The sequence below is a fragment of the Scyliorhinus torazame genome, chromosome 6 (genome assembly GCF_047496885.1).
Source record: "Scyliorhinus torazame isolate Kashiwa2021f chromosome 6, sScyTor2.1, whole genome shotgun sequence".
Lineage (NCBI taxonomy): Eukaryota > Metazoa > Chordata > Chondrichthyes > Carcharhiniformes > Scyliorhinidae > Scyliorhinus > Scyliorhinus torazame.
Window position 1 is genome coordinate 147,715,816 of NC_092712.1, and position 144,179 is coordinate 147,859,994.

The 144,179-nt window shown below is 46.0% G+C and overlaps 1 protein-coding gene across 2 annotated transcripts; it reads left to right on the plus strand.

Moving 5' to 3' along the window:
* Positions 1–1,978: 1,978 nt before the first annotated feature.
* Positions 1,979–112,239, plus strand: znf830 (zinc finger protein 830). 2 transcript variants are annotated; one of them, XM_072508874.1, is made up of 11 exons: positions 1,979–2,123; positions 8,852–8,951; positions 11,095–11,218; positions 30,986–31,019; positions 48,535–48,761; positions 78,779–78,866; positions 79,306–79,369; positions 79,585–79,665; positions 79,990–80,066; positions 91,417–91,544; positions 111,842–112,024. In XM_072508874.1, exons 1-11 carry the CDS (start codon positions 2,005–2,007, stop codon positions 111,859–111,861), a joined length of 1,062 nt encoding a protein of 353 aa, XP_072364975.1. In that variant the 5' UTR covers positions 1,979–2,004; the 3' UTR covers positions 111,862–112,024. The 2 variants fall into 2 exon arrangements, with proteins under 2 accessions (XP_072364975.1, XP_072364974.1); XM_072508873.1 differs by lacking the exon at positions 91,417–91,544 and having other exon boundaries at positions 111,842–112,239.
* Positions 112,240–144,179: the final 31,940 nt, after the last annotated feature.

Genomic DNA, 144,179 nt, shown 5'->3' on the forward strand with positions numbered 1-144,179 from the left:
CTCACTGGTGCGCACAACACAGCCGTCCCGGTACAGCAGGTGGAGGTAGGAGCAGCAGAGGGGCCGGGCGGTCGGAGGGCAGCCCAGCCCAAGCGAACATCTGCCGCCCAGATGGATCCCGGCTTCCTGGAGTTTCCACACCCACACATAGATCCGATGCAACCACCGACCCGGAGACGAGCGAAGAGGGTGACGGCCGGCTTGCGGCGGCTGCAGTCGCAGGTGGAGGAGTCCACCCGCGTCCAGGAGCTGGAAGTGGTGCCGGTCATGCGTGCCACCCAGGCCGACACCGCACGGGTGGCGTCCGCGGTGGAGGCAATGGGTGCGACGGTGTCAGACATGTGGAATGGTTTGCGAGGCCTGGGGCTTTCCGTGCAGGCAGCGTCTGTGGCCCAGGACATGGCTGCCCTCTCACAGGAGGCCATGAGCCAGTGCCAGCGCCAGATGGCAGAGGCGCTCAACACCATAGCCCAGTCTCAGCAGGCCATGGCCCAGTCTCTGCAGGCCATGGCCCAGTCTCTGCAAGCCATCGCTGAGGGCATCGGCGCCAGTGGCCATGTGCGAGCCAGCGTCGCACTGTCACAGACAGGGTTTGCCAACCCCCTGGGCTCCATGGCTGCAAACCTGCAGACCCCTGTCGATACCAGCACGGGCCTCCAGGACTGGCAGCGCCAGATGCCGGGGGGGCGTCGGATGGCCAGTCCGTTCGCATCCCCCACCCATGTAGAGGCCTGGGGGCCATCGGGCACCCCGAGGGAGGAGGAGGTGGTGTGGTCCGTCCCGGCTCCCCCTGTAGGGGAGGTCCCGGAACACCACGACACCTCGGACTCCCCCCCCTTCCGTCCCAGGTGCATCGGGTGGGCAACGGGCAGGACAGGCTGGCAGCTCGCCATCCCAGTCGCCGGGGCCGCAGCCTGGCCCATCTAGGCCAGGACGCCCCAGGAAACGGCCGCCAAAGGGATCCTGTGTCAGAGGGCAGGAATCGCAGGAGTCGCAGGAGTCCACCTCCAGTTCTGCTGTACCGTCTGGGGAACCACGTAGACGTAGTCAAAGGGCCCGTAAGGCCAAACAATTAGACACTGAGTAAGTTGGCACGGGTGCAGGGCACAGATGAGTTTTAGGGGCTAGGGCACGTGCATGAACTCGTTTGGTTATTAAAGTCAATGTTACACCTACAGAAGCTGCCTTTGTGCTCTGTCCAAAGCGTGCGGGGGTGTCATGTACGTTGAGCGCAAGTGTGTGTGTGAGGGGTGGTCTTACCTCAGCCCCAGGTGAGTCTGCCCCCTTCCCCCTGGGCCGCCATCAACAGCAAGCCACTCAGACATTCACCATGTGCTGAGTGCCTCTCCAAGATAGTGTTAGGGCTGGGTCCACAGGTTAAAGGGTAATGAACGAACCACAGTTACAAGTTTACAGATTTTGTTATTGATAGTAATAAAACAGAGTTGTACCATCTGCAACCGTGTTGGTTCGTCGGTGTAGCAGAGCACCCAACACGACAGTGAGTTCAGATATTATGGTGTTTCCAATTGGGAGATCTTCCGAACAGAACTATGGGTGTAACACCACATGCACCATCGCGGTTCACGATAGGCCATAATTCCTGGCCTAGCCAACAACCCCACATTGCATGAATGAGAATTTTTACTAATCTGAACACAAAGTTGCATACATTTTGTGGGAAGGGTAGTTGCGAAATTGGGCAATAAATTGGAAAGTACAGAATAGTTATGAAAAAGACCCAGATATACTCAGTAAGTGGGGAATGTACACCAGGGCACTTAATTTCATTTCAGGAACTTGAGCACTCTTTTTAGAAATTAAAATGTTCATATATAATCTACGCTAAATTAACTTCCATAGGAAATAATATTCCTTGTTCTAATTGTGTAGAATGAGACAATACCATATTTGTAATGCACTGACACCTTCACCTCGTACTGAACCCAGGGGGAGTACTTCCGGCTCCACACCGGAAGTTATTCTGGTCCTGTCGCTGTCTCGATGGCGGCTCCCTCGAAGAAGGAGAAGAAAGCTGTCAACCAGCAAGAGTTGCGGCGGTTAATGAGGGAGAAGCAGCGAGCGGCAGCGGGCAGCAAGAGGATTGAGTCACCGCTCGCTAAATATCCTTTTTTAGTTCGGTTCCCTTGCCTCCGGAGCTAATAAACAAACAGCAGCAGAGGACAGGCCAGGAAATGGGCGATTCTTTCACACCCAGAATTAGCCACTCTTGTCAGATTTGGGCTGCAGATCACATTTCCTGACTTGAGACCTCAAGAGGACAGGGATCTTTAATTAAGCCGAGTGACACTGACCACAGTCTCCAATGCATAGCTCGCATTTATATAGCGTCTTATCGCACCGTTATGACACTTCCAAGTACTTGTATCTCCGGGATTGTCAGAATAACAAAGAACAAAGAAATGTACAGCACAGGAACAGGCCCTTCGGCCCTCCAAGCCCGTGCCGACCATACTGCCCGACTAAACTACAAACTTCTAAACTTCCTGGGTCCGTATCCTTCTATTCCCATCCTATTCATATATTTGTCAAGATGCCCCTTAAATGTCCCTATCGTCCCTGCTTCCACTACCTCCTCCGGTAGTGAGTTCCAGGCACCCACTACCCTCTGCGTAAAAAACTTGCCTCGTACATCTACTCTAAACCTTGCCCCTCTCACCTTAAACCTATGCCCCCTAGTAATTGACCCCTCTACCCTGGGGAAAAGCCTCTGACTATCCACTCTGTCTATGCCCCTCATAATTTTGTATACCTCTATCAGGTCGCCCCTCAACCTCCTTCGTTCCAGTGATAACAAACCGAGTTTATTCAATCGCTCCTCATAGCTTATGCCCTCCATACCAGGCAACATTCTGGTAAATCTCTTCTGCACCCTCTCTAAAGCCTCCACATCCTTCTGGTAGTGTGGCGACCAGAATTGAACACTATACTCCAAGTGTGGCCTAACTAAGGTTCTATACAGCTGCAACATGACTTGCCAATTCTTATACTCAATGCCCCGGCCAATGAAGGCAAGCATGCTGTATGCCTTCTTGACTACCTTCTCCACCTGTGTTGCCCTTTTCAATGACCTGTGGACCTGTACTCCTAGATCTCTTTGACTTTCAATACTCTTGAGGGTTCTACCATTCACTGTATATTCCCTACCTGCATTAGCCCTTCCAAAATGCATTACCTCACATTTGTCCGGATTAAACTCCATCTGCCATCTCTCCGCCCAAGTCTCCAGACAATCTAAATCCTGCTGTATCCTCAGACAGTCCTCATCGCTATCCGCAATTCCACCAACCTTTGTGTCGTCTGCAAACTTACTAATCAGACCAGTTACATTTTCCTCCAAATCATTTATATATACTACAAAGAGCAAAGGTCCCAGCACTGATCCCTGTGGAACAGCACTGGTCACAGCCCTCCAATTAGAAAAGCATCCCTCCATTGCTACCCTCTGCCTTCTATGGCCTAGCCAGTTCTGTATCCACCTTGCCAGTTCACCCCTGATCCCGTGTGACTTCACCTTTTGTACTAGTCTACCATGAGGGACCTTGTCAAAGGCCTTACTGAAGTCCATATAGACAACATCTACTGCCCTACCTGCATCAATCATCTTAGTGACCTCCTCGAAAAACTCTATCAAGTTAGTGAGACACGACCTCCCCTTCACAAAACCGTGCTGCCTCTCACTAATACTATAAGTTGAAGGGAGATTCAAGTGGCCCAATTGGGATGATGAGAAGAGAGGAACATTGTAAAGATCGGCAAGGATTCCCAGACATAAGCAGTTACTTTGTAAGGCGTTCAGCTCCTGCTAAAATTGTGAGACGTTTTAAACCTTAAAGAATTAACGTTAATTTATGTTGCCCATTGTCATGTTTGAAGAATTACTGACATTATTTATAAGGACAAGGCATCTGCTCTGTAGTTCAAAAGTGTTCCTTCAAAAATCATTTGAGACCTTTTAGAAATTATAGCACAGTTAATTATTTATAAAGCACTATATATATATATATATATATATAATATATGCTGTATTTTGTGTGTTAAAACTTGGATTCACTTGATTGTCAGGCTTTGTTTGAGTCACACATTTGTGTCATGCCTATTGAAATCCTTGTCTGAGATTTTCCATTTATAATCAAACATTTATAATTAGAAAATCTTACCCAATCATCTAGCAGTTTTATATGCATTTGTCTGATTAATTGGCAATATTAGTTTCTTAAACCTTTGCTTCAATGTGGTCTTCCATTTATTCTTCCATGTGGGTAAGGTTTTAACTTTTTATTTTAGAAACTAAATTGTCAGAACTGCAAAATGACTATTGAGGCTGTATTTGTTTTTCTTGGACTGGCTACTTACCTCCTAGCCTTGTAACTGATTCTAGGTTGAATGTCCTTATACTAGGCTGGCTTTTCTCAGCCCACAGACAAAAGAGCTTCTAAACTTAACACATCCCTACTGTCTAGTTGTGTTCCTTTTTTCCTGATCTGTAGTTTTCTAACTCCTGTAACTGCATCAACACCCTTTGAATGTTGCCTTTCCCTAGCCTACTGTCCCATTACCACTAAATAGATTGCCATTTTGTCAGCAAAGACTGGCTGAAGTAAAAAATAGAATAGGGCAGACCAGAAGCGGGACTGCAAATGGGCAGGCAGGAGAACATGGTGCTAGGCTGAGTAGAACTCATTCCTGTTAACCATTCACCAGGTTGGGGGAACCACTGGCTTTGTTTGCATCTTTCCATCTACACGAGATGATGGACAGAAAACAAGTCAAAGCCATTGGGTTAGAGTATCTACACATGGCACACTTTTCTGATCGCTGAATTGACCAATCTGTGCAAAGCAGGTTGTGCCGAAAGTGTTGCATATGAAGTGGTTATTGAGTATTGTTCTGAGTCATTTCAGTATCATGATGGTGGTGCACTCCAGCCTACAGTTATGTTGCATTGTTGAAGCAGAGCTTTGGGCATCCTATTGGTCTTTGCCATATAGAAAATTCTTGGATATATGTTCGGCATGCATATGTGCCCAAGCCAGTGAAGTCATCTCTGCTTCATGAGTGCCAACATACTTGCAAGATTTGCCTTTGAGAGGGCTGCCATATTTGTGTGTTTGTCGTTTTGTGCGATGCCCATAAAGCACTGCAAACAGAAAAGATAAAAGGTGTTGAATTTCCTTTCTTGGTAGCTGTATGTGATCCATGTTTCCCAGCTATAAATCAACGTTCTGAAAACACTGGCCACAAACCAGCAGCTTGGTCCCAAGAATCAGCTGATGTTATCCCAAACTTGTTTGAGTTTGCCAAAGGTGGTGGCTGTTTTCCCTATGCATGCATCGAGCTCTGCATCAAAAAACATTCTGGCAAAGTTTAAGAACCACTATAGCAGGTTGTTGTTAGAGTGATCAAACGTGGAGATATGACATCCTGCCCCATAACTACTATTCTCTTGACACCTCAGTCAGGGAGAGCCAGTTACAGACACGGGAGAGACAATCCATGAGACTGTGTACTGAGTTCCATGTGAATAGAGGAGTTATCCAATCAAAATATGCTTATTTTTGTTTGTTTTCAGTCTGAACAGACTATAGAGATTGTTGTCTGACCTAGTAAGCAGGTAAATCTCCTAAATCTGCAAGGAAGGCAAAGATCATGAACAAGGAGAAAACATAGCAAAAACTAGGAGCTAGGACTGTTTCATTCCATTGTTCACACAGAAACTGTCCGAGGTGATGTCTCAAACTGTACAGTACAATGCTTGTTGTCTGATGGAGACACATTGCTGGCAGGGCCAGCATTTATTTCCCATCCCTAATTGCCCAGAGTAGAGGGTGGTGATGTTACTCATGCAAGTGGGGAGCACTAAGACCGTGACCCAGTAATAACAAAGGAATGATAATAAATTTCCAAAGGTTACTTGTGGGTGAACTTGGGAAGGGATGGTGTTCCTAAACATGCCCCACCTTGTCCTTTTTAAGTGGTAAAGGCTGAGAGTGTGGGAGGTGTTGTCTAAGATGCCTTATGTTGCTGCAGTGCATCGAGTAAATAGTATGCATTCCAGGCAGGGTGAGCTAGTGGTGAAGGGAGTGCTGTTTAAGGTGGTGAATGGTGAGCTGGTCTGTGGACTGTTTTGTCCTAGATGATGTTTATCTTCATGAGTAACATTGAAGCTGCACTCATCCAGACAAATAGCGTGTATGTGTACCTTGTAGATGGTGCACAGGCTTTGGGGAGTCAGCAGTGAGTCACTTGCTATATAATGCCCAGTCTCTGACCTGCTCTCGTAGCTACATTATTCATTTGACTAATCCAGGTATGTTTTGATCAATACTGATGCTCAGGATGTTAATTGTGGGAGATTCAGGCATTTTATTCCTGTTTAATGACAAGGGAAGGTTCTTCATCTTTTGTTTGAGATGGTCATTGCCTGGCATTTGAGTGGCACAAATGATACGTGCCATTCCTCAACCCAAACATCAATGTTGTCAGGTCTTGCTGTATGCAGACATGTGCTACTTTAATACTTGAGGAGTGAGGAATAGAACTGTGATGATTGGGCTGTGCACTGTCCTGTCCTGCAACATTCTCCTAGAGCTGAGATGATTTGACTTCAACAAACAGAACCATCTACCTTTGTGCTGGTTATGACTCCACTCAATGGAAAGTATTCCTTCTATACTGAACGGATCATCATTTGGGAGTTCATTTCCATCTTGGATCTCATGTGTCACTCTTCATCTCCTCTGTTGACCTAACGCTCGAAGGAAATTCTTCAATCAATATTCCAAATCTCCCCATGATGTTCCCTTCATTTATTCTTGTGATCTCAATCACAAACTATGATATCTACCACCACTTTGTGCTAACTACATCTTTGTGTAACCACTTCTAACCCCACTTATTTGTGTTTACAATCCAAGTTGCCTACAATTGCACCTTGAATCCTTCACCCAATAGCCAATGATCCTCCTTCACCAGGATGCTTCTGCAGCTGCAGAACCACTCCCTGTACTTTTTGTTGACCAAAACAAAAATGTCCTTCACTAAAGGACATTATTGAACTGGATCGGTTTTTACAATTGATAGTTTCATGGTTACTGTTACTGAGACTACCTTTATATTCCAGATTTATTGAAATTAAACTCCATTAGCTGCTGCAGTGAGATTCAAACCCCAGGGAGCTAGTCTGGGTCTCTGGATTACTAGTTTAGTGATATTGATCACTTCACTATGCCACCTCTATCCTCTGGTTGTCAAAGTTGTCTGTAGATCATGATATATACTGAAATCTATCTTTCAGCAGTTTATTATAGAGCAATGAGTTTGCATCAATAACACTAAGCATAGAAATAACATTAGATTGAGAAAGATTTAAAAAAAAAGACAAAGGAAAAGTAAGAATTTTTTAAAAAAATACTGTATCCTAAAATAATTAACAGCCTGAAGCCATGTCACACTTTTCTGGGGCAGCAAGATTGATTAGGGGTCATTAGCAATGATCTTGCTAAATGGATTCACTTTCTGTGCAAGTTTAGTGGGTAGTTGCATTTTGCTCCTTTTCTACATGAAACAAATGGGGAGGTAAGGGGTGAGGTGCAATTTTTGCAAAGCTAGCAGTGAAGCAGTGCAAATGATCCAACAACTTACCATGACTTGCTATTCAGGGGATATCTCTTCCTCACTACAAGTTGTTTGCCAATTTCTGCTTTAATAATGGAAAAAATCTTGCCCACTATCTTTTAGCAAAATGAATTATTGCCTAATTTCAAAACAAACTGCATGTCACAGTTTTACTAGATAAACTGCATTCCCATTTGCATTTTCCAACTGTTATGGGTTAATTTTGTAATTTTAAAATAGCTTTCCTTATGATACAAATTGGTTTGTACCCAGGGGAGATGGTGGCCCCATGGTAATGTCACTGAACTGGTAACGTCGAGGTAAAAACAGAAAATCCTGGGTGAAAAAACTCAACACTATTCCAAAGAGTCACATTGGACTCAAAATGTTTACTCTGTTTCACACCGCAGATGTTGCCAGACATGCTGAGTTTTATTTCTGTTATTTCAGATTTTCATAATGCATGGTATTTTGTTTTTATTATAGTAGTCCAGAAGCCCAGGCTAATGCTCTGGGGGATATGGTTTCAAATATCAGTATAGCAGCTGGTGAAATTTGAATTCAATTAATAAATATGGGATATGGAACTAGTCTCAATGATGGTTACCATGACAACTATCATCAACTGTTGCAAAAACCCATCAGGTCATTCATGTTCTTTAGGGAGAGAAATCTGCCATCCTTACCTGGTCTGGCCTACATGCAAGTCCAGACCCGCAAAAATGTGGTTGACACTTAACTGCCTCTTGAAATGGTGCAGCAAGCCACTCCATTGAAGGACAATTAAAGTTGGGCAACAAATGCTGGTCTTGCCATCAATGCCCACTTCCCAGGAAAGAATGGAAATAAATGGTTGTTGAGCTTTATTTTGTGAATGTAACTTTGTTAAGGAAAATGTAATGCACAAATTTGTTATCGTTTGTTATAATTTTGAAATGTTACCTTAGAAAGTTACTAGACAGTGGAATTTGTATTTTGGTAGTGAAATGTCGAAGTTGTCTGCATACCTCACCAGCTAGCATTTGTTACTTAAACAAGGGTTGTGAATCAAATTTGTACGTTTCCTTTCCTTTATCTCTCAAATCTGTGGCATATTTTCACTTTCACTTATAGTTTAAATGGCTTTCTAATAAATTTTCTCTTGTGAAATTCATATACCTTCTCGAAACATTTCTTCAGTTTTCCAGCTTGTTTTACCTTAATCCCATTGAACATACAACAGCTTGGGTCACCTCAGCTGTGTGCTTTGCAGTACTCCAATAAAAAATGAGCTATTATGGCAGACGCACGTATTAGGGAAACAACATAAAGAGGTAAGAGTATAGTTACTTTGTCTCAATTGCAAAAATCCTATTATATAAACGTGGGATATTTTTACATTGTAATTTTATTTTCGTTTCGCACAATGACTAGTTTTCATATCGCAGCCTCTTGTTTAGGATTTCTGGCAGTTATGATAAGTCTTAAGCTGAGAGAAACAAGGTTAGATTATGCCTTGTGGAGGGGCGAGGCAGGGATAAATGAGAGGGTCGAGAAATAACTTCACACATGCTTACACTTTGTACTTGCGATCATTGATCAATTGCAGCCATATGTTGCTGTCCTGAATATCTCTTGGTTGGAGGTGAAAACTCTGGACAGATTTGACATCCGTATGCCAAGAAAAATTGGGTCATTCCCATGATCATTATCAGGTTGCAATGTATGTGATGCTCATTGCAAATTTATCACATTTGTAATACCATTCTATTTAAATTTTAAAAAGCTTTTTTTTAATGAGAATAAATTCACGTGTCGCCAATAGTCCACCTTTTCAAAGCCATTTCTCAACTGGGAGCAAGATATTCTAATTTGTTGCTCGTTGATAGCCTTCAATGCAAACTAGATCTGGCTACAGAAAGGAACTCCAGCTTCCTTTTACTCATTCCAAAGTGATATTCTAGCAAATGAATAATGACATTTACTTGAAAGGAAAAGATATGATAAAAGCTTTAAATTCATCTGCACTTGAAGAAACTTTCATCAGAGTTACTGTAGGAACCAGTTGCAATGAAGCTAAAATGAAAGGAATTGGTGCGAATTTGTTTTGTTTTTTAAAATATGTTCATCCAGGGGTGTGGGTGTTGCTGGCAAGGCTAGCATTTATTTCCCATCTCTAATTATCCTTGAGAAGGTAAAGGTGAGCTGCCTTCTGAAACAATATAGTGTGTGGGGTGTCTGTTAAATGGAGTGTCCCAAGATTGTGACAACTGGACGGTTTGGATTTGTCATGCTTTTAATGACGGGACATAACCTGGGCAATTTTCCGCAACTTGCATTCCAGAGTTATGCTGTACTGCAATGGCTCACTAGTTCTTCAGGTCTTCAGTTCTATTGCTAAAATATTATTTGGGCTGTAGTATTTTCTTTATCTCGTACTTAACTATTGTTTGATGTCACTTGAATATGGGGTGATGGTGGTCTAGTGGCAATGTTAATGGGCTTGTAATCCAGAGACCCGGGTTAATGTTCTGTGTTCAAGAGTTCAAATTAAACCGTTGTCTATTGGTGTTTAAAACCCATCTGGTTCACTAATGTCCTTTAGGGAAGGAAACCTGCCACCTTACCTGGTCTGGCTTACATGTGACGACAGGCCAACGGCAATGTGATTGACTCTTACCTGCCCCCTGAAATGGTAGAGCAAGCCACTCCGTTCAAGTGTAGGTAGGGATGGGCAACAAATGCTGACCCATCCAGTAATACCCACATCCCATGAAAGCATAAACAAATTGAATTGGCTGAAAACTGAAAACTGGCACTTGGGATGATTGTTAGAAGCACTTCAACCTTGCCATTGTACTTAGCTGCTGGGCTACAACATTGTTGATGATGGAAGTTTAATTTTTAATTGGACATCACCATTCACGATGAATGTGGCAGGACTGCAGTGCTTTGACATAGAATCCCTACAGTGCAGAAGGAGACCATTTGGCCCATGGTGTCTGCATCGACCCTTGGAAAGAACACCCTACCTAGGCCCACGCTCTCACCCCATCCCCAGCAACCCCACCTAACCTGCACGTTTTTGGACTGGGAGGAAACCAGAGCACCCCGAGGAAGCCCACGCCGACATTGGGAGAAAGTGCAAACTCCACACAGTCACCTGAGGCTAGAATTGAACCCGGGTCCTGGCGCTGTGAGACAACAGTGCTAACCACTATGCCAACATGAAGATGTTATTTTGCGGCATTGCTAGCTCTGTCAATAGTATACTGGTTCTGTTTAGCATGAGTGTACTGAACTGTATCTTCAAAAGTTTGACACTTCATTTCTCCATACACGAGGTACCATTCCTGGCACGTATCATCAAATATCTGAATCTAGCAGAATTGCTGCCCTATTCTTTTCCATTAAAATTACATTCTTAAAGGTAGTACTTTTTAGGTTAAGTGCATGAATTTATTTGGTTCCCTGCAGAACCTTGAGAAGCAAAAAGCTACAAGACAAACGACAGGGCCATCAATTGTTCATACAACAACAGTTCCTGTCGGGAAAAGGAAAGTTACAGATGCAGAATCCCAAGCAACGAAGAAAGTCAAAGGTAATGACCAATTTGATATTCTAAGAATGCTATGTCATGCCTGGGAGAATATTTACCATTTGTGAAATGCTGTCCACTTGGTAAAAGAAAACTTTGATATTGGGCTAATAGTAATTTCTTTTCTCTTTGTGGCTTTTAATTGAACCGGGCAGCCTTTAGTGCACATTTTCTAGGCCGAGCAGTTATCTCCTTCACTGTTACATAGTGCTGCAATGAGTGGAGCTACTGAAGAATATATATATCCACAGCAATAAACAAAAATGTTAAACCAAAACCCCATCTTGTCTGTCTTCTCAGGTGAGTATAAACAATCCCTTAATAATAATTAATTTTTTTGAAAAATGCAAATGAGTCCAAATAGAAGAGCTCTAATATTTATCCCTCAACTGTACTGGTAAAAAAAAGATTATGTGGTTATATAATTTGTGGAATGATACTAACCAGTTGTGCAAATATTTATAATGGGATTTTCTGAACAAATATTTTCCCTTATCCTTTATTAGTGAAGGAAGCAAAACTTTCAAAATATTTACTTTATAAAAATGTTAAAATGATGTGCCATTTTTTCTCTGAAATTTCAATTGTTCAACATTAGGTTTTTAAACAATATTTAAAACGTGCATATTTGCATGATTACATTTGTTCACAGTTATCTTTTGTGATTTTTAATTTCCTCATTAAATTTCTTAATTAAAGCTAGAGTCTCAGCTTTGCTGTAGTATTTTACCCTGAGCTATGACTATAAGCAGATTCTTAAGTCTGAATATGTGCACAGTTTTCTTGCTCAGTTGCTGTGAGGTGACTGGTTGGTTTTCCAAATTGTTTGAAAAACGACGATCAAATCTTTGTATAAAAGAAGAATTTTTGAAGGGTTTGTGTACAGTAAACTTGAGAAAGCATGTGAAGCTGAAAGACTAGAAATACATGAGGATCAGGAAAGCGGCACTTTAAGTTTATTGAAAAATACAAATGAGCACCCATGGAGGAGCTTGAATTATCGCAGGAATCTTTTATAGCTATTAACTAACAGCTTTGAAGCAGAGAGAGAAATACATGGATACAAATGAGACCAGGAACCAATCACATTCAATTGTTGTGGAGATTTTGTAGAAAGTTATAAACTAATGCCTCTGAAGTCCAAAATCTTCACCTAATACTGGCAAAATCAAGGGCTTTCCACTTATTCTATCAAAGCTTAAAGCTACCCCAGCCTTGAAGCTGAGGACTGTTGCCAGTGCAGCTAAATGCTGATACTAGCACCCAGTATTGCTAACTTCAGATAATGGGCATGATAGCACAGTGGTTAGCACTGTTGTTTCGCAGCACCGGGGTCCCAGGTTCGATTCCCGTTTGGGTCACTGTCTGTGCAGAGTCTGAACGTTCTCCCCGTGTCTGCGTGGGTTTCTTCCGGGTGCACGGGTTTCCTCCCACAGGTCCCGACAGACATGCTGGTTAAGTGAATTGGACATTCTGAATTCTCTCTGTGTACCCGAACATGCGTGTAGTGTGGCGACTCGGGGCTTTTCACAGTAACTTCATTGCAGTGTAAATGTAGTAACTTCATTGCAGTGTAAATGTAAGCCTACGTGTGACACTTCTAAAGATTATTATTATATCTAACTCCATCAGTGGGATTTTCCAGCCTTGCTACGCCGAAACCAGAAACTCCCATCCAACGTAAATGGACCTTTAAGTGGTCCATCAAAAATGGTCGATCCCACTCGCGATGATTCACCTGGTGGGCGGGACAGGAAAATCTACCCCCAATTGTTACACCATATGTACCATCCTGCTGTATATTTGCAGCTTTGATAATGGTAAGGGATAAAGAGTTTCTTATAATCTGTATGTACCTCATAAGGATCATTCAATCATGGCTTTTAAAGACCAATTTACAGTGCAACAGATATCAAGCCTAAAAGCACCAGTTGGAAATCTCAGGGTAGCATGAACAAAACTGAATTTTGATTTCAGTTAATGTAAATTAGTGATGCTGTGCAGCAGTAATAGCTCAACAACTGTAAAACATTGCTCACATTGATTTATATAGTACAACACAGGAGCTCTGCAAATAGTATAATGAAAATAGCCTGCCACACACAATGTGCCTTACTTTTAAATGAGTCATTAAGTGTAGATAATTTGGAAAGTTAGGCTTGTGATCTGCACCATGAATAGTAGTGTAAATTCTGAATGAACTCTGCATAAGAGGTGCTGTCTCCACTTATCATAATTCACTCCACTGATTCTTTTCGCTCTGGTTCTCTTCCTGTGCTATGATATAAAGTGGGTAAAACCATTATTATTTCTAAAATTAAATGTAAATAGGTTTAGAAATGGAAATCAAAGATAAAAATGGCCTCAGTACTTCCTACATCAGGTGACTATGGATGTTTTTGTGTTTGTAAATCTGCAATTTGAAGAGACCCATTGGAAAAATTGCAATAGTAGGAAATTTGCATTTGAAACTTTCGGGGATGGGTTCTGGTGCGATTATAGCCGTGTGTGTAGGTTGAGAGATCAATAGCTCCGCCCAAAACGCTGTTCAGGCTAGATCAGTTGAAAATGTCAAACCTACGGTATGGAACCAAGGCAGGTGAATGAAACCAAGATACAGGTCAGTCATGATCTGATTGAATCGAGGAACAGAACTTAAAACATACAGTGCAGAAGGAGGCCATTTGGCCCATCAAGTCTGTACCGACCCACTTAAGCCCTCACTTCCACCCTATCCCTGTAAACCAATAACCCCTCCTACCCTTTTTGGTTACTAAGGGCAATTTATCATGGCCAATCCACCTAACCTGCACGTCTTTGGACTATGGGAGGAAACCGGAGCACCCGGAGGAAACCCACTCAGACACTGGGAAAGCGTGCAGACTCTGCATAGACAGCGGGGAATCGAACCTGGGACCCTAGCGCTGTTAAGCCACAGTGCTATTCACTTGTGCTACCATGCTGCCCAGACTTGGGGATGAATGGACTACTACTGTTACATTCCTAGACGCACAATATCAAAGATTTGGGCGCATTGCACATATACACAGCACTTGTACCCAAAATCCATGCACTTCATTTATGCCACAGTTGCGTGCATCTCTTTTCTTTGCAAAACAATGTATCTTCAGATTTACTATCACAAATACTATCTTATAAAAATGGTGTGTCATCCAACTTGTAAGTGCATGGAAAATACACTTGAGTATATTTTTAAAGAAACATTATCAAATATTTCTGACAACTTATTTTATTACAGTCTTAAAATGCTTCTAAACAGTAGCTGAAATTGTTGAACAGATTCAAATTTGTGAATTTCCCTGACCACAATTAAACTACTCTGTATTCAATAATTATTATTTTGTGACCATAAAGGACTATAGATTAATATTAGCAGAAAAGTAATGTACATTGCAAGTTATAACAGTTACCTGTGCTACTATAGAAGATCTGCCAATTTGTATATATTTTATTTGGAATCCATTAAAAGTCCTGCTTCGAAAATCTAATTAAACGTCACAGTTGTTTTCCATTGCATCTATTTCCATCATATCTGTCTTCAATGACCAGACTTGGCTCTTTATTTTGCTCAGTTCTGATTGTGTTATCCAAACTAGATATCAGAACATAAGAACCAGGAGCACAAATAGGCAATTCAGCCCCTCGAGCCTACTCCGCCATTCAATATGATCATGGCTGATCTCCTCTTGGCCGCAGCTCCACTTTCCTGCTGTTCTCCATAACCCTTCAACCCATTACTAATTAAAAATCTGTGTATCTTCTTAAATTTACTCCTGTCACCCACCGCACTCTGGGGTGGTGACTCCCACAGATTCATGACCCTTGGAGAGAAGTAATTTCTCCTCCTCTCTGTTTTAAATCTCCTACCCCTTATCCTAAAACTATGACCTCTTGTTCTAGATTGCCCCACAAGAGGAAGCATCCACTCTATGTCTACTTTGTCATTATCTTTTATCGTGTAAACCTCAATTAGATATCCAAAGTGCATAGTGGTGATAACCTTCTGGAGGTCATAGCTCTGTCTCTAATTGAGGCATTCCTTCTGTCCACTTCAGTTGGAGCTCATAAAATTGGACCTGTGACTTTGATGCTGCTTTCTTCTGCATCCTATTTCTGCAACCCCTCCCCTTCCTACTTTCACCTTTAAAGGCCTTTGCCAACCACACTCACTCCTTAACTACAAATATGCAAATTAGGAGCAGGAATAGATCACTCCGCCCTTGCAGCTTGCTCGGCCATTCAATTAGATAATGGTTAATTTAATTGTAAGCTTAACTCCACATTCCTGCCTACCTCCGATATACCTTTCACCTCGTTGCTTATCAAGGACCTATCTAGTTCCGCCTTAAAATATCTAAAAACTCTGTTTCCACCAACTTTTGAGGAAGAGATTTCCAAAGATTCTATCTACCCTGTTGAGACAAAAAAACTTCCCATCTCTGTCCTAAATGGGAGGCCCCTTATTTTTAAACAGTGACGCTTATTTTTATATTCTCCCACATGAGGAAACTCCCTCTCCTTCGATCCTATCACGACCCCCAGGATCTTCTATGTTTCAATCAAGTCGCCTCTTACTCTCCAGTGAATACAAGCCTTGCCTGTCCAACGTTTCCTGATAAGACAACCTGTCCAATCCAAGTATTAGTTTAGTAAACCTTCTCTGAACTTTTTCCATTGCATTTACATCATTCCTAAATGAGATCAATACTGTCTCTAGATGTGGTTGCACCAATACACTGTACAACTGAAGCATAATCTCCTTTTGTATTCTATTTCCCTCATAAATGAGAAATTCTATTAGCTTTTCTAATTACTTGCTGCACCTGCATGCCAGCGTTTTGTGACTCATGCACTAGGATCACCAGATTCTCTGCATCTCCGAGCTCTGCAATCCCTCACCATTTAGATAATATGATTATTTTTAATTTTTCCTGCTAAAAGTACCAGTTTTGCAGTTCCCCGCATTGTACTCCATTTTCCAGGTCTTTGCCCATTCTTTTAACCTATCTATATCCCTTTGTAGCCTCCTTGTGTCCTCTTCACATTTTACTTTCCTATTTATCTTTGTTTCACTAGCAAATTTAGCAACTATACCTTTGGTTCCTTTATCCAAGTATCAAATTGTAAAAAGTTAATTCATCATATTTTGCCAACTGAGAAAAGACCCAGTATGCCTACTCTGTTTCCTGTTAATAATAATAATAATATTTTTATTGTCACAAGTAGGATTACATTAGCTTGCCAATCTTCTGTTCATGTCAGTATGTTACCCCCTGCACCATGAGCTTTCTTTTTTCCCCAATAACCGTTGATATGGCACTTTATTAAATGCCTTATGGAATTCTAAACACAACGCATCCATCTTTATTCAAACCATATGTTACTTTTCAAAGAACTCCAATAAAACATGATTAAACATGATTTCTCTTTCAGAAAACCATGTTGACTCTGCCTGATTACCTTGAATGAAAGAATGAATTGCATTTAAACAGCCTTTTGCATTAACACTCGGTGTCTCAAAACACTTTACAGCCAGGGAAGTACTTTTTTGAAGTTCAGTCACTGTTGTAATGTGGGAAATGTGGCAGTTCATTTTCACTCAACAAATTCACACGAACAGTAATGTGATCATCTGGATTTTGGGGGCGGATGTTTGAGGGTAAATCAACATCTGACATGTGGGAGGCTTTCAAATGTCAGTTGAAAGGAATTCAGGACCGGCATGCTCCTGTGAGGAAGGAGGAAAAATATGGCACATTTCAGGAACCTTAGACCATAAGACATGGGAGCAGAATTAGGCCACTTGGCCCATCGAGTCTGCTCCGCCATTCAATCATGGCTGATATTTTCTCATCCCCATTCTCCTGCCTTCTCCCCATAAACCCTGATCCCCTTATTGATCAAGAACCTATCTATCTCTGTCTTAACGACACTCAGTGAATTGGCCTCCACAGCTTTCTGCGGCAAAGAGTTCCACAGATTCACCACCCTCTGGCTGAAGAAATTCCTTCTCATCTCTGTTTTAAGGGATCGTCCCTTTAGTCTGAGATTGTGTCCTCTGGTTCTAGTTTTTCCTACAAGTAGAAACATCCTACCCACGTCCACTCTATCCAGGCATCGCAGTATCTTGTAAGTTTAAATAAGATCCCCTCTCATCCTTCTAAACTCCAACGAGTACAGACCCAGAGTCCTCAAATGTTCCTCATACAACAGGTTCTTCATTCCAGGGATCATTCTTTTGAACCTCCTCTGGACCCTTTCCAAGGCCAGCACATCCTTCCTTAGATATGGGGCCCAAAACTGCTCACAATACTCCAAATGGGATCTGACCAGAGCCTTATACAGCCTCAGAAGTACATCCCTGGTCTTGTATTCTAGCCCTCTTTACATGAATGCTAACATTGCATTTGCCTTCTTAACTGCCGTCTGAACCTGCACATTAACCTTAAGAGAATCGTGACCAAGGACTCCCAAGTCCCTTTGTGCTCCTGCTTTCTGAAGCATTTCCCCATTTAGAAAATAGTCTATGCCTAAATTCCTCCTTCCAAAGTGCATAACCTCACACTTTTCCACATTGTATATCATTTGCCACTTCATTGCCCATTCTCCTAGCTTGTCCAAGTCTTTCTGCAGCCCCCTTGCTTCTTCAATACTACCTGTCCCTCTACAGATCTTTGTATCATTTGCAAACTTAGCAACAGTGCCTTCAGTACCTTCTTCCAGATCATTAATGTATATTGTAAAAAGTTGTGGTCCCAGCACAGACCCCTGAGGCACACCACTAGTCACCGGCTGCCATCCTGAAAAAGACCCCTTTATCCCCACTCTCTGCCTTCTGCCAGTCAGCCAATCCTCTATCCGTGCCAGGATCTTACCCTGAACACCATGAGCTCTAAACTTATTCAACAGTCTCCTATGTGGCACCTTGTCAAAGGCCTCCTGGAAATCTAAATAAATCGTGTCCACTGGTTCTCCTTCTTTACTTTTTTGCGTGTTACCTCCTCAAAGAACAAAGAAATGTACAGCACAGGAACAGGCCCTTCGGCCCTCCAAGCCCGTGCCGACCATGCTGCCCGACTAAACTACAATCTTCTACACTTCCTGGGTCCATATCCCTCTATTCCCATCCTATTCATGTATTTGTCAAGATGCCCCTTAAATGTCACTATCGTCCCTGCTTCCACCACCTCCTCCGGTAGCGAGTTCCAGGCACCCACTACCCTCTGCGTAAAAAACTTCCCTCGTACATCTACTCTAAACCTTGCCCCTCTCACCTTAAACCTATGCCCCCTAGTAATTGACCCCTCTACCCTGAGGAAAAGCCTCTGACTATCCACTCTGTCTATGCCCCTCATAATTTTGTAGACCTCTATCAGGTCTCCCCTCAACCTCCTTCATTCCAGTGAGAACAAACCGAGTTTATTCAACCGCACCTCATAGCTAATGCCCTCCATACCAGGCAACATTCTGGTAAATCTCTTCTGCACCCTCTCTAAAGCCTCCACATCCTTCTGGTAGTGTGGCGACCAGAATTAAACACTATACTCCAAGTGTGGCCTAACTAAGGTTCTATACAGCTGCAACATGACTTGCCAATTCTTATACTCAATGCCCCGGCCAATGAAGGCAAGCATGCTGTATGCCTTCTTGACTACCTTCTCCACCTGTGTTGCCCCTTTCAATGACCTGTGGACCTGTACTCCTAGACCTCTTTGACTTTCAATACTCTTGAGGGTTCTACCATTCACTGTATATTCCCTACCTGCATTAGACCTTCCAAAATGCATTACCTCACATTTGTCCGGATTAAACTCCATCTGCCATCTCTCCGCCCAAGTCTCCATACAATCTAAATCCTGCTGTATCCTCTGACAGTCCTCATCGCTATCCACAATTCCACCAACCTTTGTGTCGTCTGCAAACTTACTAATCAGACCAGTTACATTTTCCTCCAAATCATTTATATATACTACAAACAGCAAAGGTCCCAGCACTGATCCCTGTGGAACACCACTGGTCACAGCCCTCCAATTAGAAAAGCATCCTTCCATTGCTACTCTCTGCCTTCTATGACCTAGCCAGTTCTGTATCCACCTTGCCAGCTCACCCCTGATCCCGTGTGACTTCACCTTTTGTACTAGTCTACCATGAGGGACCTTGTCAAAGGCCTTACTGAAGCCCATATAGACAACATCCACTGCCCTACCTGCATCAATCATCTTAGTGACCTCCTCGAAAAACTCTTATCAAGTTAGTGAGACACGACCTCCCCTTCACAAAACCATGCTGCCTCTCACTAATACGTCCATTTGCGTACCTCCCTTTGACAAAGCCGTGCTGACTCAGTCCTATTTTTACCATGGACATCCAAGTGCTTTGCGATCTCATGTTTAATAACAGACTCTAAAATCTTACCAATGACTGAAGTCAGGCTAACCGGCCTATAATTTCCCTTCTTCTGCCTCCCTCCCTTCTTAAACAGGGATGTTACATTAGCCACGTTCCAGTCCTCTGGGACCCTTCCTGCCTCCAGTGATTCCTGAAAGATCATCACTAATGCCTCCACAATTTCCTCAGCTATCTCTTTTAGGACCCTGGGTGACTTATCCACCTTCAGACTTTTCAGTTTCCCCAGAACCTTCTCCTTGTAATGGTCACTGCACTCACCTCTGCCCCCTGGTTCTCCTGGAGCTCTGGCATCCACTGGTGTCTTCCACCGTGAAGACTGATGCAAAGTAACTATTCAGTTCGTCTGCCATTTCTTTGTTTCCTATTATTACTTCTACAGCCACATTTTCTAGTGGTCCAATGTCTATTTTTGCCTCTCTCTTACCTTTTATATGTTGAAAAAATCTCTTCCTACCTTCCTTTGTATTACTAGCTAGCTTGCGCTCATACTACTTCTTCTCCCCCCTTATTGTTGTTTTAGTTGCCTCTGCTCGCTTTTAAAAGCTTCCCAATCCTCTGGTTTCCCACTAATCCTCGCCACTTTGTATGCTTTTTCTTTAGCCTTTATGCTGTCCTTGACATCCCTCGTCAGCCATGGATGCCTTGTCCTCTGTTGTGCCTCCCTAATAACCTCCCAAAACTCCTGCCATTGCTGTTCCACTGTCTACCCTGCTAGGCTCCTTTTCCAATCAACTCTGGCCAGCTCCTCCCTCATGTCTTTGCAGTTACCCTTATTTAATTGTAATACCGTTACATCTGATTGCAGCTTCTCCCTCTCAAACTGCAGGGTAAATTCTATCATATTGTGGTCACTGCTCCCTAAGGGTTCCTTCACCTTGTGTTGGGCATCTTGAAAAATATTAAAGTGGATAAGTCCCCAGGGCCTGATGGGATCTACCCCAGAATACTGAAGGAGGCAAGAGAGGAAATTGCTGAGGTCTTGACAAAAATCTTTGAATCCTCACTGTCTTCAGGTGATGTCCCGGAGGACTGGAGAATAGCCAATGTTGTTCCTTTGTTTAAGAAGGATAGTAAGGATAATCTAGGGAACTACAGGCCGGTGAGCCTTACGTCAGAGGTAGGGAAATTACTGGAGAAAATTCTTCGAGACAGGATCTACTCCCATTTGGAAACAAGTGGACGTATTAGCGAGAGGTAGCACGGTTTTGTGAATAGGAGGTCGTGCCTCACTAACTTGATTGAGTATTTCAAGAAGGTCACATAGATGGTTGATGCAGGTAGGGCAGTGGATGTTGTCTATATGGACGTGGACTTCAGTAAGGCCTTTGACAAGGTCCCTCATGGCAGACTGGGACAAAAGGTGAAGTCACACGGGATCAGAGGTGAGCTGGCAAGATGGATACAGAACTGGCTGGGTCACAGAAGGCAGAGGGTAGCATTGGAAGGGTGCTTTTCTGATTGGAGGGCTGTGACTAGTGGTGGTCCGCAGGGGTCAGTGCTGGGCCTTTTGCTGTTCATAGTATATATAAATGATTTTGAGGAAAATGTAACTGGTCTGATTAGTAAGTGTGCGGATGACACAAAGGTTGGTGGAATTGCAGATAGCGATGAGGACTGTCAGAGGATTCAGCAGGATTTAGATCATTTGGAGACTTGGGCGGAGAGATGGCAGATGGATTTTAATCCGGACAAATGTGAGGTAATGCATTTTGGAAGGTCTAATACAGGTAGGGAATGTACAGTGAGTGGTCGAACCCTCAAGAGTATTTGACAGTCAGAGAGATCTAGGTGTACAGGTCCACAGGTCACTGAAAGTGGCAACACGGGTGGAGAAGGTCGTCAAGAAGGCATATGGCATGCTTGCCTTCGTTGGCCGAGGCACTGAGTATAAAAATTGGCAAGTCATGTTACAACTGTATAGAACCGTAGTTAGGCCACTAGTATATTCTGGTCACCACATTACCAGAAGAATGTGGAGACTTTGGAGAGGGTGCAGAAGAGATTTACCAGGATATTGCCTGGTATGGAGGGCATTAGCTATGAGGAGAGGTTGAATGAACTCGGTTTGTTCTCACTGGAATGACTGAGGTTGAGGGACGACCTGATGGGGGTCTACAAAATTATGAGGGGCATAGACAGAGTGGATAGTCAGAGGCTTTTCCCCAGGGTAGAGGGGACAATTACTAGGGGGCATAGGTTTAAGGTGAGAGGGGCAAGGTTTAGAGTAGATGTACGAGGCAAGTTTTTTTACACCGAGGGTAGTGGGTGCCTGGAACTCGCTACCGGAGGAGGTGGTGGAAGCAGGGATGATAGTGACATTTAAGGGGCATCTTGACAAATACATGAATAGGATGGGAATAGAGGGATACGGACCCAGGAAGTGTAGAAGTGTTTAGTTTAGCCGGGCAGCATGGTCGGCGCAGGCTTGGAGGGCCGAAGAGCCTGTTCCTGTGCTGTCCATTTCTTGGTTCTTTGTTCTTATGACCTGTTTTTAATGATGTTGATTGAGGGATGAATATTCACTGGGACACTGGGAATCTCTCCCCTCCCCTTGTTCAAAATAGTGCAATGGAATCTTTTACATTTGCACGAGCAGGCAGATGGGCCTTGGTTTAACATCTCATTCAAAGGCAACATTTTTAACTTTGCTGTGCTCCTTGATTACTGCAATGATTTTTGTGCTCAAGCCCTGGAGTGGGACTTGAACCTAGAATTCTGTTAACTAAGCAGTTGTGCTACCAACTGAGCCACAGCCGACACTCAGATGCATCTAAAGATTCTGATGGAATGAAAGTCTAAATTGTGGAGGTGCTAGCAATAATCTTTCAATCTGCCTTAGATGGAGGGGTGATGCCAGAGGCGGATTGTAAATGTTGCACACTTGTTCAAGAAAGGGTTTCAAGATTTAACCCAGTAATAACAGGCCAGTTAATTTAAGCTGGTGGTGGGCAGGCTTTTAGAAATGATAAATTGGAACAAAATTAACACTTGCTTGGACAAATGTTAATTCATTAAGAAAAACCAAGCATGGGTTTAGTGAGGGCAAATCACTGACTTGCTTGAGTTTTTGATGAGGGAGCAGTGTGTGAATAAGGGTAATGCGGCTGATGTGGTATAATTGGACTTCAGAAAAGTATTTGACAATGTCACATGACAGTCTTATTAGCAAATTGGTGCCTATCAAATAAAATAGACAGTAGCAACATGAATATGGGGCTGTTTAGCACAGGGCTAAATCGCTGGCTTTGAAAGCAGGCCAGCAGCACGGTTCGATTACCGTAACAGCCTCCCCGAACCGGTGCCGGAATGTGGCGACTAGGGGCTTTTCACAGTAACTTCATTTGAAGCCTACTTGTGACAATAAGCGATTTTCATTTCATTTCATTTTCATATGAAGGAGGGCACAGTAGCACAGTTGCTTCACAGTTCCAGGGTCTCAGGTTTGATTCCCAGCTTGGGTCACTGTCTCTGAGGAGTTTGCACTTTCTCCCTGTGTCTGCGTGGGTTTCCTCCGGGTGCTCCGGTTTCTTCTCACATCCAAAGATGCGCAGGTTAGGTGGATTGGCCATGATAAATTGCCCTTAGTTCTAAAAAGGTTGGGTTGGATTACAGGGATAGGGTGGAAATGTGGGCTTATGTAGGGTGCTCTTTCCAAGAGCCAGTGCAGACTCGATGGGCCGAATGGCCTCCTATTGCACAAAATTCTTTTAAAAAATATATTTTTATTCTCCTTTTTCACATTTTCTCCCAAATTTAACCCCGCCAAATAAACAATAATCAGTAACAAATATGTAAATCCCCATATCAATAACCACAATCCCATCCTCCCACCAAACCCCAAACATTAGCCTGCATGTTCACACAAACAAATGACAAAAAGGAATTAGGGATCACCCATAGTCGCCATTAACACACTCAGCCCCCCTCCCCCCAACATCCCCCCTCCCCAACTAATGTTCGATGTTATCCAGTTCTTGAAAATGCATAATGAATAATGCCCATGAATTGTATAACCCGTCCATCCTTCCCCTCAGTTCAAAATTAACCTTCTCAAGAGCCAAGAATTCCAACAGGTCCCCCCTGCCACGCCAGGGCACAGGGTAGAGAGGTTGCTCTCCATCCCATCAGGATCCGCCTTTGGGCGATCAACGAGGTGAAGGCTACAACATCTGCCTCCGCACCCGTTTCCAACCCTGGCTGGTCCGACACCCCGAATATGGCCTCCCGGGGGGCTGGGTCCAGTTTCACGTACACCACTTTAGAAATTACCCTAAAATCCTCCTTCCAGTAATCCTCCAGCTTTGGACATACGATCGTGATTAGCCCCCCCCCGCCCGGCAACGTTCACACACATCTTCTACTCCTTCAAAGAATCGGCTCACCCTCGCCCTCGTGAGGTGTGCTCTGTATACCACCTTCAGCTGTATCAGCCCCAACCTTGTGCACGAGGTGGAGGCGTTCACTCTCCGGAGCACCTCACACCAGAACCCCTCCTCCATATCCTCTCCCAACTCTTCCTCCCACTTCGCTATGATCCCTTCCAGTGGTGCCTTTTCCTCTTCCAAAATAGCTCTGTAAACAGCCGACATTACTCCCTTCTCCAGTCCCCCTGTCGTCAGCACCTCCTCCAGCAATGTGGAGGCTGGCTCCACTGGGAAGCTCTGTATCTCCTTTCTGGCAAAATCTCGAACCTGCATGTATCTAAACATTTCCCCCCTGCTCCAGCCCATATTGCGCTTTCCTTCAATCCTGGAAACCGACCCCTAAGAAACAAATCTTTTAGTGTCTTAATCCCCTTCTCCTCCCATTTTCGAAAATTTCCATCCCACTTCCGTGGCTCAAATCTGTCATTCCCCCGAATCGGCATTTCCCTTGACCCTGCCCCCAACCCGAAGTGTTGGCGAAACTGCCTCCAATTTCTCAATGAAGCTATTATTACCGGACTCCCTGAGTATTTCCCCGGGGCCATCGGGAGCGGCGCTGTTGCTAATACTTTCTATCCCGACCCCCTGCACAAACTATCCTCCATTCTGACCCACTGGGAATCGACCCCTCTGACCCAGCTCCGCACCTTCTCCACATTCGCCGCCCAGTAGTAATACATCAGGTTCGGAAGACCCAAACCCCCTGCCTGCCTTCCCCTCTGTAGCAGCACCTTTCTCATTCTGGCCATCTTCCCTCCCCATATGAACGACGTAATCCTTCCCTCAATCTCTCTGAAAAAAGCCTTTGGCAGGAAAATCGGCAGGCATTGAAAAATAAACCGAAATCGCGGCAACACATTCATTTTAACTGCCTGCACCCGACCCGCCAGTGACAGCGGGAGACCATCCCACCTTGCCAGATCAGCTTTCACTCTCCCCACCAAACTAGAAATGTTGTACCTGCGGAGGCCCCCCCCCACTCCGGGCAACCTGCACCCCCAGGTACCTAAAGTGAGTCCCTGCTCTACGGAATGGCAGTGCCCCCACCCCCGGCCGAGGCACCACAAAATACTCACTCTTGTCCAGATTTAGTTTGTACCCCGAGAAAGACCCAAACACTCGAAGCAGCTCCAATATTCCCCCTATCGACGCACTCAGTTCTGACAAGTATAACAGCAAGTCATCGGCATATAAGGACACCCTATGCTCTATCCCCCCCCCCCCCCCCGCACTATTCCTTTCCATACCCCTGAACTTCTTAATGTGATGGCCAGCGGCTCCATCTCGAGTGCAAACAGCAGGGGAGACATAGGACATCCCTGCCTAGTCCCACGATGGAGAGAAAAGTATCTTGAGCTGATGTTGTTTGTGCGGACACTCGCCCTCGGCTCCTTGTATAGTAGCTTTACCCAGTTCACAATTCTTGGTCCAATCCCAAACCACTCCAGAACTGCCATCAAGTACCTCCATTCTACCCGGTCAAACGCCTTCTCGGCGTCCAATGCCACAACCACCTCCGTTTCCTTCCCTCCGCCGGTGCCATAACCACGTTCAATACCCTTCTAACGTTTGAAAAGAGCTGCCTCCCTCTCATGAACCCCGTCTGGTCTTCGCCAATCAACTTCGGGAGGCACTCCTCCAGCCTACCCGCAAGTACCTTCGCCAATACTTTTGCGTCCACATTCAAAAGTGATATGGGCCTATATGTCGGGTCCTTACCGTTTTTTAGCACCAGGGAAATCGATGCCTGTCCCAAAGTTTGTGGCAACACCCCCTTCCCTATTGCCTCTTCAAACATCCCCACCATCAGGGGTGCCAGCTTACCTTGAATTTTTACAAATATTCCCCTGGAAACCCATCCGGCCCTGCCACCTTCCCCGACTGCATCCTCCCAAGTGCATCTTTTATTTCCTGCTCCACTATCGCTCCTTCCAATGCAGCCCTGACCCATCCCCTAACCGAGAGTACTCCAACCCATCTAGAAATTCCTGCATCTCCCGGTCTCCTCCAGGTGGCTCTGACCTGTCCAACCTCTCATAAAATTCCTCAAAGACCTTGTTAATCAGATCCGGAGCCACCAGCAACTTCCCTGCCCTCTCCCTCACCTGAACAATTTCCCTTACCGCTGCCTCCCTCCGGAGCTGCCCTGCTAACATACCTGCCTTATCTCCATGCTCGTAAACTGCACCCCTTGCTCGCCTCAGTTGGCGCACCGCCTTCCTGGTAGATAGTCGGTCAAAGCTCGCCTGTAGTTCCTTCCTCTTTTCCAACTTCGCTGGGTCCCCATCTTCTGCATAACTCCTATCTACCTCCAACATCTCATCTATTACCCTCTGCCGCTCAACCTCTCCTCTTTGTCCACCCTGGCCTTAAACAAGATCACCTCACCCCTCACCACCGCCTTTAGAGCCTCCCAGACAACTGCCTTCGACACCTCGCCCGTACAGTTGAAACCTACATATTCCTTAATTACCTTTTCAATTTTCTCACCGAACACTTGGTTCCCCAAAAGTCCCACATCTAATTTCCACCCCGGCCTTTGCGCTACCCCCTTCTCCAGTACCATATCCACCCAATGCGGAGCATGATCTGATACTGCAAATTGCCGAGTATTACGACACCTTAACCCCAGCCAGCAAAGCCTTCCCCACCACAAAAAAGTCGATCCGCGAGTATACCTTATGGACTGCTGAGAAAAACGAGTACTCCCGTTCCCTCGGGTGCAGAAACCTCCCAGGGTCCACCCCTCCCATTTCCACCATTTGCCCAGCCAGCGCCTTCGCACCCCCCTGATGGGACCAGCGAGCGCGGCCATGATCTGTCCAACCTTGGCTCCTGCACCAAGTTCCAGGTCCCCCCCACTATCAGTCGTGTGTGTCCAAGTCGGGGATGGCCCCAAACACCACCTTTGCGAATCCCACATCGTCCCAATTGGGACCGTATACACTTAGCAGCGTCAGTAACCTCCCCTCCAGCGCTCCTGTCACAGTCACATATCTACCCCCCTGATCTGCCACCACAGTCTCCATCTGGAAACGTACTCTTTTGCTGACCATTACCGCTACCCTTCGAGCCCTTCTGTCAAATCCAGAGTGAAACACCTGACTAACCCAGCCCTTTTTAAGTCTCACCTGGTCCTTCACCCTCAAGTGAATCTCCCGCAGCATTGCTACATCGGCTTTCAAACTTTTAAGATGCGCAAGCACCCTTGACCTCTTGACCGGACCTCCTAACCCCCTCACATTCCACGTGACTATCCTAACTGGGGATCTCTCACCACCCCCCACCCTTCTTATCCACCATCATCATACCACCGGGCCCTGCCCCATGAGCCTGACCCGCTCCTATCCATTATTAACATCGAACCCCCCCACATTTCCTCTTGTAAAAACATCTCCCAGCATCCATCCCATCCCCTCCCTTGCTTGCCTCGTAGGCCCATCAAAACCTGCTAACCAGGCTCCAATGTCCGCAGCCCTCCTCTCACCTCACCTCCGTTCACTAGCCGATTTTATTTAGCTAGCGCGGGTGCCCCCCCCCCTCCCCCCAAGGTATACCGTCCCCTCCCACCCAGTCCCAGAGAAAAAAGCAAAGACAACAATCCAACCCATACAATTAACTAAAATAAGATATAACTGTCGCAACACAGAATGTCAATCTACCCAACCAATAACTTGAACTCTGTAACAATGTGAAGTAAAGTAAATTACAATACACATCAATGAAAAGAAAGTTATAACATTTATACATTTTCCAGCTCCCCAATCACAGTCCACAGTCTCTCTTCCAGCTCCGCTCCTCATGTCTGTCCCAAGCCTTCTGCCCTCACGAACGCCTCAGCCGCCTCCACTGTTTCAAAATAAAAGTCTTTGCCGTTATACGTCACCCTCAGCTTCGCCGGGTATACCATACCAAATCGCACCCCCTTGTTGTACAGTGCCACCTTCACTTGCCCGAACGCCGCTCGTCTTTTTGCCAACTCCACCGTCCAGTCCTGGTAAATCCGAACTCTAGCACCATCCCACTGCACCTCGCGCTTCTGCTTCGCCCAGCTTAACATCTTCTCCTTCATGCATTACTTATGGAAGCAGATAATTACTGCTCTTGGTGGCTCATTCACTTTGGGCTTCGGCCTTAATGACCGATGAGCTTGGTCCAGCTCGTACCGGGGAGGGGTTCTCACCTTCCCCCATCAACTCCACCAACCTCTCAGCAAAGTACTCTGTTGGCCTTGGGCCCTCTGTTCCTTCGGGCAAGCCCACAATTCTCAGATTGTGCTGCCTCGAGCGGTTCTCCAAGTCCTCGAGCATTGCTCGGAGTCTTCTGTTGACCTCCACCACCCTCCGAACCTCGTCCCCCATTGAGGTGAGCTGGTCGCTGTGCTGCAACACGACCTTCTCCACTTCCTTCATCTTCTCGCCCAGCTCTCTCACCTCGGCTGATGTCTTTGGCACAGCTACCCTCACCGGGGTGATTGCCTCCTCCACCAATGACTTCAATGCGACCGCCATCCCCTTCCTCGAAACCTCCATGGGCCTCGCAAACTGCTTTTCCAGCTCTACAGCCATCACCTCGGTCATCTTTTCCAGTGTAAGCAGTGCGGCCCCACCATGCGTTCCGGCAATCTTGTCAGCGCTTTTGCTGGTCCTCTCATTCAACGTCGAGCCCGCGCTTCCTCCCTTCTTCGACGCTGCTTTTCACTGTAACAACTTATTATTTTTCCTTTTTTTCCCCCTTTCCTTCTTCAAACTTTTTTTTTTTAAAGAAAAACAAAAAATTCTTCCTTCAAGAAAAAGAAGAAAAAAAATTTCACAAACTTACTTTAAAACTTCTTTCTCTTCTTTTTTGTATTCCTCAAGAATTTCCCTGGGACCGGACTTCAGTCGCCTTAAAACATTCTAGACGGGTGCCACCCGATGTGAAACATCTCACCTACATCGCGCCCTGGCTTCGGGCCTGCCACCTTGTCCTCTGTTTGGCTCCACCCCCGCTGCTCCGACCGCCGCGCGTGCTGGGCCTGACGCCTGAGCTCCAGCTGCCCGACACCCGTGCGGGGTTCCTCACCAGATTTCAAACCGGCCCCGCTTGATGCCCGGGGCGGCCCCAAAGGCCGACAACAATCGGGGGGGGGGGGGGGGGGGGGGGGGGGCGCGGGCGCGAAGAATCGGGGAAACTCCTGAAAGTGCCGCAAATAGTGGCCACCAGTGGGAGCTCCTCTCGATGCAGCCGACCCGCTCGCAAACGCCACCGAAGTCCCCTGCACTGTTAATTCTATGATGATATGAAATTGGCTCAATGACCAGAAACAGAGGACCACAGTCAAGGGTGTTTTTCGGAGATCTAGTGTGGTTGCATAGGAATGATGATCTAGGTTGGAATTTTCCGGCTGTTCTCGGAAGATCCTTCTGGCAGCGAACCCCCACAGTGGGCCTCCAGGTGTGGGGGGTACAAAGAACAAAGAAACCCTGTGACAGTGGTGGGATCAGAAGATTCCACCGGTGGCCTTGACGGGCTATCTCCGCCACTACAAATCACGCCGCGTGGGTGGGGAGCGCGGAAAACCCCGCCCCTAGATTTCCGTGTGCAGGGCATCATTTCACAATTTTTGAATGACGCAAAATTTGGAAGTATTGTGAACTATGAGGAGGATAATAATAAAGCCACACCCAGGCTGGTTGAATGGGCATCAAATGTTAGCTGAAATTTAATGCAGAGAAGTGTGAAGTGATTAATTTTGGTAAGACTAGCACTAAGACCCAATATAAAATACAGGTTACAATTTTAGAGGGGTGCAGAGGACATGGGATATATGTAGAAATCATTGAAGGTAGCAAGGCAGGCTGAGAAAGCAGTTTGTAAAACGTAAGGGACCCTAGTATTTATCAAAAGGGCATAACGTATAGAGCAAGGATGTTATGATAAACCTGTATAAAACCACTGGTTCAGCCTCAACTGGTATACTGCATCCATATCTGGGCACCACACTTTAGGAAGGATGTGAAAACATTAGAGAGGGTCCATAAAACATTCATGAGAATGGTTCCAAGGTTGGGGTGTATCAGTTATGTGAATAGATTGGAGAAATTGGGACTGTTCTCCTTGGAGAAGAGATGTTCAAAATATTGAGGGTCTTAACATTTTAGATAGGGAAATGATTTCTGTTGACAAAAGAACCAAAAGGTTCTTTAAGGTGATTGACAAAAGAAGCAATGGCAACATGAGGAGTAACCTTTTTATGCAGCATGTGATTAGCATCTGGAATTGACTGCCTGAGGGTTGTGGAGGCAGATTTAATCAGGACAAGCAAAAGGGCATTGAACAATTATTTGAAGAGAAAATCAAAATGCAGGGCCACAGGAAAAATGCAGGAAGTGGGATTAGATGAGTTACTCTGGCATCTGAGTGGCCACTTTCTGTTCTGTGAACACATCATTCAATGACCATTCCCAAATGTTGGGAGATTAGATTTGAACTCAGTTAGAGACTGTCACTATTATGTTTATTTGTGATTTTTCGTGTCTGGATGAACTTGAGCATTTTATAGGATGCAGTTTAATATTTTATGTACAAAATAATTTATTTTTCATTTATATTTATATACTTTTTACTGCCTTTGACATTTTCCCCAATGTCTTGCTTATCTTCAGATCTGCCACCAGCAGGTAGTGAGGGAGTGTTTCTTTTGCATGCACTGTATTTAACTGTCTCCCCCTCCCTCTATTCTGTCCCCCTTAGTCCATCCCCGTTTCATACATACATAAAAATATATAACAAGTTCAGTAAAAAATTGCCCTGCAAGTACATTGCATGCTGTTTAAAACAGTGTAGCTAATTTTATGTTGAGACCCTGATTAATATTTCTTCCAACTGTAATAAGTATTCCTTGGTTAGTAACTGTTTGGTTTACCTTTTACAGTATTTGGTGAATCCAAAACATCTGCAGCTTCTCGGTGAGTAGTTTTGTCAGCAAAGATTGCTTATATCACAGTTTGATTTCCCTTTAACAGTACATTTGGACAAAAGCTTAAAATAAATTTGTTCCTACTTATTTCACACATTGATTCTTACTGCTGTCCTTTTTCTGTTTTTCTGGCCCAAATATTCCAAAGAGTTGATGTTACTGTTGGATTGCCACTCTTATCTATTTACTTAACGTGCACTAGAGTGCCACTTTCTTGCGCAATCTTCAAACCAGACGTCCTCAGAAATGTGGAATGCCCTGGTTCTGGAGACCTTCCTTCAGAATGCAGGAGGGTCAGGGGAAAGCTAAATAATGCTGGTTTTTTTGTCATTCACTGTCATATACCGGTAAGTTTAAATGTCACAAAGCTATTTTGATAAGTTAAGAAGAGAAGTTAAGCCTTTGAGATAAGTGTGTAAGGAGAGATAGGGTGGCAGACGGTAGTCATGTTGGGAAGGTAGTCGGGTGCGGGGGGGGGGGGTTGCGCGGGCGTTAAGTCATTTTTTGCAGGGTGGTCCGGGGCTGTGAAGATGTGAAGATGTGAAGTCATGTGGTTAGTTGTGTTGCGAGTGTCGGGCTGGGGCAGTCAGGTTTGAGGGGCTTTTTGTGGGACAGTACTTGGGGCAGTGGTGTATTCGGGTGTTGCAGGATTGTTGGAGAGATAGGTGTTTAAATAGTCACGGTGGGGGAGGGAGGTGGTTAGAGGTAGTCAAATCAGCATCTGCAGTCGGCAGCATCTAGGAGTGTGAGCAAAGTGTGAAGGTAGGACTGGGAGGCAGATAGCACCACATAGAAGAGCTAATTCAATCCAGTTCCACTCACTCTGGGCTCCAGAATGGAACAGCCACATTCAGAGAGAAATAAAAGTGTAACATCACAGGAAAGTAGATAAGTGATTGCTTGCTGAATATTTTGCTCGTTTATTGTCAAAACCCATGTAATTTATTAGAAATTGTAATTTTTTTTTTAGTTGTAGTAAGGTTTACAGCAGTCGTAAATGTTATTGTGGGTAACCGATTTTATTAATTATAAATTAGTTTTTTAAAAATTAACAGGCGATGATGTTGGCAGGGCAAATGATGTGTTGCAAGTGCAGAATGTAGGCGCTCCAGGTTGCCAGCGTGATCTAGGCAAGTACATCTGCAATAAGCTTGAGGAGCTTCGATCAGAATCATTAAGCTGGAAGCTGATCTGCAGTCACTGCTTTGCATCTGGGAATGGTGATGTTACCTGGGCACTTTTGTACCAGGCAGAAGTCACGCCCGTTCGGGATAGGTCTTCTGGTTGGGAGTTGAATCAGATGAAGATCGTGATGCAACAGCATTGGTTCAATGGTCAGGGACAGGAGACTGTGATTTCAAGTGAGGCAGTTACAGGGACCCAAAAGGTAGAAGTGAAGGAGCCTCAGCCTCTAATTGTCCAGCAAATTTGAGGTTCTTGCAAACTGCATGAATGAAATTGGTGGCTGGAGAGTGGAGGAGCAAAACTGACCATGACATCATGGTACAGGAAGCAATTTTAACTAGGGGAGTGTTAATAGGAATATAGTAGTAGTAACGGACAGTATAGTAAGAGGAGGTATAATCACGGTTCTCTGCAGTGAGAGTGGGAATCCAGACAACTGTGTTGCCTGCCTGCTGCCAGGATTTGGGACACCTGCTTTGGGCTAGAGAGGAATTTGCAGTGAGACGGGGAGGATCCAGTGGTCTTGCACCATGTAGTTACCAGTGACTGTAAAACTAGGGAAGAATTTCTGCTGAGGAAATATGAGCAGCTACGGGCTAAATTAAAAAGCAGAATCTCCAAAGATTGTAATATCTGGATCACTACATGAGCCACAAGAAAATTAGTACAGAATAAATCGGATGGTTCAAAAATTGGTGTGGGAGAAAATTGTTTGTTTCGTGGGGTACTAGCACCAACAGTAGGGAAGGGTGCACTGTATCATTGGAATGGACATCACCTGAACCATGCTGTGATGAGTGTTGCGGCAACTCGTATAACTACTGCAGTACAGAGGGTTTTAAATTGAATAAATAATAGGAGTGATGGATCTGGTTTGAGAAGATATGATAAATTAAATAGAGACGGCAAGGCACCCAGATGACTCGACCCAGCAGGACTCCTCCAACAACCCGACCCTGACATCAAGCTGGAAGTGGATGAGTCCCAACCTGGAAGTCTGACCCGACCCGAGAGGCCCGCCCAGCGCCCCGACTTACCGGAGGATGGAGGAAAGAAGAATCCACATGGAGGCCCGACCAGGCATACTCCATGGCTCATTTCCAGGAGCACCCACCCAGACCACCAACACTGGAACTGAACACAGGACCCGGCCCAACCTGACCCAGGAAGCCCCTGCCTGCGACACAAACCAAGACTAAAGACCCCTGAAATGGCAGAGACCCCAGATAAGGATCCAAAACCGCCGAAAGGTAGACCCATACTCGCGGATCCCCGGGGCCCGACTGGATCGCAAATAATTCCCCCCTCCCCTGGCAACCCCAAAATCGCAACCAGCGCCTAGGACCCTGCCAGATGTGACCCTGAAAACAAAGAAAGTACCTCGGCCTCTGCCAAACACAACGACCCATCTTCCAGAAGGTCAGACTTCTCCCATTAGATCCCGGGACCATCCAAAAGCAGCCCCCGACCGAGGAAGCGAGGGAAATACGGCGGTCTGCAGGTGAGACTAAAACAACACGGTTTCAAGTCTCCTCTCCCCAGCATACTCCTGGCAAACGTCCAAGCGATCGAAAACAAGTTGGACGAGCTTAACGCTAGACTTGCCTCTCAGAGGGAAGTAAGAGACTGCTGTGTGCTCTGTTTCATGGAGGCATGGCTCACCCCTGCCTCACCGGACTGTGCCATACAACCTGAAGGTTTCTCAATACACTGGATGGACCGCACGGCGTCATCGGGCAAAGCGAAGGGTGGAGGGGTTTGCCTCCTCTTTTACTCCTCCTGGTGCCCGGATGTGGCGACCTAATGCTCCCCCAGACCTGGAATACCTGACTGGAGTGCTGCCCGTAGTGCCTTCCACGGGAGTTCACTTCTATTATGGCGGTCCACATCCTACCCCAGGTGCAAGTGCAGAAAGTGCTTGCCAAATTGTACACACCTATAATTTTTTTAAAAAAAATTTAGAGTACCCAATTCATCTTTTCTCCAATATAGGGACAACTTAAGGTGGCCAATCCACCTAGCCTGCACATCTGTGGGTTGTGGGGGTGAAACCCACGCAAACACTGGGAGAATGTGCAAATTCCACATGGACAGTGACCCAGAGCCGGGATCAAACCTGGGACCTCGGTGCCGTGAGGCAGCCAGGGCTAACCCACCGTGCTGTCCGTACACAGCTATAATTAACAATGAAAGAGAATACCCAGAGGCCTTGTTCATCGTGACCAGGGACTTCAACCAGGCCAGCCTTCCAAAATTCAACCAACGCATCTGGCCCACCAGGCACACCACCACTCTCGACCACTGCGACACAAAAACCAAGGGCACCTCCCGATCCATCCCCCGACTGTACTTCAAGAAATCGGACCATAAGACGGTGCTCCCTCTCCTGACATACATGGAGAACCTTAAGTGGGAGAATCAAGGTCATGCAGTGCTGGTCTGAGGGAACAGAACAGCTCCTGCTTGGAGTCCGTGGACTGATCCATATTTAAGAAATCAGTGTACAACCAAACAAGTATGACACCACCGTCACCGACTTCACCGTGGAATGCCCTACCTGCAACAGTAGTGAACTCGCCAACATTGAGGGCATTTAAAAGTTTATTGGATAAGCATATGGATGATAATGGCATAGTGTAGGTTAGATGGCTTTTGTTTCGGTGCAACATCGTGGGCCGAAGGGCCTGTACTGCGCTGTATCGTTCTATGTTCTATGTTCATCAGAAAATGTGTAGGAGACTGCGTGCCAAAGAAGGTAGTACGTAAGTTCCCCAACCGGAAACCATGGCTTAATCAGGAGACTGACTCCCAACAAAAGCCAGGCGACCCTGACTTATAGAAGAAATCCAGGTACGAAATCCGTGAAGTCATCAGGGATGCCAAGAGACAATATCAGATGAAGCTAATAATAATAATCTTTATTATTATCACAAATAGGCCTACATTAACACTGCAATGAAGTTACTGTGAAAATCCCCTAGTCGCCACATTTCGGCGCCTGTTCGGGTACGCCGAGGGAGAATTCAGAATGTTTTATTCACCTAACAAACACATCTTTGGACTATGGGAGGAAACCGGAGCACCAGGAGGAAACCCATGCAGGCACGGGGAGAACGTGCAGACTCCGCACAGACAGTGACCCAAGCTGACTGTCACCAGTCAGCCTGTAATGTTGATTTAATGACAGTGCTGTTATTCTGGAGCATTAGGTCCAGCTATGTCATGGAAATCATAATAAGGACAAATTTCTCGAGGTTCGATTTAAGGAAATTTATTTACACAAATATATTTACGGAGAGGGCGTGTTCCAGCTGCAAAGCCAGGGCACCGCACTCTGAGTTATACAGCCGAAAACCATTATATTTATTGCGTGAAATAAACAACTTTGAAGAGATAAAGCTTGGGAACATACGCAAGAGGAAATATGAATGTTTTGCCCTTGGTTTAAAAACAATTCGAGCACGCATTTTGTTGTCCTTCGGAAGAACAATTTATTATAATAAGGCCAAGTACAAAATATTAAGCACTATTTAGTTAACATTACTTGACCTACTTATTTTCGCTCAAAAGCAGTGTTAAAATATAGTCAATATTCCCAGCATGCTTCTAAATTGGTAACTCATTAATTTCCCTTCCACAAGCTAAGACCCTCTCCTAAATATGTGCAACTGAATATGTGTCCAGCAACAGGAAGGACCTCCCCACCAAAGTTGTTTAATGTAATTAGAAACTTAGAAAATAGAAGCTGGAGGACGCCATCCGGCCCTTCGCGCCATTCATTATGATCATGGCTGATCGCCAAGTTCAATACCCTAATCCCGCCTTCCCCCTATACCCCTTGACCCCTTTAGCCCCAAGAGCTATATCTAATTCCTTCTTGAAATTACACAATGTTTTCGCCTCAACTGCGTTTTGTGGTCGTGGTTCCACAGATTTACCACTCTCTGGGTGAAGAAATTTCTCCTCGCCTCAGTCCTAAAAGGTAAAACCCTTTTCCTCAAACTAGTTCTGACCCCCACCACCACCATCAGGAGCATTCTTTCTGAATCTATCCTGTTTAACCCTGATCAAATTTTATAAGTTTCTATGAGATTCCCTCTCGCTCGTCTAAACTCCATTACATATAATCCTAACCAATTTAGTCTTTCCTCGTATGTCAGTCCTGCCAACCCAGGAATCAGCCTCGTAAACCTTTGCTGCACTCCCTCCACAGCAAGAACATCCTTCCTCAGATAAGGACATAAACCTATACACAATACTCCAGTTGTGGCCTCACCGATGCCCTGTACAATTGTAGTAAGACATTCCTATTCCTATACTCAAATCCTCTCGTTATGAAGTCCAACATACCACTTCCCGCCTTCACTGCCTGCTGTACCTGCACACTTACTTTCAGTGACTGATGTATGACGACACAAAGGACTCGCTGAGTACCAACTGTCCCAATTTACACCCATTCAAATAATAATCTGCCTTCCTATTTTTCCTAACAAGTTTATCCTCACATTTATCCGCATTATACTGCATCAGTCATGCATATACCCACTCACTCAGCCTGTCAAAAATCCCACTGAAGCACATCTGCATCCTCTTCGCCTTCCCACTCAACTTTGTATCATCTGCAAATTTGGAGAAACTGCATTTGGTTCCCTTGTCCAAATCATTAATATAAAATGAGAACAGTTAGGGGTCCTAGCACTGATCCCTGCAGTACCGCACTAGCCGCTGCCTGTCAATCGGCCAAAGACCCATTTATCCAACTTTTTGCTTCCTGTCTGCGAACCAGCTTTCTAACTATCTCAAGACGCTAACTGCAATCCCATGCACTTTAAATTTACACAATCTGCTTTTTGAGACCTTGTCGAAAGCCTTCTGAAAGTCTAAATAAACCACATCCACTGGGTCTCGTACTACTAGTTCCTCTTTCATAAATCCATGCTGAACATTTTATCTGATTATACCACTGCTTTCCAAATGCTGTACTAGGAAATCCTTGATAATGGACTCTAGCAACTTTCCTACTACCGACATTAGGCTCACTGGTCTATAGTTCCCTGTTTTCTCTCGACCTCTCTTTTTGAATAGCGGAGTTATATTAACTACCCTCCAATCTGTAGGAACCGTTCCAGAGTCCAAAGAATTTTGGAAAATATCCACCAATGGATATCTATTTCTAGGGCGATTTCATTACGTACTCTGGGTTGAAGATTATCAAGCCCTGGAGATTTATCCACCTTCAATCTCATTAATTTCCCTAAAACTTTCATTGCTAATATTAATTTCCTTCAGCTCCTCACAAATCCTGTGATTCTCAGAACTTCTTGGACATTATTCATGACTTTCTTTGTGAAGACCAAACAATGTACGAATTTAGTTCGTCAGCCATTTCTTTGTTCCCATTATGAATTCCTCTATTTTTGACTGTAAGGGGCCTACATTTGTTTTTATCAATCTTTTTCTCTTTACATACCTATAGAAACCTTTACAGTCAGTTTTTACGTTCCCCGCTAGCTTACGTTCATATTGTATTTTCCCCTTCTTACAGTCAGTTTTTACATTTCCCGCTAGCTTACGTTCGTAGTGTATTTTCCCCTTCTTAATCAATCCCTTGGTATGCCTTTGCTGAATTTTTAACTGTTCCAAATCCTCAGGTCTAATGCTTTTTCTTGCTAACGTGTAAGCCTCTTCCTTGAATTGAATACTATCTTTAATTTCCCTTGTAGCCATGGTTAGGCCACGGTTCACTTTCTACACTTTCACCAAATGGGAATAAACACCTATTCACTCCTTGAATGTCTGTCCATTGTCCTTCTTGTCTTAGAATCAACTATCTCACTATCCACGCATGTTCCCTTGTTGGTTTCTCAACATATTGGCCCATAAAACCATCCCATACACACTCCAGAAATTCCTCCTCTATTGCACTGTGACTAATTTGACTCACCCACCCAATCAATATGCAGATTAAAGTCACCCATAATCCCAGATGTTCCTTTAACTAACCTCCATCTTAAATGGGGATTTTGTAAACAGTTAGCATGGATTTCTGAAAGGGCAAAAAGCATTCGCATGGGTGGTATACAGACCACCAAACTTCAGTGGTAATGTTGGGAAAAGCATTAGACAGATGCACGTGTTAAAGGAAAGTTCTTTTCTCTCAATGGGTCGTGAGTCTTTGGAACTATTTTCCCTGGAGAGCAGTGGAGATAAAGTCATTGAATATTTTTAAGGCAGGGGTAGATAGATGATTGACAACAAAGGAATTCAAGGTTATTGGGGTTGGTGGAATTTGAAGATGTGTCCACAGTCAGATCAGCCATGATATTGTTGAATGGTGGAGCAACTGTCTGGGCTGAATGGCTTACCCTTGTTCCTAATTTGTATGTTTTTTTGTTTGGGTGCGAGGGATGGGGCTCGGGCTCGTGGGCAGCATTGGAATAGTTGGTTGATTACGGGTAATAGGTCAAGGTGGGGGTTTAGTTGGTGGTCAGTAGTGTAGTTATCCAATGGGTTGTTACACCTGATTTTAATCCCGCCAACCTTTCCTGGGTAACTACTCTGGTAAGTGATTCAAAATCATACAAACTCTCTGACTTCCAGAGACAATGCAGTTTCGGAGACTTCCAGGTGCATTCATAGAACATTACAGCGCAGTACAGGCCCTTCGGCCCTCGATGTTGCGCCGACCTGTAATTGCCCGTCAGAAACTAAACTTCCCAAATAATTTCCGTGTAATCAAGGCGTGGGATTTTCTGAGGGGTTTCCCAGTGCATGTCTGGGATACAACCATCTGGAAAATGGAACTTGTCTCCTTTCTCTATGATTTCTTTCATTGGGACCTTTGTGTTTTGTGTTGACATGCACTTTTTGTGCAAGTATCTCTTTTGTCATCTCCTCTATTATATGTTACCTAGTCTGTATGTCTCATACTCTTAACCTCACTTACTATGTTTGTCATTCTGTTTTTACTCCCCGTATGAACTTTGGACCTTTCTTAGGGCTTTGACCTTCCGATGATTTGGTGTGTGCTTGCATGTAACTTAAATCCTGTTCTCCTTTCATGGAAGAAATTCATAGGGAGACAGTGGCCAACTTGGGATTAGGACAAAATGAGCAATAATACACAGGAAATTTGAAGTTGGGAATTATGATCAGCTTGTCAAGGTGTGAAGGAGATAGTAGTGATTTCTGGGGCTAAGAAAAAATGAGTGGGTGGATTTTTGGCTAGCAGTCATGAGTATCAGCCTGAAGGACGGTGGCGGCCATGGTGCGAGTGGTCGCACATTTGGTGGCTCCAGATCGTGGTGTTTTTTTCAGACCTTTTCCCTGGTTAATGGGTGCATGTGAGGAGGAAATAAAGGTGCAGGAGTGCTGGTAGAAGAGAGTGACCCACTGGTGCATGGAGCTGAGGACCAGAAGCGGTCGCAAATGAGGGGAACAGATTGTAAAAGCTGGTGCGGTGCCTGCGACACACGTGGAGGTGGCGGAGGGGCAGGGAGCAGACCCGACGACTCAGTAGTCAACAGAGCAACTGGCGGGCTTCCTGAACAGGAAGTTCACCCAGCAACGTAAGGAGAATCTGGAAGACCTGGCCAGGGCGGAGGACTCGATTAAGGCGGTGATCGACTGCGTGGAGACGAGGCTGGAGGCCCAGGGTCAGGCAATCCAGAAGATGGAGGAGGTGGCGGGGGAACACGAGAAGCAGCTCGCCTCGATGGCAGCGGAGATGGGGCTGATGAGGCATCAGCAGAGGTGGCTGCAGGAGAAATTTAGGACCTGGAGAACCAGAACCAGTCACACAGGCAGCACTTGAGCATCGTGGGCCAGCTGGAGGGAAGCGAGGGAGAAGACGCCGCTGCGTATGTGGGGAGGATGCTAGAGAAGCTGCAGGGAGATGGTGCATTTGCATGACTCTGGAAGTAGATCGAGCGCCGAGGACACTAATGAGGAAGCCCCAGGGGAACGAGCCGCCAAGGACGATGGTGGTGCGTTTGCACCGCTTCCTGGACAAGCAGCAGATCGTGAGGTGAGTCAGGAAGACTAGGCGCTGCACCTGGGAGAGCAGTGAAATCCGCGTGTACCAGGACCTGGGTGCAGAGCTGGCCAGGAGGAGAGCGAGCTTCAATAAGGCCAAGGCGGCTCTCTTCAAGAAGGGGGTGAAGTTTGGGATGCTGTGCCCGGCACACTTGTGGGTGACCTATGAAGGCTGGGATCTATACTTTGGGATGACAGCGGAGGCGATGGAGTTTATAAGAGACAATGGACAGGCAGGAGAAGGAGGACATTGAACTTTGGTGGAGATGCTTTGGCGCTGTTTAATCTGTGTTTGGGGCCACTGTTCAATCTGTGTTTGGGGACCTCCTGGTGCTCGGATGTGGTGTGCCTAGCGTGCCATTGCTCCTCAGACCTAGAATACCTGACTGTGAAGTGTCGCCCTTTCTACCTCCCACGTGAATTCACCTGTGTACTCATCATGGCAGTCTACATCCCTTCCCAGGCGGAAGTGAAGAAAGCACTTGATGAACTGCACTCCACCATCAACAACCAATAAACAATCGCCCTGAAGCCCTGACAATCGTGGCTGGAGACTTCAACCAGGCCAACCTCAGGAAGGTCCTACCCAAACTCCATCAACATACCTCCTCCCACCAGAGGTGCAAACACCCTGGACCACAGCTACACGAGCATCAAAGGTGCCTACCGCTCCATCCCCGACCACACTTTCGCAAATTCAACCACAGGTTGGTACTCCTACTTCTGGCTTACAGACAGCAACTCGAGCGTGCTGAACCAGTCAAGTAAACCGTGCAGTGCTGGTCCGAGGCACCAGATGACACTCTCCCCGATTGCTTGGGGTCTGTGGACTGGTCCATATTCAAGGCCACGCAGCTAACCTGGACGAGTATGCAACCACAGTCGCACACTTCATCAGTAAGTGTGTCGAGGGCTGTGTACCAAAGAAGACCATATGGGTGTTCCCCAATCGGAAACCCTGGCTCAACCAAAGAGTCCACTCCCTGCTGAAGTCAGGAGGCGTTCAAGTCTGACGACCCTGACCTATATAAGAAATCCAGGTACGACGTACAGAAAGCCATCAGAGGCACCAAAAGACAATACTGGATCAAACTAGAGTCCCAGGCCAACGACACAAACCCACAGCGTCTATGGCAGGGCTTACGCGAGATCACAGGCTACAAAGCAAGGCCAGGCAGAATCTCTGGGGCTGGAGCATTCCTCCCCAATGAACTGAAGAAGTTCTATGCCCATTTTGAACAGTCAGCCAATACATCAGTGCCCCCGCCCCAACAGCCCTGGACACACCCATACCCACTATTACAGCCTCCGAGGTAAGAACTGCCTTCTTGAAAGTAAACCCGCGAAGCAACGGGCCCCGACGGAGTCCCTGGACGAGCACTCCGAGCCTTCACTGACCAGCTGGTGAGTGTATTCGCCGATATCTTCAACACCTCACTTCTACGCTCCGAGGTCCTCACCTGCTTCAAGAAGACCACCATAATACCAGTACCAAAGAAGAACAAGCTAGCGTGCCTCAACTAATAGTGGCCCTGAAGTCTGTTATCATGAAATGTTTCGAGCGTCTAGTCATGAGATGGATAATGCCAGCCTCCCAGATGATCTTGATCCATTGCAGTTCGCCTATCGCGGCAACCGATCCACAGCAGATGCTATCTCTCTGGCCCGACAAGCAACACTCGAACATCTTGACAACAAGGACACCCACGTCAGACTGCTGTTCATAGACTACAGCTCCGCCTTCAACACCATTATCCCGACAAGACTAATAACCAAACTCTGCAATCATGGACTTGACCCCTCCCTGTGCAGCTGGATCCTTGACTTCCTCACCAACAGACCGCAATCTGTCAGGATAGGCAACAGCACATCCTCCACAATAATCCTCAACACCGGGGCCCCGCAAGAATGTGTGCTCAGTCCTCTACTGTACTCCCTATACACACACACACGACTGTGTGGCAAGATTCAACTCCAATTCAATCTATAAGATTGCAGATTATACAACTGGTGGGTCGTATCTGAAAGAACGACAAATCCGACTACAAAAGGGAGAAAGTTCATTTGGTTTCATGGTGTACCAAAAACAACCTCTCTCTAAATGTTGGAAAGACCAAGGAACTGATCATCGACTACGACCCCCCCCCCCCCCCCCCCCCCCCCCCCCCCCCCCCCCCCCCCGTCTCCATCAATGGCTCCTGAAGTGGAGATGGTCGATAGCTTTAAGTTCCTGGGGATCACCAACAGCCAGTTTTGGTCGACTGACGTTGATGAAAGCCGAACAACATCTCTACTTCCTACAGAAGCTAAAGAAATTCGGCATGTCTGCATCGACTCTCACAAACTTCTACAGATGTGCCAGAGAGAGCATCCTATCCAGCTGCATTACAGCCTGGTATGGCAACTGCTCAGCCCAAGATTGCAAGAAACTGCAGTGTGGTGAACTCAGCCTGACACATCACACAAGCTTGCCATCCTCCTAGTGATTCTGTCTAGACCTCCCACTGCCTCAGGAAGGCAGACAGCATTATCAGAGACCCCTCACACCCAGGCTTTGTCCTCTTCCAGACCATTCCATCAGGCAGAAGATCCTGAGCCCCGCACATCCAGACATAGGAACAGCTTCTTCCCCACAGCTACTAGACTCCTCACCAACTCTCCCTTGGACTGATCTGTTCTCTGTAAGAACACTATTCATGACACCCTATGCTGCTCTTGTTTGGCCCTTGTTCCGCACTGTAACCAATCACTATTTGTTGATATACCATTTGTCAATGTGCTCTGTCGATTATTCTTTTGTCTACTATGTACGCACTGTGTACGTTCCTTTAGCCGCAGAAAAATACTTTTCACTGTACTTCGGTACATGGGACAATAAATATCAATCAATCACCATTGTTTTGCTTCTGGTTTGTTTCTGTTCTTTGTTGGAATATGGGGGCGTTGTGCCCTTCGATTGGGCTTGGGGTGGGGGTTGTTTTTGTTTGCACTAGCAGCTTGGTTGGATGTGGGGCAGGGGAATCAGTGGGGGGTAGGATGCAAGGCACCATGGGGGGTAGGATGCAAGGCACCATGGGTGGGGGCTGCCAGGATACCTGAGCGGGCTAGTTCACGGAAGCGCAGTGGGGGATGAGCAGAAGGTTAGTGGGGGGATGGGGGTAGGGGTTGTTGTTTTGGAGACTTGATGAGGGGGGTCGCACTCCTGACAGGGGAAGGGTTTCTAAAAGGCAATAGGAGGAGGATCAATGACGGTGGGCGCCCGAGGATGGGCCTGAGGAGATGTGGGACGCGGGCTGGAGGCTGGCCCAAGAGGGGCTATGGTTGATCGGCGGGAGGGGGGGGGGGTTTGGTGCCTCCCCGACCAGGCTGATCACGTGGAACGTGCAAGGGTTGAATAGGCCGGTCAAAAAGCTTGAAGGCAGATGTGGCCATGCTACAGGAGACTCCCCTGGAAGGTTGGGGAACAGACTAGGCTGAGGAAGGGATGGGTAGGGCAAGTATTTCACTCTGGATTGGATTCTAAAACGAAGGGGGTGCCGATTTTGATCAAGAAGTGGGAAACATAGTGGTGGATTCTGGTGGGAGGTATGTTATCGTGAATGGGAAATTGGAGGGGATGCTGGTGGTAGTAGTGAACATTTATGCCCCGAAAAGGGACGACGTCAAATTTATGAGGCTAGGAACGCTAGCCTTTGACATGTGGTGATTAATAATAGGGGGGAGGTCTCGGCAGGTACAGTATGGGAGGCACTAGAGATGGTGGTCAAGGGGGAGTTTATTTTGATTCGGGCACATAGAGAGAAGGCGGAGCAGGCGGAGATACAAAGGCTAATGGAGGAAATACTGCAGGTGGATAGGAGATATGCGGATGCCTCTGAGGCGGGGCTGCTAACGGAGCGGCAAAAGCTGCAGATGTAGTTTGGGCTACTTTATACGGGAAAGGCAGTGGGCTAGTTGAGAAGGGTGAAAGGGGCAGTGTATGAATATGTAGAGAAGGCAAGTAGGATGCTAGCGCACCAGTTGAGGAAGCAGGAGGCGGTGAGGGAGATCAGGAAAATAAAGGGCACAGGAGGGGATACGATCTTGGACCTGGCGGGGGTGAATGGGGTGTTTAGGGACTTTTATAGCAAGTTGTATGAGTTGGAACCCCCAGCCGGGGTGGAGTGGATGAGTCGGTTTCTAGAAGGGTTGGAGTTCCCGAAGGTGGATGAGTTGGTGGAGAGCCTGGGAGCCCCAATTGGGCTGGTAGAAGTGGTGGTGGGGCTGGAGGCAATGCAATCGGGCAAGGCCGCAGGTCCGGATGGCTACCCGTTGGAATTGTACAAGACGTTCTCGGGGGTATTGGGACTGCTGCTGGTAAGGGCTTTTAATGAGGCATAAATTAAATATGGGCAAGAGTGAGGTCTTTACGATTCAGGCGAGGGGACAGGAGAAAAGATTGAGGGAGATGCCGTTCAAGGTGGTAGGGGAGAGCTTTCTGTACTTCGGTATCCAGGTGGCGTGGTGGTGGGAGCAGCTGCATAAGCTGAATCTGGGTCTGTTGGTAGAACAGATGAGGGGGGGGCTTTCAGAGGTGGGATGCGGTTCCGCTGTCATTGGCGGGGCAGGTGCAGACAGTGAAGATGACTGTTCTCCCAAGGTTCCTGTTTGCCTTTCAGAGTCTCCCAATTTTTATCTCCAAGGTGTTCTTTAAAAAAGTAAATGCGGTGATCTTGGGATTTGTCTGGGCGGGTAAATTGCAGCGGGTGAGGAAGGTGTTGCTGGAGCGGGGGGTATGGGGGGAGTGCTGACCCTTCCAATTTTATAAATTATTATTGGGCGGCGAATATAGCGATGGTCAGAAAGTGGATAACGGGAGGAGGCAGTTTGGGTGTGGGTGGAGGCAGCCTCATGTAAAGACACTAGTTTGGGGGCACTGTTAACAGCACCTCTGCAGTTCTCGCTGGCCAGGTACTCCACAAGCCCGGTAGTAGTGGCAGCCTTGAGAGTGTGGGAACAGTGGCGGCAGCACATGGGGCTGAAAGGGGCGTCAGTGTGGGCACCGATGTGTGGTAACCATCAGTTTGCTCCGGGGGAGCAGGATGGGGGTTCCAGAGGTGGCAGCACGTAGGGATCGGGAGATTTGGAGGTCTCTTCATCAATGAGAGCTTCCTAAGCTTGGAGGAGTTTGAGATGCCAGGTGGGAATAGGTTCCAGTATCTGCAAGTGAGGGACTTTGTGCAGAGGCAGGTTTCGACCTGCCCGCACCTGCCATCCCAGGGGCTACAGGATAAGGTGGTGTCAAGAGTAAGAGTAGGATAGGAGAAGGTTTCAGAGATCTATAACGAGCTGATGTAGTGGGAGCCCGATAGGGGAGGTGAAGACAAAGTGAGAAGAAGAGCTGGGTGGGGAGTTGGAGGCCGAATTATGGGAGGAGGGCCTGAGGCGAGTCAATGCATCCTCGTCGTGTGCCAGGCTCAGCCTGATACAATTTAAGGTTGTCCACAGGGCGCACATGACAGTGGCCTGGATGAGCAGGTTCTTTGAAGAGGTGGAGAATAGGTGTGGGCGCTGTGTGGAAGGTCCTGCGAACCATGTCCATATGTTTTGGACATGTCGGAGGCTGAGGGATTTCTGACGGGTTTGCTGACGCCATGTCAGATGTATTAGAAATGAGGGTGGTTCTGAGTCCAGAGGTGGCGATCTTTGGCGTGTCAGAGGATTTGGGAGTCCAGAGGGTGAGAGGTGCCGATATCCTGGCCTTTGCCTCCCTGGTGGCCTGGAAACGGATCCTACTAGGATGGAGGGACTTTGTACCCCCGAAGTCGGGGGTATGGGTTAGTGACATGGCAGGGTTTCTCAGACTCGCAAAATTCAAATTCGCCTTGAGGGGATTGCTGCAGGGGTTTGCCCGGAGGTGGCAGTCATGTGTGTATGGGAAGGGGGGGGGGCAAAAGGGGTCGAGTAACGCCAGGAAAACCAGTGGATAGGGGGGCTGGGGAAGGTACTCCTGTTTGTGGAAGCCATGTTGGCTGGGGTTTGTTCCTGGGGGGGGGGGGTGTTGGTTATATTATTTTGTTCTTGTTGATACCTGATGGTTAAAATCGTTAAAATTATAAATGCCTTAAAATATTTTCTAAAAAAAATAAAGGAGCATCAGCCTGATCAATTTGAAATCAGCCAACTCAACATGGACCAGCGTTTGAACCTAGGACTGTGGCAGTCTATGTGGCTCGCATCCATTGCCATAGGGAACTATAAACTGCTTGTACACACAAGGGTTCTTAGGCATGAACATTTTCTCAAGTTTCTAACTCCTAAATTGTTTTGCCGAAACAGCCAGTAACACATTGGAATAAATCTCTAAAGAATAGAAGTAGGAGCAGAAGCAGGATTCAAAAAATTCAGTTAGTGATGAATGTGAGGAATTTCAGATATATTTCATGTGACTGCTGCAGTCATATTTTTTTTTTAAATCCTGGTTTGAAAGACAGCTAGGCTTTTTTGTGTCAGATTCAATTAAAGCATCGTTGAAGTTTAGACTAATGAACATTTATATTAAGAGGGTTCCCTGGAGAGTAGATCATTAGAGACTGTGATCAGCTTAGTGAGATGATGTAGTTAATGGGAGGATCCAGGGATTGAAGCAGTTAGGTGTTGAGGGTTTCATTGTTAGTTTTTGGCTGTAAGACGAGCTGGGAAGGTTTTCTGAAGAATCCAGCCAAAGGTTCTACATTATTCTGACAGGGTCAGGTGTCATTTTTCAAGCAGTCTCAAAGTGGAGTATCCAAGATACCTCTTTCTAGCAAGTATTTCTGAGTGTGAACTGTATTTAAAAGTGGATTGCAGATTGAGATGGTTTTGATGTTTGAGTGGAAATAAAGATAGTAGTTAAGGGTTATTGTGTCACTATTGATTAGTATTGGTTAAGGGGTAAGTGTAAACTATTTAATGTGATAACGATATTTTAATACTGTTAGTAATGACATTTGTTTTACTATACCATATCCATATTTTGTGTAAAATCACTCCTGGAGCGAAGTATCCTTTCCTCACGGTCCTACAAAGGTAAAATATGTGTGGAGATGCTAGCGTTGGACTGGGGTGGGCACAGTAAGAAGTCTTAAAACACCCAGTTAAAGTGCAACAGGTTTGTTTCGAATCACTAGCTTTCAGAGCGCAGCTCCTTCCTCAGATGAATTACCTGAGGAAGGAGATGTGCTTCGAAAGCTAGTGATTCGAAACAAACCTGTTGGACTTTAACCTGGTGTTGTAAGACTTCTCACTGTAAAATAAAATAAAATATGGGGGGTTTCTGTCCAATTTCCTAGCAACTGTTGGGGTCTGGTCCGGGTTTGTAATAAGATCAATTTTTTGGTTACATGATAGCATTCGCTAAATTTTCAATACTTGTGGTTTATTTTCTCTCTCCTAATTCTGTAAATTTTTCCTAATTGCCATATATGTAAACATTATAAGCTGTATAACTACTAATTAGGCCATTTCCTGCTCCACTCCACCACTGGCTTTCAAAAATAATCATAATTGTTGCCAGTTTAACAGGAGAATATTATTGCTAAATTTGTATTTGTCATATATTAAAATTAAAATTTCAATCCAGCTGTTACTTGTAAGGAATATAAACAATTTATGCAGTAAATTGTGGGCGAGGTAATGAAGGCCACATTATGAACTACGTAAGGTTGTTTGTAGAAGGGCGGCGCAGTGGTTAACACTGCTCCCTCACGGCGCTGAGATCCCAGGTTCGATCCCAGCTCTGGGTCACTCTCCATGTGGAGTTTGCACATTCCCCCCGTGTTTGCGTGGGTTTTGCCCCCACAACCCAAAAGATATGCAGGGTAGGTAGATTGGCCTCGCTAAATTGACCCTTAATTGGAAAAAATTAATTGGGTACACTAAATTTATTTAAAAAAAATTTTTTTTGCAGAAGTTGTTTCACAAAGTACCTGTAATATTTTAAATATTGTAATAAAAATATTCAAAGAAAATGGCAGGTGATTCATTGATTTTGTTCTATCTCTAAAGTGATTGGCAAAAAACAAAAGGTAATATGAGCAATTTTTTTTCTCCTTGTATGTGGTTTCACACACAAAATTGCAGGAAAAAACTGGTGAAGTTAAATTCATTGGGGATTTTGAAAGGGAATTAGCTAAGTACCTGAAGGGGAAAACTGCAGGGAAAGGGCCAGGGAGTGGAGAGAGTTGCAAAGAGCCAGCTTGAGGGTCAACAGTCTGAATGGCTTCCTTCTGTGTTGTGTAATCATTCAGTGATTCTATTTCTTACAGATTGCCGGCTGATTTTATTGCTCCAGAGAACAAAGTGTCCCAACAGCTAATACCTGCACAGTGTTCTGGACTCAGCTTAGTAGTTGGTGGTTATGAGGAAGACGGTAATGACATGGATGACGAGGATACGAAAGGTGCAGTAGCTGACTCATCTGTGGGAGTAGCTCCTTTGCAGAAAAATGCTGCTCTTCCAGCACCAGTCCAGGTAGAGGCTGGTCTACCAGCTGGTAAGTATTTGGCTGCCAAGTGGGACAAAGTTCCTTCTTTAAACATTGATTAGTGTTTACACTGTTTATAGAATAATTGCGTGAACAATTCAAAAAGTTGGGAGTCTATTTGAAAGTAAAGATATTGTTTCTCAACTGAATTTGTTTCAATCTGAGAATTAAAGTCACCCAACCTCCAGTTGTGTGCCCAGTCAATTATATTTTAAAGTTTAAATTTTTAGTTTTAATTGTCCTGTGGATTTTAGCGTAAATCTTTAAACAAACACGCAAGGACTGTTTGCTGTATCGGAACTCCTGGGAGTATGTTACAGCCATTGCATCATCAACCTAAGTACTAAGCCATTACCACTAAGATTTTCAATAATTTTTCAGTTTTTCCATCAGAAAGGTAAACATCCTCATTATTATGGAAGATTTTTGCTTCAGATTCTAGTTGTCTGTGCAGAAACAAATGAATCCTCAACCAGGAATGATGTGAACTTCTGTGCATATTAAGTTGATGGTAGTTCAGGAGTCGAACACTTTCAAGTCTCTGTTCTCAGAATCGACTACTCTAGGTTCAGATGCTGCATTGTAGTTAGACAAAAAGTAAAGTCCCCTACTCTGCCACCAATGCAGGTCAGCTCCAACCTCTCGAGATTATTCAATATTAACCTTTTGTGACATTTTCCATTTATCACAGCGTCTCTCAGTGCAGTTACCTATTTTGTGCTAAGTTTTGAGCTGTGGGCAAAAAACTTCAAGGATCTCGATTTCGCTAATGGAATTGATCCTAAGACCTAGAGTGAAACATCAGTGTCTAACAAAACGATTAGCTTTGCCCTTCCAGGAGGTGGTTAAAAACCTATTTGATGGGCGGCACGGTGCCGCAGTGGTTAGCACTGCTGCCTCACAGCGCCGAGGGCCCTGGTTCGATCCCAGCCCAGGTCACTGTCCATATGGAGTTTGCATGGGTCCAACCCCCCACAACCCAAAGATATGCAGGGTAGGTGGATTGGCCATGCGAAAATTGCCACTTAATTGGAAAAATAAAAACAACCCTATTTGGTTCACGATTGCCCTTCAGGGAAGGCAAATTTGTCATCCTTGTCCATGCTGGCATACCTATGACTCCAGACCCAAAGCAATGTAGTCTACTCTTAACTGTCCTTTGAAATGGCTGAGCAAAGGCAATTAGGATGGCCAACAAACCCCATGAAAAACAGTCTGCCAATGAATTTTATTATACAACCTCATTGTGGAAACAAAAAGCAAAATATTGCAGATGCAGGGAATTTGAAATAAAAACAGAAAATTCTGGAAAAGGTCAGCAGGTCTGGCAGTATTTGTGAAAGGATAAACCAAGTTACCATTTCAAGTCCATATGACTTTTCCGAGCTCTGAAGAATAGTCATACGGACTCAAAATATTACCTCTGCTGCTCTGTTCACAGATACTACCAGACCCCATTGTTAGAATTCTGTTGTGTAATTCAGGTAGGTGATGCTGAGTTGCTTCTTGAACCTTTGCAGTACATGTGGTGTAGGTGAATCCTGTAGTGATATGGTATTGTTAAGAGTCTCATTCGTATATAAGTGAATGTTAGAGTCAGGTGACTTCAGACTGACTAGGAAGCTGGAAGAGAGAGGTTGCCTGTGCATGTTAATACTGTTTTTCATCTGTTGTTTTGTACATAGTTGACCCACAATTCTTGTAATATAAATTAGGCCATTCAACATGAACATTACACACCCACAGTATTGTTGGGAATGGAAAGAGGTTAGTTACAGTGGATGTCCAAAGAGATCGGTTTTAGGCGCATAGATCCTTAAAATGCCAGGAACAAGTGCAGAAAATGATCAAAAAGGCTAATGGAATGCTAGCCTTTACATCCACTGGATGGGAATATAAAGAAACAGAAGTTATGCTGCAGCTATACAAAACCATGGTTAGACCCCACTTGTACAGTGAACAATTCTGGGCACCACACCTTCGGAAAGATATTTCGGCCTTGGAGGGAGTGCAATGTAGGTTTATTAAAATTATACTTGCATTACAGGGGTTCAGTTATGAGGACAGATTACTCAAATTAGACCATTTTTCGCGAGTATTTGGAAGATTGGCAGCACGGTAGCACAGTGGTTAGCACTGTGGCTTCACAGCGTCAGGGTCCCAGGTTCGATTCCCTGCTGGGTCACTGTCTGTGCGGAGTCTACACGTTCTCCCCGTGTCTGTGTGGGTTTCCTTCAGGTGCTCCGTTTCCTCCCACAGTCCAAAGATGTGCAGGTTGGGTGGATTGGACATAACTAAAATTGCCCTTAGTGCCCAGAAAGATTAGGAGGGGTTATTGAGTTACGGGGCTAGGGTGGAAGTGAGGGCTTAAGTGGGTCGGTGCAGACTCGATGGGCCGAATGGCTTCATTCAGCACTGTATGTTCTATGTTTATTAACCAGTGATCTGATCGAAGCATTCAAGATATTAACAGGCAAAGACAGGGTAGATAAAGATAAACTATTTCCACTGGTTGCCGTTTTTAAAACCAGGAGGCATAGTCTGAAAATTAGGGTTAGACCATTCAGGAGAGATGTTAGGAAGAATTTCTTCACTCAAAGGGTGGTAGAGGTTTGGAACTCTCGCCCACAAGCAGCAGTTGAAGCTAGGTCAGTTTTTAATTTAAAATCTGAAATAGATAGGTTTTTGTTAAGTAAAGATATTGAAGGCTATGGGCCAAAGGCAGGTATATGGAGTTAGGTCATAGATCAGCCATGATCTTGTTGAACGGTGGGACAGGGCCAAGGGGTTGAATGGCCTATTCCTGTTCCTATGTTCTTATGTCCAAGATGTTTACATCGTGAAGGATGTGGACAGTGAAAACATTCCAAGTCAACTATTGCCCTTCATTGTAAATGGATTTGGTGCAATTAAGGAAATTTGAGTCTATGCTGAGAGCAAGGGCAGTTTATGTTTCACCACACAAAAATTCATTACAACAGCACATGACTTCCTGTACTGAGAATATGTCACGCACAGTGAAATCTATTGATCCTTTTACTCTCACCCCTATTAATAAACAAGTCCTAGCTTGTGTCTTAATCTGATATAACGCAATAATACCAAACACATGAGAACATAGGTTTGGAAATACAAATATCAAGTTCCTTGCCCGGTTAATCTCTCATTTTATTGATTGCATAAATTAATATAAATACTAAGTTGAAGATGTTTGAATTGTTGTATTGGGTGATCTGAACGACTTTGAATTATTGGCTGGCTCACTTTCATTCTGCTGTAAGTGGATGACATAGAAGACAACCTCTGTGTGTCTTTATGATCATATCGTCTAAGTAGATGCCTTGAGTCTCTGCTTAGAAAGAGCTGTTTTGTGCTGCATATTCACGAGTTAAAGTGAATCTGTAGATTCACTTAAGATGGCTCAGTGGTTAACACAGCTGCTTCACGGCACCAGGGGCCTGCGTTCAATTCCAGCCTTGGGTGACTGGGTGACTGTGTAGAGTTTTCACATTCTCTCTGTGTCTGCGGGGGTTTCCTCCGGGTGCTACAGTTTTCTCCCACAGTCCAAAGATGTACAGGTTAGGCAGATTGGCCATGCTAAAATTCCCACTTCGTGTCCAACGGTTGAATGTGGCTTTGGGCCTAGGTTGGGTGCACTTTTGGAGGTTGGGTGCAGACTAGATGAGCCAAATAGCCTCCTGCACTGTAGGGATTCTAGATTCGATGAAAAGCTGCCAGGCTTGGGTTGTGCGATAATTGCTGTTCTGGTATGTGGAATTTGGCTACCTGAAAGCAGGTTATAATTTTACCATTGTAGTCCTGCTTGCACATAGCAGTAAATTTCTTTTCACTCAAGTCCTGCAATTGACTGCACTGGAGGATATAGTGGGCTGACCGTGGCAAGTTACAGCCTTTATACAATTATACAAAGTGGCCGCAATTCGCCAGCCTAGTTTCGTTTGAGCAAGAGCGCAATGAGATCAGTAAATAGCGGGCGAGGCAAAAAAGGAGAACTGTGCCAGGCACCAAACAGTTTGCGATGCAACCGGCCCGTTCCCATAGGCGAAATCGGATCTCGCCGTAGCATGGCAAGGCGAGAAACCAATTATCACCACTTAAGCCCCATTTCCATACAATTAACAGGAGCCACCCCACATCCTACGCCTTCCCGTCATTCAGCAGCCTCCCCAGCAGGTGATCATGCTGGCGCCAATTAGTACTCCTGCGTGAACCTGACAAAAGGACTTCCGTGCAGAGCCGATGAGGTGAGTAGCCATCTTTACTCACAAGCAAAGACCCTGCAGGGCGCGAGGCTTGCAGCCCTAGTGCTTGGTGGGGGATGGGGGGGAAGCTCAGCAGGAGATGTGGGGCCCTCCGCAGTGGTGGGCCACATGGGAGGGGTGGGGGCGCCGGGTTGTGGGGGGGGGGGGGGGGGGGGCAACTGCTCTCGGCACCACCATGCCAACTCCTGGATCATTCTGGGGCAACCCTTGTCCCTGCCTACTTCCCCACTGACCACCCATAACCCCCGCCATTTGCAAGTCTAACACCCTCTCCCAATTCCTTACAGATGTTGAACGCTATGGCAGGGATTTGGACGCAGGTATTGCCCTAGTGGTGCAGCTGCTAGGCCGTCCGGCCAGATGTCCAAGGCGGCAGCAACAGCAGATGTTTGAGACGGCGGCCCATGTGCCATACCCTGCCACACACCCTGAGAACCCCGCCGCTCACTAGGCCAGGGAGGGGCCCAGACGGGGAGACTTGCGACGGTCCAGGATGTACAGGCATCGCTGGTGGTTTGAACAGATGACGGACAGCGCGTGCCGCAGGAGGCTCCACTTCAACAAGGAGAAGGTGCAGCTCGGGATTATTCCAGGGTTCGAGCGGGGACCTGTGTGGCATCTCGCAGCCCACAGGTGCATCCGACAGGTCATGGATGTGCTGTATGCCCGGGTGGAAAACTTACACCATCTTTGACATGGACCAAGCCCAACAAGATGCTCGGGTTGCAGGGTTCTCCGCCATCGCCGGGATGCCCCAGACCCACCTGGGGTGAGCCGGTGCTGTTGGTTGGAGGGGCTGCAGGAAAATGGACATGTGGTCAGTGGCAGTGATGCGTCAGTCAGTAAGGCAATTACAAGTCACGTTTGGCAGGTCCCCTGGGTGGAGCCCGGTGATTCCTCACCTTTGCAGCATCTGCCAGCCTCCACGTGGATGACCACTGTGTCCTCAGTCACACCGGTCACCTCCAGAGCACACTCCTCGAAGGTGGTGAGGATTCTGATGTCTGGCACCCCTCCGCCAGTCTGGGCCCTCTCCCATTGATTATGGGAGAACTTTTCCTGAGGAGACACGGAGAGGGATTTGTTAGCCACGAGCTAATGTGGGGGAGGGGGGGATGGCATTGGTGTCTACTCAGTCATGCTGCCTGGTGTACATCATTGACCTTTCTTCCTGCACTGAAGGCCAGTCACAGCTTACATTACGGTGCTCACAGCTGCCGCCATCTCGTCCAGGCAGCACTGGCTGCTATATGGCTGACCCTCCTGGACCATCTGGGGAACAGGAAATCCCTCCTGGCCTCCATGGCGCCTCGCAGCCTCCCCAGGTCACTGTCCCCGAATCTTGAGGCTGGTCGTCTCAGTGTCATTGTTGCGAGCTGGCAGGGGTTGGCTGAGCAAATACAGCTAAGTGCTGCTCGACCTTGTTAGTGGGGGGCTGGCAGGTGCGATGCCAGCGAACCGGCTGGTGAGCCTTCATTTGCGGCGAGAAGAAGCCCGTGAGGCCTCGTTAAGTGGACCAATTAGCATTAAATAGCCTTGCCGACCTCGCTGGGCCGAGCGCCGGGGAGCTTCTGCAGCACTTAGAAATATTTCAGGAGAATCGTGCTCAAAGTGTCTTTAAGCACATCAATCTTTTCTAGTGATCCTTGAAGGTGAAGATGTCAGCTAGAATTTCTTGTTTGATCTTGGCAGAAATCATTTTAAAAATAAATTTAAATTCCTGGTTATTAACTGAAAAGATTCCATGTTTTAAATTAAAACTTTTACTGCGACAAATGTCAAAACAAAACTAGCACTTAACACTATGTTACAAGCACTTAAAAAAAATGTCATGAGATGTCGGAGTCACTGGTTAGGCTAGCATTTATTGCCCATCCCTAATTGGCTTTGAGCTCTCTTCTTGAACTGCTGCAGTACATGTGGTGTAGGTACACTCTCAATGCTCTTAGGAATGGTGTACCAGGATTTGCTACTGGTATCTGCTACTGTTGTACTTCTCTGTGGTAGAGATCATGGGTTTGGAAAGTGCTGTCGAAGGAGCCTTGGTGAGTTGCGGCAGTACATCTTGTAGGCGATACATACTGCTGCCACTGTGCATTGGTGGTGAGGATGTGAATAATGAAGGTGGTGGATGGGGTGCCAATCAAGCTGGCTGCTTTGTCCTGGACAATGTCAGCCTTTGGTATTGTTGGAGCTGCACTCAGCCAGACAAATGGAGAGCTTTCCATCACACTTCTGACTATTATCAACGGTGGAAAGGCTTTGGGGAGACAGGAGGTTTGTTACTTTCTGCAGAATTCTTAGCCCTGGTTCTGAACTGAAAATATTCCACATTTTAAATGAAAGCTTTTACTGTGAGAAATGCCAATACAAAACAAGCACTGCAAGCATGATGGCACAGTGGTTAGCACTGCTGTCTCATGCGCCAAGGACCCAGGTTTGATTCTTGCCTTGAGTAACTGTGTGAGGTTTACACATTCTCCCTGTGTCAATGTGAGTTTTCTCCGAGTGCTCCAGTTTCCTCCCACAGTCCAAAGATGTGCAGGTTAGGTGGGGTTGTGGGGACAAGGTAGGGGAGTGGGCCTAGGTGGGATGCTCTTTCAGAGGATAGGTACAGACTCGATGGGTTGAATGGTGTCCTTCTGCACTGTAGGGGTTCTATAGTTTTGGATTCTATGGAACTTAAATGACCACAGTTTCTGGTTATATAATTGAATTGAAGCATTCAAAGGAGAATTCACTTATACTTCAAATTAACATTCCGAACAAAATATTCCGCCATTCCCATAATTTCAACAAAGAATCCTTTTTTACATTAGTTTTTTCGGGATTCATTCAATTCTGGAAAAACAATGTTTGTCACCGGTCCTAGGAATTAACTCTGATTTTCCTAAATTTCCCAGTCTTGGCCTTCCAGAACACAAACACCGAAGATTAAACTGCCAATTTAATCCACTTGCTTTACTAGGCAGATCTGGCAGTCCATTCCAAGCATGTACCCCACTCGCAATTCCTGCACTGTGTCCCACAGAAACATCATGATTCCTGAAGGTTTCACAGCTCCTAACCCCAGTTTCAGACAGACACCTACTGCCATCTCTCCGATTGCTCCTTAACTGACTGCTTCAGATACTGTAAACACAGCAGATGTTTAAAATGGAAGAAATTTCCCCTCTCAACCCATCTCTCAGACAATGTTGCAGAATCACAATGTTACAGTGCAGAAAGAAACCATTCAGCCAATCAAGTGTGCACCGAATGAGTAACTCGCTTAGCCCGGGATTTTCTGCCCCCATTATCCTCTGCCGTGTCTGGCACCGTTCCGGAGGATGTCTTCTGCTGCTCAGCCATGTATCTCTTGGAAAGAAGGGCCTCAAGAGTATTGAAAGTCAAAGAGATCTAGAAGTACAGGTCCACAGGTCACTGAAAGGGGCAACACAGGTGGAGAAGGTAGTCAAGAAGGCATACGGCATGCTTGCCTTCATTGGCCGGGGCATTGAGTATAAGAATTGGCAAGTCATGTTGCAGCTGTATAGAACCTTAGTTAGGCCACACTTGGAGTATAGTGTTCAATTCTGGTCGCCACACTACCAGAAGGATGTGGAGGCTTTAGAGAGGGTGCAGAAGAGATTTACCAGAATGTTGCCTGGTATGGAGGGCATTAGCTATGAGGAGCGGTTGAATAAACTCGGTTTGTTCTCACTGGAACGAAGGAGGTTGAGGGGAGACCTGATAGAGGTATACAAAATTATGAGGGGCATAGACAGAGTGGATAGTCAGAGGCTTTTCCCCAGGGTAGAGGGGTCAATTACTAGGGGGCATAGGTTTAAGGTGAGAGGGGCAAGGTTTAGAGTAGATGTACGAGGCAAGTTTTTTACGCAGAGGGTAGTGGGTGCCTGGAACTCGCTACCTGAGGAGGTAGTGGAAGCAGGGACGATAGGGACATTTAAGGGGCATCTTGACAAATATATGAATAGGATGGGAATAGAAAGATACAGACCCAGGAAGTGTAGAAGATTGTAGTTTAGTCGGGCAGCATGGTCGGCACGGGCTTGGAGGGCCGAAGGGCCTGTTCCTGTGCTGTACATTTCTTTGTTCTTTGTTCACAGAGGGAAGGGAAATCTGGGACTGTGCGATGGGTGGGTGTGGAATTCCACTCCAATCTGGTTGGGGGGGGGGGGGGGGGGGGGGCTTCTGGAGGTGGAATATTAACAAGGGTGGGTTTGGCAACAGTAGCGGTAAATATTGTGAGCAGGCCAAAGTTGCGTTTTACATCAGAGTGAAAGCTGGTCGCGCTTGTCCCCTCCCAAGTCTCGCTCTGATACTGCAGTGAGGAAAACATATGTGAAACATGGAGCCTGGCGATCTCGCTGTCATTCTTTTCACTCATTGGCAGATTAGAAAAAAAACATGTCAAAGGAGGTGCCTGGATCGTCTAAAGGCTGGAGCAGAACCAAGAAGATGAAGGGGTGATAGGGCATCCTCCATATGCAGAGGATGAACCAAAGCATTGCTAGACCCAAGTCTACAGACGGTGTCTAACATTCCTGCAGATGTCTCAGAACCAGTCTGAAAACCGAAGAATATACATCTCCACGGTGCTATTTAGTCACCTGTACCACCTTCTGCAGGATTTGGGGACTTGGAGGGCATCCACTGCCAGTGTCGCTGAAAGTTATAGCAGTACTACATTTTTAGGCCAGTGGCTCCTTCCAGGGCTCCACGGGTGACCTGTGGGAGTTGCAAGCCTCTGCACACAAGTACATCCAGAAGTTGATGGATGCAATCTTGTGAGGGTGCACAAATTCCTCCATTTCGACCGGGATCAGGCAAACCAGGATGCAAGAGCAGTGGGCTTTGCACAAATCCTCACAGGTGTAGGATGCCATCGACTGCATTGACGTGGTGCTCAGATCTCCGAGGTATCAAGCAGTGAATTATGTGAACCGCAAGGGCTTTCACTCGTGAATGTTCAGCTGGTCTGCAACCACACCAAAAACACCCTCTGGTGTATGTTCGATCCCCAGGGAGTGTGCATGACTACTACTGAGTCGCTCACAGATCCCTGACATGTTTCAGGGACTACATTGGCTGCAGGGTTGGATCCTTGGGGACAAGGACTGCCCACTGAGGAGTCGTTGATGACACCTGTGAGGAGGCCCCAGAGTGCAGCTGAGATATAATGAGGCTCATGCTGCAGCTTGGAACTTTGGTGCAGCAGATCACAGGGTTGCTGCAGTTAAATCACCATGCCTGGACCAGTCTGGTTGAGCCCTGCAGTACAATCTGTAGAGAGGGTGTTGTCGCACGCCGTGGTCGCTTGCTGCACCCTGCACAACCTGGCATTGCAATGGGAGTATGGGTACTTTAAATCCTCCTGTTGTTTATCAGTTGCCTTCACATTCTCTGAGCGGGGAAGTGTACATGAATAATTTAAACCCCCGAGGTTAAAACTTAACTTCAAACCTTTTCTCGATATGCCTTCGCAGACAGCCTGACTCTTCAAGAGATTCTTAACAAAGCTCCCATTTGTTCAGATTTTAACACCTCACATCATGGCCTCACTATCATAACATGGGCCTCCCATTGGTTTATATTTAAGACAGGCTTGTCAGCCAGCCCCTTGGACCTGACGTCCTTTCATTTAGCCTACGTTTAAAGATTGCAATTTCTAAAATAAAAATAATCTTAGTGTTCGTATTTGTAACATTCTGGATTAGAATGTCCACACTGGGCGATGCCCAGAGACAAATATATTCAATACAAATATTTCCGGATACAACCAAAACTCCCACTCCAATTCGCTGAACTCTGAGCACGTGCATATTTCTCTATACGGCATTATTGTAGTTAGATAAACCCCTGTTGGTTGGCAACCAAAGCTACAAACACTGATATTGACCTCACACACTTTTGATCATGTGCACACTTTTCATTCATTTTGTAGTTATCCAACAGTTAGCCCAATGACCTGATCATAATGATGTTATGTTTGCAAGTGCATTTTGTAACCAGCTTGAAAAAAAAAATTGAAGAACAATGTTCCCATCCCACTTCACTGCATTTCAATTTTGCTTTATAGTTCACACAAAATTCATTTCGGGTACATATTCATTTTTTAAAAATAACAAATAAATGAATTACAATATTAAAAAATATATATCGTATCACCGAGGTTGAAGCTTAATTAAAAGGTATTAAAGACAATTCCAATGCATTTGTAATAATCAATCAGTGAGTCCATCATGACAGCATATTCTCATCCATTCATAAAATTCCTATTCATATTTCTCCTAGAGCAGGGAAAGACATGTTCAGGAACCAATTTGTCCTGCATCTGAGGAATTGTATGTAGTCTTTCCCTGAACATATTCACAAAAATATTTGAGACAGCTGATGCCCTTTATTTTTGTCAAAATCTTTTGAGTGCAGAATTTGTTAACAAAGATCCGCTCATAAAATAGTCTCCCTGCCGGGTACAATAATTTCTGTACACTTAAAGAGTCTACTTTGCTCAAACAACGCAGTACCAGGAGAGAAATCAAAAAAACAACGGCACTCTCAATGGCTCTCATATAGAAGCATTTCCTGATTGTGGACTCTGTTCGGATATCTTAATTTCTGAGATAGAATAATCATGCAAGTTCCTTGGCCATCACTGTACACTGTACATCATTTGTACACTTCCCTCCAATTCAACGTTTCACTTACTTTGACACCTCGATACTTGTACGTCGTGATGATTTCAATGTCCACATCATAAATCTTCACAGGAATGATATCATTAACTAGTTTTTCCCAAAAGTCAACAACTAGTTCATGCGTCTTATTTTCATTGAGAAGAGAATTATCGTTGTTTTAGAACTTCTTCACCGAGTTCCTATAGTGTATTTTGTTATTCTTTGTGACACCCAAATCAAGTCCTAATAAATATTCAGTTCCTTTCATGGGTCTTCCGGTCGTGAGGGTGTGGGGGGTGAATCCTGTGGAACTTGATACTGTGTTCCTAATAAACATGAGGGCGAATGGGAGAACTGTGTTCCCATGTGGTGTTATGCTGTTGCACCATTTTCCTAATAGTCGCTTTCAGGGTTCGCTTCATACGTTCCACAATACCGCTGGATTGGGGGTGATAAGCAATGTGGAATTTTTGTTTTATTCCAAAAATCATTAGGACATTCTGCATTAATCTGCCGGTGAAATGGGAACCTTGGTCTGATTCAATGCTGCGGGGTAGTCCCCAGCTTGTAAATATCTGCTGTGTTAAGATCTTGGCTGTTGCCTTAGCCGTGTTTGTCCTGGAGGGAAATGCTTCCAGCCATTTTGTGAAGGTGTCGATTACTACCAACACATATTTAAAACCATTTCTGCAGGGGGGGTGGGGGGGGGACCAATGTAATCGACCTGTAAATTCGTCCATGGGCCATTAAGAGGTCTGGTATGTCTTAATTGTTCTTTAGAACATAAAACAATACAGCGCAGTACAGGCCCTTCGGCCCACGATGTTGCACCGAAACAAAAGCCATCTAACCTACACTATGCCATTATCATCCATATGTTTATCCAATAAACTTTTAAATGCCCTCAATGTTGGCGAGTTCACTACTGTAGCAGGTAGGGCATTCCACGGCCTCACTACTCTTTGCGTAAAGAACCTACCTCTGACCTCTGTCCTATATCTATTACCCCTCAGTTTAAAGTTATGTCCCCTCGTGCCAGCCATATCCATCCGCGGGAGAAGGCTCTCACTGTCCACCCTATCCAACCCCCTGATCATTTTGTATGCCTCTATTAAGTCTCCTCTTAACCTTCTTCTCTCCAACGAAAACAACCTCAAGTCCATCAGCCTTTCCTCAAAAGATTTTCCCTCCATACCAGGCAACATCCTGGTAAATCTCCTCTGCACCCGCTCCAAAGCCTCCACGTCCTTCCTATAATGCGGTGACCAGAACTGTACGCAATACTCCAAATGCGGCCGTACCAGAGTTCTGTACAGCTGCAACATGACCTCCCGACTCCGGAACTCAATCCCTCTACCAATAAAGGCCAACACTCCATAGGCCTTCTTCACAACCCTATCAACCTGGGTGGCAACTTTCAGGGATCTATGTACATGGACACCTAGATCCCTCTGCTCATCCACACTTTCAAGAACTTTACCATTAGCCAAATATTCCGCATTCCTGTTATTCCTTCCAAAGTGAATCACCTCACACTTCTCTACATTAAACTCCATTTGCCACCTCTCAGCCCAGCTCTGCAGCTTATCTATATCCCTCTGTAACCTGCTACATCCTTCCACACTATCGACAACACCACCGACTTTAGTATCGTCTGCAAATTTACTCACCCACCCTTCTGCGCCTTCCTCTAGGTCATTGATAAAAATGACAAACCGCAACGGCCCCAGAACAGATCCTTGTGGTACTCCACTTGTGACTGTACTCCATTCTGAACATTTCCCATCATCCACCACCCTCTGTCTTCTTTCAGCTAGCCAATTTCTGATCCACATCTCTAAATCACCCTCAATCCCCAGCCTCCGTATTTTTTGCAATAGCCTACCGTGGGGAACCTTATCAAACGCTTTGCTGAAATCCATATACACCACATCAACTGCTCTACCCTCGTCTACCTGTTCAGTCACCTTCTCAAAGAACTCAATAAGGTTTGTGAGGCATAACCTACCCTTCACAAAGCCATGCTGACTATCCCTGATCATATTATTCCTATCTAGATGATTATAAATCTTGTCTCTTATAATCCCCTCCAAGACTTTACCCACTACAGACGTGAGGCTCACCGGTCTATAGTTGCCAGGGTTGTCTCTGCTCCCCTTTTTGAACAAAGGGACCACATTTGCTGTCCTCCAGTCCTCTGGCACTATTCCTGTAGCCAATGATGACATAAAAATCAAAGCCAAAGGTCCAGCAATCTCTTCCCTGGCCTCCCAGAGAATCCTAGGATAAATCCCATCAGGCCCCGGGGACTTATCTATTTTCAGCCTGTCCAGAATTGCCAACACCTCTTCCCTACGTACCTCAATGCCATCTATTCTATTAGCCTGGGGCTCAGCATTCTCCTCCACAACATTATCTTTTTCCTGAGTGAATACTGACGCAAAATATTCATTTAGTATCTCGCCTATCTCTTCAGATTCCACACACAATTTCCCATCCCTGTCCTTGACTGGTCCTACTCTTTCCCTAGTCATTCGCTTATTCCTGACATACCTATAGAAAGCTTTTGGGTTTTCCTTGATCCTTCCTGCCAAATACTTCTCATGTCCCCTCCTTGCTCGTCTTAGCTCTCTCTTTAGATCCTTCCTCGCTACCTTGTAACTATCCATCGCCCCAACCGAAACTTCACACTTCATCTTCACATAGGCCTCCTTCTTCCTCTTAACAAGAGATTCCACTTCCTTGGTAAACCACGGTTCCCTCGCTCGACGCCTTCCTCCCTGTCTGACCGGTACATACTTATCAAGAACACGCAGTAGCTGATCCTGGAACAAGCCCCACTTATCCAGTGTGCCCAACACTTGCAGCCTACTTCTCCACCTTATCCCCCCCAAGTCACGTCTAATGGCATCATAATTGCCCTTCCCCCAGCTATAACTCTTGCCCTGCGGTGTATACTTATCCCTTTCCATCATTAACGTAAACGTCACCGAATTGTGGTCACTGTCCCCAAAGTGCTCTCCTACCTCCAAATCCAACACCTGGCCTGGTTCATTACCCAAAACCAAATCCAACGTGGCCTCGCCTCTTGTTGGCCTGTCAACATATTGTTTCAGGAAACCCTCCTGCACACACTGTACAAAAAACGACCCATCTATTGTACTCAAACTATATCTTTTCCAGTCAATATTTGGAAAGTTAAAGTCTCCCATAATAACTACCCTGTTACTTTCGCTCATATCCAGAATCATCTTCGCCATCCTTTCCTCTACATCCCTAGAACTATTAGGAGGCCTATAAAAAACTCCCAACAGGGTGACCTCTCCTTTCCTGTTTCTAACTTCAGCCCATACTACCTCGGAAGAAGAGTCCCCATCTAGCATCCTCTCCACCACCGTAATACTGTTCTTGACTAGCAGCGCCACACCTCCCCCTCTTTTGCCTCCTTCTCTGAGCTTACTAAAACACCTAAACCCCGGAACCTGCAACATCCATTCCTGTCCCTGCTCTATCCATGTCTCCGAAATGGCCACAACATCGAAGTCTCAGGTACCAACCCATGCTGCCAGTTCCCCTACCTTGTTTCGTATACTCCTGGCATTGAAGTAGACACTTCAAACCACCTACCTGAACACTGGCCCCCTCCTGCGACGTCAAATCTGTGCTCCTGACCTCTATACTCTCATTCTCCCTGACCCTAAAACTACAATCCAGGTTCCCATGCCCCTGCTGCATTAGTTTAAACCCCCCCCCCCCCCGCCAAAGAGCACTAACAAATCTCCCCCCCAGGATATTTGTGCCCCTCAGGTTCAGATGTAGACCATCCTGTCTGTAGAGGTCCCACCTTCCCCAGAAAGAGCCCCAGTTATCCAAAAATCTGAATCCCTCCCGCCTGCACCATCCCTGTAGCCACGTGTTTAAATGCTCTCTCTCCCTATTCCTCATCTCACTATCACGTGGCACGGGCAACAACCCAGAGATAACAACTCTGTTTGTTCTAGTTCTGAGCTTCCATCCTAGCTCCCTGAAAGCCTGCCTGACATCCTTGTCCCCTTTCCTACCTATGTCGTTAGTGCCAATGTGGACCATGACTTGGGGCTGCTCCCCCTCCCCCTAAGGACCCGGAAAACACGATCCGAGACATCACTTACCCTTGCACCTGGGAGGCAACATACCAAACGTGAGTCTCTCACGCTCCCACAAAATCTCCTATCTGTGCCCCTGACTATAGAGTCCCCAATTACTAATGCTCTGCTCCTCTCCCCCCTTCCCTTCTGAGCAACAGGGACAGACTCTGTGCCAGAGGCCCGTACCCCATGGCTTACCCCTGGTAAGTCGTCCCCCCCACAAGTATCCAAAGCGGTATACTTATTTCTCAGGGGAACGACCGCAGGGGATCCCTGCACTGACTGCTTTTTCCCAGTCCCTCTTACAGTTACCCACCTATCTCCAATCTTTGGTGTAACTAATTCCCTGAAGCTGCTATCTATGACCCCTTCTGCCTCCCGAATGATCCGAAGTTCTTCCAACTCCAGCTCCAGTTCCCTAACTCGGTCTTGGAGGAGCTGGAGATGGCAGCACTTCCTGCAGGTAAAATCAGCAAGGACACTAACTGCATCCCTCACCTCAAACATCCTGCAGGAGGAACATTGCACTCCCTTCCCTGCCATTCCTCTAACTTTCTACCAAGATCTGGCTAACAACTAAATTAAATTTTTATAAAAAATAATAATATAATAAAATATGGTACTTACCTCAGACCAATGGGTTTTATTATTAGGTTAGAGGAGGAGGGTGGGTGGGAGGCACTACACGTGTCGTGTCTCGGGTTTCCTCTCCACCAGAATTTATTGGTGAGGGTCTTCCCAGACGTCCGCGGGTCGACTTCCTGTTCCCGCCTAAAAAACTAATTTTAAAAAAAAAAGAAAAATTCTCAGCTCCTGCTGAAATTGACTAACCAGCCAGCTCCACTCCCGCCAAAATCGACTGGCCTGCCCCTGCAAAGACAAGTGCTTTTAATGGTTGACTTACCTCCCAGCAACCACTTCCGCAATGCTCCTGCTGAAACTGACTCACCAGCTGATTCTCCTGCCGAAATCGACTGCCCTGCCCCTGCAAAGACAAGTGCTTTTAAAGGTTGACTTACCTCCCAGCAACCTCCTTCCGCAATGCTCCCGCTGAAACTGACTCACCAGCTGATTCTCCCGCCGAAATCGACTGGCCTGCCCCTGCAAAGACAAGTGCTTTTAAAGGTTGACTTACCTCCCAGCAGCCACTTCCGCAATGCTCCCGCTGAAACTGACTCACCAGCTGTTCTCACGCCGAAATCGACTTTCCTGGAGTACCTTTCAGGATTATTCTGTGCGCAGATTAAACAATTTTCAACAGAATGCGTGACGTCTGCTTTTAAATCGGGCCACCAGCACAAGGGTCTTAAGTGGGCAATGGTGGTTTCTATCCCCTAATGTCGGTGTCCGTCATGAAACTGGCAAATTATCTGGTTTCTGTCCTGGGTGGGGACCACATAAATTCCATTCTTTAAAATTATTTTGTCCTGTACCCTCAGTGTGTCCTTGAATTTGTCGTAGGGGGCTGGGTAGTTTCTGTCTAAAACCTGCTTAGTGTGTCGTCTGCCTTTTGGGCCTGGGCTAAATCTTCGATATTGGACTGTGAAACCTGGACTCCGTGTATCGGTTCACTCTCGGGGATTGCCAAAGGTGACCGTGTCGTGATCCTGCCTTGGCTAAGGCACCTTTATGTTACCGGGTGGGGAGGAACGATGATGGCTTCTGACTTTGATTATGCCATATGTGCGGTCTTTTGCTTTCTCAAGAATATGCTTCAATATTGGGGCTGACGGTAGGGGTCTCCATCAGCGGATATGAATCCTCTAGATTCCCACAGGGTCAGGAACTCTGTCAAACTGTTGCAGACATATAAACTGTCCGAATATATATCTGTGAAGGTCAGGAAAGAATCTGGGAGCTGCACTACATATGCTATTGCTGCTAATTCGGCTGCTTGTGATCCTAAGTTGCCTGGCAATTTTAAAGATATTTCCTCTAATGCGGGTCCCTGCATGTCTTCCACATAAATACCACATCCTGTTATTCTTTTTCCATTGTCAATGGTGGAGGAACCATCTACATAAATGTTTTAAGAGTTATTCGTGGTCGGGGGAGTCTGTGTTCTGACGCCTGCTCGTGTGGGTAGTGATTTTGGAATAAAGGGTCCTATGTGGTGTTTGGCTGCAATGATCTGACACTCGTGGGGTTCCTTCATACTGCAGGTTGTCCGCTAAAAATGTGTGGGTCTTTGTCCGTTTAACTGTGATGTCCCTTCCTTGTAATAACAATGTCCAGCGAGCTGCTCTGATCTGGCTAACTGAACCGTCCTTTAACCTGCATCTAACAGTAGCTGCATTGGGGTGTGCTCGGTTAAAATCGTTACGAGGTTGAGCCTGTGATATATGCAAAATATTGAACTGCCCAAAAGACTGCGAGCGAGTGCTATTCGCAGGCTGAAAATCCATGCTCCACGAGATCCAAAACTCGTGAGGCATAGGCTACAGGTCCTAAACGGTCATGCCTTTCCTGTAGTAGTACTGCAGAGAGGGTTCGGTCAGTGGTCGCTACTTCTATGGCGTAGGGAGAGTGTGGGTCTGTTACCTACAAAGCTGGGGCTGTGCCTAGGGCGAGTTTTAATTCATCAATGGCGTCTGTGTGCTGAGGAAGCCATTCCCATGGGACGTTCTTTTTAAGGAGCTCTGATAGTGGGGCTGCTTTTGTGGGAAAACCATCTATATGGTTCCTACAATACCCAACTAATCCTGAGAATGATCGGAGTGAAGTGACATTGTGGGGCAGGGGCAATTTAACTATTGATTCAATCCGTTTCTGTTCGATCTCTCTCTTCCCGTATGTGATAATGGTACCTAAGTAACGGACCTTTTCTTTCAGGATCTGGGCTTTTTTCAGGTTGACTTTGCATCCAATTGATTGTAAGAGACCTAGCAATTCGGAAAGAAGCTTAACATGCTCTTCCTTTGTGTCCGTCTGTAGGAGTAAGTCGTCCACATACTGAATAAGGCATTCGGGTCGGGAAAATTTGGAAAGTCCATTGGCCAATTGTCGGTGAAAGATGGAGGGAGAGTTGTGGAAACCTTGCGGGAGGCATGTCCACGTATACCGCTGTCCTTGAAATGTGAAAGCAAAGTTGTATTGACAGGCCTTATCTAAGGGAATGGACCAAAAGCCATCGCTAATGTCCAACACAGTAAAGTACTTAGCATGTACTCCCTGCTTCAGCGTGGTTTCGGGACTCGTGGCAACGGTGAGGCTGCTAATGGGGTGACCTTGTAGTCAGTGGTCAATCTCCATGAACCGTCGGGTTTCTTTACCGGCCAAATTGGGGCATTGTTTGTTGAGGCTACGGGCCAAATTACCCCTTGATCTAGTAAGCTACTGATAACTTTAGCAATCTCACCTTTGGCTTGCTGTGGGAAACCGTATTGCTTCTGGGGCTTGGGATCGGGACCTGTAATTGTGACTGTTCCCGGAATTTTTCCACAATCGTGCTTGTACTGGGCGAAGGATGCTTTATGTTTTCTTAGGACCTCTCTAATCGTCTTATCTGTACTAATGGATTGTGGATCAAACCAATAGTCGGCTACTTGTCATATGAGAATACCTTTAAGAAATGGATGTTTAAGCAATGTACCTTTAAGGAATGGAGGTGATCATATTGCTGAAGTGATGTCACAGGGGGGGAGCTGAGCTCACTTCTGCTTTTGGTTTCAGTTTTGCTGAGAGCAGCTGAAAAGTGCCTGACTGGTTTTGCTGAGAGCTGATGAAAAACGAGAAAGCCAGTTTGAGACAGCAGCTTGAGAAGTTCTGGTTTGCTGTGTGCTGCTTGAAGGGAGAAAGCCAGTTTGAGAAAGCAGCTTGGGTGTGTCTGTGGTTTCCAGAGAGCTGCAGGAAGAAAAGCAAGGTGCTGGAGCTGAAGTCAACCAAGCTGATATATCTCTGCCATTTAACAGAAAATATCTATATTCTGTGACCTGGTATGTTACTGTTTTGAAGGTTTGAAGCCTTTTGGATGTTTGAAGGAACATTTTGAGGGATTATTTCATGGTGTATTATTTTTGGGGTTATCTTTGAAGTAAGGGGTGTTAAGGGATCCAATGTTTATTTAACAGGTTAAGTTGAGTTCATGGAATAAACATTGTTTTGTGTTTAAAAACCCACGTGTTCATAATTGTAATATCACACCTGGAGAGCAAGCCGTGTGCTTCAAAAGCAACAAATACATTAAAGGGGGAGGTTGGTTGAACTCCATGATACATTTTGGGGTTCTGAAAACACCTCGCCCATAACATACTGAGCAGATTCTATGTTTGTAGTCTGCTACTGTGAGCGTGGCGGGGGCTCTTGCTGTTCTGGCCATTTTCCATACACACTTCTTCACGGTCAAAGGAAAGGTTGTGTGAGCTCATGAAGTCGATTCCTAAAATGTGCTCTGCTGTTTGGGGCAAGTCCACTAAAACAACGGGGTGCTTGGTGTTTATGTTGCCGATTTGAATATCTACGGGGGCCGTAATGTATCCCTGCTGTACATGTCCTGTAAATCCACTAAGACTGATGGTGTCTGTGGTGGGCCATTTGTCACACTGAAACATTGTGGAGGAGTTTAAAGTGGTGCGGGACCCTCCTGTGTCCCAAAGGAACTCTACTGGGTGGCCCTGGACTGTGCTTGTGACTACTGGTCTGCCTGATTTGTCCCAGAATGTGTCGCAGAACACCGTCAGTCTGTGCTATTAATCACTGCATTATCTGATCGGGCGCTAATGCTGTGTATGGGCCTAACATTGTTCCTAGGTGGGGCGTTCGATTGCTGGTTCGGGGGGGCGTTGCATTCGCGGGCGTAATGTCCCTTTTGTCCACAATTATCGCAACCTCATGGTGCCTGTGCTCTGGGGTGCTGACCTTCATTTCTGCCCTCATTTACCCATGCGAGGTCCTAAGTAGTCCTGACTGGGTTCATATTCGCTTCTGCCCTCTCCTGATCTGCCTTTCTATGTAGGGATTGTTCCCAAGCTCTGGAGAGTCTCTTTAAAACCCAAACTTCATTTTGTGTGGCATCTGCGGGGTCGTAATTTACACAGGCTTTTTGACCTGCTTCTGTGGCGTGGGAGGCTAAAGTACGAGCCCATTTAGTTGTGTTGTCGTTATCTAAGTTTGTGCTGCTCATTTCCCCAAATACCGCTTTAAAATGGATCCAAAGGCGACCTGTGTATGCAGTCGGATGCTCTCCCTTCTTTTGTCTACATTGGTTCAAACCTTCTACGGGATCTCCTCTGTTGTATCCAATCGTGTCTAAAATAGCTGCCTTCATCTCCTGGAGGCTTCCTCCTCCTACATTCTGGGGTTCTGGTAAAGCTGAGCTATCGGACGGGTCAAGGCTCTTGACTACAAGCTTAACTTCCTCCGGTTCATCCAAACCGTACATAATTGTTTGCTGTCGTACTCTCTCAAAAAAATTATGTGGATCTGCTGGGGGTTCAAATGGTTCAATTTTGGCGCAGGCATCTCTCAATTGGGTGATGGTTAGTGGGGTGATGTAAATTAAATTGGGCTCCTCGCGATCCTGTGACGTGTGCTGTGTGGCGACTGGATTCATGGAGGTGTGTGCTGCCTGTGCAGTCGGTGGTGCGGGTGCTTTCCTTTTCGGTGCCTGGGGGGCTCTATTCTGATTTTCTGTATTCTCCACATATCTGTTGGCGGTTTCATTTAGTTCTTGCCAACTGGGGCCATTCTCCTGATCTAAATTCGGTCCAAATGTATCTCTGAAGCCGTTTTGCACTGAAAGCAAGTGATTGTAACTTTGCTATTTGTTGCATACATTTGGCGTGATCTGCTGTACTCTGTCTTTGTTCTGTTGTGGAACTATGGAGCGCTTGTAAAGCTGCCTTCAAATCTGAGTGTTGTTTCTTTAGCTGTTCCGTCTCTTCTCGTACCAAAATTGCGCGATGTGTATCTTGGTAGGCTTTATCGTATTGGGCCTGAAAGCTGCTAAGGTGAACTATACAAGATTGGTGTGCCCGTTTGACATCAACCATCTCTTTATTTTTAGCTGCCAACTGTTCCCGGAGTTGCTCATTAATCTTTTCACATTCACTATAGTTTCCCTCATTCTTCTCCTCTTTCTCAACTAGTTTTCTGTGGAGCATTCTCACGACCTCCTCTGTGCCTCGCAATTGTGCCAAACAGGACACGATTGCCATCGGCTTACGAACTTTCACTGCATTCTTTTTATGTACCTCGGTTAGGTTGTCCCACTAGGTTTGTCCTGTGCTTCCTGGACCTGACTCGGACCAAAGGGGCCATCCTTTCCCCTTCAAATACTTTCTCAATTCCTCTTCCCATATGGGGCACTGCTCTGCTCTACTGGTCGCTGCGACTGCGGCTTCCTGCGGGTTCATTAGGCGTTCCATTGCCTTTGCTGCCATTGCGTCTATTATCTCTTTTTCTACCGTTAATTTGGGACAGGGGGAAATAAGGCGGCGATTCGAACAGCGTGTATGGCATAGGCTGTTTTCCGGTTCACAATACTCCCGATAGTTTTACGCAATAAAATGTAACGAGTTTACCTTATATCCCTGTTAGTACGCATGCAAGTTAATACACGCTTTCGAATCTTGGAGATTTGATCGATACGGGCCTTACACTTGTGGTTTCTTTCACTTTTCTCAATTGGGTTTCTAATGCAAAGTTTTGTGGGTTCTCTCGGAGTGACAAAATTACTTCTAGGTCGACTCCCGTCAGATGTCTCCAGTAATGTTGCCAATCGGCACCGGAAACGCCAATAATGTTGCTCTTTTTAACTGGATACTGATATGATGGTTATTAATGATGATATTGCTTTTCAGAGTCGCCAGGTATCAAATGATACCACCACACGGTTTTACCGGATATCGATCAAAGACCAAGCAACCAGTTAATTAATTCAACTTCAATGATAGTTTATTTGCACACAAGAATTACTTTGACATGCAACATAAAACACTACAAGCTAAATTACACCTAACATTACAACAACCTGTACTTAACTTCAGGCACCCGCTTTATGCGGAGGAATAAGGCCTTTGTTCGGATCTTGCGTGGCTGGGACTGGAGAAGTGACTTCTTTTCTGCTGGGCTCATCCGTCTGGTAGCGATCATTGGTCTTGAACTTGTCTTCAGGTCGTGATGCAGCACTTGGTTTTAGGCGTATGTCGTGGCCAAGAGCGACCGAGCGCCGGGGCCAAGAGAGACTGAACACATGGACGTGTCTCTCTTTATCCTTCTGGGGTTTTGCGCTCTTTTGGGCGGTCCTTAGCTTTGGACCCAATAATTCGATAACTGCCTTCGATTTTGGCCAATAAAGGGGTGGGTGCCTTAATGGTGGGGCGTGTCCTGAGCGGTCATTGACCTTGGCGTTTTGCGCTCCCTGAGCAAAGGGAGTGGCGCCGATAGGTCTGTCTCTGTATCTGTTACCTGAGTACAGGTCTTTTGTTCTGGGGAAATGGGCCATTAGAATGCAAAGTAGCTGGGGGTTTTGATAGCGTCTAGTTATGAGTTGCTAATATACATAAGCTCTGAGCATCTGAGTCCTGGGTTGACCATATTTCCCATGGTCCTTTGCAGGTGGCCATATTTCCCGGCATTTTTTGTAAGTGGCCATCCCAGATGGCTACACCACAAGTACCATATCATCGGCATCTTTCAGGATTGTTATGTCATCGTGCTCTGATTGACAATCATTGATATAGTGGATAAAAAATGAAGGTGACTGTATGCAACTCCGAGGAGATCCAGTATCGTTAAAAGGGACTCCCAAGTAGGTACTGGAGTAGGGTCCTATTGTTTTACTGTAAAGGGAACGTAGGATTGACATCCAGGTTTTTCAATTTCTCAATAAGCTTGAATGGTTGTTGTATGCTATTAAAACCGAGGAGAAATAGCTGAGCTTCCCTACTTGGTCCCATGCTAGGTAGCAATGCAAAGGGTTCTCTTGCCTTAGACACTGTTTCCTCACTTACCTACTTGATTTGCAATCTACCAACCATAGATTATCATAGAATTTACAGTGCACCTCCTTTCCTTTCCAGTACTTCGACCATATCAGTATCTCTCAAATGAAATGAATGAAAATCACTTATTGTCACAAGTAGGCTTCAAATGAAGTTACTGTGAAAAGCCCCTAGTCACCACATTCCGGCGCCTGTTCGGGGAGGCTGGTACGGGAATTGAACCGCGCTTCTGGCCTTGTTCTGCTTTACAAGCCAGCTGTTTAGCCCACTGTACTAAACCAGTCCCACGTTCCTAACTCCAATGACTTCCTGCTTGAATCTCTCCAACCACGTATCAGCTCTGCTCACTGCACCGAAAGGCCCAAACCAAAATCCTAAATAACAATTGCACTGTAACTGTAATGCGTTATTCCCTCCTCAGTCTCTTTGCAACCTTTAATTTGGTTGATTGCACTAGCCTAGAAGAAAACATTATTTGGAATTGATTTTAATTTTTTTTATTTTAATTTGTCATCATCGGAACTGTAATAGCTTTCTTTTAGTTTCCGTTCACTTTTAGTCATTGAAGCATGTACTCTTAATTCATTACTATGTTTATCTCATCACTATGTTTATGTCATCAGTTTGACAGATTATTTGATTCTTTTTCACCCCAGAGTCCTGCAAAAATATCAGGAGCAGGGAGTGGTGATTCTTAACGATTAAACTAGTCAAACCTGCAAGATTAGATCGCTACGTGGCGTATGTATAATTTAAACTGTATATTTAACCTTTATTAAATTGATCATGTGAGAAAACACATCAAGTACAGGTAGTTCAAAGAATCTAATCCCATGTTACAAACATAGTTTCTATTAACTTTCACCTGACCTCACAACCTCCCATATTTCTTCCGCATCAGATCCACTTTCTCACAGCTGACCCCATTTTCAATTTTTAGGCATGGATCCTTCCCAACTGCTGGATGCTTCTGAACTTGCTCTTCATCACATAGAACAGTGCAGAAGGAGGCCATTCGGCCCATCGAGTCTGCACCGGCTCTTGGAAAGAGCACCCTACCCAAGGTCAACACCTCCACCCTATCCCCATACCCCAGTAACGACACCCAACACTAAGGGCAATTTTGGACAATAAGGGCAATTTATCATGGCCAATCCACCTAACCCGCACATCTTTGGACTGTGGGAGGAAACCGGAGCACCCAGAGGAAACCCACGCACACACGGGGAGGATGTGCAAACTCTGCACAGACAGGGACCCAAGCCGGAATCGAACCTGTGACCCTGGAGCTGTGAAGCAATTGTGCTATCCACAATGCTACCGTGCTGCCCAGAGGTAAAGAACCTACCTCTGAGATCTCCCCAGTACCTTCCTCCAATCACCTTAAAATTTTGTCCCCTTGTGACAGCCATTTCCGCACTGGGGAAAAGTCTCTGGCTTAAAGTCTTCTGGAAGTTTGTTTTGCACCATGCGCCCTTTTATCAACTTTGCCCCCTCACCCACCTCATCCTCTTTGTCTTATTCCTTGTTTCACACTCCTCTTCTAAGCTCCTTTAATTATACCCTGGCATGATCCCGGCTAATGTTTCTACCTGACAAATTGGATCCCAAAGTGGACCCCGGCTTGTCTTTGTTTTTATTCATTTACGGGATGTGGGTGTTGCTGGTTAGGCCAGCATTTATTGCCCATCCTCAGTTGCCCTTCACAAGGTGGTGGTGAGTTGCCGCCTTGAACCGCTGCAGTCCTTCAGGTGTAGGTACACCTGTGCTGTTATGGAGGGAGTTCCAGGATATTATTCCAGCGATAGTGAAGGATCAGCGATATATTTCCAAGTCAGGGTGGTGAGTGACTTGGAGGGGAACCTCCAGGTGGTGGGTGTCTGCTGCTGTTGTCCCAGGTATCTGTTGTCCTTCTAGATGGTAGTGGCCGTGAGTTTGGAAGGTATGTCAAAGGATCCTTGATGAGTTATTGCAGTGCATCTTGTAGATGGCTGCCACGGTTCGTCGGTGGTGGAGGGTTTGCTGTTTGTGCCAGGTGGAGCAATCATTTACCCTGGATGGTATCAAACTTCTTGAGTGTTGTTGGAGTTGAACCCATCCAGGCAATTGGAGAGCATTCCATTACACTCCAGACTTGTGCCTTGTAGATGAAAGACCGGCTTTGGGGGGAGTCAGGGGGGGAGCCAGGAGGTGAGTTTCTCGCCCTAGGATTCCTAGCCTTTGTCCTGCCCTGGTAGTCACAGTATTAATATGGCTAGTCCAGTTCAGTTTCTGGTTGTCTGGTTGCAAAATTGGCTGGGATGGTAAATTGAGTCTTGTTCGGGATTTTTGTTATAAGGTGGGATCCCTTGTAGGAATGTGGAAGAACTGACCATAGGAATTGGAGTTGCTGAGAGATATATTATACAAGTTGAAATTAAAAATGGCTTTGGAAGTTACTAAGACAAATTTACAGATAGGAGATATAACCCTGACTGGTTTAGAGGAAGGGAGTCACATGATATGAGTGCGGGAGCGGTTGTGTTTCCATAAGCTCGGCTCTGCTCATTCTTTAATTTGTTATTTTATCCTGGTGCGCACTTCATATTGATTATTTTCTGGGTTACATGGCTTATGCTATGTCCCTGGAAGTTCCTGACTGGTGATTCTGTGAGGAAGAACCGAGATAAAATGTTATAATCCTTATTTGCAGGGCTGCATGGTGGTGCAGTGGTTAGCACTGCTGCCTCACGGTGCCATGGTCCCAGGTTTGCTCTGGGTCATTGAACGTGTGGAGTTTGCACATTCTCCCCGTTTTTGCGTGGGTTTCATCCCCGCAACGCACAGATGTGCAAGGTAGGTAGATTGGCCACGCTAAATTGCCCCTTAATTGGAGAAAATGAATTGGGTACTCTAAATTTATTTGAAAAAAATCCTTTTTTACTTGTGGTGGTCAGAGTGGGCCAGGGTGGGGACCAGCTTGAAGTAGCGCAGTCAGGCTGGCTCTTCCCTTGGTGATGCTGTATGCATCTGGATGATGGCCACCATCAAAGATGTTATCTTGGCTGAGGAACCCGGCTCTCTGCAGTGCAGGTAGTTAAAGCTCACTTTGAAGAATGGCGGGATACTTTTTTGAGAGTTTAGAGGTGCATGAGAAGATTATTTTATTCGAAAGAGCACTTTCCTGATGACGGCCCACCTTAGTGTTGTCGAAACCTGTTGCATGGTGTGTCGTCCATCCTATATGGGGGAGGGGGTGCGGCGGGAGCAGGCTGTCTCCCTGAGCCCGGTCCCTGCAAGAATTGGGAGGCGAGTTATCGATTGAGTTCGAAAATTGCGTGCCATGCTTTGTTAATCTTTATTTGGGGGCTGGGTGCATCAGATTCGATGGAGCTCCACGTATCCTGCCTTCGAGGCCAGGGGTCAGTCTGGGTCACCGATCACTGGTCCTTTATTTTCCAGTTCTCAATGCTTGTCGTGAGGGGTCGGAGTGACCGAGCCTGACGAGTCATTTCCCCCCCAAATGGGGCCTAGGTTGTGGACTGCCTGGGCAACTTGGTGGAAATGATGGTGTCTCATGCTTTGATAGTTGTAATCCTGTGTGCTTGTTGATTCTGCCTTGTCCTTCGTCGTCTTGGAAAGTGGAAGATATCTTTATCATGCAAATTACCTTGCAGTTCTTCTGTAATCCGACATTGCTCCCTGTTGATCACGTTGCTGACTATTGTTCTCTTTTCTCCTGCAGTGGATTGCGAAATGTGAACATGTTGGCCTGTGTCATTAATTATCCTGATCTACCAGTCATTGAATCAATTAAGAGGAATGTGATTTGGGCGTATTTTTACTCCTTTTTGTCATTGAAGAGGATAAGCACAGTGGTTAGCACTGTTGCTTCACAGCGCCAGAGTCCCAGGTGCGATTCCTGGCTTGGGTCACTGTCTGTGCGGAGTCTGCACGTTCTCCCCGTGCCTGCGTGGGTTTCCTCCTGGTGCTCCGGTTTCCTCCCATAGTCGATAGACGTGTTTCTTAGGTGCATTAGACATTCTGAATTCTCCCTCGGTGTACCCGAACAGGCGCCGGAATGTGGCGACTAGGGGCTTTTCACAGTAACTTCATTGTAGGTTAATGTAAGCCTACATGTGATAATAAAGATTATTATAAGTGAGGCTAGAGGTGGGGGCAGTGATTAGAGCTAATCAGTTTCGAGTTTCTTTTTGGCATTATTAATTTTGTTTCTTTTTATGTCATTGAATTTAAGAATCCATGTCTTTATCCTTTGATGGCCTTGGCAGATTCCTTTAACCTGGGGAGGACTGTGTTCCTTCCATGTTGCTGCCAGTCCCCTCTTCACATCTGTCTTGAATGATTTTAGTTCTGCCTCAGGCCTGGATTGGGGTATAATTGTGTTGTGTGGCATGTATGTAACTCCCTTAGGACTGGGGTTTTCATGCTTTTTCTTTTGTTTTTGTGAGGATGAATTCACTCTTGGCTTCTGCATGGGTGCAGATCGGTCTAGTATCCAAAGAGATGAGGCTATGATGGGTCTGTGGTGCCTTTGGTGCTGCTGGAGTTGAGGGGGATTTACGTTGGTACGCACCCAACCATGGCACAGGAGACTTATGATTTTTCATGATGACTGTAGGCCCATGAGGGTTGACCGTTTTATCATGTTTTCATGACTTTACCCTGTCTATCCTGCAGTCTTTGCCTATATGGGTATCTAATCTTGTCTAATGATTGTATCGAGCCAATTGCGCTGTCGTTCTCCTGTTCCACTCTACTCTTGTAAAGCCGTTTTCTCTTCCCATTCATGGGGACGTATCATTTTGTAACTTTGTTGCATTATTCTCTGAAATGAAAACTGCAATAAATATATTTTTTCAAAGAAAAAGTAACCAAGAGTAATCTAATGCAATTGATGGACAAGCTGGAGTGAGAATTAATCTTAGCAGCGAGGAGAACAAATGTGCTGGAGATATTAGTGCGGCATTTGAAATTGGATGGGATACCAGAGAGACCACATTCTTGGGGGGCTCAGTCAGTTGAATCGGCTAAGATTCGGATGCAAATGAAAAAAACCTGAATTGGAGGCGAAAGAAAGAAGAAAAGACGAGAACAAGTAGAAAAGTAAAAAAAGGGAGCAGAAAGAGAGAAAGGACGCGAGTAGGCAAGATAATTGGAAATGGAAAATCTCCAGAGCGAGAGGTTAACAAGGGAGGAAAAATAGAAGGAACAGGAACGGGAATACCAGCTTAAATGGCAGACATTTTCCCTGGCCCTACACTCATCGCTAGAGCATCTTGAAAACAAGGACTCCGACATCAGACTCCTATTTATTGACTACAGCTCCGCCTTCAACACCATAATCCTAGCCAAGCTCATATCAAAGCTCCAAAACCTAGGACTTGGCTCTTCACTCTGCAACTGGATCCTCGATTTTCTGACAAACAGACCACAATCAGTAAGAATGAACAACAACACCTCCTCCACAATAATCCTCAGTACCGAGGCCCAGCAAGACTGTGTACTTAGCCCCCTACTCTACTCCCTGTACGCACACGACTGCGTGGCAAAACTTGGTTCCAACTCCATCTACATGTTTGCTGACGATACGGCCATTTATAAATGTCCAACTTTCCAAATATAAATATTTTCATATACAGATTATTATAAATGTTTTGTAGATGGTAAGTGTTTATAGGAAAATGCACCTCATACTTTCAAAGGGTCACATTCTCTTAAACGTTTCTCTTAAACTAGCTTGATCTTTCTGCAGTTACTTTTGTCAGCTAATGACAGACAACTCTTTGTCATGTTTATGAATGACTATACCAGTCCACTGAAGAATCCTTGAGGGTTGAGTTCCTCTTTGCTCAAATGTGAGAACAATCCAGGAAAGAGCACTATGGGGTGGTTGACAGGATCAAACATTGGGACCCCCATTTGTATTGATCAGTATTGATAGAGTGTAACATGTTAAAACCAAGCAACCTGCCAGCACTAGTACGCTTTCAGCTCTTAGACAGTCAGGAGAACTCAAACCACCTGAAGCAGTGTGAGAAGAATTATTTTTTTCTTTTTCAGGTTCAATTAGTGAATCAGGCTGGGCTAACATTCTTCAGTAATGCCCTGGCTCAGGCATTCATTGGAATGTTTCATCTGGCATAGTGGGGTGGGCTTCATTATAAGCTATCATTGCCAAACATTGTCTTGGACCCACCAGCACCAAAGAGATCCTAGCTACATCCTGACAAAGGGACACATTTCTAGTGTGCCTGTGGTGGATGAATTTGGAAAAATGCTTAGGATTGCCCTCCACTGCAACCTGCCTCTTTCTCCTACCTGCCCCCCTTTTTTCTGGCGCCCAATCCCATATGAGATTTTGTCCAGTTTATCTTCATATCATAGGTTAATGAGGCTCAATTTATCTCCATCACGTTTTCCACATTCGTGTTTGAATGTTGGACATTTTAGTTTTTAAAGGTCAGCTGAGGTCGATTTGGAGTTTCAAAAGAAGATGGGCCTGTACAGACTCTCCCAATCATGACCATTTATCAGCAAAATTAAAAATGAGGCAAAAAAAGGATTATTTTCTTTCTGTAGCAACTCAGTGGTTTTCTGCTCACCCTAGCTTGAACCAGCCTCTAAGGCATGCTGCAGCAAGTCCAGCCTAATCTCTGCTGAGACTTTTGCATGTACATAACTGTGGAACTGCAAGTGCACCAAGAATTCCAGAAGATGGAAAGGCATTGGCAGGGTGAGTGGAACTCCTGCCCCGCTGTAGGTGCGTTTAAGTCAGAAAGCTCACGTCTGAGGTATTTCCAATAGGCAAAATAAATTTCCTAGGTGATGCGATGGAGGATTAATCAGGTGCTCCATCCACCCTTTGGTGTTGATGTGAGGGTGGAGAAAAAGATAAAACACATGAAAGTAAGAAAAATATTATGTTCCACAATTTTAAGTTCATTAGTTATGATTTTTGATCAATTTCTTTTTTACTGTCTCCCTTTTCAGACTTCTTTGATAGCACCCTCGCTCCTTCTGCTCATCCTCATTCTGGATCTATCCAGAAACCAGAACAATCAAACAAGACAGTGGAAAGGTGAAAATTCTGATTGTGGTAATTATGATCTAATTACAGACCAAGTTTAGTAATTGCAGCACGTGTTAATGATTGCGTCTTAAAATGCTTCTCCACTGATGAAAAATAATTAATTTTAGTTTATTCTCTCTATTCAGATATTTTAAACACAGGTTAAACATAGATTTATCCTACAGCAGTGTATTTAATGGAAACATTCCCATCTATCTATTTTAAAGATAGAGCAAAAATGTGGGATAAAACTCACTTATTCTTAATTGTAAGGAATTCATATTAATTTTACAAATAAATATGAATATCCAGAATATTAAAGTTTCTTTTCAAAATGAAAGACTATTGGGTTAAGGTGGCTGAAGATTAAGTCCACAGTTGAACTGCATGTTTTGGATTGGTGATAATTGGCAGCCTTTGAGTTGATTGGGTCAATTTTATGTTTCAGGAAAGAAAATACAGCAGAGGCCTTGCCAGAAGGATTCTTTGATGATCCAGTAAAAGATGCAAAAGCAAGTACCGCATAGCATTTACATTATTTTGTTCCTGGAAGCTACTGCAGATATTTAAGCCATACTTTCTGTATCTTGACTATTTTTGGTAAAGTATTAATGTTGTAAACTGTAGAGGGCAGTGAAGAGCTAGCATTTGTGGCATCCTCTGTTATCTGGCCACACCAGAGCCTGCATGCATTTTTCATCTTTCTTATCATCACCTGATATTGTAGGTGCGAAAAGTAGACCCACCAAAAGATCAAATGGACAAAGAATGGGAAGAGTTTCAGAAGGAAATCAGACAGGTTAACACGGTGAGTCGTTTTCAAGAATATGAAGGAGAGTAAATTCATCAGTATTCCTGCCCATTGGCTCTTGGAAAGAGCTGAATTGATACCATATGGCCATTTTTCATTATGTATACTTTCATCTTGTATATTGTGTTCATAAATAGTGAGTTGTATGTTTCCAGAATTTTATATGTGAAGTATTTGTTTGCTTTTAATTCAAGACAGCAAAGTGTCTTATTTTTCCTCTGAAACTTCAAGTATTTTATGTTTATTTAAGACTGCTGCATTGATCAGTAGTGGACACTTCTGCATCTTTACTAATTGGTGCTTTACTTTTACTGCCTAAAGGTTTCAGAAGCTATTGTAGCAGAAGATGATGAAGAAGTTCGTTTGGATAGACAGATAGAAGAAATAGATGAACAAATGTAAGTGAATTCCAATGAATTTTGCATTCGGAAATTTAATATATTATAATTAAATGTCCAATTTGTGGGAAATCCAGGACGGTTCCTGTGTCCTGGGAAACCAGGTGCGCAGGAAGTGTCATCTGCCAAAGGACCTCAAGCTACAGGGTTTGGAGGTTGGGAAGCAGCTGGTATCACTACAATATATCTGAGCTAGGGGGATAGCATGTTTCAGCAAGTGATCACTGTAGCTGAAGAGGCTAATAGGAAATGGGTGATCCCCAAACAGACAAGGAGCATTAGGCAAGTAGTCCCCCTTAGTGCATTTTGTTCTCCAAACAGTATCCAACGCTGAATACTGGTGAAGGTGATGGTTCATTTGATGTATACAGCACCGGCTATGCAAAGGGACAGCAGAAAGGTAAGGTGAACAATAGTAATGGGAAATTCTATAGTTGGATAACAGACAGGTGTTTCTGCAGCTGAAGATAATTTCAGGATGGCATATTGCTTTTCTGATGCCAAGATCAAGGATATCACTAAATGGTAGCAAAATATTGTGGTGTGTGAGCGGGGGGAGCAGGGTTAATAGCCAGAGGTTGTGATCGATGTTGCTACCGAGAACATAGATAGAAGAGGAGATGGTCCTGCACAAGGATTTTAGGAACGCAAGAAATGAATTAATAAAACGGTTGTAATCTCCAGTTTGCACCCTATACCACATGTTATTGGTACAGAGATAGGAGAGTGCAGATGAATCCATGGCTGGAGCGATGATACTGAAGTAAAGGGCATTAGATTCTTGAGGCATTGGTGACTGGTCCTGGTGGAGTCAGAACCAATACAAGTGGGACAGCAGAGAAGGACCAATAACATTGCAAAAATGTTTGTTGGTACTGTTGACGATAGTTTAAACTAATAAACAGAGGCACGGGAACTTGAATATAGATTGAGAAGAGAAAGGGAAGCAAGTCTGAAATGGAAGACAGAAAATTAGTAAGCAATAATGGAAGGCAGAGGAAACAATGGCTAGAAAGCAGACCTCAAAGGAATTTGGCAGAGTTAAGAAAGTAAAGGTAGTTTTAAGGGATGTATATTTGTATTGGTAAATATTAGAAATAAGTTATAGTTTTAAGTGTGATTAATTTAATGTCTCTGTGCCTGGAAAGGTAAAAGCTATCGTTCATTTTTCAAAATTCATTTAGAGTACCCAATTCATTTTTTTCCAATTAAGGGGCAATTTATGGTGGCCAATCGACCTAGCTTGCACATCTTCTGGGTTGTGGGGGCGAAACCCACGCAAACACGGGGAGAACATGCAAACCCCACACTGACAGTGCCCCAGAGCCGGGATCGAACCTGGGACCTCGGCGCCGTGAGGCCGCAGTGCTAACCCACTGCGCCACCGTGCTGCCCTGGTTAGGTTCATGATGGACAACGGTGTTTGCATGTGTGGGTGTTGGTTTAAATTCCAACTGTGCTTAAGAGAGGGCTGCGACATGAAGAGGTTGTTTAGCAGCTCGGGCCTTGTAAGGTAGTGCACAGTACGAAGTCTTACAACACCAGGTTAAAGTCCAACAGGTTTGTTTCGATGTCACTAGCTTTCGGAGCGCTGCTCCTTCCTCAGGTGAATGAAGAGGTATGTTCCAGAAACACATATATAGACAAATTCAAAGATGCCAAACAATGCTTGGAATGCGACCATTAGCAGGTGATTAAATCTTTACAGATCCAGAGATGGGGCAACCCCAGGTTAAAGAGGTGTGAATTACATCAAGCCAGGACAGTTGGTAGGATTTCGCAGGCCAGATGGTGGGGGATGAATGTAATGTGACATGAGTCCCAGGTCCCGGTTGAGGCCGCACTCATGTGTGCGGAACTTGGCTATAAGTTTCTGCTCGGCGATTCTGCGTTGTTGTGCGTCCTGAAGGCCGCCTTGGAGAACGCTTACCCGGAGATCAGAGGCTGAATGCCCTTGACTGCTGAAGTGTTCTCCGACTGGAAGGGAACATTCCTGCCTGGTGATTGTTGCGCGATGTCCGTTCATTCGTTGTCGCAGCATCTGCATGGTCTCTCCAATGTACCACGCTTCGGGACATCCTTTCCTGCAGCGTATGAGGTAGACAACGTTGGCCGAGTCGCACGAGTACGTACCGCGTACCTGGTGGGTGGTGTTCTCACGTGTAATAGTGGTATCCATGTCAATGATCTGGCACGTCTTGCAGAGATTGCCATGGCAGGGTTGTGTGGTGTCGTGGTCACTGTTCTGAAGACTGGGTAGTTTGCTGCAAACAATGGTTTGGGACAGAAAGAAAGTTCAAGATGACCAGAGTTAAGTGAACAGAGACCAAGATATTGTTCAGAAGAATTTGGGGAAGAATAAACAAAGTGTTCTGATTTAAAGAGACAATTGCAGTAACCAGATTTGGAGGATAGCAACCATCAACGGTAAAGTCTGATACTATTTTAGTACAGTCTGGGAATTTTCAGCAATTATAACAGCAGCCAAGACAAAGAAATCCTAAAGGAGTTGGTGTAAAATCCTGGACTAGATTCAAGCTAAAAGTGGAGCGGAAACTTTGTTTAAAAGTATCATTTGGCAAACCTGGTCTGGATTTCATAATGTAAATTGCTAAGGGAAAGCATAATTATGAGAAGGTTTTAAAGTGTGTTTTTGGGAGTGGAGTTTTGAAACTCTCACATGACAATCATCTGAGGGGATTTTGAGGAGAAATCCACAGATATTGACTTGGGTTCAGAAAGGAATGTGTCTTACTATAGCCATCTTGTGTGCTTAAAAGAGGCTTTGTGTTAATGAGACTATTGTAGATTAAGATGTATTTTGTAATCTGGGTTAATTCTAAAACCTGTGTGTAAAGGAGTATTGTATAATAATCTAACTTTTCATGTTTAATAAATGTTTTCTTGGTGTTAAAACTAATTAATGGCCTTGTGACTAGGTTGTCCCCACTTTTCAGGGTTCCAATCTGGGATCTTCCCATCCAGTTGTAATACCAACTAGGATCGTAACAGCAGTGACTCATGATATATACAAGTAATGGTCAATCTAACCCCTGATCTCAGATCAAAAAAAATCTTAATTTATCATATAACTTTTGTATAAGTCAACCCTAGTTTATGAAAGATAATAGGGGTAAACCAGGCCTATAAATATAAACCATTTGTGGTCTTGGTGAGAATCAAAATTGTAAATTCCAAATGAATAGAATTGAAATTAATTATTACGTAACAATAATACGACTAAGAGATGGCTGGTTTAGCACAGTGGGCTAGACAGCTGGTTTGTGATTCAGAACAAGGCCAGCAGCACGGATTCAGTTCCCGTACCAGCTGAGAATTCTGAATTCTCCCTCTGTGTACCTGAACAGGCGCCGGAATGTGGCAACTAGGGGCTTTTCACAGTAACTTCATTGCAGTGTTAATGTAAGCCTACTTGTGACAGTAAAGATTATTTATTTTTTATTTTTTAAGTACTGATTTGGCAATTCAAATTGAAGTACACCAGTGGAAATGGAATGTGCAGTACATAACTGGCAGAGTAAATAATACAAAAAGAAAGTCTTGGATGCAGAATGTCAACAAGGAACTGGAATAAGAAATTTATAAAATTGAATGGAAATGTGCATTACTCACTGTTGCCATTATTCTTCAAATGGATTCTGTCCACCCTGCCATCCGGCAAGATCCTCAAGTAGTAGCCCCTAATTTTACTGTAGAGTCTCTTGGGACCCTTGAATGATCCCTGAGGGAAAAAGCTTCTGCCAGCACCAGGGAGAGTGGGTATGGTGCTTACCTTGCCTGTTCCAACTGCTGCTGCCATGTCACAGACTGCCTCAGAATCCAGCTCAGCCGCTTCCACTCATCCACCTTACTTCCCTGTCTCCAACAGGCAGGCTTTCCTTCTCTGGCTCCCTCTACCCATTTCTCAAAGCGTGAAAAGCACTCCTTTGTCAACTAATTCTTTCATGTAAAGCACAAAGCAGTTGGCTATTTCTTTTAACCACCCTCCTTTCTTTTCTCACCCAAAAGTGTTGTTTTCTCACTTGTCTCTCTACTAATGTATTCTGGTAACTCAAACGTTAACACCAACTTTATAATAAAGAATGATGGTTCATTCCATCCCTTGAAAATCTTACTCGTATAAATTGACCTCCTATTGTTTGCCTAAAATTGTTGGGCTGGATTCTCCGATTTTGCTGCGAAGTGCCGATCCCGGCATGGGAACAGTGGCGTTTTGTGACACCAAAATCGGCGGCGAACCCTCACCGATCCAGGGACCGGTGAGGGGCTAACAGCGGCGCTGGGTAAAACTTACGACTCTCGCGCCAAAAATGGCCAGGTTCGTGACCGCGCATGCGCATGGCAACGACCTGCAACGGTCGCGCCGTACAACATGGCGCCGGCCGTGCGCGGACCCGACCTGCCAAATAATTCTCCCACCACCACCAGCCCCAGCCCTCGTGGAAGCCCTTCCGGCCAGCAGCACAGCTCCCGGCCGACTGTGGTGGCGCTGGACACAGTCTGCTGCCGCCACACTGGGTTCCCGACTGCTGAGCTCACATGTCAACCGCACAGTTGGGAACCCAGCCCATCGGGGAGGAAGTATCGAGGGAGAGACTTCCGATGACGAGCCAACGCCGTTCCTCCGGTGTGTGCCGCACAACGCGATGATGCCATTTCGGAGGGGTTGGAGAATAGAAACTGGCATCAAACCGGCGCCACCACCAATTTGGGAATGGGAAGGGATTCTCTGCCCGATCGGCGATTACAATATCGGCATCACGCAACGGAGAATCACGCCCATTATCTTTTAATGATGAGAACAAAAATACCTGGAAAAACACAGCCAGGCAGCATCTGTGGAGAGAAACAGAGTTAAAGTTTCAGAAGGATTACTTCTCAGAAACCATGTTTGTGCTTCTTGGAATTTTATTCAATATGGAGATATGCTCATTAGCTAAAGGAGGGTGGTTGGTGGTAATCACATTTGGCCTGATGTCATGAGACTTCATGGGGTCTGGAATCGATGTTGAGGACTCCCAAGGCCCCACCCTCCAGACTGTATGCCACTCTGCCACCACCTCTGGTGTTGTGTCCTGCCAGTGGGGCAGGATATGTCCAGGGATGTTGACTGAGGTGTTTAGGACTTTGAATGCTCAGTATGATCTGTAAGGCTGTTGCTCACTAATCTGTGGAAGACTGCTTCAGAGAAATTTCCAGATGCTTGACAGGAGGACTTTACAAGGTTGACTCTTTCCACTCTTCAGGTCAGTGCTGGTGTCCATCCAATTAGATTATTGTTTCTTGTAGCAGTTTAATGCCTGGTTTGCTGGACTTTTTCCAGAGGACAGTTAAGAAGTAACTACATTGCTTTTGGGCCTGGAGTCATACTTGGGTCAGATCCGATAATGATGGCAGATTTCCTTCCCGAAAGGACATTAGTGAACCAGATGATTTTTTACCAACTGTCCAGTAATTGCATGGTCATCATTACAGAAACTAGCTTTTTAATTTCAGCTTTACTTAAATAACAGATCTTACGTTCTCCAGCTGCCATGATAGGATTTGTACTTGTCATAGGGATCATTATTCCAAGCTTCTTGTTTACTCGTTCAGCATCATAACCATTATGTTATTGTACTTGTGTGGTCCTGCAACTACAACTTTATATATTTTTCATGGCCTGTATTATGATGCAAACTTGAATAAAATAACATTGGTAATAACTTTTTAAAACATTTTCTCCAATTAAGGGACAATTTAGCGTGGCCAATCCACCTACCCTGCACAGCTTTGGGTTGTGTGCATTAGACCCACGCAGGCACGGGGAGAATGTGCAAACTCCACATGGACAGTGACCCGGGGCTGGGATCGAACCCAGGTCTTCGGCTCCATGAGGCAGCAGTGCTAACCACTGCACCACCATGCCACCCGCATTGGTGATAATTATACTGCTAATCAACTTACACTTGCAATTAGCTTGGGTGAAATATTTTAAGTTTTTTCTTGCTTCAGGTAAATTACTGAGTATATAAGTTTTATTTTAAATGTTTTTTATTCGCTTTTTATATGTGGTATATTTGCAGGTGTATACAAAGAGAGACCAAAAAGAGATAACGAAAACACTACATAAATAAAAAAACCAAGGGGTGGGAAAGTTTAAAAACTGGAGAAGTGTATATACATAGAAGCAACGAAGAGACAATTACGTTATACATGTCATCGGGAGCGGGATGATTCCTTCCATGCTGCTTTGTGGGTCTGAGATGTAGTAGAGCAGATCATCTGCAGAGAGCGAGACTCTTTGCTCTCTGCCTCCCCTTTGGATCTCTCTCCAGTTCTTTGCTGTTCCAAGAACGATCGCTTGTGGTTCAGTCGCTAGGACGAACAGCAGTGTGGACAGCGGGCAACACTGCCTGGTGCCTCTGTGCAGCTGGAAGTACTGGGAGTTTTGTTGTTTGTCCGTACGCTCTCCATGGGTGCGTTGTACAGGAGCTTCACCCAGGAGGTGAACCCTGATCTGAGCCCGAACCGCTCCAGTACCTCTGAGATACTGCCACTCGACTCTGTCCAGGGAGACGATCACCTCTGGCGTTTGCTTTCCGCACGATCATATTCAGCAGGTGCCTGATGTTCGATGTTAGCTGTCTACCTATGACAAAGCCCGTCTGGTCCTCTGCGACCACCTTTGGAACGCAGTTCTCCAGCCTTTTGGCTAGGATTTTGGCCAGCATTCTGGCGTCTACTTTTTGTAGTGAGATGGATCTGTATGACCCGCATTCCGTGTTGGGTCTTTGTCTTTCTGATGTATTAGCGAGATTGAGGCCTGTGTTAGTGTAGGTGGCAGCGTGCCCCTAGCCAGTGAGTCTGTGAACATGCGGGGCTAATGCTGGCAATTTTTTTTGTACAAGTCCGCCGGGAACCCATCTGATCCCGGCGCCTTCCCCGCCTGCATGGAGCTAATATTCAACATGATCTCCCCCAGTTATAGTGGTGCTTCCAAGCCCCATTTTCTGTCCTCCCCACAACTGGCATGTTCAGTCCATCGAAGAACCATTTCATCCCCAAGTCCCCTGTTGGGGGCTCCGAGGTGTACAGCCCTCGGTAAAAAGTCTCAAAGGTTTTGTTCACCTTTTTTGGGTCTGTTTCTAATGTGCCTCTGTTGGCTCTAATTTGTGCAATCTCTCTAGTGGCTGCCTACTTTCTCAGCTCGTGTGCCAGCAGGCTTTGAATCCGTGTTCGTTTACGGTTGCCCGTGCCTGGCGGAGTTGTGCACTGCTTTCCTCGTGGAGAGTTTTCAAAGTCTATTTGTCGTTTTTTCCTCTCCGCAAGGTGCTCTACGGTCAGGGCCTCTGAGTATTTACGGTCTGCCTCCAGTATGGAGTCGACCAACTGCTGCCTAGCCGTCCTTTCCTCCCTGTCTCTTCACACTTTGAAGGCGATAATTTCCCCTCTAATCATGGCCTTTAGCACCTTCCAGAACATGGAGGGTGAGACCTCCCCGTTTTTGTTTTTCTCTGTATACTCCGCTATGGCCTGTGATATCCTTTTGTTGAAAGCCATGTCGGCTAGTAGGACGTTTCTAACCTCCATGCGGGGCGTTGAGCCCTACCCGTCTCCTACCTCACACTCACATCCATGTAATGTGGAGCATGGTCGGACCTGTCTTTCCGTGGGTCCTGTACACAGTTAAAGTCCCGTCCGTCCCCCCTATGTTCAGTCTGTGCATCGCTATGTCGGGGATTTCCACCATTGTCTTTTAAATGAATGTCGTGCCGTCCACTTGGGAACGTACACGATAACAAGTACTACAGGTGCCCTGTCAAGGGCCCCGCCGACCATGACGTCCCCCTACATCTGTTACCGTCTTTGTCACCTTAAACATCGTCCTCTTATTGATCAGTATTACCATCCCCCTAGCCCTCATCCTGTAACAGGAATGGTAGGTCTGTCCCACCCAGCCCTTTCTTACCCGCAGTCGGTCCTGTTATCTCAAGTGTGTGTCTTGGAGGAAGATTATGTCGGCTTACATTTTTCTTAGGTGGATGAAGACTCTCGATCTTTCCACTGGGCCGTTGAGTCCCCTAACGTTCCAGGTGACTATCCTGGTGGGGGGTTTCTGTCCCCTCGCTCCTGTGGGATTAACCATACTTACCTGGTGGCCGCGCCCCTGCACTCCAGAGTTTCCATTTGTTAGGGGGCCATCCAAGATGGCCGCTGCCATTGCTCCCCCCATGGAGTCGTGTCCCTCCGCTCCGGGGTTTCCCTTTGTCCAGGGGGCACTCAACATGGCCACCAGCAGTGTATCCGCCATGTGGATCTTCCCCTGCATTCCAGGGTCTCCCTTCACCCAGAGACCGTATTGGGTGGTTACTTGCAGTGCTTCTTTGCTCCGGGACCCTAGTTGCCGCCCTTTTTGGCCTTGTTGTTGCTCTCGCTCTGGTCCTATTTTTACCCCCTCCCTATGGCCCCCCCCACTCTCAGTCCCCTCCCCTACCCACCTTACCTTTGCTCCCCCATCCTTGTTTTGTGACCCCCCCCCCCCCCCCCATGCCGTCCCCCTGTTGGGGATGCGCCGCGGCCTTGCTCTGTTGCATATTCCCGGCGCTAGCAATCCCGATAGTGCCGTGACCCCCTTCCCGGGAGTTACTGGCTCGCCCACTCTCTGTAGTTCCTGCCCTTTCTTTCCCCGTCTTACCCTGCAATCCTCTCACTTGCCACTCTCCGCTGCATTCGTTCTCTTGTACGAAGTCACGATTTCCCACATGAAGCGGTCCCTCAGATTACATAGATTACATAGAACATACAGTGCAGAAGGAGGCCATTCGGCCCATCGAGTCTGCACCGACCCACATTAATCCCTCACTTCCACCTTATCCCCGCAACCCAATAACCCCTCCCAACCCTTATGGACACTAAGGGCAATTTATCATGGCCAATCCACCTAACCTGCACGTCTTTGGACTGTGGGAGGAAACCGGAGCACCCGGAGGAAACCCACGCGGACACGGGGAGAACGTGCAAACTCCGCACAGACAGTGACCCAGCGGGGAATCGAACCTGGGACCCTGGCGCTGTGAAGCCACAGTGCTAATCACTTGTGCTACCGTGCTGCCCTAATGGTGGCTTGCCGCTTCGCTCAGGGTATGGTTGGGGGGAGGGGGGGGGGTGTTTCCTACCCCCCACCCCCCCTCGTCCAGGGCCCCTTATCGCTTCCCATGCTGTCGCTGTTCTAGTCCGCATTCCAAGCCAAACGTGTCTGCCTCAGCGGGGGCCATAAAGAAGTATCCTTTGCCTTGGTATGTGACCCAGAGCTTCGCTAGGTACAGCATACCAAAGTGTACGCCGTTCTTGTACAGGGCTTCTTTTACTCTGTTGAATTCAGCCCATTTCCTGGCCAGGTCAGCCCCAATGTCCTGGTAAATCCTTATTCTATGTCCTTCCAAGCTGCTTGGCCTGCCTGGCCCAGCACAGGATTGTTTCCTGGTACCGGTGCAGTTTGGCTTTTACTGCCCTCGGATGTTCCCCAGCTTTGGGTTTTGGGCGCAGTGACCGATATGCCATGTCTATTTCTGGTGGTTTGGGGAGGGTTTCCCGCCCCACCAGGTTGCCCTGCATCTCAGCCACATACAAAGTGGAGGTCCCTGCCTTCGATCCCCTCTGGTGGGCCCACAATCCGCAGGTTTTGTCTTCTTGAGTGGTTCTCCTGATCCTCTACTTCACCCTTCAGACTGCGCTGCGTCGCGACCAACCTCGCCACCTCTTTCTCCAGCGGCACAAGCCGATCACTCTGGTCGGTTGTGGCCTTTTCCATGTCCTTGATGGCAAGCTCCTGGGCATTTGGACATCCAGTCTCTCGCCCTCTCTGCTCAGGGTGAGCTGCATTTGGGCCAGTGTCTCGGTCACCGCGGCCTCAATGTCCACTCTTACCTCCGCCCTTATCTCCTGTTGGTGCTCCCTCAATGCCTCGGTGAAGGATGCCTTCCAGCTTCCCCCCCCCCCCCCCTCGCCGTGCGGGAGGGGTCTGTTCATGTCTGTTTTGCTTCGGCGAAACTTGCGCTCCGCCACCTCGTGCGCTGGTTGGTTCATCCGAGTGTGGCCGTTTCTGGCTCCTTCCACTCCTGGTCTCTGCGCGGCCTCTAGTTTGGCTAGTTTGGTCTCTGCTAAATTAACCTGCCTGAGGCAAGGCAGTAGTTCTGTGCTGCTATTTTCCTCCGCTCTTGTAGAGCAGAAATAAGTTCCTCCTGCTAATTACAATCCAATTGCTTCTGCTGGAAAATGTTTACGTGGAAATTGGTTGAGAGTAGGATCAGATTCTGATATCATACCAGTTTTATTATGTTAACCATTCCATTCAGCACTATGCTTTAGGATTGCAAATAAAAGTTAAGATCCCTTCTGACGTTACCTGTGAGAGTTTCTCAAAACCCTGAAGGAAAATCTGAAACACTGAACACATTCTTAGTGGTGTACTTTTGTTTGGAATAATATGAGGAACAAGTACAACCCAGTGAGGAACTTGTCCACTCGTTGTGTAAACAATTAATAAAGAATATTGAAGTAAAGGAAAAACACATGACAAAAGAATAATAATGTACACTATGACATTTAAGTATATGAATAGCTAAACACATATTCCTCTGACGTTACTTCTTGTTCATCATGATTGGCACAGACTTGGAGGGCCGAAGGGCCTGTTCCTCTGACGTTACTTCTTGTTCCCAAAATATGCCCACATTCTCTGAATTCGTTTGAGACACCCCTTTTCTCAAGCAACATCCAATTTTAGTAACTCTACAGGTCAAATCCAGTTAATAGTTACCACACAGTACCGCTTATCAAGTGTAGGAAAACATCTCTTCCGGGTTCAGCGATGGCTTGAAAACTGCCTTTTAGAGGAGAATATCTGTAATCTGCTGTGGCTCTTTAATGTTAGGTGGAATAGGCCTCCATGGCTTGGATCACAGATGTAGCACAGTGGTTAGCACTGTTGCTTCATAGCACCAGGGACCCGGGTTCGATTTCCGGTTGGGTCACTGTATGCGGAATCTGCACGTTCTCCCTGTGTGTGCGTGGGTTTCCTCCGGGTGCTCTGGTTTCCTTCCACAAGCCCTGAAAGGCTTGCTTGTTAGGTGAATTGGACATTCTGAATTCTCCCTCTGTGTAGCAGAACAGGCGCTGAAATGTGGCGACTAGGGGATTTTCACAGTAAATCTATTGCAGTGATAATGTAATCCTACTTGTGACACTGATATGGAACTGCCTGTCTTGCTGTTAGATGAGGGTGCTAGCAGATAAACTGTTCAGTCTCTGATATTTCCCCCTGTGGATTCTGTTGTCTACTTCATAGAGCAAAGAAAAGTCTGCTGTCTACTTCAAAGAGCAAAGAAAAGTACAGCACTGGAACAGGCCCTTCGGCCCTCCAAGCCTGTGCCGATCATGATGAACAAACTAAAAAAGAACTGCTGCCCTTACTCGGTCCGTATTCCTCTATTTCCTCCCTATTCATGCACCCATCCAGATGCTTCTTAAAGGTTGCTAATGTGCCTGCTTCCACCACATTATCTGGCAGCGTATTCCAGCACCCACTACTCTGCTTGAAACAATTTCACACACATCTTTCTTAAACTTTCCCCCTCTCACCTTGAACCAGTGCCCCCTTGTAATCAACACTTCCACCCAAGGAAAAAGACCTTTGACTATCCACCCTGTCTATGCCTCTCATAATTTTGCAGACCTCTATCAGGTCTCCCCTCAGCCTCCGTCTTTCCAGTGAAAACAATCCTAGTTTATTCAACCTCTCCATGTAGCCAACACCCTCGAGAACAGGCAACATCCTGGTGAACCTTCTTTGCACTCTGTCCAAAGCTTCCACATCCTTCTAATAGTGTGGTGACCAGAACTGCATGCAAAACACCAAATCTGGCCTAACCAAGGTTTTATATAGCTGCAACATGAGTTCCCAATTCCTGTACTCAATGCCCCAGCTGATGAACATTCAAGGTCCTTGCCTTTAGAAATTTTCATAATGTTTCTGAAAATGGTCATTCACACTGCAATGTCTAGAGGTATTGTTACTGGGCAAATCGCATCTCATTACTCCTCTTAAGTCCCCGCTGGTGTTAGTGTTGTTACTTTCTGTTACTTTTTCATCCCAAATTCACTGTTAATCTCGTTAGCATTCCACATTCCTGACAAAGTGTATACTGTTTTAGTTTTAAATTCAATTTTGTACAAGTGCCTTTCCTTGTCGTGGCATTGAATATTAAAATATCATTGCATTGTGCAGCTCCTGTGTTCCTGGAGCAGGAGACAAGTTAAGTAAAGCTGAGCACATTCAAGGTTAAGGTTACCACTCATATCATCGGCGTTGCCAGTGGTGAAGAATTTCAATTAAATACAATGCTGGCAAATGTATTTTCAGATTGGCATTGTGACACTATTGCTTGGTTATCTGATTAGTATCCATTGCAGATAACTTTCAAGAACCTGAAGCATTTTTTACGACTCCAAATTGATCGGACAACATTCTGGATGAACTTAGATGAATTTAAATGAGCTGTAGATGAACTTAGTGGGCCTTCATGCAACTATTATTTCAAGACAAAATAAAATAGATATTGTCACACAGTAGTATGAAAGAAATGGGAACACATTTTATTGAATACGCGTGGATCTTGTTTTGTATCATTTATTTGCATTTGAGATAAAGCAAAATGACAAGATAGGTTGATTGGCCATGATAAATTGTCCCTTAGTGCCAAGAGATGTGGGGGTTAAGTTACTGGGTCACAGGGATAGGGTGGGGTGGATGAGGAGTGGACATGGGTAAGGTTCTGTTTCAAAGGGTTGGTTTAGGCCCGATGGACCGAATGGCCTCCTGCAAAGTAGGGATTCTATGAATTCATGAGAATATGTACTTTGGGAGGAAATGTTGTGCTTTTGCTTTATTATTGTCGCTTCCTTTGATTTGGCTGTCATCTCGTCTTCATTAGGTTCTGTTTCAGCAGGACGGCAAGGCTCTACCTGTGTTGCAAACTGGGTCACAGTGACTTTTTGTATGTTCCACTGCAGGGGGCAGCATATATATTTTTAACTAATACATGAAGACATAAAAACAGAGAATGCAGGAAAAATTCTGTTTTTGTTTCAGATTCCAGCATCCGCAGTAATTTGCTTATTTATATGAAGACATACTTTGTGCCTTGTAATTTTTTAACAATTAGTGAAGCTTCTACTCTTTGTATTCAGCAAAGCCGCTTAGAAAGCTTAAGTGAGTTTAAGCATATCAACTGAGTGTACATTTAATGTCTTCCAGTATTTCTGCAATACCTGCGGTTTCAATGTACGTAAGCACGCAGTTCAGCATGCAATCAATTCAATCATTTATAATCATTGTTTTTTAAACGAATGCAGCATATAACAAATTAATTTGAGTGCATTGCAAGGCTGTGACAAGAAGTTAATTGAACCTGACTCCTAAATCTTCCTCTAGCTGAATAGGCCATAATTCTGTTGAACAAATAGGCTCTGACATGCACTGAGTTTATCAAATAGGCTCTGACACGCACTGAGTTTGTCGCAGGTTTTGCAACTCCTGTAACTCACATATAGCCATAACATAGTTCCGGATACATATTAGCAGGCAAGTTATTTCCAGAAATCAAAAATCGTAATTCATAAAGAGCATAATTATAACAGGAGGTAAATTAAATGGTCATCAGATGATTTTAATTTTTTAATAATCTTTATTGTCACAGGCTTACATTAGCACTGCAATGAGGTTACTGTGAAAATCCCCTAGGCGCCTGTTCGGGTGAGGGAGGATTCAGAATTTCCAATTCACCTCACGTCTTTTAGGACTTGTGGGAGGAAACCGGAGCATCTGGAGGAAACCCACGCAGACACGGGGAGAACGTGCAGACTCCGCACAGACAGTGACCCAAGTCGGAATGTCCACCTTCAAACTCCTTAAATGAGCGAAAACAGGCGACATTTTGACCGGGCCAGTCAAGCCTCATACGTTCTGCTTAATCAGTGGGGGGGGGGGGGCTCTCTTTCCCCCCCCACTTGCCAGTCAACCATGTTCCCTCTTCAACCAAGCTCCCCCAGGCCCACACCTCTCTCACACTCGGGCCATCCCAAATATGTCCACCGTCCTCTCCTCCTTCCAATTACGCCATACCAACTCCATCCACATCAACCTCCCTCCACATCAACCTCCCTCCCCTCCAACTCCCCAAATGCAGAAACAATAAAAAAGAAACCCAGCCATCCCCCCCCCACTGCTCCCTCCTCAACTCAAACCTCCACTTCAGTCCTGTTGACTAGCCAACCAGCTAGCATTGTGGCCCCCGCTCGAGGCCCCAACCTACTCCCACTCCCCGAAAACCACAGCAAAAACATCAAAAAGACCACACTCGCCCACTCCGCAACTGTGACCATCAAGTACACCCATTCGCCCACCGTACAAACCCACATGCCCCACCTTAACACCTCCATAGTTCAATGTCCTGTTGCTAACTTTTGGTTGGCTCTTAAATGTTGCTCGTTGTGTCTTTACTTAATTTGCTCTGTTTCTGTAACCTTTGCTCTAGAGTCGCCAGGTATCTTTATGATACCACCACGAGGTTCAAGTGCTGATCAATAATTCAATACACCAGTTAGTAAGTTTCAAATCAAAACACATTTATTATACACAGTCAATCACGACTCATGCATAAAACTCTACTTACTAGACTATCTCTAACACTGTAGGCCTATACTTAGCTTTGGAACTGGCCCACCAGGTCAGGGGAACAAATGGCCTTTCGTTCGATTCTGTGTCTGCAGGATTCAAAGCTGGTATAGATTGGTAGCTAGGAGCGCCTATCTCGTAGCGTGCGTTGACTGGAGACTTACTTGGTTGATGTAGCGGCTAGGCAGGTCACTGTCAAGGGTTGTTTCGAGCTGCCGAGTGACCCTGCCAAGAAGGACGAATTGAACTTGGGGGCTCTACTTTATAGTCCCCAGGGGCTTCCCGCCGTTCGGGGCGGACCGTGTATCTGGTTCCAAGTGATTGGACTACGTTCCGATCACTGGGATCGATTTCTCCAATACTGGAGCTGTTCCCTGATCGCTGGCGGTTCCCAAGTGTCCGATGGCCTTCCTTTGTCTTGGCTCCTGCTGGCGCCGAGGGGTCTGGCTTGACCTTATTTACCATAAATGGTTCCAATAGTTCCCGGCGATCGCTCATTAATATGCAGATGGTTGCTAGTTTTAGTGCTGTCTGGGTTTCTGCAAGTTCTAATACACAAGAAACTTTGCACCTGCTTGTTTTTCCTGGCTTGACTGAATTTCCCTGCATTCTTTGCGGATCTCCATTTTAAGTCGGGAAGTGGCCAACCCAGGTGGCTACACATCCTCCTTGTGATCCCTAACGCGAAGCGTGAAGGATCACATAACTGCGTCGTCTTCACTCCCTGACCCAGCGAGCACTCTTCCATGGCCTCTATACTGACCATAACTATGTAAGAAATTTTTAACTGTCAATTCTAAGTGGCGCTATGTCACAACAGGGACATGCAGTACTGTATAAAAAAACGGTACCTCTAACTATCTTCCATAAACTACAGTCACTTAAACATCCAATCATACTAACTTCCTAACAATACAAAAACAATAGCAGCATTCACATTTCCCTCTGGCTTGGCGGTCAAGCTCAGAGTTGTACAATCTTTCATTTGCAAATGAGACATATTTCTTTATTTGCAAATGACGCAAAACAAATGTCCTTTATTGTAGATCAAGGGGTTCGGGGGCCTGGTGAAAACCGAAAATAGGGGATATCATCCTGTATACCGGGGTGCGAGAGCGGTAGGCTCTCCTTCGCCATTTTCTCATGCGGATAGTCTACACGATGCTGCAAAATATCGCCAATGCTAAAAGGGATTCAATGACATATGAAAGAGAGTACCATGTTATAAACCTATCACACCATGGTGGTGTGTTGTTACTTGTCACTGGGCTCTGGGTGCTATGGGGAAGTGAATCATTGACGGCCGGGGGGTTTGGGGTCAGGGGGTTCGCGTTCGCGCGTAACCGAATACAAATTATTGTGACGAAAAACACGTATCATGTCTTCATGGTTCTCTTCTTTCTTCTCTTCTCTTCCTTTTCGTCGCTTCTCCCTTCCTGGAGCTTCTGGAATTCTGTGGATCAAGCATAGTTTCTGTTACTATCTTGTTTAATATCTTGTACGTCAGCATGTCTGTCTATTAGTGCCAATTTCCCTTTATAATTGGTCACCATGTGTGACTCCCTTATTTTTTAATTTTTAAACCAAATATTTGGACTAGACATCTAAGAAAATACTGGCGTACTGCGAGCCGTCTCGCAGCCTGTGTGATTTACCATCCCAGTGTTTGAGGATGTAAATAGCATAGGGAAGCAATCCTAAGGATTGCTAAAACCAAGCAAAAGAATTTTGAACGTAATCGAGCCAAAATGGGGTGCGTATGGGCCGCGGCGGGTATGATTTGGATGGAATCCCCGGGTAGGACGGTGATCAATGCCGTTTCTCCACTGCCTGAGCAACCGGCAAGAACAGGTAAGAATGTGGTCGTCGTAGGGGCTGCCTCTCGTGATTACCTTCGAATCAGGAGAGTAGTTATGATTGTTGTCTGCCGACAGACTAGTTCCTCTGAACTATTGTCTGGGAGAAACTTGTTCCATTAACAGCCGGGTGTCAACGGAGTGGTGGCGCGGGGCCGTGAAACTTCCGAGTTTACAAACAACACTTAACGATAACATTAACGAACAAACATTGAACAAACATGCTTCAGGTTCCATCAGAAAGGACACCGTTTCTCCCAAGCGGTTCCTTTTAAAACATCATCTGGACACCTCAGTTATCAGTTGCGAACAAGGTCGCAAAGGGGTTCTTGTTTTGGGAGTCAGACTCAATGTCATCATCTTCTCCCGGATGCCATACTCTTGCATGGATGAGGGTTGCCAAAGCCGCATGGTGTGACTTAGGGGCCATCTCGTCGTTTCGGACGAGTCTGTACGAATTGTCACGGTGCCAAATAGTGGTGTCTAATTCTGTGGGGTCGGGGGTCATCATCGTAGGGCGGTGGTGTTTGGTGAGGTTTGTCAAGGAATGTGATCAGGATGGAATCACTCGAATCGTGTTCAGATTCGCTGGGTTTGGGGCCTGTTGCATGGGGATAGTAGGGAGGCGTGCTGTGGCTAACGTCTGTGTCTCAGTCGTTGTCACTGCTGCTGCTGTCTGTGGGCATTCCGGGGCAGAGTCTAGAGTTCGGGGGTGGAGTCGAGGTCGAGTCCGTGGATTGGGTGGACGTGTTGGGGGAGGGTAGGGGTACGTTGGCTGTGGGCAGTGCGTGGTCTGCTGCGTCGAGCATGACGTGGTGTGTGTGGTTAGACTGCGAGCCATATGCCTTGAGCTGGTTAATATGAAACCATGCGGTCTTCCCGTTGGGGTACTTAATCTTATAAACGGAGGGGCTTACTTTGTCCGCAACGGAGTACGGACCCGAGTACTTGGGTGACAGGAACGTGCTGGGGTTGTAAATGGAGAGCATGACCTGCTGTCCAACATCAGACTCAGTCGCATGCACTGTCTTGTCGAAACAGGCCTTGCGCTGTTTCTTCCTGGTGCCTAATTTTACTGCGGCTGCTAGCTGAGCCGTTTTTACATTCTCAACTAACTGTTTGACTGCGTTCTCGTGTGTGAGGGCCGTCACTTCGGGGCTGGTCAAGTCAAGTCCTAATAAAAATTCTGTGCCTTTCATGGGGCGTCCGGTCATGAGAGTGTGTGGGGTGTATCCTGTGGATGTCGAAACAGTGTTACGCAAAAACATTAGTGCAAAAGGGAGGACTGAATCCCAAGTGGTGCTGTTTTGTTGGACCATTTTCCTGAGGGTTGCTTTTAGGGTCCAATTCATTCGCTCCACGATACCACTTGACTGGGGGTGGTATGCGATGTGGAATTTTTGGGTAATGCCAAATATTGTGAGGACGTTCTTCATGACACGTCCCGTAAAATGGGAACCTTTGTCGGATTCAATGCTGCGGGGGAGTCACCATCTCGTAAAGATGTGGTGGGTTAAAATGTTAGCTGTAGTCTTTGCCGTGTTTGTTCTAGATGGGAATGCTTTTACCCATTTCATAAACGTGTCTATCATAACTAACACATACTTGTGACCATTCCTGCAAGGGGGCAATGGTCCTATAAAATTGATCTGGAGGTTAGTCCAGGGGCCGTTAACGGGGTGGGTGTGGCTAAGCTGAGCTTTCTTCGCATATCTGTCCTGATTGTTTTGGGCACAGATCAGGCAATTTTCAACATAGTGCGTGATGTCTTCCTTTAAATTCGGCCACCAACAGAGCTGCCTGAGGTGGGCTGTAGTGGGGTCAATTCCCTGATGCCCATGACTATCATGGAACAAACAAATAAGCTGATTCCTGTCGTGTTCAGGAACCACATAAAGGGTGTCTTTTAGGACCACACTGTCATGTGTGGTCAGTGCATTTTTAAACCTATCATATGGGGCTGGAAATTTTGCTCTTAAAATCTCCCTGAGATTACTATCTTGCTTCTGGGCCTGCACCAAATCTTCGATATTTGTCTGTGAGACCTGGGGCGAAATTCTCCCCCAACGGCGGGATGTCCGCCGACTGGCGCCAAAGACGGCGCCAATCAGACTGGCATCGCGCCGGCCCAAAGGTGCAGAATGCTCCGCATCTTTGGCGGCCTAGCCCAAACATTGAGGGGCTAGGCCGACGCCGGAGGGATTTCCGCCCCGCCAGCTGGCGGAAATGGCGTTTGTTGCCCCGCCAGCTGGCGCGGAAATGCGGCGCATGCGCGGGAGCGTCAGCGGACGCTGTCCGTTTCCCGACGCATGCGCGGGAGCGTCAGCGGACGCTGTCGGTTTCCCGGCGCATGCGCGGGAGCGTCAGCAGGCGCTGTCAGTTTCCCGCACATGCGCAGTGGGGAGAGTCTCTTCCGCCTCCGCCATGGTGGAGCTCGTAGCGGAGGCGGAAGGGAAAGAGTGCCCCCACGGCACAGGCCCGCCCGCGGATCGGTGGGCCCCGATCGCGGGCCAGGCCACCGTGGGGGCACCCCCCGGAGTCAGATCGCCCCGTGCCCCCCCCAGGACCCCGGAGCCCGCCCACGCCGCCTGGTCCCGCCGGTAAATACCAGGTTTGATTTACGTCGGCGGGACAGGCAATTTCTGGGCGGGACTTCGGCCCATCCGGGCCGGAGAATCCAGCGGGGGGTCCCGCCAACCGGCGCGGCCCGATTCCCGCCCCCGCCCAATCTCCGGTACCGGAGACTTCGGCGGGGGCGGGATTCATGGCGGCCAACGGCCATTCTCCGACCCGGCGGGGGGTCGGAGAATGACGCCCCTGAACTGCATTCACTAGGGCGCTTTCGAGGGGGTTCCAAAAATATCCATGTCTGGAACCTGCTTTAGCCAGTGCGTCGGCTTATACATTTCCAGGTGGGGAGGAACGGTGGTGACTTCGTACTTTAATGATACTAAATGTCCTGTCCTGTGCTTTGTCCAAAATGTGCCGGAGCAATGGGGCTGAAGGGAGGGGTTTTCCGTCCGTGGAAACAAATCCTCTTGCTTTCCACAGGGGTAGGAATTCTGTGAGGCTGTTATAGACATAGAGGCTGTCCGAGTATATGTCTGCTGGGCTGGGGAAGGAATCTGGGTGATCTATAATATATGCAATGGCTGCTAGTTCTGCCGCCTGCGTGCCTAAGTGTCCTGGTAGTTTTAACGAGATTTCTTCTAGGGCGCGTCCCTGCGCGTCCTCAACATAGATGCCGCATCCTGTAATGCGCTTCCTGTTTAATATAGGGGAAGAACCATCCACATATATTCTCAAGGGTGCGCACGTGTCTGTGCTGGGGGCTCTGGGGTGAACTACCTATCTTTTTGGGGGGGGTTTTCACGATAAAGCGGCCTGTGTTGTGGTGCGGTGAGATGATTTCACATTCGTGGGGGGGTGCCTGGGTACTGAACGTTGTCGGCTAGGAAAGTGTGGGTCTTTGTCCTTTTAACAGTGATGTCCCGTGATCTGGCTTACTGTGCCGTCCTTAAGTCGTCCGTCCAGTAAAAGTTGGGTGGTGGTGTATTCCGTGAGTATTGTGATGGGGTTTAGTCCGGTGATATATGAAAAGTATTGAACTGTCCAGAAAACTGCGAGCAGGTGCCTTTCACAGGCCGAAAATCCCTGCTCCACAGGATCTAAAACTCTGGACGCGTAAGCCACGGGTGTTAACTGTTCGTGCCGTCCCTGGAGGAGCACCGCCGAAAGGGTACGATCCGTGCTAGCTATCTCGATAGCATAGGGGAAAAGCGGGTCTGGAACCTGTAGTGCGGGGGCTGCAATGAGTGCGCGCTTCAAAACATTGTGTGCTGTGGAAGCCATTCCCTAGAGGCTCCTTTCTTTAGGAGTTCCGAGAGGGGTGCTGCTTTGGTTGCAAAACCGTCAATATGGTTTCGGCAGTAGCCAACCAGTCCTAAAAACGACCGGAGGGCTGAAACATTCTGGGGGAAGAGACAATTTGGCAATCGAGTCAATTCTTTTGTGCTCAATCTCGCGTTTACCATGCGTGATAATCGTTCCCAAATATACCACCTTGTTTTCCAAAATTTGGGCCTTCTTCTCCGCACTGTCTGTGTGGAGTCTGCACATTCTCCCCGTGTGTGTGTGGGTTTCCTCCGGGTGCTCCGGTTTCCTCCCACAGTCCAAAGATGTGCAGGTTAGGTGGATTGGCCATGCTAAATTGCCCTTAGTGTCCAATATTGCCCTTCGTGTTCGGTGGGGGTACTGAATTATGGGGATAGGGTGGATGTGTGGACCTTGGGTGGTCCAAGAGCCGGTGCAGACTTGATGGGCCGAATGACCTCCTTCTGCACTGTAAATTCTATGATTCTTGGGGTTCACTTTACATCCAATTCGCTGTAGGAGTTCCAGGAGTTCGGACAGAAGCTCGATGTGCTCTGCCTTGGTGTCTGTCTGCAGTAATAGGTCGTCCACATACTGGACCAGACATTCGGGGCGAGAAAACTTTGATAAACCATTGGCCAGCTGTCGGTGGAAAATAGAGGGGGAGTTGTGGAATCCTTGTGGAAGGCATGTCCACGTGTACTGCTGACCTTTAAAAGTAAAGGAAAATTTGTACTGGCACGCTTTTGCCAATGGAATGGACCAGAATCCGTTACTGATGTCCAAAACCGTAAAATATCGTGAGTTGAGTCCCTGTTTGAGCATGGTCTTGGGACTTGTGGCTACCGTGGGGGCTGCTGCGGGGTGACTTTGTTGAGTTCCCGGTAATCGATGGTCAGTCGCCATGATCCATCGGGCTTTCTCACTGGCCAAATCGGGGCATTATTAGTAGAGGCTACTGATCTAAGTACGCCTTGTTCTAATAAACTATCTATAACTTTTGAGATTTCTCCCTCTGCCTCTTGGGGAAATCCATATTGCTACTGGGATCTAGGGTCAGGTCCTGTTATTTGAACCGAACCAGCCATCCTGCCGCAGTCATGTTTATGACTTGCAAATGCGGTCCTTTCTTCTGGAGAACTGCCCTAACCTGTTTGTCTGCGCAAATCGTGGTCGGGTCAAACCAAAAATCGCCGACTGCGCTAATCTTGGAGTGCTGATCAATAAGTCAATACACCAGTTAGTAAGTTTCAAATCAAAACACATTTATTATACACAGTCAATCACTACTCATGCATAAAACTCTACTTACTAGACTATCTCTATCACTAAAAGGCCTATACTTAGCTTTGAAACTGGCCCACCAGGTATGGGGAGCAAATGGCCTTTCGTTCGATTCTGAGTCTGCAGGATTCAAAGCTGATATAGACTGGTAGCTAGGAGCACCTATCTCGTAGCGTGCGTTGACTGGAGACTTACTTGGTTGATGTAGCGGCTAGGCAGGTCACTGTCAAGGGTTGTTTCAAGCTGCTGAGTGACCCTGCCAAGAAGGACGAATTGAACCTGGGGACTCTATTTTATAGTCCCCAGGGGCTTCACGCCATTCGGGGCGGACCCCGTATCTGGTTCCAAGTGATTGGACTACGTTCCGATCACTTGGATCGATTTCTCCAATACTGGAGCTGTTCCCTGATCACTGGGCGGTTTCCACGTGTCCACTGGCCTTCCTTTGTCTTGGCTCCTGCTGGCGCCGAGGAGTCTGGCTTGACCTTATTTACCTTAAATGTTTCCAATCGTTCCCGGGGATCGCTTATTAATATGCAGATGGTTGCTAGTTTCAGTGCTGTCTGGGTTTCTGCAAGTTCTAATACACAGGAAACTTTGCACCTGCTTGTTTTTCCTGGCTTGACTGAATTCCCCTGCATTCTTTGCGGATCTCCATTTTAAGTCGGGAAGTGGCCAACCCAGGTGGCTACAGTCCTCACACAACACACAGACCATTTTCTCCAAATTCGCCCGACTCCTCCAATGTTTCAAAATCAAACTGCCGGTTCTGATGCGTGACCCACAATTGAATGGGGTACAACACCCCAAACTTCACCCCTTCTTTATAGAGGGAAGCCTTGATGCGAATATACCCGGTCCATCTCTTGGCCAACTCTGCTCCCAAGTCCAAGTAAATCCTCAGCTCATTACCTTCCTGGGTGCACTTTCTTGTCTGCTTTGCCCACCTCAAAGACTTTTCCTTGTCAAGGAAGCTATGCAGCCATACCACCCTCGCCCCCCCACTTTCGGCCTCCTCCTCGGTGCCCTGTGCATTCCCCCTCGGGGTGGCGGGGAGGGGTGGAGGAGCTCAAAGACCCCCTCCCCGCCAACTTCTCGAACATGTTCTCCACATATTTTGTGGCCTGCGCTCCCTCGATCCCTTCAAGCAGTCCCACAATCTGTAGGTTCTGCCTCCTTGACTGATTCTTGAGGTCCTCCACCTTCTCCCTCAAATCCCATTTTTACACTTGTATAAAAAGCAAGAGGGTAGCCAGGGAAAGGGTTGGCTCACTGAAGGACAGGGGGAGGGAATGTGTGTGTGGTGCCAGAGGAAATGTGCAAGGTACTAAATGAATACTTTGCATTAGTATTCACCAAAGAGAAGGAATTGGTGGATGTTGAGTCTGGAGAAGGGTGTGTAGATAGCCTGGGTCAGATTGAGATCCAAAAAGACGAGGTGTTGGGCATCTTGAAAAATATTAAGGTGGATAAGTCCCCAGGGCCTAATGGGATCTACCCCAGAATACTGAAGGAGGCAAGAGAGGAAATTGCCGAGGCCTTGACAGAAATCTTTGGATCCTCACTGTCTTCAGGTGAGGTCCCGGAGGACTGGAGAATAGCCAATGTTTTCATAGAATTTACAGTGCAGAAGGAGGCCATTCGGCCCATCGAGTCTGCACCGGCTCTTGGAAAGAGCACCCCACCCACGGTCGACACCTCCACCCTATCCACATAACCCAGTAACCCCACCCAACACTAAGGGCAATTTTGGACACTAAGGGCAATTTATCATGCCCAATCCACCTAACCTGCACATCTTTGGGCTGTGGGAGGAAACCGGAGCACCCGGAGGAAACCCACGCGCACACGGGGAGGATGTGCAGACTCCGCACAGACAGTGACCCAAGCCAGAATCGAACCTGGGACCCTGGAGCTGTGAAGCAATTGTGCTATCCACAATGCTACCGTGCTTGTTCCTTTAAGAAGGGTAGCAAGGATAATCCAGGGAACTACTGGCCGGTGAGCCTTACATCATGGAGAGAATTCTTCGAGACAGGATCTACTCCCATTTGGAAGCAAGTGGACGTATTAGCGAGAGGCAGCGCGGTTTTGTGACGGGGAGGTCGTGTCTCACTAACTTGATAGAGTTTTTCGAGGCGGTCGCAAAGATGATTGATGCAGGTAGGGCAGTGGATGTTGTCTATATGGACTTCAGTCAGGCCTTTGACAAGGTCCCTCATGGCAGACTGGTACAAAAGGTGAAGTCATGGGTTCAGAGGTGAGCTGGCAAGATGGATACAGAACTGGCAGGCTCACAGAAGGCAGAGGGTAGCAATGGAAGGGTGATTTTCTGATTGGAGAGCTGTGACTAGTGGTGTTCCGCAGGGCTCAGCCCTGGGACCTTTGCTGTTCGTAGTACATGTAAATGATTTGGAGAAAAATTTAACTGGTCTGATTAGTAAGTGTGCGGATGACACACAGGTTGGTGGAATTGCAGATAGCGATGAGGACTGTCAGAGGATACAGCAGGATTTAGATCGTTTGGAGACTTGGGCGGAGAGATGGCAGATGGAGTTTAATCCGGACAAATGTGAGGTAATGCATTTTGGAAGGTCTAATACAGGTAGGGAATATACAATGAATGGTAGAATCCTCGAGTATTGACAGTCCGAGAGATCTAGGTGTACAGGTCTAAAGGTCACTGAAAGTGACAACACCGGTGGAGAAGGTTGTCAAGAAGTCATATGGCATGCTTGCCTTCATTGGCTGGGGCATTGAGAATGAGAATTGGCAAGTCGTGTTGCAACTGTATAGATCCTTAGTTAGGCCACACTTGGAGTATAGTGTTCAATTCTGGTGGCCACACTACCAGAAGGATGTGGAGGCTTTAGAGAGGGTGCAGAAGAGGTTTACCAGGATGTTGCCTGGTATGGAGGGCATTAGCTATGAGGAGAGGTTGAATGAACTCGGTTTGTTCTCACAGAACTACGGAGGTTGAGGGGCGACCTGATAGAGGTCTACAAATGTATGAGGGGCATAGACAAAGAGTGGATAGTCAGAGACTTTTTCGCAGAGTAGAGGGGTCAATTACTAGGGGGCATAGGTTTAAGGTGCGAGGGGCAAGGTTTAGAGGAGATGTTCGAGGCAAGCTTTTTACATAGAGGGTAGTGGGTGCCTGGAACTCATTGCCGGAGGAGGTGGTGGAAGCAGGGACGATAGTGACGTTTAAGGGACGTCTTGACAAATACATGAATAGAGGGATACGGACACCGGAAGTGTAGACGATTTTAGTTTAGACGGGCAGCATGGTCCACGCAGGCTTGGAGGGCCGAAGGGCCTGTTCCTGTGCTGTACTTTTCTTTTTACTTTGTTAAACCTCTTCTGGCTCTCCAACACAAGCACCATCTCCATCTCCATCGAGGCCAGCCATTCCTCATATTCGCCCACCAACTCCTCCACTTTCTGAAACACCTGGCCCTGCACCTCCAACCTCTGCTCCACTCTCTTGATCGCCACCCTCCACCACCTTCACCAGGTCTTTTCAGGCCTCCAGCCTCTGCTGCTGGAGCTTTGCATTCGGGAACTCCATCAGTTGTCTGTAGACCATTGGGCCTGCAATGTCACCCCAGCACACACCGCCATCTTTTCTTGTGTCACACCTTGAATACCCTCTCGCTCAAGCTCCTGCCTCCTACTCATCATTTCTGGTCAAGAGGCCATAAACCAGAAGACTCACTGACGGAGCACCACTATCCCTTGGTGCTCATGCACCTTTCACCAACCAACACCGTTTAATTTGTGTGAGAAATGGCCATAGAATTCCACCTTGAGCGGGAACCACCAAATGTGCAGCCACTCACTCCATGGCCGCCACTGGAAGCCATTCTGGATTTGTTAATATTAGATTTGAAATGGCAAGAGGATGTCTTCAGCCAAAATTTAAATGCAGAATTTTCACTCTTGTAGGACATAGTAGTAAGCACAAGGTTTGAAGGCATCTGTTTTTAAAATGCATGCAATTACTCTCCCCTTTAGATTTGTTAGATAAGCATTTCAAATTAATATATTTTGGAGAATAATTTTTTTATCTGAGGTGGTGCTGAGACAGCCAGTGTATCAGATGAGGCAGACAGTAATATAGTACTCAACTGAGATCAGTTAGTAAATGATCCCCATTGATGTAATGGGGAGTGGAATTCTTTCATTCCTGGGTGTCAAACAGGAACTGGCAATTGTGGTATAGCGTGATTATATTGTGGATAAGTGCCAATTCCTCATGAGCAGTAATTCTTCCTATTAAAGGAAACTGTTGAACTCTTTATGCCGAAAATAACGGTGTAAAAATGAGCAAACTGTTCCAAGCTCATTATCCATTGGCTGCAAAAACAGATTGAGGGAATTTAATCTTGAAGCAAAGAAGGTTAATGATGAACGTCTGCTCCGATGCCTGAAATATTAATAACACTCCTTGATTTGTTTTCTGAGAAGAGGGAGCTTTGTATTGAAGGGGGAATTAACAGGTATTATAGCAGGATGCCAGTTGTAGAATGTAGGATGGGCTTGAATGGCCAATTAGCATTTTTCAACTCCAAGCTTTGCATCCTTAAATGTTACAGTATTCAATATTTTGAAAAAGAATGATGAAGCAGTCTTCCCATCACATTCCAGTTTTTGAAAACATACTACTATTCATTGACGATGTAGTGTTAGAGACAGGGAAATAAGAAAATATTCCTTTATTGTGATTAATGGCACCTGTAAATTCATTGAGCATATAATGTTCCAAGCATTTGCTGCAGTTTAGGACATGTATTGTTAACATGATAGTTATGGTAGTTTACAAATTGACCTGGTGAATGACCTAATATTACATTGTTGTGCATAACATTGGCAGTGGCCTGGTTAGTTGGAAAGGAGGCTGGATAAACTCAGTGGTCTTTGTGATTGAAATCTTTAAGTACAATTGCAATCAAGCATTTTGTGTCCTAGAAAAGTTGCAAGTTTTATTTAAAATCATGGTCTAATGTTAGGCCAAAGAGCCCTCTTAATTTTTTAATCATATATTAACTTAAGGAGCTCAGTCACTCGTATATTTAAAATCCTAGAACTAGATTCTCATCTCTTGTTTCATTTTATTATATGATCCATAAATATTATTTTAACATTAAAGTAGAATTATTTACATCATTATATTTTTCTGTAATGATATTAATTGGAATAGTAATTCAGATTAAAATTTTAGCAAGCTGTTAACTGTAGTACCACACTTGTCTTGTGAGTCACAGGTCATTGGTTCAATCCCCAGTGACTTGATTATCTAATCTAGGCTGGACCCTCAGTGCAGTGCTGAGAGAGTGCTGTATTCTTGCAGTTAAGGTATCTTCTGCTTTCTCAGAGAGAAATAAAAGATCCCAAGGCATTATTCACAGAAGAGCACTGCCCTGACCAACATTATCAACATAACAAAAACAGTGGGCAGAATTCTCCGTCGTCCAATGCCGAAATCTGGATCGGCGATCGGGCGGAGAATGGCTTCCGACGCCGGATTCGGCGCAGGCGCCGGTTTGATGGTGGTTGCGATGCCCCACCGCCTCCAAATTGGTGTAATCGGGCCGTGCGCAGCCGCAATGCCTTTGGCGCGTCATCGGCCAGTCCACCCGCGATGCGACGCCCCCAATGGGCCGAGTTCCCGACGGCGCAGGCCAAATGTGATCCCAGCGGTCGGGAGCCTGATGTGCTGGCTGCGGATAGTGTCCAGCGGCGCCACACTATTCCGGGATCCGTGCCGCTGGCCGGGACCCGTGCTGCTGGCCAGGGAGCTTCTGCTTGAGCTGGGTGGAGGGGTAGAGGGTGGGCTGTGGGGCCGGGGTGGGCAGGTTAGGGATCCAGCATGGCTAGCGCCATGTTTACTAGTGCAGCTCGTTGGCCCTGCTCATGCGCAGCCCGGGACCCGGTGATTCCCAGGCTGTTTTCCGCACGATCTGCAGATGTTCCAAGAGTTGCGGGTGCTAGCCCCGCACTGGTTATCGGTTAGGAGTTCACGCCGATTCCCTCGTCGTGAAACACCCGCGGATTCACCTTTGGTGCCAGCACATAGCCTCAGGAACGGAGAATTCCACCCAGTGTATTGGTTATTTTTCTCACTACTGTTTCTGAGGTCTTGGGTGGGATTGTCTGCCGGCGGGATTCTCCATATTGCCGGCGCCCGAGGGTTTCCCGACGGCGTGGGCTGCCCCACAATGGGAAACCCCATTGACCGTCCGACGTAACGGAGAATCCCGCTGGCAGGTCGGGGCAGAAATGTGGCGGGGTGGAGAATCCAGCCCCATATGTGCCGATTGGCTGCTGTACAACAGTTACTGCACTCCCAAAATACTTCATTAATTACTAAGCACTTTTCGATATTCTCCATGCACAATGTTTTTCCTAATTGGAAATTATGTTTGTTGTTTCATTTTGCATCAGAACATAAGAACTGAAGTAGGCCATTCAGCCTTTCAAACCTGTTCTGATATTTCATGGCTAATCTATATCTTAACTCCCATTTATGTGCATTGATTCCATAACACTTACTGCCCTTATGTAACAAAAATCTATCAGAGTTAACCTTGAAATTTCAATGGATTTAGCCTGCATAAATGTTTGGATCAGAGATTCTACTACCTTTTGTGTTTGTTTCATTTCACACACACATTTCCCTTTGAGGAAGGATCCACAGGCTGATTATCAACCTGTTTGAACCAGGTCATGAACAGCCCTTCCATAGCGATCAGGTCTTGGAGTGGAACTTGTGCCCATAGAGCCCTGATTCAGAGGCAAGGATGCTGCCAACTGAGCCATACCTCCTCCTACCCTTTGTGTGAAGAAATCCTTTCTGACATCATGCCTGAACAGCCTTCCTCTAATTTGAAGGTTATTCGCCCTTGTTTTTGCACATCCCCATCAGATGAAATTGTTTCTGTCTATCTGCCCTTTCAAATTCCGTAATCATCAACACTCAATTAGGTCATCTCTTAATCTTCTATTTTTAAGCGAATATGCCTGCTGTATGATTACTTTCAGTTCTAATATTCATTCATTCTGGCAAATCTGCACTGCAGATGGGGGGCTGGATTCTCCGTTTGGGAGAGTAAGTCCCCATGCCGACGTGGAAACGGTGGTGTTTTACGCCAGGAAAACTGGCACAAAACGGCCACCGATTCCCTGCTCCGGGGAGGGGAGGGCTAGCAGCCAGGCAGCGTAGAGGTCCCAGTTCTAGCTGCCGATACGGCTGGGAGCATTGCCGGGTCCGTGGCCGCGCACGTGGACGGCGCACGTGGACAGCGGCAGCCTGTAGCAGCCGCGCCATGCTTCATGGCGGCGGAGCCAGCCCGCAAAAATAGTCCCCCCTTCGTCCGGTTTGCGTGCCCCGAACCAACCCCCCCACAGTGCCCCCGCCCCGAATAATGCCCCCTGTGCGCTGGCCTGAGTCCACAGCCGCCACGCTGAGTTCCCAATGGATGGGACCTCACATGTCCCACGCCGCCAGGCACGGAGCATCACGGTACGGGTCTCGGGCAATGGCCTGAGGCCGTGGATATGTGGCGCGGCGTACTCCTAGAGTATACTGCTTTTCAGGGGGCGGAGCATCGCGAAAGCAGCACCGACCCTGATTCTGTTGTCATCGGAGACTCTCCGCCCCATCACCGAAAGCGATTTCGGCGCTGGGGATCGGAGAATCCAGCCCGGGCTCTAATGAGAGCGCAGTAAAGCTATAGCATACATTTTACTTACAACTGTTTGATTCAGCATTACTTACTTTAATCCTTTGCCAAAGCGATATAGTGAGAGCACTTTTAATTGGAAGTCCTTACTACAATGGTTGTGCATTGCACTCACCATATATGATATGCTGCACAATAATCTTTGTAGAGTGATTGAAATGTTAGAAGTTTCAGAAGAGAAGGAGATTGTTCAGTCCATTGTGCCTATGCAAGTGTACGATCTAGAAAAGAGACCGGGCTGGATTATCATCCTTGAGGTGGGTAGCAGAAGTAGGGAAAATTCCTGGCTCAACCCACCCCGCCAATCTCAGGCAAGAGTCCCAAGGAAGATGCTATTTTCATTTCCCGGGGTCAGGAGTGAGCTGCAGCTGAGACAGCTGATCTAGGAAAAAGTCCAGAAGGACAGGCCTGCTTGGTGCTGAGGTGGGATGTTTAAAGGGCCTGCCTCTGTGCTGTGGGATTTGGTCCCAGTTATAATGAGAAAGGTAAGGCCTACTAGCCCTCACCTCTCTAATGGATTTCTGGGCTCTGGCCAAGTCTAAATATACTTTCTTGGATGAGAGCCCAGAAATCCATTAGTGAAACACCTGAGCCCCAGCAAAAGGATTGCTTGATTGACAACTCTGGTTCTCTGGTCTCTTCTGTCAATTGCACAATACTTATTTCTACAAGATAAGGAAGTTTCAAATGATTGCAGTTCCTGTTATTGATACTTTGCATGGTCAGATGGTTAACAGTTCTATTGGGTTGCAAGACAAATAATTTTTTTAAGAAACCAAAAATTTATCAATTTATTTGAAGCTTTTTTTTAACATATCCTATTGTCGCTGGAGGGTCATTGGCTCTATACAGTCTGTAGTGGATGGATGGGCATAGGAGTGCCATACCTTGGCATGGGGAGCATAAGGAATAGGGGCAATTAAGGGGTGTGCTTGGGGGGTGGGCTTCCTCAAGTAGTCTACGGTTGGTGCCACTTCTGAGGCACTGTGAACCACGACTCTTTAAAAAGCTGGCCTGACTCCATGAGGAATGAAGCTGGCTAGGTAGGGAGCGCACTCACAATCCGAACCAGCCCTCATCCTTAAAAAGCACTCCTGAAGACCAGAGACCCAGGGAATGTTGTTGCCATTTAACCCCTCTATGAAAATTCAGCCCATCTATTATAATCCCAGTTCCCAAAGTTTTCCCTGTGTAAAATAAAAATTCTGATAGGAATACAAGATCAGGAGCAGGAGTAGGTCATTCAGACCTTCAAACTAGCTCCGCCATTCAGTAAGATCATGGCTGATCTGGTTGTGGTCTCAACCCCACTTTGCTGTCTGCCCTCTTAACCTGTGCCCCCCCTTTATCTATCAAAAGTCTGTCTAACTCTGCCTTGAATAAATTCAGGGACCTAACCTCCACTGCTTTCTGAGAAAGAGAATTCCACATACTGGCAACCATTTGAGAGGAAAGAAAATCTCCTCATCTCCATCTTAAACAGTAGATCTCTTGTTCTTAAACTGTGTCCTCTGGTTCTTCTTTCTCCCACATGTGAAAACAACATTGTGGTATCTACTCTACTTAATCCTCTCAGGATCTTATAAGATAAGCCCCTCATCCCAGGAATGAGTCAAGTGAATCTTCTCGGAATTGCTTCTAATAAAATTGTACATAAAACTGTACATAGTATTCCAGATGTGGCCTCACCAAGGTTCAGACTGCACTGCAGTATATGACAGTATTCCATTTGACTCCCTAATCGCTTTCTGTGCCTGCATACAAACATCTTGTGATTCATGTACTTGTACACCCAGTTTACTCTGTACTTCAATCTCTCTGCATTTAAATCATATACTGTTTTTCTATTCTTCCTGCCAAAGTGGAAAAGTTCACATTTAAAAAAACAATAAAAATAAATCTTTGACCGATTCAGCACCAATTTTTTTTTAAAGTTTCAGTTTCAGATACTTTGAATCAGCATAACTCATTGTAATTAGAAACTGTTAGGATGCAGCATACAAAGGGATGTTAACGTGATTCATTTTTTATTATTCCTTCCGCTACCTGTTATTTTCCCCTTTTTTCTGGAGACATTGCTTTTCTTCGGAATGTGGGTATATTATTATGGAGCGTTTCCTGACTATCATTTCTTTTTGGTAATGTTGTAATAGCCAATTTAGTGCCGACTGTTTCTCTGTGCAGCATAAAAGCACTTTTTATGTAAGTTATTGTGTTTCGGCAGTGGCCCTTTACATATTAAATTTTTGTTCCGCATTATCATTTCTTGTTTTTCTGTAGTATGCGCTACCAACGTATAGAGCACTTGCGAGATCGCCAAGAAACTGTAAAACGACTGATGACAGCATTAAAAGGCAGACAGTCCCATGGTGAAGATGACATTGACACAGATGAAGAAGAAGAATTTCAGGAATTCCTTTCAGGCGATTGGCGTGCGAAGGGAGCCTTACTTTAGTTACCTGTATTGTTCTAACTCTTACTCAAAAAAACTTTCAGCAAAACATCTTGAATGCTTGTTTAAAACGCTTCTGGTATAACTATCACATGAACTGAGAAAACTATGAGAACATCAGCAACTGAAAGACTTGGAGAAATCATTCCTTTTTGTAATCTGGTAGATGGAGCTTTCAGGAAGACCGTGCTGTGGTTATTGTATTAAAATTAACTCATTCAAATTATTTCTTTCACCAGATTATTTTAGAATGAGATCATTATGAAATTCTAGATTGTAGTTATACTTTATGTATGGCTGTAACCACCCATTTCAATTTCAGAAGGAGCAATTTGGCTACACAGCTTTGTAGATTTGTTCTGGATTACATGGGTTGAATTTCCCATTCAACCATTAAACGGAATTTTGATACGAAGAAGTAAACAAAAAATGGGGTTATAACAACCTCTTTTAAGAGAGCAGTGAAAGTTTTTAAAAATAGGTTCAACTAATGTCCTATGGAATTACTTTATTTTCACCTCCAAGGATCTTGCACTTCTTGTCCTCCAATCAAAGATACTATTTTCAGCAAGATGCATGACTCCGTGAGACATCATGACCTCTTTCTGTCAGCTCTGCTCTGTGACTTTGCTTCAGTGCATCGTTGCACCCAGCTGCCAGTTTGAATGATGGTAAATTTGTCCAGCTGAAACTAAGCAACCCTGTTCCCAGGGAAGTCTGTTCTGATTAATGAGGAAAAAAACCATTTTGATTATCAGTTGGACATGCCCAACTTCATTTTCGATAACACATTGAGCATTCTATGACTGTCAGTGGAATTTAAGCAAAAATATACAAAGTCTAGAATTGCAGAGGGGAAAGTCAGGTCTCATTTTTGCTCCTTGGGTGTCCAACACAGTAACTGTTCCTTTTATCATCTCGCAAAGTAAAGTGAATTATTTTTCCACCCTATGTGCTTTACTTATAAGTAGAAACACCAGAAAGTTTAATTGTGGACTAAATGTTTTATGTGGTACCTAGGTTTATTGAAGAAATCTATGATTGTCTCCCATGTAATGGCTTTCACATCCAAGTATGTAACTTGTGTAAGTGTTGTGGTAAAAACATTCATTTCTACCCCTCTTAGCAAGTAGACTAAATGAACTGTTTATTCCCACAAATATCATTTAAAAAATGCTAGCTGTCCATTAATCTACATTTGCTCCATGTGAAAACTGAAGAGAATTTTGTGCCTTCAAACTATTCCATTTAGTATTGACATTCTGTCAAAACATATCAGTAGAATGCTCATTGTCAAGTAGACAAAGGCCTTGGAGCACAACAGCACACATGCAAATGTGTTCCTTTATTGAACTTTTCAAGACCCCTTTACATGATAGAATTCCTGAACTGTGTTTTTCCACTCCGTTGGTTTAAAGTGCCATTTCATTCTGTTATTGGTGCAAATGTAGTTTACTCTATACAAAACTGAACTTCAGCATCAAATACTTAAGGATTTGTCGGATTTTTTAAAAAAAACAGCATTGCACTGCAGCTTGTAATAAAATTAGAGGATGTCAGGTATGTCTTCAAACATTTCTCGGTGCAATCTGACAGGAAGGCACCTTGTTACATGTTCAGCTCAAATTATTGGTACAAACTGTCCAGAAGCTTCATTAGACCATTCGGTTAGATCTTTGAAGCTTGTGAAATGATTCCTGCGCTGAAGTCTCCAAGGACTTCTGTGCAGTGACTCGTGGACCCAGGGTTCGAATTTGGTCGAGATTGAAAGGGCAATTTTACTTTATTTTCTGAAAGGCTTTGAGGGTGCAGGAGCTGTAACTTTTACCAAGATTGGAGCCATATTGATATGGCATGTTTTATGTCTAATTTGTATCCTCATTGGCTACAGGTGAGGTCCCAGAGGACTGGAGAATAACCAATGTTGCTCCTTTGTTTAAGAAGGGTAGCAGAGATAATCCAGGAAATTGTAGGCTGGTGAGCCTTGCATCAGAGGTAAGGAAATTATTGGAAAAGTTTTTAAGGGATAGGATTTACTCATATTTGGAAACAAATGGACTTATTAACGATAGGCAGCATGGATTTGTGATGGGGATGTCATGTCTCACTACCTTCATCAAGTTTTTTGAGGAAATGACAAAGATGATTGATGAAGGAAGGGTAGTGGCTGTTGTCTACATGAACTTCAGTAAAGCACAGGATCAGAAGTGAGATGGCAAAATGGATACAAAACTGGCTTGGTTATAGAAGTAAGAGGGTAGAGGTGGAAGGGTGCTTTTCTGAATGGAAGGCTAGACTAGTGGTTTTCCGCTGGGACCTTTGTTGGTAGTACATATAAATGAATTGGAGGAAAATGGAGCTGGTCTGATTAGTAAGTTTGAGAACTACATAAAGATTGGTGGAGTTGCGGATAGTGAAGAGGATTGTCAGGCTACAGCAGGATATAGATCAGTTGGAGACTTGGGTGGCGAAATGGCAGATGGAATTTATCCAGAAAAATGTGAGGTAATGCAGTGTGGAAGATCTAATACAAGTGGGAATTATATAGTAAATGGCAGAACTCTTAGGAAATCTGGGTGTACAGGTTCACAGATCACTGAAAGTGGAAACACCGATGGATAAGGTAGTCGAAGAAGACATATGGCATACTTGCATTCATCGGTTAGGGCATTGAGTATACAAATTGGCAAGTCATACTGCAGCTGTACAGTTAAGCCACATTTGAAATATTGTGTACAATCCTGGTCACCACACTACCAGAAGGATGTGGATGCTATGGAGAGGGTATAGAAGAGGTTTACCAGGATGTTGCCTGGTCTGGAGGGTATTGGCTATGAGGAGAGGTTGGATGAATTGGAATGACGAAGGTTGAGGGGAGACCTGATCGAGGTCTACAAAGTTATGAGTGGCAGGGATAGATTGGACAGTCAGATGCTTTTTTTCTCCTGGGTGGAAAAATCAATTACATGGGGACATGGGTTTAAGGTGCAAGGGGGAAAGTTTAGAGATGTGCGAGGCAAGTTTTTTTACACAGGAGGGTGAGTGCCTGGAATGTGCTACCGGGGGAGGTGATAGAAGCAAATACGATAGCGATTTTAATGAGGCAACTTGATGAATACACAAATGGGATGGGAATAGAGGGATACGGCCCTGGAAGTGCAGAAGGTTTTAGTTGAGACAGGCATGATAATCAGTGCTGGCTTGGAAGGCCGAAGGGCCTGTTCCACTGTTCTTTGTACTCTACCTTGCTGCCAGGATGAAATGGAGAGGAGGGACATTTGAGATTTGTGAACTGCATATGTTCCATGGGCATTCTTCAAATGTTTAAAAACTGGTTTGTGGTTGCTTGCTGATTGAAAGGATTTGAGGAAATTAAGAAGAAAGATGCATGTGCACCACGGATAAGAGATTTAGAAATTGTACAGCACAGATACACCAACACGCTACCTAATAGGAGAAAATACAAATTTGAAGAAAGATTTCTGATGGATGACTGTGTCTATTCGGAACCCTGGATATCTGTTGATCTCCAAATTTCTTTCTCTGTCAGTCTGGCCTCAATAAAAGTTGAGACGGATTCGCACGTAAACAGAAGTTATTTATTTAGCTTGCAAGCTTAATCATCTTACAGAAATGTAAGAGACATCCAGCCTCTTTCATTCCAGAAAACGACTGAACTAACAGACAAAGGGATCTCTGCAAAATCAGTTCAAATGGTATCAAGTTTCACATACTCGACGGACATAGGTCAGCCTAGGTCCCTCCTGACCTGTTCGATCTATTCTGATTGGCTCACTTCCAATCCCTTTCTCTGGCCCCTATCAATGAAGCATCACCCTCATAGACACACCTCTTCCTGCTTTTTCCATGCGGTCTCAAATTCCTTTGTCCCTAACTGCAAAAATCAAAGTGGCTTATTTCTACATTACATTAACTAGTAACTCTAAAGTAACTATTTTATATCACATTCGTCATTCCCTCCTTTTATCATTCCATGATAACCGAACTATCCAATCTATAGCTACGGTCCCTCATCTAAAAAGATCCGTCGCTGCATTTCCAATTCCTGTCTTAGCCCCCCTTCATCTGCTTCACCCTCATGGATTTTAACAGTTAAATTTTTTTTCTCGGTGATTGGGGCGGTGATCTGATCCCGTGCACCCAGCATTCTACCCATCACACATTTAAGGATGGCCAGGCCCACAAAGATGCAGCCGATAGCTACCACTAGATACATGGCCATATTTATCAACCAGTCCTTCCATCCTCCAGATCCCCAGTTACCCCAAGAGTCAGGATCCTGCATCCCGTCCAAGTGATCCCGTATGCGATCCATAAATTTAGTAATGTTAGCGGTCAAGTCCTGAACACCCATGATCCACTTGCCCTGTACTATGGCGCATACCCCACCCTCACGGGCCAGAAGATAGTCAAGAGCATACCGGTTCTGCATTGCAAACAACCGTAGCTGAGACAACTCCTTAGTTATTGCCCCGAGGGCTCCCAAGGTTTCATTTCCCAAAATGGTAAGGCCGCAAATAAAATAATTCCGATCACTAACAGCCAAGGAACCCCCCACACCTCCCAGTGTCAATACGCTCAGAATGCCCCACCCGGCTGAGTGGCCCCGGTTGGGTGCAAGAACCTGAGGTTTTTTCCAGTTCTCGCAAAATTCAGCAGAGACTGCCCGGCGTGCTAACTGATTATGCAGCTTCCACGCCGAAGGGCAGGGGACTGTGGTAGGGACTAGAGTCCCTATAGCAATTCGGCGGGGAAATGGGGTGACAAAACGTTGGTCGCCGTACCATTAAATAAAAAGTAGTATCCTTGTTCCGTGTGGAGACTAGCATCACAATCAGCATATCGGTTGCGTAAGGACCTCCCAGTAGCCCAGTTTATCCAATTTTGAAATGCCCATTCGGGCCGCCCAGCAATGCGGAAAGCCCTATTCCCGACAGTGATATGAGAGACATTCGCCCAGCCACAAAGGAGCTGGAGGCCAGCGTTCAATGGAACGCAAGTGGTGCTATAACAAACGCATTGGCCAGACGCCTGGGTGATATGGCACCTCCTGTCCGTACAGGTGGGAAACAGACATGTTATATTTGTGTCCACCTCTACCAGCAAACAGCCGTACCCTTCACTGCTGAAGCAATTCTCGTACGACCGGGAATCCCTATTGGGAGTGAAGTGGCTAGGTATGTACGCCCTCCACCGTCGCAGCCTATCGTACTGTGAGTGGGGATTACCCCGAGGAAGGAGAAGGCAAATAGCCGGTGGTGCTGAATCCGGATCGTAAGGAAGAGTGACGTGCTCGGGCAATGGCTCGGAACGCTGACAATGAACCACCGTTTGGGGAGTGCCCCAAAGCGGTGAAACAGAAAATAACCTAGACACCGCTGCGGGGTTTGGGTAGCAGACAACCCGTCCCTGGCCATACAGACGGTGGTAAATCTGGTAGAAGAGATTCATACTACCCGGGTTTTCCTCAGTTTGGCCTTTAATTAACTTAAGTGCATCTCCCGGTAACCTACGTTCTAGCTGTACTTCCCTTCTCACACGCCCCGTCCTCTCTCTAGTCCCTTTCTCTTTCTCATGGTCTCTTCCTACACTCTTCTGACAGCCTGATGTTACCTTTATTGTACCACTTTTAACACATCCAAAATCAAATTTACATGTATTCCAAAAACAAGGCAATGTCCATATAATGTTCCCTTCCCATCGCCGGGGCCGGTGCAGCTGCTTCATGACTCCCGCATTCTCCTTAACTTTGATGACCTTCCATGAGTCGATACCATGTCCTCGTATATGGGGGCAGTGAAGAACATCACCTGTGCATAGGTGATGTATCCTTGTAGATTGGTTGGGGCTACACAGATACATAATATTCCCCTTTTCCATGTCCATCGCCAATAACACGCCAAGCGAAGTGAGGCCAAATATCAGACAGACGATGCGTAGCCACTCCATCATGCTCCACACCTGTAAAATAGCACTGGAGAAGGGAGGCAGGTTAGTATCCGACCTTTTACAGTAGTGGAGATGGACTCAATTTACAGTGATGTAGGTGGACCCAAGCACTTCGCCCCTCCACTTTAACTGCTGTGGGGGTGGTAAGGAGAACTTGGAAGGGCCCGTCCCATCGCGGCTCCGACCCCTTCCTAGTCCAATTTTTGACCATTACATAACTACCGGGCTGGACTGAAAGTGAGCTAGGTACTGGGGCAATGGCTGGTGAGCCGCACGGACTGGGCCATGGAGTTCCTTGAGCACTTGCGTAAGGGCTAGAACATAGGTGGTCATTTCTTCAGTCATCTGATGAAACTGAACCCGTCTGGGAACCTGCAGGCTCCAGGGAGTTCTAAGAGGCCTGCCATAAAGAATCTCGGCGGGAGAGAGCCGGGCTGGTCCCGCAGGTGTAACCCGCTGCTGGAAGAGGGCAACGGGGAGCAACTTAAGCCATGTCAGTCCCGTGTCTGCTCTTAATTTAGCCAATTTAGTTTTGAGGGTCTGATTGTGTCTTTCAACCACCCCGGCTGCCTGTGGTCTGTAAGCACAGTGTAACTGCTGGCGTATGCCCAACTGGGAGCAAAACTCCTTGTTAATTTGTCCAATAAAATGAGGCCCATTATCAGAACTTAACTGAGCTGGTAAACCGTACCGGGGAATGATTTCCCTCATCAAGACTTTAACCACAGTAGCAGCTTTACTATAGATAGTCGGATACGCCTCAACCCATCTGCTGAACACATCCACAATGACCAAAACATATTTATAACATTGACACCTTTCCAACTCAATGTAATCCATTTGGAGCGTCTCAAAGGGACCACTGGGCAACGGGGTTTGCCCCTTCCCACAAGGGATACCTTTTCCGGTGTTATATTGCTGACAAATCAAACACCGATTACTGATACTTTGGGCCAACCCCTGCATTTTAGGGTGCCACCAAGTGTCCAGCAACAAATCACTAGTCCCCCGAGCCCCACAATGAGTTGCAAAGTGTACACATTCGATGACCCATAAAGCCAGTACATCAGACATACAAGTCTGATGTGCAGGCGTGGTCCATAAAGAGGAAACAGAATCATATGTACAACCTAACCGTTTCCACATTTGTTTATCACTCTCAGGAGCGTCCTCCTGTAACCTTATGACGTCTTGGATGGTTGGCATTGGCTTGTCAGAAGCAGACACATTCATAGTAGATCGTTTAGTCTGACTTAACATTTTAGGCACCATCACTTGCTGAATTTGTGCGGCTGTGCGCGCTGCACGATCTGCTCGTTCATCACCAACGTCAACTGGGGTTGTACCATTCGTGTGGGCAGCGCATTTAATAACGGAAATCTGCGCTGGCAGAAGGAGGGCCTGCAGTAGGTCATTAACTAAACCCCGGTGGGATATTTGACCACACATAATCATGTCAGGTTGTTCTGACGAAATGTCACTCAAATCGCCCCTTATTGTGGTAGTTTCCTGAATCAAGGCTAAACAGTCGTGGCCAGGTGCGTCTTCATGGACAGGGGGACCACTAAGAAAACAGGCTGGATTGATAGTGGTACAGTATTTAAATGTCAGACGTGGATTGTTCAAAAGGTATATCTCATACCTATTCTGACGAGCTGCGGTAAGATGCTGACCATTCGCCCCATTTCCCTGGCATGGTACTGGTCATGGACCTGACGTGTAATATGAGGGCTTACCGAAGCTGACTGTGGCCATAAATGTGGTGATATTGTAACAAAATCGGCTGTACCTTCTTTTCCCGTGACTGTGGCTGTAACCTTGACTGGCCATTCGGTCTCAAGTAATGGCCGGTATTTGTCCTCCAACTCCCTGTTTCGTCCAGTTCTGTCATAGGCCAGGGTAACGTGATGCAGTGATAGTTGCTGTTCAATGTCTAACGTCCACCACTGGGGGGTGATAGAAATATAGCACTGTTGTCTCATCCTCCTCTTCGCTGATCCACCCACCCAAAGTCACTATATTGGAGCTCCTGCTGGTAAACTACCATTTCTGCCGCTTGTTGGGATCGCAGATCATCCTTTTTCATTACATACTCAGTCTTAACCTTTGTAACTGAGCCTCCTTCTTGGCCTACACCCTCCTTCCAGTAAAATCTGACTGCCCTTGCCATCTGGGAAGGGTCGTTCTCTGTCCAATTCATGTTATTACATTTCACAGCAGTAACCACAGAAGGTGGTAGGCAATGCATTAACATAGCACAGTATTGAGGGGAATTCTGACCATTTTGATACAGCAAATCGCCTGACTGCCCCCGGTAGATTTCATTAAAACGCCCCAGACATTCCTATGGCTCATCAATCTTCCTAGGTTTTAGGTCTAAGATAACAGAAAGATTTATGGGCCTTTGAAATGTGCTATTCAACGCATTCAAGATCTGTGTCCTTCTTTTCTCTATTTGCTCTCTTTTTTTTTTAACTTAAAAATGTTTGAAAATTCAAATTGAATTACTGCAACTTGCAAGCTTAGCTCTGATCTCAACTCAGAACTAAATTTACAATTTGCTTAACACAAACTTGTATAACATTTACAACTTAATTATTTCTTTATCTTAACAATTTTTCTTTTAACAAGTTTTTTTCTGTTACATACACATAAGTATTAGCAAAATCAACTATCATAAGTATTAGCAAAATCAATTATCATCTCCAGATTGACACTTTTTAAAATGGTGTCCATGATCTTCTTTAAGTTTCTATTAATCTCCAGATAAAATGAGATAAATCTTATTTCAAGTAAGTAAAATTTAAGATTCTGGCAATTTCAATCAATTGCTTTCGAAAATAATAACTTTTATCAAAGAGGTGGAGAAACCCACTGGTTTCCTTTAATTAATTCAAAACGTAACTTTGCTGGTGTTCACTGACTCAAAGGAAAGCTATCCGATTACACTATGGCTGCTGCTGTTCTCTCAACGCCTGAGTGAGAAGCACTGTCTGTTTTCAACTCCGCCTGCTGCTGTTAACCCTTTGAGAGACTTCTGCTTCAACCTCACAATCTCAACTAGACCTCGGAACTTTACAGTCCAAGGAGACAATTTTAGCTTAATCAACTATATATTTAAAACACTCACACATAGAGTTGAACCATCTTCAGATTTAAAAACAGTTATACTGGACTGAACCCCCATCTATTGAAGTCCCATCAGCCCCTGAACCCATATAATAGACTGAACCTTTATTATTTAAAGTCCCATCAGCCTCTGAACCCTGATAATAGACTGAACCTTTATTATTTAAGTCACATCAGCCTCTGAACCCCGATAATAGACTGAACCTTTATTATTTAAAGTCACATCAGCCTCTGAACCCCGATAATAGACTGAACCTTTATTATTTAAAGTCCCATCAGCCTCTGAACCCTAATAATAGACTGAACCTTTATTATTTAAAGTCCCATCAGCCCAAAACCCTAACCCAAGCCGAAACAACAATATGAAATCCCATCAATTAAAGTGCTAATCCCCAGACTGACCTGTGATTTCGTCGAGGCGGTCTTTCTGTGCCAACCGCGAGTGACCAGACTAATCAGACGATGAGAAGAGGGGAACAATCAATGCTGGTCGTTTTCCATTTCTACATTGAGGGCCCTTTGTTCCCGTCCTCCTGTTCATAATCAGTCTAATTCTGATTTCGCAGTTGGAACAGGATCGCCCAGAGAAATCCCGGGTTTCGGCACCAAATGTTGATCTCCAAATTTCTTTCTCTGTCAGTCTGGCCTCAATAACAGTTGAGACGGATTCGCACGTAAACAGAAGTTATTTATTTAGCTTGCAAGCTTAATCATCTTACAGAAATGTAAGAGACATCCAGCCTCTTTCATTCCAGAAAACGACTGAACTAACAGACAAAGGGATCTCTGCAAAATCAGTTCAAATGGTATCAAGTTTCACATACTCGACGGACATAGGTCAGCCTAGGTCCCTCCTGACCTGTTCGATCTATTCTGATTGGCTCACTTCCAATCCCTTTCTCTGGCCCCTATCAATGAAGCATCACCCTCATAGACACACCTCTTCCTGCTTTTTCCATGCGGTCTGTAGAGGGTGCCATCTCCACTACTGGGCCGATATCTGGGGTTTGAATATCTGTGTGTGTCTCTCTCCAGCTGGCACTGAAACTTCAGAGGCCAGGGGATGTCGCACTGGGACACTTCCACTGAAGAGAGCACTGATTCAAGCCTGCCGTTTATTCCTAACCGGCAGCCTGAGACTTATATCACACAGATCTCCAGACCCCTACCAATACCCAGGTGATTCTCTCTCTTGCCGGTGGTGCAACAGCCACCCGGTTCCTACTCCACTAGAGTAGCTTTCCCAAGAGAGAGAATAGGACACTGCTGTTTATTCCCTAACCAGCAGTCTGTCCTGAGTGAATCGCTCAAGATGACCCTCGATTCCTGAACCCGGAATTAAGGTGAGGAGTATCTTAACAATGACTTGGTCAGAGGTCGCTGGTGAAAGATTGAAGAATTTAAACGACTCCAATTGTCATCAAATCAAGGTTTATTGTAAAACCCAGGTCAAAATCATCAACAGAAGAAACACAATACAATCTTATACTCTAATATACACTATGTCTATTCAAAGGTAATATAGCGGACACAACGAAAATTCTTATGCTTACACAGGTTTTAGCAATATCACAGGCACAAAACAAGTTCCCTTCCCCAAAGCCTCAACCACTATTAAAATCAAGGGAGTTTCGTAAGCTGCTGCGGAGTACTTACGGTCACAGGCTGCAGAGGTCAAGTCAGGGGTGCAGAGGTCGAGCCACGAACGAACAGAGCCCCAATTGAAAACACAGCCCCTTTTATATAGTTATACCTGGCTTTGTTCTGTGATCGGCCAGCCCCTTTTGCACTGAAAAGGTAAGTTTTAAAGTTCCCGCTGGTCCCGCCCCCTTTGGGCCGGTCAGAGCTGTATGTTTCCGGGTATTCCTTGCAGGTCCGCTTCTTCCAGCTAGGCAGACCTGCGCGATTTGAATTTGGCGCTGGCTCCGCCCCCTTCTTTCAGTGAGTTTCTGCCGGCAGCTTCTGTCAAGCTTGGAGTACCTCCCCCAGGTCCGCCTCCAACTTGGTTTTTCTGCCGGTAGCTTCTGTCAAGCTTGGAGTACCTCCCCTAGGTCCGCCTCCAACTTGGTTTTTTTCAGACCTGCGCGATTTGAATTTGGCGCTGGCTCCGCCCCCCTTCTCCCAGTGAGTTTCTGCCGGTAGCTCCTGTCAAGATTGGAGTACCTCCCCCAGGTCCGCCTCCAGCTTGGCTTTTCTCTACCGCTGATTTTCTAGGGGCTTTTCCAGCGCAATATGCTGGACTCAGACAGTCTGATTTCTAGTTTTAATGAGGTTAGGCTCTTCTGTGGAGAATTTCAGTGTCTTCCAGCTGCTCCGGAGATGGCTGCTATTCTCACCTCGCTATGTTGATGGGGTGCTAATTGGATTCTGCTCTGGTGGAGGCCAGGTCATTTACATTTGCATGGGGCTATGACCATCCCATTGTCCTGCTTGCATGCAAGCCTCCTGTGTATTCCCGTGCCCCTTTGTCTGTGTCTTGATGTTATCTTGTTGTCTGGCTCCTTCTTCCTTGTAGCTCCTAGGGGGGTGTTTGTAAATGTTTATGTATTTATGCCCTTACTCAGCTCAGCGGGCCAAGCCTGCTGGGAAAACTGGTTCTGTTCCCTTGGCTGGAAAGTCGGTTTACAGTCTCTGAGTTTCTCCAAAAAGGGCCGAATTGCCCGAAAACCTTACAGATGCCCCTTCGATACGTCCCTACCTGCTTGGACCGTATCGACACAGGTGAAGGGCAATTGTGTGCCTTTGTGTGGACCGTAGGCCCCCCCCTCAGCAACATGCGAAATTACAATTCCCAAGACCGTTCCCTTAATCTAGGCTACCCCTGGTTTCAATGAAAGGGAAAGAAACACCATATCTAATTGAAACACACAGTAACATATATACATTTCACCGGAACCCCAAACGTAAGGGTCCCTGTACATATATTACAATCAGATAACTGAAACCCGCGCTACACACAACTATTTACACTACGACTTTTCTTTTGTGGGCTGCACTCCGCGTCTTCCCGAGGACCCGATGAAGGCTCTTCATTTTCCTCAGTTGTCGGTACCTGCAGCTGAGGCAACATAAATATAACACTACGAAAACTTGTAACACTACTAACAAATGTGAGGCTATTCGGATCCAGGCTGGGATCACAATCCATGATCCCATGTTCCACCAGTCCGGGGCTTTGAGATCTGTAATTTCATGATCAATGTTTTGGGCTTTTTGCTCTAAGGAGAAAAAATGTCTCTGTGAGACTTCCACAGCTTGCAGTAATACCCTTAGGTCTTCCTTAACCGGGGGAATATCGTACCCAAAACGGGCCACATATTCTTGTATGTTAGTAATGTTTTCCCGTACCGAGAGGTGAACTGAGGAGGGTCGTGGAATGGGCAGTATTCGTTGTTGTGCTACCTGGACCTCTGCTTTGGGTTTAAAACAGAAGCTGCTGTGCAGTATCGGACACCACTGCTGTGGTCCATGTTGATACTGCTGGGCTCCAGTGGTGACACAGTATGTCCCACTTCCTGTATATGCTACCTGGGGCTGGACATGGCTCGCTGCCATTGCCTCCATGGTGCAGTTAATAGGTTCCGCCCCAACAGTCCTGAACCCGCACTGGGGTCGCGCCTCAGTGCCCATGTGCTGAGGGCACAGGATTACCTGCGCTCCCCGGCTCCGGCAGCCCGAGAGGTCAATGCCTGCCACAGCTCGCTCCCGCACTATGACATACGGCGGGACCTTTCCAAACCGAATGTGTACTCCCCCACGAATGACCCCCACATTCTCCACTCGGTACAGCGGCACCGGCTGTGCTGAATCTCCCAAGATTGGGATTCTCACGATGACCCCCAAGATTGTGTGGTTTGACCTCCCACAATCGACCGGTACCGGGTATGCCTCTGAGGCTGCACGGAGCTGGCAAGGACTCAAAACCCTGTGGAATGGGTGCAGCGCTGCCAAGTGCCTGTTGCTAATCCACGAGGGGACCTGACCCTGTCTCAGGTCCTCCAGATTACTCCTCCCCTCTCCTAGCAACCAGGCACCATACAGCCCACACACTTCATTCTGGGCAGCCTGATCTGATGAATTTCGGTCTTCTTTAATTAGCGCGTTAATGGCTTTTGCATGCCCTGCCAATTGCGCGATTATTTCTTTTAGATGTAGGGTCATTGCCACCTCCTCGTGCAAACCCGACCGTACTACTGTGTTCTCATCCTTCAATACCTTTCTCAGCTGGCCTTTTAGCTGATTGATTTGCAAGGCCAGCTCTACAGTATCCATGCTGTTGACAATGGATGTCCCCGTATTGAAGGCAGTGAACCCATCATTGACTAGCCCTCTACGTTGTCTACTGGAGTCCCCATTAAATTCCCCCGCCCTATTGTACAAATCCTCCACTTCCACGTCCCCAAAATCCAAATTGTGGAATTTCTGGAACATGTCCTTCAGCAGCGCCTGGTACAATAGTTCAGTCTTGCGAGGGCACCATTCTGGTAACTTCACCTCGGTTAGGTTTAGCACCACCGATGCCACCGCGTAATGTACCCCCTGGTATAATAGTTTTTTTGTTGGGATGAGCAGCAAACCATTCACGGGGTCACCGGGTAGGATCACCGTTTGCTGGGATAAGTGGTGGGCTTCCGACCAGGGCATGTATCTATGTTTACTGGGCCGATATCTGGGGTTTGAATATCTGTGTGTGTCTCTCTCCAGCTAGCACTGAAACTTCAGAGGCCAGGGGATGTCGCACTGGGACACTTCCACTGAAGAGAGCACTGATTCAAGCCTGCCGTTTATTCCTAACCGACAGCCTGAGACTTATATCACACAGATCTCCAGACCCCTACCAATACCCAGGTGATTCTCTCTCTTGCCGGTGGTACAACCCCCACCCGGTTCCTACTCCACTAGAGTAGCTTTCCCAAGAGAGAGAATAGGACACTGCTGTTTATTTCCTAACCAGCAGTCTGTCCTGAGTGAACCGCTCAAGATGACCCTCGATTCTTGAACCCGGAATTAAGGTGAGGAGTATTTTTAACAATGACTTGGTCAGAGATCGCTGGTGAAGGATTGAAGAATTTAAACGACTCCAATTAGCATCAAATCAAGATTTATTGTAAAACCCAGGTCAAAATCATCAACAGAAGAAACACAATAAAATCTTATGCTCTAATACAACTAAGTCTATTCAAAAGGTAATATAGCGGACACAACGAAAATTCTTACGGTTACACAGGTTTTAGCAAAATCACAAGGCACAAAACAAGTTCCCTTCCCCAAAGCCTCAACCACTATTAAAATCAAGGGAGCTTCGCAAGCTGCTGCGGGTTACTTACGGTCACAGGCTGCAGAGGTCAAGTCAGGGGTGCAGAGGTCGAGCCAGGAACGAAGAGAGCCCTACTCGAAAACACAGCCCCTTTTATATAGTTATACCTGGCTTTGTTCTGTGATCGGCCAGCCCCTTTTGCATTGAAAAGGTAGGTTTTTAAAGTTCCCGCTGGTCCCGCCCCCTTTGAGCCGGTCAGAGCTGTATGTTTCTGGGTATTCCTTGCAGGTCCGCTTCTTCCAGCTAGGCAGACCTGCGCGATTTGAATTTGGCGCTGGCTCCGCCCCCTTCTTTCAGTGAGTTTCTGCCGGCAGCTTCTGTCAAGCTTGGAGTACCTCCCCCAGGTCCGCCTCCAACTTGGTTTTTCTGCCGGTAGCTTCTGTCAAGCTTGGAGTACCTCCCCCAGGTCCGCCTCCAACTTGGTTTTTCTGCCGGTAGCTGATTTTCTAGGGGCTTTTCCAGCGCAATATGCTGGACTCAGACAGTCTGATTTCTAGTTTAACGAGGTTAGGCTCTTCTGTGGAGAATTTCAGTGTCTTCCAGCTGCTCCGGAGATGGCTGCTATTCTCACCTCGCTATGTTGATGGGGTGTTAATTGGATTCTGCTCTGGTGGAGGCCAGGTCATTTACATTTGCATGGGGCTATGACCATCCCATTGTCCTGCTTGCATGCAAGCCTCCTGTGTATTCCCGTGCCCCTTTGTCTGTGTTTTGATGTTATCTTGTTGTCTGGCTCCTTCTTCCTTGTAGCTCCTAGGGGGGTGTTTGCAAATATTTATGTGTTTATGTCCCTACTCAGCTCAGCGGGCCAAGCCTGCTGGGAAAACTGGTTCTGTTCCCTTGGCTGGAAAGTCAGTTTACAGTCTCTGAGTTTCTCCAAAAGGGCCGAATTGCCCGAAAACCTTACAGGTCTCAAATTCCTTTGTCCCTAACTGCAAAAATCAAAGTGGCTTATTTCTACATTACATTAACTAGTAACTCTAAAGTAACTATTTTATATCACATTCGTCATATCCGTTATCCCTTCTCAGTTCCCAAATAACATAGGTCAAGTCTGCTTTTTGGCAAAGTCCACTTGTACTTTATTTGTCAGCTGTGCCACTGGTAAACTTATTTTCAATACAAAATTAAGAAATAATCCAACTAACCCTGCAGCAAACTAGTCCGATTGATTGTCTTTCGTGAATACAGTAGTTGAGTTTTCATTCAATTATAGATCGTAGTAATTCTTCAAATCATAATACACAGGATAACATAACTAAGTGATTTAAACAAAAGAAAGATGATGATTAGCAAAAGCAAGCAGCAAAGGAAATAGGTTTCAGAAATACAGATGGAGTGATCCTGGGATGAGTTGTTCCATCCCGGTAAGTGATTCTTAAGTAGATTATTATCTTAAGGTCTAGCCTTTTTACTTCTGATTGGCTTTAACTAATTTATAATTTACTCAATCCGGCCAAAATGTCTGTCCATCAATGTAAGCGATATATGTATAGGTATTTAAATATATTGGTGCAAATTTCCCATTCCTTCGCTTGCCAATTTTCAGAATTATGCACATCTGCATCTAACATTAATTAGAGAAACACAGTTTCCGTTAAGGCATTATCACCCTAGACTGGCTGTTACCATAGAAACGGGACTACTTGTACTGTACAACAGTGGGGCCTTTTAGCTAGTTGACGTCACTGACCTTGTAGCCTCAAGCAACTTGCTAATGTAAAACCTTAGAAATTACAAAAATTAAAGTGTATGATCTGGATTAACCCTCCATGGATTCCCAGCCATTGTTGCACTCACGTAATGCTTAATATGATTATAGTTAATTATTCTTAATGAGGTCTCATTTAACCCTTTTACCTCTACCATCTCCCCTCACTATCATGGTTACAGATGACTAGAAAAGTCAATTCCTATCAGTTTCGAATATTTGTTTGGGTTTTATTAGAACAGTGCAAATTTGACACAATATGATCCAGAAGTTATTAAAAATGGGGTAGGTAGAAACATTGCTTTTTTATTTAGATCTAATGTGTTAGGAAAGAGTTAATATTCTCTAGTGCTTCAGTAAGAATTGGGGTTTTAATTGTTTAATAGATTGCATTTATTGTTTAATAGATTGTGCCAATATATAAAGGTGATACAGGTGGCACTGTTTTGTTGGAGAAGTGATTACCGAACACAAACTTGGAGTCAAAGAAGTTGAGACTTGCTTCCTAGTTCTTACAATAGAGTTACCATCACAACTTAACACAGATCAAAGGGCTACAAATATACATTTAAGTGTAAAAGATTTAGAACAGAGAGCAAGGCAAACATTATTTGACTGTTTGAGAAGATTTTTATGGCAGAAAGGTACAGAGACAGATCTAAGGAGGCAACTGAAAAGACCAGAGGGTGGTACTGAAAAGCATTTTTTGAGAAATCAGTGCAGTCACCACAACCTGGGAGGGGATTAAGGAGAAGGATCCTTGCACTCAACAGAAGGAACAACATTCACCAGAGGGTGGCATTGAAAAGCATTCTGAGAGAAATCGCTGCAGATACCACAATTTGGAAGGGGATTGAGGAGGATCCACAGAACAGAATAGCCCCAAACATTACATTGTTGTAGTGTTTCCATCCCTCCTTAAACCCCAAAAAAAGGAGAGAGAGACAGCACTTTAGGAGAGCACCAGACCTGCAAGGGACACTTTTTGGAGTGTGGATTTAAGAAGACAGTTGATTGGTGAGTACGCCCTGGTGAGTGTTTTTATTATATTAAAGTAATTTAATATTTAACAGAGGGTTAGTCATGAGTTGGTGGGGCTTGGTGTTCCACATGAGACATGTGGTCAATCATGAATGCTGACAACACCCCTGATTATTACATCTGCAAAAGGTGTATCCAACTGCACTTGCTGACTCAACATATGGATCAGTTTTTGCAGCAGCTGGAAACTGGAGAAGATCTGGAGACCAAGACAAATATAGCAAAGAGGGAGAGCAAGCAGAGGGAAGTTGCTGATCTCAATGGGTCTGGAGTGTGTTTGCTTCAACACAAGAAGTATAACAGATAAGATGAATGAACTTCGAGCTCAGATTAATGTGGGAAATTATGATATTGTTGCTATTATGGAAACATGGTTAAAGGAAGGACATGACTGTCAACTCATCTTTCCGGAATATTGATGTTTTAGATGACACAGAGTGGGTAGCAGAAAGGGTGGGGGAGTTACATTACTGTTTCGGGAATATATCACAGATGTGATGAGGGAGGATATCTTGGAGGAATCCCTGAGTGAGGCATTATGTGTACAACTCTTGGGGTTGTACTATAGGCCTCCCAACAGCCAGCAGGATTCAGAGGAACGGATATGTAGTCAGATTCTGGAAAGATGTGAAAAAGCAGGGTTCATGTGGTGAGTGATTTTAATTTCCCCCAAATTGACTGGGACTCCCTTCGTGCCAGATATTTGGATGGAGAGCAATTCGTTCGGTTTGACCCAGGTTGTGGTGACTGCACTGATTTCTCCCAAAATGCTTTTCAGTACCACCCTCTGGTCTTTTCAGTTGCCTCCTTAGATCTGTCTCTGTACCTTTCTGCCATAAAAATCTTCTCAAACAGTCAAATATCAACCAGTATGTTGATAGTCCAACCAGGGAGGGGGCCATACTGGACCTATTATTAGGGAATCAGCCCGGCCAGGTGACCAAAGTTTCTGGGCAAAATAAGGTGGAATGGTGCTGGGCATAAGAATCCTCACCTCCTTCGAGGAACGTGCCCTGGAGGTGAATGATGGGGCCGAGGACAGAATGGTCACACGCGGAGACCGACGGATGTCTCAGAGGTGAGGATTCTCCCTGTGGCGTTCTCCCACCCTCCGACTGTGGACATGTCCCCAGTGCTCTGTACCATCCCATAGGTGTTCGGATGTTGCGTGTGTTATGTTGCCTCCCACAGTGTTCAAGAACAGAGTCCAGCCATCAAGGTGTGATTGGGATGCGAGGCAATGACTCCCACGTGCTACATGGCCCGCGTACCCACGGGAATCCACTTGGCATGTGTGAAGTGCTCACTTAACCATGATTGCCAATTCCCTATTAGCAATACCCGTCAGGCGCCTCAGTAGTCAGTGGGGTTTTGGGTGGTCGTTGGGGCAGACGGACAGGGATTGTCCCCGAGGACAGAACGGCCACACACGCGGAGACCGACGGAGGCAAGCCCAGCACCCCCGGGTTTTTTGCCTGTGAGCAAAGATGGCTGCTCACCTCCTCGGCTCCCCACAGAAGCCAGGTTCACGCTTTTCAAAAGGAGTACTAATCGGCATCAGCTTGAGCACTTGCTGGGAGGCCGATCAATGACGGGAGGCCGTTGAATATGGGGTGGCTCTCGTTAATTGTATTGAAATGAGGCTTAATTGGTGATAATTGGTTTCTCGCCACGCTATGGCAAGATCCCAATTTCGCCTACTGGAGCGGGATGGTTGCATCACAAACTGGCGCCTGCCACGGTTCTCATTTTTGGTACCTCCCACTGTTCACCGGCCTCGTTACGCTTGAGCGAGAGACTAACAAGGCCAGAGAAACGTGCCCAGAGAGTAACAGTGGAAGAAAGTTTTTCAGAATGGAGATCTGTAACTAATGTTCCACAGGGATCAGTGCTGAGCAAGTTTGCAGATGACACTAAGACAGGTGGAGTTGCAGATAGTGAATAGGGCTGTCAGAATACAGCAGAATATAGATAGATTGGAGATTAGGCAGAGAAATGGCAGATGGATCTCAATCTCGACAAATGCAAGGTGATGCATTTTGCAAGATCAAATTCAGGTGTGAATTGTACAGTAAATGACAGAACCCTGAGGGGCATTGAAATACAGAGGGATCTCGGTGCTCAGGTCCATAGTTCCATGAAAGCGGCCATGCAGGTGGATAAGATGTTCAAGAAGGCATACGGCATACTTGCCTTCATCAGCTGGGGCATTGAGTACAAGAGTTGGCAGGTCATGTTACAGTTGTATAAAACTTTAGTTAGGCCACATTTGGAATATTGCGTGCAGTTCTTGGCACACTACCAGAAGGACATGGCTGCTTTGGAGAGAGTGCAAAGAAAGTTTACCTGGATGAGGTCTGGTATGGAGGGTGTCAGCTATGAGGAGAGGTTGAATAAACTAGGATTGTTTTCGTTGGAAAGACGGAGGCTGAGGGGAGACCTGATTGAGATCTACAAAATTACGTGAGGTATAGACTGGGTGAATAGTCAGAAGCTTTTTCCCAGGGTGGAAGACTCAATTACAAGGTGGCACTGGTTCAAGGTGAGAGGGGGAAGGTTTAGGGGACATGAGCGGGGTAAGTTTTCCAGCAGAGAGTCGTGGTTCTCTGGATTGCACTGGAGGTGGTGGAGGCAGGCACGATAACAATGTTTAAGATGTATCTTGATAGACGCATGAATGGGTGGGGAATGTAGGGATACAGATCGTTTGGGCAATAAGTAGTAGGTCTAAATAGGGAATCTGGATCGGCGCAGACTGGGTGGGCCGAAAGGGCCTGTTCCTGTGCTGTAATGTAATGTATTGTTCTTTGTTCAGAACCAAGGTGGCTGAACATTCTGGTGGAAGGTGGGTGCACAAAAAGCCAAAGTTGAAGGAAACTAGCATTTGGCAGAGGGTGTAGTGTGGTAATAGGAATACAAAGACAGAGGAGAACAAAACAATAATGATATTGTTTTAAATGAGGACAAGAATTTTGAATTTGATGCACTGGTAGACATGGAGTCAGTGTGACATGTGTGAGGACAGGAGCGAAGTGTCAGTTTCCATTGTGCTCAACTCCTAAAGTGGAACTTGAACCCACAATCTTCTGATTTGAGTTAACAACAAAAAGTTCAACCAAAATTTGATTTTAAGACTTGGTGTAAATCATGGTGTAAAATTCAAAGTTTCCATTTTAAATGGAAAAGATTTTTCGTCATTTCATCAATGTAGACATTGGCAAGGTGGCCATTTATTGCCCTTCTGTAGCTGCTGTTGTGAAGGTGGTGGTGGGTTGCTGCCTTAAATTGTTACAGTACATGTGCTCTGACTATGAACATTATGACAGAGTAAAATTATCCACAGGTGAGTATAATTCAGGAATTACTTTGCATTTGTGAATTAAAATACTTTTGGAATTAATTTAAAAGCAAAAATCACTTCAGTACAGGAAGTTGTTTCTTTCTGGGAAGGTGGTATTAATAGAAACATACCTGTGGTTGGAAAATGGAGACTTGTATAACCATGCCAGTTAAAATTCTTCAGGTACTTAATTAGGCTGTAACTATTTAGGTGATAGCCATCACTTAGAGGTCGAACTCTCATTTCTGAAGTAAAAGATTTCAAGCATTATTTTGAAGATGGGCAGATGAGGTATTTCCGATGACCTTCTGAATATTTATCCCTCAATTTAAAACAGATAATCTGGTCCTTATCAGTTTGAGCTTTGACAAAGAGTCACAAAGAGTCTTCCAGACTTGAAATGTTAGCTCTCTTCTCTCTCCACAGATGCTGTTAGACCTGCTGAGATTGTCCAGTATTTTCTGGTTCATATTTCAGCATCCACAGTAATTGCTTTTATCTGGTCATTATCACATCACTGTTTGTGGGAACTTGCTGGGTGCAGATTACTGGCTGCTACATTTTCTGCATTAAATCGGTGACTCTATCACAAAAGTAGTAATTGACTATGTAGTACTTTGGGCGTCCTTGTAATGTTCTTGCCGGATGGCCTGATTTATACTGCAAGATCACTTGTAGCTGAAGCTATAAACAATCTATTCACATTAACGGTGGGTCAAATATTTCCCCAAAAAGCAGATGAATAACAGAATGAACATGCACAAGCAACCTCTCTCGCAGCTCCCTCGTCAGTCTGAGGTCACCTGACTCTGAAGGCTGTAAGAATGGAATGTAGATGTCTCTACCAAATAAGGAACTACGGCATGTAAAAACATTGTGATACATAGAAAGGACAACAGCCATAAGCTTGTCAATGAAACTGTCCTTTCACAGGGTTGAAGATTATTTGGGTGAGGAAAAGGTTAATTTGATAAATGCCTTGTTTTTCGTGGAGAAAATGACCATCCATTGACAAAAAAAAATAAGACCAGAGTCAAAAAAGAGGTTAGATGACAAAGCTGTGAGAGAAACCATTTTATGCATTCTGCCAGCCAGCTATTGACACAGCAATATATTCTGTATTAAATTCCAAATAATCGACCAGATTTGTTAACACCGTTTATCTGAGAACTCAACAAACTTGTCCTTCCTTTGTCTCAATAAAATCAATTCACAACAATGCTTTACTGCCAAGTCTGTTCCTGCTTTAAGGGGTGCAAAAACTCCAAAATATTAACATTGTCTAAAATCAAATAAACATAAACATTTTTTAAAGTTTACTGCACTGGTGGAGACATCCCAACTGCTGTCTTCTTGAGTGAAACAGGCTTGCATATTAAATTGTCAAAACAAGTAGAGCATAAAGGTAAGTAGATACCCGGGTTCAATTCCGGCCTTGGGTCACTGTGTTGAGTTTGTATGTTTTCCCCAGGTTTCCTCCGGGCCCTCTGGTTTCCTCCCACAGTCCAAAGATGTGCAGGTTAGGTGGATTGGCCATGCTAAATTGTCCCTAAAGTGTCCAGGGATATCATAGATCATAGAATTTTACAGTGCAGAAGGAGGCCATTCTGCCCATCGAGTCTGCACCGGCTCTTGGAAAGAGCACCCCACCCAAGGTCAACACCTCCACCCTATCCCCATAACCCAGTAACCCCACACAACACTAAGGGCAATTTTGGACACTAAGGGCAATTTATCATGGCCAACCCACCTAACCTGCCCATCTTTGGACTGTGGGAGGAAACCGGAGCACCCGGAGGAAACCCACGCACACACGGGGAGGATGTGCAGACTCCGCACAGACAATGACCCAAGCCGGAATCAAACCTAGGACCCTGGAGCTGTAAGCAATTGTGCTATCCACAATGCTACCGTGCTGCCCTCAATATGCAGGCTAGGTTATGTGATTTCGGGGATAGGGGGGAGTCGGCAAGGGTAGAGAGCTCATTCGAAGGATCGGTGCAGACTCGATGGGGCAAATGGCCTCCTGCACCGTAGGGATTCTATGATTCTGTGATCCTAAATTATGAGCACTGAGCAGTATTTGCCACTAGATGGTAGTAATCATGCGTATAGCTGAAAGCAGTAATTAGCTTTATTATTTTTGAAATAGTAAAGTGGCTGTAAATATTATTCTCCGAGATTTTGTCTCTACGTAGATCAGAAATTAAATATTTTGTTGTCGAGACACCCTTACAATGTATCAAAGTTGTTTCCAAAGGCCTTGTTTTGCTGGCCTGTTTTGGTCAGCCACTTGCCATAAGTGGTTGTGTCTAGGGGATTAGGAAGGGAATTCTAAAAGGCTGAATTTTACACTTAGGCAGGGATCCTGCACGCACTCCGTAGCGTGGAAGTCTGGGGTACCTTCCTATCCTTGATCGGCTCACCCTAGGGCCATTTAACAGCCATCAGGCAGTTAATTGTCTTGAGGTGGGATTTCTGCCACCATCAGGGTGGAAAATCGATCAATGAGAGCTGCAGGCTTCTTGTCCCAGCAGCACCATCTTGAGCGATGGCCACTGCTAAGGCTGCATGCAGCCACTGGCAAAGAGACACCAATGGAATCTGGAATTCAAGACCAGTCTGGGGTCTTGCTGGGGCTAGGCTAGTAGAGGCTGGCAAGGAGAGGATGTGCTCAAGGCACAGCCATCAATGGCAGGACATAGGAGAAAAGTTACATAGGAGATCAAAGTTAGAGAGTTGGGGAAAGGGTGAGAAGTTATAGGGCTGGAAGAGATTGCATAGAAATGGAAGGATTTAAATATAAGGAGGCAACATCAAATTCAGGGAATTGCGGAACAAAAAGTCAATATAGGTAAGTAAGCATGGAGTAATTAACATGTGGCACAGCACAGGATAGGATCAACACATGTTTGAAGAAACTGAATTTGGTAAGTATTGATGGGAGACAGGCCAAGTAAACATTAGAGCTAATTAATATAGAGGAGACAAAGGCATGGATGGGGATTTGAGCGGTATATGGACTGATGCAGAAGAAAGCTTTCTTTGTTAGGGAGAAGATTATGGGATGGAAATTCAGAGTTGGTTAGGATGTCAAGGTTGCAGACATTGACTCAGATAGAGCCACTGGCATTAAAGGAGGATGGAATCTGGATGAGGGTACAGTATTTGTGCTGGGAATGAAGAAAATGACACTGATATTGGCCTGCCAAATCTTTAATGCATCCAAGATTGAATTTTGGGCAAGGAGTTGGCAGGAGGAGGATAGGGGTACAGTTAGTGATCCTATATAATACTGAGGAACAGCAAGTGGATATGGAGTGGTTTAAAGATGGATTTGTGAAAGACTACCAGGATAATCATGGGAGTACATTACTACAAATGTCCTGACGACAATTGGATTGGTAAGAATATAGCCCTGCACATTCCCACAAAACAACTGCATTGTAGAGGTGCCTTATGATGAGGTCAGCAGTGCAAACTCTACAGAGAGGTCATCGAAGGCGAATGTATTCCTCACATAATGTCATTCATAACCTTGGTTAGGCTGTTTCGATATTGGGGGAGGGATAGAAACCTGTTTAGAGAAATTCCTAAAAGGAATTATTGGTGAAATGGGCATATGTCTGGGATTTGATTGAGGATCTTGGCTGGGGATGGACCTGTAATTAACAGGGAACAGATGGGTTAAATAGTGAGATTATTTTTGTTCTCCAAGATGATAGACTATCAGAAAGTTTTTTTTTAAGAGATATGGCCGAGTAAAACTTTGATTTAGCCAGACCTGGTGATGGTTGGGTATCTGAGGCCATTGTGCAAGTAAAAAGCTTAAGTCTCAGTACTTTGGATTTTAGGGAGGAATGGATACAGCTTACACCAGGGGAATGATCAGGATGGGAGAGGGGTTGAAGATGGATAAAGCTACAAAGGAATCAAAATGGGAGCTGAGTTAAGATAGAGATTATCTGGAAAGAAGACTGTCAAAGTACTTTATAGGTGAAATAGGTAAGGTGACTAGATATAATACAGAAAGAGGCGGAGACAAAGGCCCGAAGGGGTTTTGAATGAATAAACCCAGGTACAGAGTATCAATCATTTCTCACTAAACTGATAGCAGATAAAACATTTACCCCAAAACAAAAAAATAGCACCAAGAGACAATGATGATTAATAGCCCTTTTGTTTTCCATTTCTGTTTGGTTTATTTTTGTACTGATGAATTAATGTTCTAAAGGGAATTTGGTTTGTTCTGGTACTTATGGAGATGCTTCATTAGCAGCAATGAGGCTGTCATTAAACTAGGACTCTTCAGCATTTGCTCTTTCTACTCTGCATGTTAATCAGCTCTCTCACACTTGTCATTCTCTCCATATTAGATTCCCAATGGCCTCATTTATGATGTTTTGTTTAAATTGCAGCAACTAATATAGACAATCAATTTAAAGCAATACTGAGATTCAGAACAGTTTTTTGATGTTTAAGGAAGGATTACCAGTTGAATAATTCCCATTTTCAGTGCAGCTTGTTCGGGGTGGGGTCCTTTATTTTTCTGCTTTAATTGGTGTTTAAACAGACTGGGTAGACAAGCTATGGACAGTGGTATTCATCTGAATACACCAATCATTCATAATACATTATCTGGACTTGCAGCACAAATAGAGATTAATGATGGCAATTTAATCACCATTATAGAGAGAGAAGGGCCAGAATTGTACCAGGCCTTTGATCTCCAGATGCCAATTAGGGGAATTAATTGACCTAATGACAGCTGTTTTATGACTCAGTTGGCATTTTACCAGTGTTAGAAAAGCCTAACTGTTCTGAACCCACCAACTTCGCCATAGTGGCTTCCCAGCCTCCTCCTTGGTGTGGGGGGTTGACCTTCCTTTCCCAAGGATCCACAGCCCACAGAGAGGCCCACTGTGGTGAATCAACTAGCAGTAAAGCTATCCTACAATGTGGTGAAATGAGGAAGTTTTCATTAATCTCACAGTAAAACTCCTCAGGAAAAAATATTACAATTAAATTCCATGTTAAGTTTTAAAGTAGTATTCTCAGTCCCAAACACATCTTAAACATAAACAAAGGTAATTGTACAGGTGTAAGAGAAAAACTGGCTAAGGTTGTTTGGATAAATGAACTAAAAGCTTTGGCAGTGAATATCAAAACCTCAGCAAAACAAATAATAATAAATAACAAATTGAAAGACAAAAAAAGAGAGTAGCTAAAGTTAGATGTTGGTCCTCGGAGGCCAAAGCAGGAGAAAGCATTATGGAGAATGAGCAAATAGCTGAGAAGTTGAACAAACATTTTGGTTGGAATTGAATGCCCTCCTCTGGGGTAAGTTGGTCCCGCGGGGTAGGGCATTTAATCGGATGGGAGGGTGGTTGGGTGAGGACCTTGCCTCTTCCCCAATTAAGTCCAGGATGGGAAGGGAATTAAAGGGTGATCTTTAATTTAATTTAGTAATGGGTCAGCAGTGTGGTCAGGGACGGAGGCTGCCTGGGGGCGGGCCTGCGGATACGTGGGGCGCGAGCTGGGGACTGGCCCAAGAAAGGTGATGGCTGACCGGGGGGAGGGAGTGGGGGGGGGGACTGAGAAGCCCCCCCAACCAGGCTGATCACATGGAATATAAGAGGGCTAAATGGGCCGGTTAAGAGGGCATGCGTGTTCACGCATTTGAGGGGATTGAAGGTGGACATGGCAATGTTGCAGGAGCCGCACCTTAAGAGTAACTGATCAGGTCAGATTAAGGAAGGGATGGGTCGGGCAGGTTTTCCACTCGGGGCTGGACTCTTAAGACTTGAGGGGTCACGTTCCTCATCAACAAGCGAGTGTCATTCGAGGCAGGAAGAATAGTTGCGGATGTGGGAGGTCGGAACATCATGGTTAATGGGAAGCTGGTGGTCCTCTTGAATGTGTACGCACCAAACTGGGATGATGTGGAGTTTATAAGGAGGATGTTGGGGAAGATCCCAGACCTGGATTTGCATAAGTTGGTCATGGGGAAGGCCTTCAACACAGTCATTGACCCAGGGCTAGACCGGTCTAGCCCAAGGACAGGCAGGGTGCCGGCAATGGCAAAGCAGCAGATTGTGGGGGGGGGTGGACCCATGGAGTTTTGGGTGGCCGAGAGTGAAGGGAGGTTGTTTTCTTCTCGCATGTGCATAAAGTGTACTCCCGGATTGACTTTTTTATCCTGAACAGGGCTTTACTGATAGGGGTAGTGGACACTGAGTATTCAGCGATCACGATCTCGGATCATGCCCCGCACTGGGTTGACCTACAGGTGAGCAAGGAGGGTGGCCAACGCCCGCACTGAGGCTGGATGCTGGATTTTTAGCGGATGAGGTGGTGTGTGGAAATGTATCCAGAACTCCAGAACTATCTGGAAATTAATGACACGGGTGAAGTCTCGGCAGCAATGGTCTGGGAGGCGCTGAAGGCAGTGGTTCGAGGGGAGCTGATCTCGATACGGGCCCACAGGGAGAAAACAGAGCAGATAAGGGAAATACTACATGTCGACAGGAGTTATGTGGAGGCCCCAGAGGCAGGGCTTCTAAGGGAACGGCGGAGGCTACAGGCGATGTTTGGCTTGTTAACAACAGGGAAGGCGGTGGAGAAGTTGAGGAAAGCGAGGCGGGGGGTATGTATGAATATGGGGAGAAGGCCAGCAGGATGCTTGTGCAGCAACTTAGAAAGAGAGGCAGCCAGGGAGATTGGGAAAGTAAGGGACATGGACGGGAACCTGGTCAGAGATTCAGCAGGGGTAAATAAGGCGTTTAAGGAGTTTTACAGTAGGCTGTATGAGTCGGAACCCCCAGCTGGGTCGGAGGGGATGAGGCAATTCTTAGGGGGGCTGAGGTTCCCGAAGGTGGACGAAGGGTTGGTAGACGGGCTGGGGGCCCCGATCGGGTTGGAAGAGATAGCAGAAGGGCAGTTGGGTAAAGCCCCGGGACCGGATGGGTACCCAGTGGAGTTTTACAAAACGTTCTCTGGGATACTGGGGTCACTGCTGATGAGGACGTTTAATGAGGCAAGGGAGAGAGAGGGCCTTCCCCCGACGATGTCACAGGCCACTATCTCATTGATCCTGAAGCGGGTTAAGGACCCGGCGCTTTGTGGGTCCTACAGACAGATCTCCCTACTAAATGTAGACTCCAAACTGTTGGCCAAAATCTTGTCCTCAAGGATTGAGGACTGCGTTTCGGACGTGATTGGGGAGGACCAGACATGATTTTTTTAAGGGTAGGCAGTTGGCGGCCAACGTAAGAAGGCTGCTGAATGTAATTATGATGCCCCCAGAGGGTAGGGACGTGGAGGTAGTGGTCATAATGGATGCAGAGAAGGCATTTGATCGGGTGGAATGGGATTCTCAGTGGGAGGTACTGCGGCGGTTGGATTTGGACGGGGCTTCATCGACTGGGTTAGACTGCTGTATCAGGCGAACGAGGTGACATCGGACTATTTTAGGCTGCACCGGGGGACGAGGCAGGGATGCCCCCTCTCCCCACTGCTGTTCGCGCTTGCCATAGAGCCGCTGGCAATTGCGTTGAGAGCCTCAAGGGGCTGGTCCGGGGTGGGTTGGAACACAGAGTCTCGGTGTGGGAGCAGGTAGAGGCGGCATTATGCAAGGGCACTAGTTTGGGGGCATTGGTAACAGTGCCCCTGCTGTTCCCGCTGTTTTGTTATGCTCTTGACGTAGCATAAGCTGCTTCCTTGATGTGCACTCTGACAAAGGAAGGTTCAGACTTGGAGATCGCTTTAACACATTTATTACTGTTAACGATTCTCCTACTTGGATTCGCCTCTACTGTTGAAGTAACGTGGTGTCACCGGAGTCACCAGTAATCTCACCGTGATTGTCAAGTGCCTCTGTACATTCTAGCTGAGATTCTAGCTGAGGTCTGTCATGTTGCACATCTTGTATGGGAAGTGGGATGCCGTCATCACTTGTCGGACATACAGTGGGTAGAGCCTCATTGTCTTCTTGTCATTCACTTGAGCTGGGTAGACTGTCAGAGTCGTCGTCTTGTTCACTGGAACGTGGTAGACTGTCATAGTCTTCTTGCTGTGCACTTGAGCGTGGCAGACTGTCATAGTCTTCTTGCTGTGCACTTGAGCGTGGCAGACTTGCATCGTCTGCTGATGGTTGCTCAGAGGAGGTTGCTAGACCCTCATGGTCTTGTTCATGCAAGGACTGCGCTCTGGAGTCTTGCGTTCCTTCCATCATGGTGTCTGTCCACGAGCTCACTGTGGAGGCTTGTGTCACTCCCTCTGCGGAGTCTTGCAGCGTTCCCTGTGTGGAATCGTGCATTGGACTCTCTGTGGAAACTGTCATCGCTACTTGTTAATGCAAGGACTGCACTCTGGAGTCTTGCATTGCTCCTATCGTGGAGTCTGTCCACGAGCTCGCTGTGGAGGCTTGTGTCACTGGAGTCACTTTCTGTGTGGAGATGCGCAGTTGTCTCGCTGTGGAGTCTTTCATCGCTTTCTGTGTGAAAGCTGGGACCCTCCGTGGCGCGTGGACCACTCTCTGTGTGGCGTCGAGGACTCTTTGCGGTGCGTGGACCATTCTCTGTGTGGCAGTAGGCTGCTCTCTGTGGGCTAGTACCGCTCTCTGCCTCTTGGCGTCAGGCCGCAGCATAATTCTGCACTCACGAGTCGGGATGTCAAACATGCTGGGCTGAAGATCCTCAAATCCGAAGAACACATCCGCGTCTGTGCCGGATTCTTCAGTGTAGAACACATCTCATTGCGGTTCGGATTTGGTAATGGGGTTGCCATCTCCAATGATGAAATCATCATCTGAGTCATAGTCTTCTAGGACCATATCATCACGTTTTGTGTCGGAGCTGGCATTGGGCTTGCGATGTCCAAAGAAGAATTCAAGGTCTGAGTCATAGTCTTCAAGGACTGTATCATCTCTTTGGGCGGTGCTCACTGCTTGTTGCAGGGTTCTGCGGAGGTTACTTTCAGCTACTGGTTGAAGTTCAGGCATTGTGCTGTTGTTCCAGGTGAAAGAATCTGGTTTTGAGGCTTTAAAAAATGTTTTTCTTGTTTTGGGACATTTCACCTTTAAGTGGGCGTGGTCCGGGGCCTCTGACGTCACGAAGCGTGTGACGTAGAGCGTAGGAAGTGATTGCGCATGCGCAGATCACTGTTCCTTTACTTTGCGCATTTCTCTCAACTGTGCATGTGCGGTACCTTCTCCAAGATGGCCGCCGATCAAAATTGTCGTTCGTTGCTCTGTTACCTCGGCCTCGTGGTGAGTATGGGCGTCTCTCTTACCGTTTTCTGTTGGTTTGTTTGTGTTTTCCTCGCAGTATTGTTCGAATTTGTCCAGGACTGCCTGGAAGTCACTCCTGTTTTGCCCTTTGGAGAACTTGAATGTTTTGAAGATTTCTTCTGCTCTGGCACCCGCGATGGTGAGCAGAAGCTCTGTCTTTTCAGCATCGGTCACATCTTTGTAAGTTGGCTGCCCCCAGGAAGATCTCAAACCTTTGCCTGAATGAACGTCAGTTTGCACTGAGATTGCCGTGGCACCTGAGCCGCTTGGAACCGGAATCTCGATCATCTTGCCTGGGTGTTGTTGCTGGTTGTCACTGTTTGCTGAGTTGTAACTATATGGATTTAAACTGTTACTCACTGGTACCATGTTTTGTTATGCTCTTGACCTAGCATAAGCTGCTTCCTTGATGTGCACTCTGACAAAGGAAGGTTCAGACTTGGAGATAGCTTTAACACATTTATTGCTGTTAACGATACTCCTACTTGGATTCGACTCTACTGTTAATCCTGCTATAGCTACTCAGACTGACGAACCAGTCTGCTACAATCCATGTGGTGGGTGTGATGTTCAATCAACCCTGTGTCTGTACTTACTGAGTGTCTCCACTGGAAAGAGGAAGATTATGTGTGCTGTGTCCTTTTATATGGGTTGGTGTAATGCCGTCCTGTGGTAGTGTCACCTCTGTGTGTATCGTGAATGCCCATTGGTCGTGTCCTATCTTACTGACCTATTGGTTGAATATCTGTGTGTCATGTCTCTGGTGCTTCCTCTAGTGTCCAGCTCGGTGTAGTGTGTTCACATTAACCGTTTGTATATTTACAGTGATGCATATCACCACATCTGCCAGCACAGTACTCCACCAGCCCCGTGGTGGTAGCGCGCCTGAGAGTCCGGGGGCAATGGAGGAGACGTGGGAGCAGAGGGAGCATCGGTCTGGTCTCCAATCTGTAATAATCGCCGGTTTGCCCCGGGGAAGCTAGATGGAGGGTTCCGGAGATGGCAGAGAGCAAGGTTCGAGAGGATTGAAGATATGTTTATAGAGGGGAGCTTTCCCAGCCTGAGGGAGTTGGAGGAAAAATTTGAATTGACAGGAGGGAACGACTTTAGGTACCTGCAGGCGTGGGACTTCATACACGGGCAAGTCTCAACCTTCCCACTCCTACCACCAAGGGGGATACAGGGCAGAGTAGTTTCCAGAATGTGGCTGGGAGAAGGGAGGATTTTGGACATTAATAAGGAACTCATGATGTCAGAGGAATCGCAGACCGAGGAGCTGAATCACAAATGGGAAGAGGAGTTAGGAGGGAGATAGAGGACGGTCTCTGGGCGGACGCATTGAGCAGAGTCAAAGCATCCGCATCATGTGCCAGGCTCAGCCTGATACAGTTCAAGGTTGTTCACCGGGCTCACATGACAGTGGCCCAGATGAGCAGGTTCTTTGGGGTAGAAGATAGGTGCGCAAGGTGTGCGGGAGGACCAGCGAACCATGTCCATATGTTCTGGGCATGCCCGAAGCTCAGGGGATTCTGGCAGGGGTTTGCGGATGTCATGTCCAAGGTGTTGAAAACAAGGGTGGCACTGAGTTCAGAAGTGGTGATTTTCGGAGTGTCGGAAGACCCGGGAATCCAGGAGGAGAAAGAGGCAGACATGCTGGCCTTTGCCTCTCTGGTAGCCCGGAGATGAATATTATTAGCTTGGAGGGACTCAAAGCCCCCGAAGTCGGAGTAAAGACCTCTCTGTCTGTCATTACTCTTAAGGGTTCTGCTGTTTACTGTATATTTCCCATGTGTATTAGACCTTCTAAAATGCAATACCTCACATTTGTCCGGATTAAGCTCCATGTGCTATCTCTCCACCCAAATCTCCAACTGATCGATAATCTGCTGTATCCACTAATAGGCCTTATCGCTATTTGCAATTGGTGTTGAAGAGGCCAGAAATGAAGGATCACAGATATATCAGTCATGGGTAGAATGTGGGAAACTCATCAGGGGTCCATCGGAATAGTCAGATGTACAAGTAGTAAAGACATGAATGAGGATCTCAACAGTAGATGAACTGACTCAGAGAGTCAATAGAAACCGGTGGTGGTTAGGTAAAGCTGCAGTGATCAATGTAATTGTAGAAACTAACATTGGGCGCGATTCTCCGGCCACATTGCGCTCGAGGGAGAGCACAATGCAGCCAGAGAATCCCGGAAGAGGCTTGCAGCGAGCCTCCCACAAGCCTCCGCGCCTCGCCAGATTCACCCATGATGTCGGGGTCGGAACTCTCTCCCCCCCCCCCCCTCCCCCCCCCCTCTTTCCCCCCCCCCCACCCCCCCCCCCCCACAATGGGCGGAACCGAATGACACTCAGAAATAGGTC

Excerpts from the sequence above, each read along its gene's own strand:
- znf830 (XM_072508873.1), top strand. The coding sequence starts at position 2,005 with ATGGCGGCTCCCTCGAAGAAGGAGAAGAAAGCTGTCAACCAGCAAGAG. Across the intron at positions 79,370-79,584 it reads ATCCAGTAAAAGATGCAAAA|GTGCGAAAAGTAGACCCACC; the intron begins GCAAGTACCGCA and ends CTGATATTGTAG. Across the intron at positions 80,067-111,841 it reads GAAGAAATAGATGAACAAAT|TATGCGCTACCAACGTATAG; the intron begins GTAAGTGAATTC and ends GTTTTTCTGTAG.